The sequence below is a fragment of the Nipponia nippon genome, unplaced genomic scaffold (assembly GCF_047370975.1).
Source record: "Nipponia nippon isolate SJK-2023a ecotype South Korea unplaced genomic scaffold, ASM4737097v1 scaffold_1, whole genome shotgun sequence".
Classification (NCBI taxonomy): domain Eukaryota; kingdom Metazoa; phylum Chordata; class Aves; order Pelecaniformes; family Threskiornithidae; genus Nipponia; species Nipponia nippon.
Window position 1 is genome coordinate 143,949,481 of NW_028262290.1, and position 144,179 is coordinate 144,093,659.

Genomic DNA, 144,179 nt, shown 5'->3' on the forward strand with positions numbered 1-144,179 from the left:
ATCGGTGTTGCTCTGTTCCAGTTTCATTTAACATGTGGCTCAGATGTGTTGGATATACTGAGAATTATATTTCATAAACTACATATTCTGCAAAATCAAACTACTACATGGCTAGCAATTTAAAAACTACTATTTTAAGGCAGATTTGCAAAATATCCATATTGTGTTTGTTCACATATATTTGCTGCAGTCGGACCACAAATCATCAAACCAACAAACTATGTGTTTTGAACATAAAACCAACACAATTAAAGAAACAACCACTGCAATTTAATAGCAACAATCTCACTTTACAAGATAATAACGATGGAAACTTTGTGAAGGAATCTGAAAAAGAATGTAATTAAAAATGACAGATTTAAGACAACAGAAAGTTGAAAATTAAATAGCATAATAATTCTAGTATGCGGAAATCTTAACCAGAATGTTTACTTGACGCAGCGTTCTGATTAATAAGTGACACTGTATTACCAGCACTTAATGACATCCGATAAATACTATTCCTTTAAAGTAGTGTTTTTCTGTTCAGCGACCTTGCACAGACTGACCATGAGCACCCCAGACGCCAGAGCCAGTTCGCGTGTGGTCAGTAGCAAAATTCCTAAACAGAACAGGAAAGGACCTGGAACGCATGTGATGTCTAAAACATAACTTACTGCTAATACAGTGATTTCAATATTCAATGCACTCCACAAATATTATTTTAGATTTCTTTTACAACATATACCACTTCCAAACATGAATTAAAGCAAAACAGAGGTGATGTGGCTTTGTGGATAGAGAGGAGCACTGAACTGTGAACTAGGAAATCAGGATTCAGTTCCTGGCTCGAGCCCAGACTCCCAGGTAAGACATTCAGTAAGATGGACATTAAAACACTGGCCTCCTAAGAAAACTTTGAAATCTACTGAAAAAAAGGGCAATGAATCTGAGTCAGGGCTTATTATTAAAAAATTAAATAGGAACTATATAACACTTTCTCTGATCACTTTAGAGATTACATAATAATTAACTTTATTAAGCATGACTGCTGCTAATGCTGCATAAAAATAATCAAATGAAACATGATAAACTGACTGTATACGAAGGATTCCACAAAAGTGGAAGTCTCATACTTTCCCTTCTTTGAACCCAATTCATGAAGGAGTCAGAAGCGTGCAGTAAGTGTGAGTACCCGCAGAAATCTCAGCAAGAAAACTGGTCCCACGGGAAGCATGACTCTGCAGACAATTCTGGTGATACCAGGATTTCATTTCCGAAGTCTTCAGTGATACTTAAGCAAAATAGTTACATATTTATCAAGATAGGGAGGATGCTTTTCTGAAAAGGGATCTCAATTTCAGTATTGACTGAAGTTCATGAGAACTGCATAAGAAAGTGTGTTAGTAATTCACACAGGCATAAATATGCACAGCAAAATTGAAACCAAAGTATTCTTCTTATTAAATAATATAAAATAATGTGATGACCACCAACAGAGAAAAAAATCCACAAAGATATTTTTTGCAGTTTATTTTCTATTATAATTTTTGGATAACCAAGCAGCTCTGTATGGAGAAAGCACAGAAGAGTCATTCTGGCACTTTTGGATAGTACATTTTTTTTTTTTTTTCCCAAAATTTTTCTAGACACATTCAGTCCACTTGCTCGGTCTATAGTCCATTTTATATGAGCATGATTAGCTCGTATGATTCCAGAGGAAACTAACAATATATACAGTCAATGAAACTATCTTCTTGGCTACTCTGGGCCCTTTAAAATGTCTTCTAAGTCTATCCTGGCTAAACAGAATCCACAATATACATGATAGCTACCGAATACACTGTCTTGAAATGAGAAATGCTCAGCACAAAATGGGACTCTTGGCATGCAGCTTAAAAGAAAAGGTAAGAGTTCAGAAGTTTATAAAATCCCAAATGGGGTCAATTAAAAGGAGTTAGCAAAAGAAGGGACTGTTCATTGTTACTGTAAAAAAGGCACTTTGAGTAAATGGGACCAGAATTGGAGGAATCTTAGTCGACACAAAGTTCAGTTTGGTTTCATAAAAAGGCTTCAATGCTAAGGGATGCTACTCAAGTTTCCTGCAGTTTTACATTAAAATGAATTGCTGAGTAGTTTATAATAAAGGACATAAAATGTTTACAACCAACTTGTAAAATTAAGAAAAGCATAGTATAAGCAACATATTACTAAAAGCAGCAATGCATAGCCTTTCATTGAGATAATGCACAATTTTGGACACCATGTGCCAAACTCTTAAGATACTTTCAGTAGCATTATCAACATAAAATTGGCCTACAAAACAAAAGCTTTACCAGCTCCCATTCATAAGGAGATTGAGGTCATAAACAAACCAAAACAATTTGTCAGTATTTTCAACATCCTGGATGACCAATATCAAGTATATGGAACAACAATCACACTCTTTGTTCAGCTATCTCACTGGAGGCAGCCGTTACATCAGAGGAATGATTTTAATTCTTTTCTAACATTTACACAGTAATGCATTTAAGTTCTTTCAAATGTTGCTCACCACAGTTTGTTTTTCTCTTTTCTCTCCACAATAAAAAAAAAGAAAAAAAACCAATCAAGCACTTCCACAGAAAGAATATTTGGCAATTTTATACTCCACTGAATGGTGGATTTTCACAATAGCTCACTTTAGATTGAAAGTCATTAGTGGTCTTTCCTCTCGTTTCTGCCAAGGACTCTTCTTATCTTCACCTTGGTCATCTTCCTCATCCTCCTCATCCTCCTCATCATCTTGAACTGATGTTCCGTGTTCAGGACTAGTTAATGGCTCTGGTTTGGTATCCACAGTTCTCGTTTCCTCCTGCAGGCTGGGCAGCTGCACACCACCTCTTTTACTAGTGCCTTCTAGTAGGCATCGTAGAGCATTGTCCTCAGGGCTACAAACTGCTGTTCCACACTCGCTGCCACTTTGGTCCATATCATCCAAGTACACAAGTTGTGTGTAAGCTGTGCTATCTGAAGCCTTCCGCTCTCTCTGCTGGTGCTCTTGCACTGGTGGGTGACTCTGTGGCGCAGACAGATGATCTCCTCTTCCCTTTCGGGCAGATTTTGGTTCATTCATGTCAACACCAGAGTCCAAACTGGCATCGTTACTCCCATTCCTACCAGCTCTTTGGAGATCGATGTATGAATGTCTAACGTGAGCATTCGAACGTCCATCTAGAGAAACAAACCACGCTCGAGGATGAGGCAATGGCTTTCCACCTCCTAATTCCATCAAAGCCTTTTCTGTAAGAAGCTGCACTTCACTATTCATTTGAGCCAGGGATGCATCATTAAGTGAAGCAGGAATGGAAATAGATTCAGACATGGAAGCATTCTGTTGACTCCACTCAGCTGCACCTGCATCTTGCAAATGTTGCTGAGATATTGCTTGGGATGCTAACTGCTGGGGTTGCAGCTGTTGTGGGGGGTGTGGAAAGAGCCGTGCATGAGGGTTAGGAAGCTCAGCCTGAAGTCTTTCTATATCAATCTGCTGGTCAGCTGGGACAACCAGCGGCTGGCTAACAAAAGGGTGTTCTCCTGGCAATTTCATGTAATGACCTGGGATGACCAATGCAGGCAAAACTTTTCTGTAAACACTGTCATTGACTTGGTCAACAGAATTGCAGCAGATTAACTGACCTGGTCGAGGGAAAGATGTAGGTCTTTCAAGGTGGTCAACTGAACGAGACATCATACAATCAGTAGGTCTGCAGTCCAGCAGCTCTTTTTCAGGGGCTGAAGGTGCGGGGTATATTTGTTCCTGAATATTGTATTTACTTCCAGTAGCAATATGGTTCATAGATACTTGAATTTCTCTTTCTTGCTTTTCAAATAAAGGCTGAGACAGCATAGCATTGTAACTTCTCCTATACTCATCTTTGATAGGGGACTCATAGCCTTCAGCTGTTTCTGTAGATTTTCTTGGCTTTAAAGGAAAACTATCTGCTGATTTGTGATAGTCTTTTCTTAGAGACCCGCTGGGCGTCAGGTCATCCAAGGAAATTCTGCTCTTGTCTTTCTCCTTGTCAGAGAGCAGCTCTTCTCGGGAGCTAAACTCCTGGGAAGTACTGAATGAGTGTTTGAGCATAGGTGTATGCATATCTGCTTCTCCACTAGGTGATACCATCTCCATGTGGACAGCACTGATTAATTCCTTTGCACCTGAGTTTTCAGTGTGTCCGTTGCTAGCAACAGACAGCCCGCCAGGAAATTCTGACTCGCGACGTGAAAATATTAAATTTATATGGGACATAGAGGTTGCTTGATCCTTTTTAGAAGTGTCCAGTGCTGTGGAAAGTTGCAGTTTCTTATGATGCTGACGTGGTCTTAAACATTTTCTTCTATAAAAGCCGGTAACAAAAGAAGTTACACATTTATGACTGTTGTACACAGAAAAAAGAATAGCAAGTGTGTCTTAATGGGAGATTTTTAAGCAGTGATTAATATTAGGGGAATTGAGATTTTGTTACAAAACCTAACAATTAAAAGCTTATTCCAGCAGCAAAGATAAAATTAAAGAATAACTAATGTCAATTGGGAAATATGTCAAGCACCAATTACAAATTGGAGCAAATGTCTGGAGGAGGCAAATACAAAATCACTCATTAATATTCACTTGCTGATAAGAGTTTAACATTCATTTTAATATAAGACTAATAAAAAGATCACTTGCAAGTGCAGAACAGGTACAATGACAGAGATCTTGTACCTATGCCTATGTTCAATAGGAGGTTTTAGAACATCTTACAAGGAAAACACAGGTACAAGCTGTGCAATTCATTCAACTACCATCTTACCAAAATCAGCAACTGTATATGCTGCATGTAAACAGGCACATATGAAATTTGATCTGTTTCTTTTTTCTTCAAGTGCTTGCTTGCCTTTTTTTTTTCCCAAGTAAAAATGTTTCAGTACAAAATCTTTTAATTTCATGAGCACAAAAAAGCTTACACTTCCAACACGAACTAAGTAACCAGGATGGTGAATCTTACCTGCAATAATACAAAAGCAGACACAGCAAGACTAGAAGTATGAGAGCCATCCCTCCTAAAATTGCCAAAAGAAACATTGTGTGATAGCTGGTAATGTCGTGTGTTACAACGGGACCTGGAAGGCCAGAAAAGAGAATTTAGACCTGTAACAACCTGCAAACAGGAAGAGGAACAACACTTTAAACAGAGAGGGACATCTTCCCCTGTTATCGGTGCTAAGTGAGCAACACTGCCGCTCATAGCCCTGGTGCCTATCGAGCAGACCATCTCTGGCGAAGGGAGCAAGTTGTGGAAAAAGCATGTGCTGGTTTTCATGACTGCAAGTCCAAATAGATCATTCTGTGGAAAAGCAGTTAGTTTCAATGGGAGCATGCATCACTGAATGCTGCCTTCCAGGTCCTGATGCCGACACAGTGCGCCAAAGCTCTCATCACTGGAGAAAAGCCTTCGCAGCATCTTCCAGCACTGTAATGCATGTAGCAGCACTGTGGCCAACAACTTCTCTTTAACATTTGTGGTGCTTTGCACTAAACAGTACATACAGTGCAGTACAGGATTCATTGGAAGATGTGCTGGTGCTCCTAAGTCTAGATCAAGCCAAGCCAAGCCCAACTTCAGTAGCTTTAAAAAACCAGGCCACTAGTGAAACAGTGTTGTAACTCCAGGTTTCAATAATGCTTAGTAAATGTTCTAACATACAAAGGAATGCACACATGTGGACAGCATCTGTTCACAATTATGCATGTGTAACCCTGTTGGTCTGTAAAATCCTTATCATGATTTTGAAATAAAGGCCCAAATTTTCATCTGCAGGCAAGGAGGTACAGCACCAGCTGACAGAGTAACATGCATGTACTGTGAAGGACAGCAAACTTGGCCAACATTAAGGTTTTAGATCATGAGGTTTGTGAAACCTCATCTGTGGATCTTGAGTGCTCTGTAGAGCCACTGCTAGGAATACAAAGCTCATTTTTGTCCATTTTTTGAGATAAGAAATCAAATAGATTCAATGAGGAGATAAAATAAGCAAAAAGACATTAACCCGATTAAAAACAACATCAAGCATATTGCATTTGGGAAATCTAAATATTTATACATTCTGTCCTGCCACTACCTTTGCATAATTGATTGATACTGTTGCTTCAGGACATTAAGCAAAAAGAAGAGATAAATCATTTGAATTTTTCATGAAAATGTTGTTCCCATTGCAACAAAGTTTTAGGAACCCAGCTCTAGCCCTCAGAAAGAAGCAAAAATAAAATACAAGTAGAAATTCTGCCATACAAGTTAAACTGGAAGGACAAATAAGCCTTCTCCTGTTAGAGTTACAGGCCTTCTAACCTTAGAGTTACAGGCACAATTTTATGACTAGTATAACTTCCTTGCAGTCTGGGACAGAGCTGTACTGGGATATGTTTGTCTCAGAGCAGTTGCTTTTTCTTAAAGTACAATTATTTTGTAAAATTCCATTAAATTCAATACGATAGTTTATTCAGATCTGCACCTGCCTCTACACTCTGTTCACCAATGAATCAGCTGAATATTCCAGCAGTTTCATTTAATATAACCTCAAATAAAAAGCTTGCATAAGGTATAACACAGCAAAAACCTCCAAATGCTCTGCATATACAACTTCATGGCATATACAAGCAGACTTCAAAAACAGTCCTCACGTTAGAGTTTGTTTTGCTGGTTAGATACAGTTTGTTTAGCTTGCACAGCCAAAGCAAGAATGTTTTCGTTCCTACTGTATTTGGTTTTCATCCAGAAAACTTAATAAAGAAAACCTGTAAGAGGAGGAGTTTTTTGTTGGATTGATTGGCTCTTTTATACACAGAGGTATCTCTGATTAGTGGTTGCTGAAGAACTAATACTAAGAAATCTGAGGCAGCCACAGACAGAAAAAACGAAGAGCAAGCTGCAACATTCACAATCTCCACAGGCACAGAAGTACGTATAATGCCTAGTTCAAAGTGATTTTCTGCAGTTATGCCAAGAGGCTTGCAGATGGCAACCAGTCAGCTCATCTACTAATGCCAGTCTGCTAATACTAGCACTTGGACACGAAGTTATTTGCAGTGTAAATCAGTCACCAAGATGATGCAAAGCGTAAGTCAGGGCAAAATGGGCATCTTCAGCGTAAAAAAAAAAAAAAAAAGTTACAATCAATCAATCCATTAGTACGTGTCTAACCCAGGATGATGCTGGTCTTAGGTGAATCCTTTTCTTTGGGAGTTTCCATACAGAAACTTCACAGCACATATTTTTCTACCTGCTGGAACACCAATACATTGATGTTATAACTCCCCTCGTTTTCTAGCAATGGCTCTACCAGGCAGTGGTGACATAAATGCATCAAAGCACTTTAAAAAGTTTCCCATTGAAATGACTTAGAGATTTTGAGCACAAGGGTTTTCCCCCACAATCCCCAAAAGATTTTAGCCCTTTACTTTCAGCTTTCTGTTTTCTAATAATCCATTATTGATCAAGCTGTGGCATCTCAGATGAGGTCATTCTGAAAAATATAAACATTATATATGAATAAATAATTACTCAATGCTGCAAATATCAATAAAATTCAATTCCATCTTACCTGGGATAGTAGGTGACATAGCTGCAACCCAGTAGCCCAGCTGAGGTGCAATATAAGTCCAAGTCAACTGATTTCCTTCTTGTTGTACAAGGCCCAAACTACTCTTCAGCCATGTCCCTGTAAACGTAAAGATTGTAGGAAGGTGTTACAGATATATTCACACCTTCCTCTGCAAACAAGCGGAAAAGCAAGCAGTAACAAAACCTATCAATGTGCTGTAGGGATTGTGTGCCTTGCTGTGAAGTGGGAGACTGCGCCTTCTTGTCACTGGCATTTGAGAGCTCCCGCAAGCAGTCATGCCTGTGGCCTTCTCAGAAGCTTTGCACGCAAAAAACGTTTAAGATTAAATAAAACTAATACATCTTCAAAAAGGGTTAAAAGAAAATATTGTCGTATTAGATTCCCCTTTTTTGAAGAAGGATATTCCTGAAGCTGATTATATGTAGACAGCCCACTTAAAAACTGTATTCAAGAGAAATGACGTCTCCCAGACCACATGTGAGTTCTGCACACCAACTTTCTATCAGCTCTGGCTGTCAACTTCTAGAAGACTGAAGAAAATACATCCTCAAAATGTTGGTTTTCCTATACAGAAAACAAGCTTATGAATGTTACTACCAATAAATGTAGAATTAATTTGCACCATCAGTTTGATTCAGCAACATTAGTCATTCAGAATGTGCATACATCCAGGAATACTGTTTGGTAAGGGATGATGATTTTTTCAAAACATGTTTCTCAAAAGAAATGGAATAGATTTTTTAGAATTATCAAATGGTCATTTCAAAATAAATAAGATTGACAGTTTTAAAGCAATGTGTTTAAGTAGACATAACTCTTAAGTAGTCCAGACTGACAATCTGCATTAGTTGAGAGCTGTTCTACTTTCAGAAGATAAATTCTGTTGCAAAAATTGGGCTACAAAGAACTTTTACAACTGAATCAGCTGGATGCCTTTTTGCAATTCATTAAGACTGCTGATCCTGGGGCTGTAGGAGAAAAATTCACCTTAGTTTTTGATATATTAAATGTCCAGTATGGCTTGTAGACTGCTCCCATATTTATTTTCTTTGAAAGAAACACCAAATTGCTGGCCTGGACACTGAGAGCAGTCGCTGGGAAGCCACCCCTGGTGCCAGGCAGCGTCTCCTGAAGCTGCAGATGCCTGGCTTGGCATCTCCAGTGGGTGCCGTAACAGAGGGCTTTACATCGCTAAGGAGGTTCTTCACACACTTTGGTGGCCACCACCAGTACAGCTGATCTGTGCACAGAGAAGGGATAAACCCCTCTGCACTTCTGTAGTGCAGCTCTGTATTTCTGTGCAAAGGGGGGACAGAACGCTGCATTTACCTTACTCAGCTTCAAATGCTCACTTTAAAGGCAAGCTGCATCTTGTACTTGTGATTCCCTTTCCTTTAAATAGTCTCCTGCATGTAATTCCCGAAATGGTGCTTTGCATCAGACGTCACTCAGGACTAAGCATGAACATTTGTGGATGACAGTCGTCTGAACACTTAGCAGTGAGTGCAGGACACAGAAGAGATGCTGATGTTGTTTTGTTTTTTTAATACCACTGAGATCCTGATTATTTCCTCTGTGTTCCTTAGATTATCCATCTGTGCAAACCCTGTACATATGAGAATGGCTTTTCTGAGTATTTATTTCCTCTCTACTACTCATTTTTCCTATGTAAGTACATCTTTAAACTCCACCATCTTTGGCTAATAATAAACCCGTTTGAATATAGTGAAAGGTTTAGAAAAATAGAGGTTTGAGAGGATTTCTAGATCGAGGTGACTATTATTGCCAGATAGTGGCTCTGTATTTGCAACCAAACTGAATTTGTGGGCAACAGGGGAAAGGAACTACTGATACAATTTTCAGATTTCCAAGTATCATTTCCAGTCTGTATAGGGTAGCAATAATCTGTTATTTCATAAACAAGGTCACACAAGACAAGTAATTTTGATTCACAGTACCAAAGGACCAAAATCTGCGTATACAGATTTGCACATATGGCATCCATAACTGTCGCACCTTGATGTAGCCATTAGTTTACCTCTTTTAGGGAAACATTATCAGGAAGAATAGAATTGAATTGTCCACAGTTTCTGGAAAACTAGGAAAAGTAAATTCGTTTTCTCCACCGAAGTGACCACTATCCCTTCAGATTTTCTACCCGTGCACTTTTGGGGAAGATGCCGTACTAATAGCCCTGAACCACAAGTGAAAAACAGCCCGTAGGGTCAAAAACTGCTTCTATCTTGTGCCTAAAATGCCATTTGGTAAGAAAACTCCTGTAGGCTAAAACTTTGTAAGTTTTTTTCTGCAAGGTTTGGACAATGAGAATATGCACCAACTCTTCAAATACGCAACTATGTGATACAAAACTTTAAGACTAAAAGAGATATAAAAGTGCTGATAAACAAAAAGAACGGAAGGACCTGGGTGATGAATTCTTCATGCTTTCCATACTTCTCTTACTGTTTCTAAGCCCTTTAAATTCACACACAAGCAGAACACGTCTGTATGTAATTTTGCGAAGTTCATTATCTTCGTAGTCTATTTTTATAGTCACCTCCTTGAGCAGAAGCTATTATTGATTCCCTCACTAGAGGGAACTTGTGTCCAGCTTGCCTTATTCACATTACACTGCATTCTAATGAACACAATCCTCCTAATGCCTCTGTAAAAGCCTTTTGCTCAGTAATACGCTTCTTGCACAATGCAGTGATCAAGAAGCTAACAGGCTGCACTCTTACCGCTGCGAGCAGAGCTCCGTTGCCGTCCTGCCAAGCAAGCAGCAGCTCAGATTGCTCATATTTTAGCAACGAAAGGAATCCCTGTATTTGCAACGGAAGCAAACAATAGAGTCTACTGCACAAGGTCAGTCAGGTTTCATGCTTGTCTTCTGCTCATTTAGGTCACCCATTTTTGCTAACCACTGGATATACTTGAGGAAATGTATTGGTCTGTGTAACACTAAGGAAAAATGCAATTCCCTCTCTTTGTTATGGACAGTTAAGAATTTCAAAAGTGTAACAGATATATCCGATATTGGTCATCTTTAAACAAGAGTGATGAAGCTTTTGTTGACCATACCCTACACGTGAGTATGTGATGACAGCTAGAAAAGAATTACTTTTTAAATGGCACTGCCCCAAGTTCCTTCATCAGGACAATACCAAGTGTGGGTTCCTGGGAACCACAGGTACACAATCTCATCAGCTGCCTTTTTTAATACTTTCCTGGTCCAACCCTTTGGTGATAAACTCGCCTCTTATACTTCCACCATCTCTTACCAATAGTCCACTAATAAAACAGAGCATCCTCCCACAGGGTGGGATGAAGAGAATAAAAAACTCCATCTTTCACAACATCAGCAGCAAAACAGGTTTGAGTGGAAACAGTTGAAACACAAAGTCCTGTATTGTTTCTTGTGCGATCAAATAGCCAAAAGCCAACATAGTATTACTGGAGGGAACTGATATGCCTTCAGTATTCTGCAAATCCATCCGGGCGTTTCCAGGTCTCTCTCGTATTTCATCCTTTATAGGTTCTAATATCCTGGTTGCTTTTCAACTACCATTAAACACCAAGCAGTGTTCTCGTAGCTCCCTACATTGCTGTAATTACTAATGTTGGGCCTTCTACTGAGCAAAAACCCAATCGCATTGTACTTACTGGCTATGCTCTAGCATTTCAAGCTGCCTTGAGTAAGCACGAGTTCATTGCTGTGCAGCCTCGAGAATGAATTCCCTATCCCATCCCAGATTTTTCCTTGCAGCAGGAAACAAGACGTTTTCCTGTTCTAAAAATGCAGCTAATTACCCTCTTCTGTGTCCTCACGTACTTGCTTTTGTAAGTAAGGGAGGAGACTGGAGGGCAGTGAGTAAAGAACTTCTTCCGTTTTTCTGTCCTTTCCTATCCACTAGCCTGCAACTGGAGTAAGGGCAAGCAGCATTCATTTTTTTCTGTGCAGGCAGGATTACAACTGCAGGAGAACTAAGCAGAAGGATTTAGGAGGGAAGAGGGGTCTTACCTCCCTGCATGGCCAAGTGTTATGACAATTTCACTTGTTATTCTCCAAATATCCGATAACATCTACTTCCTCCCCCGCCCAAGTCAGCACAATCAACTGGCTTCACTGCTTATGAAGTTTTATACATGATGTGCAATAATTGTTAAGTAACAAGCAATACAGGATTATAAGTAAAAAGCAGTACAAATAGATGGATGTAATGGAACTGATCATTTTTGTTCAAGACTGGTTGTGTAGTTCCAAAGAAAACATGTCAATGCATCTTTGGAGCAGAAACAGCAAGCTCAGTATAGTTTGTAAGCACTGCATGATTTGGGCCAATTTGCCATTAATTCTTAAAAGAGTGTCTGGTGCTTCACGGAAAACTTCTATATATAGAGACATTCTTGCTTATAGATCATTTTTACATTTCTCTTCCTCTTTTTCCTCTATTACTGCTCAGTGGAGCCAACATGCTGATCCAGGATTCAAGTCAGGGGAGCTGTCTCCTGGCTCAAACTAATGGCAGGGGGAGAACCAAGAAGTTTCTTAACTCTTTCCTCACCAAAATTAAATTTAGTGTTACTGACTTTTTGGAATAAATGGTGTCATTTAACAAATTTCTTCTTAAAAAGCTTATAAAACAGCTACCCAGCACTCCTCCATATATGTAACTTAAAAGCAAGGTAAGAGAACTACCATCATTAAAACTACAAAGAATATAAAAAGGAGAGTACTTTAAAAGAAATACAAATCAAAAAACAATCAGATAAAGAAAGCTGGGCTCCATCTGGCTGCAAAAATACCAAAATATCAGAGACAAGTTGAAGATTTCAGCAGAGCAGGAGAAATAAATTCTGCTAGAGAGAAGCATCTTAATACTTTACAGCAACTTTGATTCTGATGAACATGCTTATTTATCTTGGGCAGCTTTTAGGACTTGCCAATGGCGGCAAGAGGGGGTTATCATGAGTAAATTTAACAGCAAAAGGTTTGCACTTTAAATCTCCGTTTCAACACACATTCTGCACTCAAAATGCCTTTTTTGTAATTTAATTTAGTTTTCTTCTAAATCGGATTGAAAATGGCACTTTCAGCAAGGAGAGTGTCCAGATGGGCAGCTGTTGCAGAAAAGCCATTACAGAACAGCTATTCTAGACTACTTCCCCGCACAGTCAGGTCACCACATGTACAGCCAGTCTGCCCAGAAAAGAGACGTCCTATTATCTTCAAAGACACTAACTACTCACTGTGACAGCTTGCTGGATCCAGGCAGCACAAATGGATCTGCTTTTGTAGTCTAGATGCACGATGCCTCTGCATAAGACATTACTTCCATATTTGAAAGCCAGACCTTATTAGTTTAAATTAATCTGTAGTGAAATCCAGGGAATCGTACGCCTCTCTGGCTTCCATGTGCGTGACCGTGCATGCTGACAATCCCGCGCTGCTCCAGCTCAAGCAAATGGCAAACGTCCTATGGGCTTACGTGAGGCAGGACCGCGCTTCGTTCAGGCAGGCCTGCCACACCAGGCCATCTGCTCTAGAGAGACCCGTGTGACTCCTATGGAAGTCAAGAAGAAAGGAGACAAATTCCCCTCTTCGCCGTGTGTGCTGGCTGCAAGGCGAGTTTGCAGGCTGGCACCCCGGCACAGAACTCGGCTCTTCGGGAGGATGCAGAATACTGCTTACTTCAGGTTGAACTTTCCAAGCTGACCATTTCAGAGCCTCTCAGATCATTACTGCTGCAGTGACTTCTGCTGACGGTGATTGTGCATTCTTCCTATCACTGATCAAAACACTTCTGGTAAATGACTGTCAGAGGAGCGTGCTGTAGCCAGTGGCTTCCCCTAAGGACAGTCATAAAGTCTAAATATTGCTAGTGTTTAAATATATGGTAGCTATGGTGGTTTTTTTCAATAAATTACTTTTACGTGTGAGCTTTTGGTAGGAAGCTCTTCCAGTGATCAAATACTGTTTGCTTTTTATTTTGTTTCTTTTAACTGGTGACAGGATCATGCAATCCCACTCAAGCAGGGAACCAAAACTGTGCTATTTACAGCACAAATTATTTCCATCCAATAGGTTTGACAAATAAAAGGATTTAATTAGCCAGAGAGCAAATTAAGCATAATCCCATTATATGAATTTATTTTTATTCACAAGATTATCTTCCCTGGACAAAAGGGTTTTGGAAAGAAAAGAAAGATACTTTTAACTGTACTACTTAATAGCATAGATGTTTTAAATAAATATTCGTTAATGAGAAGTGCCTTTCTTCAGCACAGATCTCTTCTGTGATGTCTATGATGTCTTGTAAGATTGCCCTGCTTAGGCAGAGAGTCACAGTTAAATGGAGATATACGTGTCAAAAGGAATGAGGCAGGTTGTTATCAGACAGAGTGTGGGACAGCAAAGGATATCCCAAACACACTAACAGTGTTTCTAGAAGTAATTGATTTAGACACTTCAAATGGCAGTGTTATTATGGAGAGTTAATCAAGGGCAAGTTTGTGAAAATAACTTCCTAAAGCATGTTCTGACATACATAAATTGTAGCTTTTCATTCTACCAGCTGAAAGCTGCTTATCAGATTTCGTCTTTCAACCAAAAATCACCTCTAATCTGCATTTAGCATGGGAAGTTTTACTACAAAAGGATGGGTTTTTTGGTTTTACTTTTGTTCATTTTCTGAAAAGCTAAAAGCCACTGAAATGGGAAGTTGAAAAATTCCTTCTTGAATATTGGTAGAGATTACTTTCCTCCTCCCCTCCCCACAATACACACGGGTTTAAAAATTCATCATATTTAAGTTAATATTACAATTTTGTTTTTGAAGTTGCTAGGCAACATCAAAAAATAAACGTCCCTGCTCTGAGCTCGTATCTTCATTATTCTTTCACTCTTACAGAATTTGTTACACAAGCCTTCCAGGGCTAAATCCTGCTACTGTTTTAGCAGCACCACCATTATTTGGTGTACTGTAAGGGAAACGCTTATAACATCATACCTTGAAGATTTTTGCAAGGAAGTCTAATGCTTCAATTTATTATTAGGGTCTGAGAAGCTTTGTAGTTTTTGCTATCTATACTCACTTTTCCCCTTAAATCACTTGTCAAGCGTTTAACAAAAGAACATGCCAGTTTTCATTATTTAGTAATTTTAATTGCGTCTGGGCAGAAGGCAGGGCACATTGTACAGAGAATTGCTTGCATTGCTTTGGTGCCCTCAGCATTTCCTTCCAGAATGCCAGAACAGAAGAGACTTATTAAAGAAAATGACTTCCATACATAATTACTAGTTAATAATTATATTTCAAAAGGAAAAGCTTAGTTATGCTTGCTGGACCACCATCCCTAGTTACCGGCGTACGTGAAAGATACTGCCTTGAATATTCGCTTTATCACATTATTAATCACATTCAGTCAGTTATTGACAAAATTATTAGAACAAGTAATAAATAAAAGCACAAGGCAATTCAAAACACTGCATGCCTTTTCCTTCATTCAGCCTCACATCGTGCTCCCATTCAGTTTCTATTTTTCAAGCTGGAAGGGGAAGCGGAGGCGCGCTGGGATTTGACCTACCATCCCAAGGCCACAGAGGAAGGCTGTCTCAGGGCCTCCTCAGCTTCTTCCAGCCCCACCCAGACACTTTCACACTCCTGCTCCCTGCACTCCTGCCTGTGTTTCCACCCATCTCCAAGTCCTCTCCAACTCAAGCAGCTGCACAAGCACAACAGTCTTTTCTCCACTTCCTGAATGTTGATGTCCACCTCTTCCCACCTTCTACTGCATGGCTTCTGCAGGTGGAGCTACAGGGCCATCTACATGATACAATGTGTAGTCTCTTATTAAAACCCCTTCCCAGAAGCCATACTATTTGTTTCCAGTTTTATTTCCTTGACTACATAATAGTAGATTATTTGCACATATCACTACACTGGCACAGAGTCCTTCAACGTCCTCTTAAGCTCCACCATCATGCCGTACCATGTCTGCTTTGCCACAAATGCAATTCAGACGATATATGACATGGAGAGAGGATCAAACAATCCATTCATGTCACTTTCACATGTGTAAGCCACAACATCCGTTTTAAAAACAACATACATATTCATAAACAAGCACAACTGCCTTCTGTGACCCACTACTCCTCTCCAGAGCAACCATGCTAGTGAGAACATACCTCAGTGAGCTACACCGTGAAGCATCGGAGGAAGAGCTTCTTTTCCTTTCAATGCTGAGGTCTGTCTACTACTCTGCAATTATATCTGCACCTATTATGTAGATATCGTACATGGTAAAAACCTGGGTTTGGTAGCTGCCATTTCTATGGCAACACACAAAATATGAAATTCTTTGAGAGCAGTTACGTTAAAAATCTGTATTCCTTAGTGTATTTAGTCTTTAAGAATAATTTAACCTTCACAGCTGAGATAAAAAAGGAAGTAAAAATCAAATTGTCAAGGAACTTGTAAACTACAGAAACAGTGTAACTGTGAACTTTGTGGAGGCTTGCTTTTCTCCTTGCAATTTGCAAATTAATCTCCGTATTAGCAGTGAATCTGATCTAGAACCAAATGTTCTGGATCTGATTATATTAAATTCAAATTTTTGGGGGCAGGAAATGTGTTTTCCTGAACATGTCTATTTCTCATGCATAGAAAACCCAGTAAAACCCATGGAGAAGTGCATGAAGTCCCAGGCCATGTGCGCAGCTGCATGTAGTCCAAACGCAGGCCATCTATCCAAGTTCAGAGGCATGTACCTGGGTTTGTACCCAGTGTCAGATCAAGCAAGAGACTGCAAAAGTTTTTGTTAAGTGATTATTTTCTGTCTGTCATGCAGCGTATGAATATGGCGGCAATCAGAAGTTAACTGAATTCACAACAAAAAGGAATACGTTTTCTTTTTAAACTATCAAAATATAAGTCAATCTTTTCTTAGGGCAGATAATTGTTGCTACCACATGGGAAGCTTAAATCAGAGACTTTTACAGATCATCTTATTTACAAATAACGCGCAGTGAACTAGACAGGTAGATGTACAGTAACCTGCTTACATCTTCTGTCTGACAGTAGCTGTCACTCTCCCTATAAACACTATGAACAAAAAACAAGCATCATTTCACCTCTGGGAAATACAGCAAAACCATATTGCAGTCAAGCTTAAGTAGGCACCGATACAGTTTATACACAAGTATATCCTCATGACTTCTTTTGAGCACAGACAACATTATCTTAATTTTGCTGAGGAAGGAGCATCAAGAAATTCTGACTCTACAAAAATCAATGGAAATTCTACCACTGAAGGCAGGACGTCACCCAGAAAAAGTAAGTACCAGACTTTCAAATGTATTTAGAAATCTATTACAGCATTAAATGCAGTTAGAAAGCACTGACCAAGCACAGCAGAGTACATAAACTATTGTGCTTTATAAAGCTATAAAAAGAGTTCCCCAAGATACTCTTCTCCATATTCTGCCATCACTTTATATTAAGACACAGTTGAGATTTCAGGCACTGGGGAAACATCCTCCTCTGCGAAGCAGCTAGTAATTTAAAGACAACAAGGTCATGTCAAAGATGTACACCAAGTGTTCGGGAGGAGGGAGAACAGAGAAACGGTACTCTGAACTTCATTTATAGGTAGTGCACAAGAAATAACACAGTTTAAGGAGGAGGAGCAAAAGGATGGAGGTTTAACCCTTTCACTCCGGAGTCCTTTGCCACACAAGGTTGAAAACGGTGTTGAAAATATTTTCCTGTTATTTGGTGGGATTAATAAACTAGCAGATGCATCGATGTTGTCACTGAAGAATAAACCCCGTTTCCATGTTATGCACTCTGGAATACTTGGTAATATTTTCATAAAGCTCCAGATGTGGATCTAGAGTTCTAGGTGCAACATAATGCCTCCATACCACATGGGATGAAACTGAGGACTGAAAATGGAGAATGCTGGTCTTACAGTTTTGCTCACTAAATCCAATGAAAAACAGACACCTTAACATAAAGCATAAACCATTTAAATGGGAACTGAGGAGAATACAGCTGAGCAAGTGCTATGTTACTCAGTCCAGCTGGCGGGAGCTGGAAATGATACAGGAGGTACAAAGTTTCATTCCTACTGGGATCTGTAGTATTCATTTCTGACTGAAGAGGACAAGGCTAGAAAGAAGTCTTGGACAGAAATTTGGTGTCCAAGAATAGAGAGATTAATTATATTGCTGTAAATCCTACTGACATCAAGGCAAATATACAGGGAGGAAGTCATGATCCCAACCATCTGTTTACGGATAAAGAAAAAAAAGTTTTTCAGCCCCTTCAGATTTTGAGAAAAACAAGACAGCGCTCAGGAAAAAAAAAGCCAACAACCCAGAAAACCCCACTGAGCAATCCTGATTATAAAAATGAGAATCCATATCTCTTATGTTCGAACAGCCAAGTGTGTACTATGAAATAAAACCACTCTCCCACAGTTGCGTGAAGCACAAGAGATATGGGTATGTCAACAGCACGGAATGATTAAGTTGCATTTTAGTGTATACATCTCCATAACAACAATGCATCTGTGCTTATTATTACCAACACTAAGAAATGCTGCAGAGAGAGGTGGTGGAGTGCATCTCCAACACAAGAACAAGGTTGGACATATTCATTTACTCTAAAACTTCTCCAGGGCACAGATAGTTGCTCTTCATTTTATTAATTATTCAAAAAGGTATTACTGCTTTAATTCGCTTGCTGTGTACGCAAGGCAGCAAGTTTGTTTTGTAACGAAAAATCTCATTTGAAACAGCATGAAATAGATAAGGCAGACTGTCTTATTTTGATGTCAGCCTGCTTTTTCTGGCTGGCTGTTTCATCAGTGTCAATGGAGCCACCCTCAGCCTTAAGTAGACTATGCCGCTTCTCCCCCTTCTCTCCCCAGGTCTCTCTCAAGGACAGAAACTGTGGTAATGAAAATACAGACTGTTTATGGTAAACATCCTAAAAAGCCATTAATTATTTTTGGCTGCCGTAATATGCAAATATGCGTAATTTCTGTAGAAACTATGAAAATTTCTGCACTTCCCATCAGATGCTACTGGGTTTATATTAGTATATCATGAGCTCAGCAAAATGTATGAGATACTAAGGATTAAAACATATTTCTAGTATTTCTGTCCCTTCTCCACTCCCTCCCCTAAAAGTGAGAAGTATTTCTGCTTTTTAGAGCAGAAATTATACTTCACGCAGTAATGATGACAACCACATGGATTCTAAACAAAAACAATGGCTTGCACGAACAAGCGCCCACTGTACTGCTAATACGCTAGAGAGAAGCGCTGCATTATTGCCTGCTAATACAGTCATAGTTTTCCATCTCTGGCATCTACTCAATTCTCAGATACAAGTGTGAAAATTTAAGCCACTGAAAATCTATTAAGGAGAGACCGCAACATAACTAGCACTGAAAAAAGCAGCTCCTGAAATGAAAGACAGAATGAGAATAATGAGGTTAGCGGGCTTATCCTGACAAGGCACAGATCTGGCAGTGCAAATGGGTTACAACAACTTATTTGCCAGTTAAGGATTTCTCCAGCATGGAGCCATCCCAGTCATCATCCATCCTCCTCCGTTCATAGTCCAAGCACAACAGGCATGGGGAATGACAGGGTACCACCATGTTCGCGCTACATATGGCTAGTTTGACAGCCCTCAGGGTGCTAATGTAGCCCGCACAAGATGGAGTGGCTGCTCTACTTATTAAATTAGGCTACTCTAATTTAAATTGGTTGGGATGTGGCCAAAATTCTGCTAGAACTGCCATACTGCAGTCAGGGCTTAAATGCATCTTTGTTCAACATCTTTGGCTGCATAGAAAGATGCTTACTTCAGCTGAAGTGCGAGCTGAAGCCTAAGCGTCATGTCTTCAATACCTTCCTCTCCATGGCCTGGTGAAGCTAAGTGGCCTGACAAAAACCCTTTTTGTTTAGTGGTCCTCATGCTTTTTCCTCCCAACAACACGAGTGCTCCAGCAGTTTGTCACGAAGCAAACAAGGCTGAACTTGTCTCAAGACGGGGAGCCTCAAGCCTGCAGCGCTAATTAACTAACCCGTATTGATCTATACTAATATGTACTGCACACAATAGGGTAACTAGCTCTTTACATCCAACAGTCAAAATCATATTCCACAGTAAGAGAGAGCTTCTGTGGCCCCACCACAGGGGCACGGAAATTTGGCCACAAATCAGAAAGCTCCATAATCAAAATCAGAACCATTTTACTAGCAGCGAGTAACTAGCAATGAGGCGGGCTGCAGCTATAACACAGCTGACAGGAAGGGTTGAGGATGGACTGCTTCTTGTGGAGAAAGTAAACATGAGTCAGTCTTCCCCATCTTTTTCTGAACAAGGGAAAACAAAATAGTTTCTAGAATCACAAATCAAAATCAGTTTCAGGAAGAATGTAGCGAAACTTACTGCCAGGGCACCACAAGAAAACTCGACATTTCCACAGTTAAGGGAAGCCCTGAATCCATTCATCGCACTCTTTTTTTACTATTCAATTTTACATCATATTCAAATTTATTCTTTATTAAATCCCACTGCTTTACTCTCTAACACAGCCAACTTCTGACAAAAGATTTATCAGGCATGCTGTTTGAAAATACATCACCTTTTCCAGCAAACAGAGGCAGGAAGGAAGCAAAAACGTTATTTCCCCCTTCACCTCTCTCTTGCCCCCTCCCCTTCCTCCAATACCCTGGTTTCATGCTACTTGTTCTGCTTCTGGATGTGACCATAAACTGGCTCAAAACGTTTGCCTTGCAGGGACAAAACCCCACTGACAGATCTACACAGATCCACATTTCTGGCTCCTTTTTCTTCTTCTCTTCCTCACAGTCTCTGCCTTTCTCACCTTCCATTCTTCTTTTTTGACTTCTTTGTCTTAACAACCATCTGACACATACTTCAGAGGGCACAGGGGAATAACTGAAGGGGAATCACCATGACAAGACTTATGCACCCCTTGATCCTTTACACTTTGAAGGTATAAAGAAGGCCAGCACAGTATACCAACTAGCAATGAAAAAATCAAGCCAAAACAAAACCAGAGAGCCTAAGCCACATATTTCTGGAAAAAATCCTGTTCACAACAGTAAAAGTTATCCTGCAACATAAAAAACTGAGTGCATTTTACAGCTTATGTTGATTAGCCATTCTGTCCTTTCAAAATATTTCATGAATTTTGCTTGCCCTTTTTTTTTTTTTTTTAAATCATTTACATGCACTTTCCTTCTTGATAGTATTAGCCAATCTCAAAGTGATTTACAAAAGAAGTCAGTATTATGTTTTCTATCTGACAGGCAGGAAACTGAGCTAGAGACAGGAGACGGACCAACGGTCAGATAGCTGGCTGCTGGCAAAGATAAGGCTAGTTTCCATTTCTCCAGACTTCCAGTTCAGTGCCGCAGTGAATACGTATTTCTGCTTCTCAGTCTCTGGGTGAAATCAAGTTCTTTCAAGATAGTTTTTACATAAATATTTAATAATTGCAAAACGTTACATTTACAAAAAAATTTTGTCTAGAAGTGGCACACAAGACTACTCAAGTATATTTGCACGTACACTACATATTACTTGATCAATAAAGCTCAGTCTTCTCTCCTTTTAGACAGAAAACAGATTTCTGTATGATCCAATGAAGACCTTACTACATTAACATAATAAATGCAGTGAGACATTAGTTTCAGATAAATGAAGCCATCTAGGGAACCACAATTAGGTGTTACCTACCAAATTTTTGGTCAAACCTCCATGCTGGAACGTGTGCATTGTGCTTCAAGTTGCTGTTTGTTGGCAGAGGCACTGTTACATAGATGGGGCCATTCACGGGGATTGGAGTCCCATCGCTGTTGAGGAGATGAACGCTGACTGCAGTGACAGGGGTGAGGTCATACCTTGTGCTGTTTCCTACCGAGAGAATGAATGAATATTGTGACTACAGAACTTCCCAGAATTTAAGGTACACCCATCTGGTTCAACATTGCAGTACGGCAGCAACGTATTTCTCAAGGGATGGTAGTAGTAATCCTCCCTGCCTTACAAAATTCACAACAACCAAGATGAATGTGCTTCTGTATTTTTCACTTAATTTTGGAAAATTCTGAAGACAAGAAAACTATAATGCAAAAATCTCCTGCACATATTTTCTCATCTTAATTCACCTTAAATAAATATGTATGAGTATCACAGCCATAATCATGGTAAAAAAAAAAAATCTCACAAGCCTTTATTACAGCCTCACATGCCCATATTATAATTAACAAACACCCGAACATGCAGTGACACTGCAAGGATGGTTGGTCATATGTTTAAGAATGCCAGGATGTATTTCCTTCGGCCTTTCACTGAAATAAACCAAGCTAAATGGATTATTAGGATACACAGTATTATCTTCTTACCTATGTAAGATAATAATTATTCTTTACGTTTAAACTGCATGCCAATGGACGATGACAATACAATTTAAAAAAGCGTTATAACCCTTCAACCATTGAACCAAATGGATCAATGACAGGGAAAAATACCACAGATATATATATGTATTCAGGGGAAAAAAACCTTGAGGTTTAAAACCAAGGAGATCTGGAGCTCAAAGCAATAGTGGTAGTAGTTTAAATTGGAAGAGATGGAGCTTCCAGTTTTGCAAGGGGCTTGAGCCACCCGGGTCCACACTGCTGCCAAGAGCAGCAGCCCTGACGCCTCCTTCGCACTGGCACCGGCGGTTGTGCAGCCACTCATCCTGCTACGGGTGAGAGAAGAGGGGTGCCTGGCTGGCAGAGAGCGGGGTGCTGCCCCTCCTGTAATCCTGGTGCCTTCCGTCAGCATAAACTGCCCGTAACAGCACCTTCGCACACAACAGTGGTATGCCACCTGCGACGCTAAGGCACAACAAGGGGTCCTGAGGAATACGCGGTATCTCAGCGCCAGTGTTCATTAGGATGAGCACGTTCGAGGGGACAGTGGGAAAGCATTAGGACGTTTATGATTTCTCCTAACAGCGAGTGAGTCTCAAGGAATGGCCTTTATTAAATTCGATGTCTCTGAGTAACAGCTCACCAAAGTTAAGACATCACCAGGAAAGGGGCAGGGAGTGGCAAAGGGAAGGAAAAAAAGAGGCAAAACTTCTCAGAATTCTAAATTCTTTGGATTTTGCAAGAGGTGCCAAACTGAAGACATGGAAAATAACCAGAAGTAACTTTGCATGTGGCTTATTTACTATAGCATCTACTCTGACGCACATTTTCCCCAGATTTCAAGGCGAGTGTCAGTGTTGCACAGCTGACAGGCCAAGGATGGACGAGAGCACACGCAAGGGGCATACACTCTGCTTTGATCTACTGTGAACTAAGGGGCAGAAGCATATCTTCCAGAAGGATTAAAGCACTGAGAAAACAGGCACTCTGAAGACGGCCATATAAGAGAGCTAACTGAGAGAAAAAAATAGAAAAATAAGGTTTGGAAATTCAGCTAGGGCACAGGGGAAGGTTGCCAGCCTACCCAAGCATTTGTATTACAGGCTTCAGTGGTGCACAATACCATCCCCTTACAGCCTTAGAATATAAACCAGAGAGATAGAGGAGGGAATTGGTGGGGAAAAAGTTGTTCCTTTATTCCTGATTGTTCAATCTACTGCCTCTGCTATGCACCTATAACTGCCATCAGATTGATGCTTGTCCCCAAGTCACTGGACTTGGGCCACTAAGTTTCTCAGGCTGGTATCAGAGAAATAAATTCCTGTTGCTAAGTATCATAACCTGACCACGTTCTGGCATATACAAATTCCCAATGACAAAAGGTATAACTTCAGATTTTAGAAATATTTACATTAGTATCCAAGATTAAATTATGTTTTATATTTTACTTATTTTTAGATATTGAAAGTTTTGAATTGTTCTTTTATTATTGTCTTGAGAAAGCATATCTGCCTAATATCTGTAAAAATGAGTTTTCAGCCCCAGAAAAAGCATTCTGATGGGGAAACACTGTTTGCATCTTTTCTACTTAAGACGCACTGATGCTTTGCTCAGTGCTGGGCTGAACAAGTTATATTAGAAGACTACGAAATTTCTGAAATCCACTGACCTCTGGAAAGAAGAAATAATCCTTCAGTTTGCCATCTTGCACAGTATGTAAATGTTCATTAAAAAGATAAATTGTTCTCTTTTCTGTTGTGAAGGCAAATTAAAATCAATGCTTACGAAACTCTTGCATGCTATAAAACTGATAAGCACACGAACAGATTAAATGGGAATGGACGTCAATAAATGTCAGCTTTCATTCATTTCTTGTCATTTTTGACATCTGGTGACCTGTGAAGAGCTCTAAAAATAATCAGAGGAAAATCCACTGTGACTTAGACTTGATTCTTCAAAAAGAAACAAACAGCCAACAAAACCAGCAGGAGTAATGGTTATTAGCCAGCTTCATCCATTACTGCAGACGATGGAAAGTTTTGCGTAGTTTGGTTAAAAGGACGGGATTTTGTGAAACCATCCTACTGCTCTCCAACCGGTGAATTAATACAAACAATAAGCTAACGCTATACAGGCTTGTCACTACTTGCAGCTAAATTCTTTGAATTTTTATGTTTGTAACATGCTGATTCATGCAATGAATTTTCATTGCTCCATATTACTACTTCAACACCCAGTTGGGATTTTGTGAAAACTGTTGAAGTCATAGAGAATAGGTTTTAGTTAAAATAACTGTAAAGTCACTCTGGATAAATACTAGCCAGAGAACTGAGCTGACTGAAACAAATGGGAGGACCTCTCCAAAACTCTACAGACACGTAAATAAACTGTGAAAGAACAGGAGAGTAATTGGGGGGGGAGGAGAGGTGGGAGAGAGGGGAGAAGGGGCAGTGTTCAGGAACACTCCAAAATTTCCCATGCAAATTAATGCTAAGTTTTTTTCAGAATTCTAAAATTTCTACATATTTTTCTTTTTCTCTTGAGAACAGAAATATTAAAAAAATCCCCAGTAGGTGGTGATCTCATTTTTTATTCTTTCAAAAGTTTTTCAGGTGAAATCTTCACCAAGTCACTTGGAGATGAAGAAAAGGAAGTCAATCCAAGTTTAGGATTTGAAAGTTTAATGTTTCCACAGCAGAAGAAACTTCTACTAAAAATAGAGGACATTTCATCCATACTATAGTGCATATACAAATATATTGTATTTGTGGTCTGTGTTATACCATACTACAGTATTCAGAAAACAAGGCTTTTCTCAGTCTCTTAAACCCCATTTATTTGCCGGTCATTTTGGTCTTTTGTGACATACTTTTACTTGAAGGTTAATAAAGTCAAATCCAGGGCTGCTGTGCCCAAGCAGAAAAGTTCCATCATGCAAGCATACAAAGGACTAAAAAACCAAGGGTGTGTTCATCTGTTTTGTAGGAGGCTAGAAGGTAAAACAAGAAAGATGATGTCCTGGTCGTGTAGTTCACGTGACAGGTGATCATCCGAAATCTTGGCAAGACCTGTTTTCACTAAATAAATGCAAGGGTGGGAAGCTGGGTTGCAGAGTACTAAGGAAAGATTTGGGAGAGGAATCCCACACACATTGTCAACAGTTTGTTCAACGGGTTTACAGATAAAAAGAAAGGGGATGAGGAAGTAGACAGACAAATGAGGTCAAGTGCATTCCTTCATTTTAAAAAAGATAAGAGATATTTGATCATGTCTGAGTATGAAGAGCCAGAGAAAACTAAAGGTTGAAGATGAGAATAGGGAAATGACAGAGAGACAGAATGAGATAGGATGAGATGTACTCACTGGAGCAGACAGAAGAGTTGGAGTAAGGTAGCAGACACATTTCTAATTGTAATAGAAAAGGAGATAATCAGATTTGTACAAAGGGAAGGGGAAGTTTATCTTGCCCTTTTTTTTTTTTTTTTTTTTTTAAGGAAAAGCTAGCAAGCTCCGTACATACCGTTTACACACATGACCTAGCATTCAAAGTCACCTAGATCAACACATCACAAGTAAATGTATCCGGAGAAACAGCAGGGAGGGACCTCAAGGGGTTATTTAGCCTTCTTCAAAGCAGGCTCAGCTACACCTATGCCATCCTCACAAGTGATTGTCTAACTCTGTCCAACACCCTCAAGCAATTGATTCTACAGCTTAAACTATCCTCACTATAGCAAGTTTTTCCTCATCACTAGTCTGAATCTCTCTTGCTGCACTGCAAAGTCCACTGCTTGCTTTCTAACCCAATACAGACACAGAGAAAACATTATTCTCCTTTTCACAGCAGCATTCTAAGAATTTGAAGACTTCTATGCCCAATTCTTCTATTTTTCTGTAGCCTACACAACACCAATTATTTCAATCACGACTAAATGAGAAGTGGAAGAAGAGTTAACAGGCAGTTGCAGTCAGAAAAATGTATTACAGTTTTGAATTTAACAGTGGTTGTGTTTCTACTATGAATTTTCATTGTTTTTCCTTTGGTGCTAAATGAACTTGCACATTTTTGGCTGAAGCTAGATTCAAAAGTATTAACAAAGCCATTGAAACAGCGCTTAGCTAAAACAAGAGAGTATTAAATCCTTGATATATAGGCATTTTATTTTTTTTTAGAAAAAAATTGAACAACAATTTACGGCATCCTCAAGTTATATTTTCTTTTGATCCTTCACGTTAATCTCCATTTTTGTATGGGCACATGCAACACATTTGGAGACTTAACTCTAAACTACAAATGTAACAAACTTTTCTGATCTCCCAAGGCCAAGGAATCTTCAACTTTGCTATTCAGTGGCCCCATTTAAGGGAGAGCAGACCTTGCTCTCTTGCTTACTGGAATGCATTTTGGTAGGGCAGTTGAACCTATCATGTCATCCAAATTTTAAAGAATGTTTGCTGAAACAGGGAATTGAAAAAATTATATGGTCAAACCTTGATCCCTGGACCAAAAGGAAAACAGAGCAAAACCAAAGTAGTGGGTTACCTGTTCCATTTCCATCTAATCCCTGCAAATAAGGAAAACTGTCCACTTCCCAGGGTGAACCGGCTGCAGTTAGATATGCTGTTAAATCGCTGTAGCTAGTGTTCTCTGGTAATTTCACAGATCTTCTCTGAAAGTGAACTTGTGGCTGAGTCCGTGCACCTAAAAAAATTAAAAGTGACTTTATATCCAAGGTGGGCAGAATATTTAGGTGTTCATATTTATGGAAGCACATTTACAGTATTTTTCATTATAAATTGAAATAGCTTGAGAAGGACAGAAACATCAGAAGGCTACTACAGCAGAGGAGGAAAACCAGTATTTTTACATTTATTTTGCAGTTGCCATTATTTTTCCAGAAGTATCAGTGAGCAAAATTGTGAAAGCATCTAATGTTAGAAGCTTTACTGACCACATTATTTCCCAGGATCACCTCAAATTTCATTACACACTTCTAATAGTGAATATAACTGAAACTAAAACTGAGTTCAGAGCTAGGGCATGTGAAAGCTTAGAAAAGCACCCATTTCACCATTTTTGTTTAAATTTTGTTTTTCTTGAAATAGCAAGAAAAATTTAGCTTACACTCCTTAAAGTGATTTTCTAAGAGACCACAATTTTACCTGTAGTCCCAATTAACTTGTGTAATTTCTGTATTTAATTTTTACAAAGCTTTGGCCACATTAACTGTCACTAGTACTGAGATAATAGACACTTTTTATTTAAACCACTGGATAAAAAAATCCACTTGACAAAGCCTGGGTGAGAAGAGTTTCTGTATTTTCCCATGCAAAGAACACATCTAAACAGAACCAGATTACTTTGCATGTAAGATTTCTCTCTTCCTCTGTCTTGTACAGTTGTAGTGTTTTTTTCAAGATCACTAGGTGTTAATTGAAGGGTCTTTGCTGCAACATGATTTAAGACTGTGTCATGTACTATTGCATTTCATGTCTCATTTAAATCCCAGTTTATAAAGACAATAGCCTTTTTCAATGGATGCTTGCCATTAATACTGTTTAACAACACACAGCAAGACTCCATCTGCAAGTTTGTTTGTGCAACATGCAAATTAATTTTTAAATCAAAAGCCATTGTATTCTCCAGAGCTCATTTTGAATACTCACAGAACACTCCCCACACAGCACAAAATCAAGAAGCAAGCAGTTTTTTTCTTAATTCACATTTGACTATGCAGTTCAAAGATGTCAACTCAAAACAATTTTGCTTCTTTTCCCCTATTAGTCTCTGGCAGCACTTTTAGGTTACACGTAACTTCACTGTGAGAAAGATTAGAGAGCTTGACTCACAACTCCTAAGCTTTATAACTGCCAATGTCATTAACCAGGAGACTAGTATCTTTTTCTTGTATTATTTTCTAGCAGGAGCTCTAGCTATGTGAAAACATAAAATTCCACAGAACAAACTTTGTATTGGCAAACAAAAATTGCTATGTAGGTGGGCAAGTATCTCCAAAGAGCTGATCATTGTTTAGCTGTCATTTCTTTGGTAATTCTGCAAGAAAAAGCTATAAAACCACTCTTCTTTTTTATTTCTGAAACATTTAAGTATTTACAGCAGGCTCTCAAGACTGGCAGTATCCTTAAGTGTTTAAGACAGTCATTAAACAACACCTGTGTGAAATGGGAAAAAAATCTCCCTTACCCAATTTCTAGGCTTAAATGGAAAACAACATAAAAGATTAAATAAATTGACTGCAATGAACTTGGGGAAGACTTATCTCCCGAGTGCTCTGCAATACCGTAGTAGTTTGCTGTACCTCAGGGGCAGATCTGCTCAAGCATTCGGGAACCTCTGACTGCACTGCTGAGTGGGCTCCTATGGCCCGTAGGGATAAGCATCCACAGTAACAAAACAAGAAAAAAAACACAACAAAGAAACCGGCATTAGGATTATCACTAACAGTTCAATGTAAAATTGTAGGATTTTCTGCTGTCTAAATCTCTGGTTAAAATGAATTATTCAAGTTGCCAAGAACCGGTATTATATTTCTGAAGATCCGAACTAATTAAGAATTAAAAACAAAGTAACTGTTGTTGAGTCTGTAACACTAGTTTATGCAGAGGCTCTGGGGCTTTCTATAAAAATATGGTTGTTTTGTAGCACTGGGAGAGCCATGAGCTGCCGAATTTTGACTAGATAGGGAGGACTCAGAAAAGCCAACCTCAGTTTCTTGAATCCTACAGGCAACACAAGCATTCCTATGGCTGAGCCCCAAACCTGGCAGGAAAGCTGCGCAGCAGTCAACTGGGATGCAAGTTTTAAGGTGGAAGAAACAACTTCCTCTGTAGATAGTGCATATACATACAATAAATCAGTGCAGAGTAGTTAATTCATACCCTAGATTAACAAACTCCTTGATATTCACCTGAAACCTGCCACTCACCCTGACTCTCCCCTCAGCTCCTCAGTTGGGTCTCCCCAAACCCAGCAAGAGACTTCAAAGGGGCAGAAGACCTGGAGCTACCAGCAAAAGGCGTGGTAGGGAAGCAGCTACCAAGGCTTTTGCCCTTTCTCACCACCTTGCTAGAAGATAATCTGATGTACTCCTTTAGCAGAGGTCATAGATGATTTTGGGGCATATGTTTGGGAATAGACTTATTGAGGGAACTGGAAGTGGTAAAACGGAGAGAAAGACTTGTGCTGACCAGACTCTTAAGAGTATTTTTCAACAAGTCAACAGTCATCACTGGGAGTGAATTATTATTATTGCTTCTATTACTGAAGATACCTAGTTTTGACTTATAAAACCCAAACACATTCAAGTATAAAATTGGCATGCGAGCAATCTCCACTAGGCGAGTGCCATGAGGTAAAGGACTGCTGAGCACCAATCTTATCTTCTCTAAACATCCTCTTGTCAACAAACTGGCCATGATTCAAATGCTGTCAGCTTCAGTTTGCCAGCGCATACCTCCAGGTGTAACCATCGCAAGGAGTCCCTGTGAGGCACACCTCTTGTCACGCTGGATGCGTGACATGTGGCACCACACTGGCATCTGAGCTTCCATCTATGTGAAGTAACTCTGAAGTATCATCAGTTCATGCTCTGATTGCTCACATGTCAGAGGCAGATAGAGGGTACCCATACAGCTCCCGTTCACTGAACGCTGAAGTTCAGCTCGTCACTGTGCTGGTATTAAATAACTTAAATGACCCAGTGGCTGGCAAGCTCCATCTCTCGCAATTACTGACAGAGCACAGCAGTGGATTGTAATGCCATCATGAAAATGAAGCTGGCTGCATCAATTCAGACAAACTTCTCAATTGCATAATAAGTCGCTTGCTTGATTAATTATTCAAAAGCAACTGGTAACTTATTGTACTAGACAGGCCTTTCTTTCCTGTTGACTGGTGCTTCAAACACCAGTGTTCCCAGTCCGTTCCTGGTATAATGAGTTCTGTTTTGCTCTCATTTTTGCACTAAGGTAACTCCCGATCAGCTCTTTTGAAGCAGCGTGAAGTTACTGGGAAAGAAATTGGAGAAGTAACAGAAAAACTAGGTCACAAGGATTTTGGATCGAGACTAGAGAGGCTCCATTCAAATGCTGGTACAATGTCTAGGCTGCCTTTCATTTAGGTTTCATCTCAAGAGAATTCCCAAGAAAAGGAGCATGGGCTGGTCCCATAAAATAGTTTTTACTGGGCAAGACTGAGAATTCAAATTCCACACCTTAGAATACTCTGGGTACCACTTTCTTCCTTTTTCCTCTTTCTGTGATATACCAGCAGAACCAGCTATATTATTCTAATTTAAATATATTTGGAACATCCTGGATCAACTTACTGAGCAAGATTATGTGGAAAATATTTATGAATGTCACTTGGCTGTTAAATGTTCCTATAGCCCTTTAACATCCCCCTTTTTTGAAGAAAGTAAGGTGTAAACATGAAAAGATTGTTCTTTTTAAGTTAATTGAATAATATTAGCACATTTGCATAAGAATAAGAGCATTTAATACACCATGCTAGTAGAATACTGTTGGTAAACAATGTTTCATGTTTTGTCTAGTGGACTCCCTTGTGGTTTAACGCAGCTCGCTGTCCATCTAATTTACCGCATTAGATAATGTCAGCTCTCAAATTGCAGAATATATGTACGGCAGCTGTGCTGTTCTCCGGCTCCTTCTGAGCGTTCTATCAGCTACCTAATTTGTTTAGTGCTTTTTCAGCTCCAAGTCGTATCTAGTGCTACCATTAATGAAAAGCCTATTGTGTCTGGATGGTTTCTAACCATACAAAAAGATGTCAGGAAGGTATAATTGTATTATATTCCCTCAGATAAAACAAGGTTATCTTGGAATATATTGAAGGTAGTATTCCCCTGTTTATTAACTATCTGGTAGAGTTTAAAATGATGGTAATCATAATACACATGAATAAGACACAGTTTATGCACAATAAGAGTGCTCACAGGAAGGATGTCCCCTTGTTTTGGCTCATCAAGGTATCTCTGAAAACTTCTGTTCTTTTGCTAATAGATTTACGTCAGCTATCACATCAATTGGGCTAAGTTAGGTCAGATCCCTAGGTCAGATGAACATTTTATTCTTTACCGTGCAAGGCAGAAAACACAGTGTTCATCTGACTGATAGTACAGTTGCTTTAACTTCTGTGTTTGGCCTTATGAAAAGATGATTTGAACTTTATTCTTCTAATACAGTGGGTTTCATCCTGTAGTATGTGGGTTTGCAGGCAGTCTGATAAGGGGTCCATAGGAAGTACTTAAGAAAAGCAAGTTTATATAGGGTATACAACAACGCAGATATGAGAAATTTTCAATTTTTCTATGCTCTAAATTTCTAAGGCATTCACAATAGGAAGCAAGAAACAAAATAAAAACAGAGGAAATTCTTAGACAGTAAGAACATCAGAAAATGTTTACTGCAAGGATGGTTAAATGAGGCTAGATGAAAAAACATCCAGGAAATAGCTAAAGAAATTTAATCTCTAGCTCTCAAATGGCACACTAAAGTCCAAACTTATTTATTACCAAGTAACTTGAATTCCCTAGTCACAGCAGTTAGGGATGAATTTAGCTATTAATCAGTTTGGTAGAACCATCCCACAGAGGAGCATTCCTTGGGGAACTCAGAAGAACTCCCCATGAGATACCAGTCTCACCTACAGGATAGACTTCAGAAAATATCGGGCTGTCAGGCTTTTTGTTTAGTGTCACTCAAATTTCAATTCCAACTTCCAAAAACCAGCATACCTTGAAATCCTGAGACTATCTGGACTACATCGTCGTAGACCATTAGAGTAGCTGAGCGTTCAGGAAGAAGGCCGAGACTCAGTGAAGAGAACACTGTGGGAAAGAAGTGGTTTAAGTGGGATATATTTGAATTCTTATAACCCAATAACAGCAGCACTTACTTTCTTCTACATTTCTGCAAAAGCAGGCCACTCGAACTATTAAAATCATATTGTATACATGACAGAAACCACATGCATTTTCTAAACCAAATAATTAAATTGCCAGGGTAATTATTATTGAACTAAACAACACGTTCTGTACTTTGACTCCTGCAAGCCATGCATGGTAGCTTGAAACACAGAAGAGTGCAGTGTAAAGCAGGCTTTCGAGTTATAATTTCCAGTTCCACAGAAAGACTTGTGATTACATAAAGAGGAGTGAAACACTAACTTAGTCTGACTGAATTATTTTTCTGTGAAATGGCTATACTTCTTACTTCAGGAAGATTTTAATGAAACTTAACTTTTAAATACTTTGAGATGCTCACATAAAAAGTCATATAGAAAGGCAAAGTATGATAAATAAGTCTGAATAATTTGCTTTAAAATACAGCATGTCCTTACTGAGTCACCACCTACACTACAGAAGTGCTATATATAGCAGAACTACTGTCATTCTACCAGTGGTGCGAAAGGGGACAGATAAATGGTATTTGCTGCAAGAAATCTGCCTGCAAGGACCTCCTTTGCCACTTTGACATTCCTTACACGGGGCTGTCTCTGTATGCACACACATCTCTGGAGAATGAAGAACATGATGTAATTTCATACAGAGTTCTTCAGACCCAGAAGACCAGAAATACGCATGGAATTAGCCACCGGGCACATCTGACTCCCGCACCCATGAAAACAGTAAGAAGTAGACCTGCCTGCAGTCCATGCATGGCTTTCAAAGATAGAAGGAGAGGAGGAGATTAACGCAGACTAGCAATTTTTGGTAACTGGGCAGCATCCCATATTTGCACCTGGGAAGTACTCATCCCATTCTGAAGTGACCACAAGCCGAGGAAGACATTTCCAGAACCGATGAATAAAAGAACAGCGCAAGCTCTTCTGATTTTCTGGAGCTTCATAAATTTCCTCTAAATTAATACGTATTACTTAATCCAATAGACGTTAGCTACAAACAGGAAGACTGTACCCTATTTCTGTTTTAAGAAATACATTCTCCTTTAAAAGATCAGAAATTTTATTGTTTGACAGGAGAAAGGAGAAGAAACTAGGAGAAACACACTGATAAGAACAACCATCTAAAAGACGGTCTTAACAACATATATGAACATTAAAAAAAATAAAATAAAAAATCATGTTATTGCAAGTACAGCTGAGAATTTTCTTTCCAATGCTCTACATGTGAAACAGATCTACACATCAGGCAACATAAGTAAGAAAGCCTAGTGCAAGTAGCACTAAGGCCACACAATTACAAAATTTGTTTGTCTTTACTCCAATAACTTAATTTGTAAGAAGAAAGCTAATATAATTTAGATACCCTAGGGAGCTCAATACAATAAGCCATGCCAACATCTTCTTCCATATATGCCAGACTATAATGCATATATAACCTCTAAACTTCCCTTGGGCTTTTCTGCACAATCTTTTCTCAGCATGACAAAGGCAGAAAGTCATAGTTTTTAAGGCCAGAAGGATGACTGTGGTGATCCAGTCTTACTCTTGTATAACTACAGCCTTCCCTGAATTAATTACTGCTTCAGATCCAATAGCTGTGCTTAGATTAGAAAACATGTTGTAGACAAACTATCTAATTTTCTTTTAAAGGTGTCTAGTGGTGAAGAACATACCGCAACATCAATGTTCTAGTAAATAATTATGAGGGCAGTTAAACTATGTGCCTTTTTACCCATCAAAATTTATTGAGGTTAGACTTCCAGCCATTTGATCTTTTTATACAAGCTGGCTAGACAGAAGAATTCTCTCTTACCCGTTTCCTGTTCTCTATGCGGGTACTGATGGACTACGATCAAATTACCCCATGAACTTTCTCTCTGGTGAACAAAATAAATTAAGCACTTTCAAGTCTTTCCCTGTAAGCCATATTTTCCAATCTTTTAAACGCTCCTGATATAACCTCACAGTTTTAAACTTTTTTCTTGAAGCGTGAATCCAGAACTGGACACACATTTCCCTGAGTGGCCGCACCAAGGACAAGTTCTGAAATACTATACTCCGCCTTCTCAGTCTTTACCTTATTTTACAGCTAAGGATGAGATTATTCTGTTCTCTTGCAGTGCTGCATTGGGAGGTTATTTTCAACCATTCATCTACCATGACTCATATGTCTTCTGCAGAGTCACTGCTTTCCAGATGAGCTCTCCTCTCCCAGAAATACCACGAGCATCCTCTGCTCCTAGAACTGTATTTCACCACAGTGAATATCATGGTTTGCTTTGACTGACCTTACCAGCTAGTCTGAACTGTGCTGCCTCAGCAATTTCCCTCTCTTCATTGCACACACTGCTCTGAAAACATCCTCTTAAATACGGACTACCAGTCACAAATTTTTTTCTTCCAAATTATTTACAAAGAAAAATCTATGTGTAGCTAAGAGCAGATAAATGAGCACATCTCCCATCATGAACACTTCAACAACTCAAGTGATGTTAAATTAATGAACTGTTAATAAATGGAGTCATGGCTCTGCTGATAAATAGTTTAATGGAAAAAGAGATCTTAATCTTTTCCTCCTACCATTTATCACTGTGTAAATAAATAATCCTCCTGCTTAAGTGGTAAAGAGCTAGTAATTATTTTGGTTAATATAAGAAAAGTTCATTTTTGCCGAATTATGAGAACAGAGAACTCTCGATGCTTACTCCTTAAAGCTATTACAGTAATATCACGAGTTCAGTGGCTGCACAGCTTTTCAGCATAAGATTATAACTAATGCGTATTGACTGTGATGGAAGAATCCTGATCCTTCGGCAAAGTCCTGTTACAGCACTTGAAACATTACCACCCTATAGCTCTCAAATCTACTCCCTGCTCGTGGTTATCACGTCCACATTTGAAGTAAACATGCCCATAGTTCATTTACCACAGCACACGGGACAGCACATTAGCTTTAACCACTGCCGTGGGTGGAACGCTGCTCAGAATGGCGTATCTGCTCTGTGGGGTGACAACTACTAGTACTGTTAAAAGGCATTTTCGGGAAATGAGGATCCCGCTGTATGCATGTACCCAGACTGCACACTGCAAAATCAAGATTTAAATATGCTGCCTGCTCCCCATCATTCAACCCAGATTAAGAATAACAACTACAACAACAACAACAAAACTTCCATGGTTTGCAAAACTTCTATACCATGCTGGTTACAAGCATGATAGGCATTTAAATAGGAACGGTTCTTGGAAATTTTTTTAAAGACTCTGGGCATCTTAGTCAATACAAAAAATAACAGCCTAAGTATCTTGGGCCTGAACTTTTATGTCATGTCCCTTTTAAGTAGTAATTCAAAGAACAGCCCTATTAAATCTACATGGGGCATATCAAGTTGTAACTTGTTGTTTCTTTAATCAAAGAAAGGATTAAGTTCAAGGTACAGAAAGCAAAAGAAAGGATTCTACTCCCAATTAAATCAATGGCAAACTATCTACCCGTTTCAATGGGGGAAGATCAGAGGTGAAAGGAATCTATTTTCTGAATTAAGCTCACATTTCAGGAAAGAAAGATTTTGTGGAAACTGTATACAATTACTGCTCTTTAAACTTCAATGACTTACCAAAACAATAATGCCATGTTTGATTCCCTTCCCCTAAAATCAATATTTAGGAAAAAGGAACAAGCAAAAAACCTAACCGAACAAAATCCAGGCCATGGAAGAGTAGGTCGCATTCAAAAGATCTAGGCTATGAGTCAGAAAGATATGAGACACAAGGCAGAAAATGTTCAGGCAAGAAAAGGTTATTGCATGCTTTAATCATATATGATTGTGTCTTAAGGAAGTACATGAAGTGTGCTGAGGAAGCTGCACTTCATCTTATTTAAACAGAAAAAACATCAAGGAAATTTCTAAACAGAGTCACAGAACAATTATGGTTGGAAGGGACCTCTGAAGGTCACCTGCTTCAACCAAGCAGGGAGGTGTCCAGTTGAGTTCTGAATATCTTTAAACATGGAGATTTCACAACCCTTCTGGGCAACCTGTTCCCATCTTTGACCACTGCTGCTGTAAAGAATTGCTCCCTTCTATTTATTTGAAACTCTACTTGCTGCAACTCATTTCAGTTGACTATGCACCTAAGAGCCTGGCTTAGTCTTCGCTATAGCTCCATTAAGTAGCTGGAAAACGTGGCAGAATACAGCAGATGAAATGTGGAAGAAGTCAGTCTCTCTTATCTGAAGCAGGCGAATGCAGGTAAGTAAACAGCACGTTGAAATGCCTAAAGCATAATTCTGGGTTTGAAGAGATTCAAGTTCCTTTCCCCATCTGAAAATATATTTGCTGCTTGACCTTGCGGCAAGTCACACAGTCCCTCTGGCTATGTTGATATTAATAAATAAAATGGAGCCAAGGCATGGGATTGAACACTGCCCTGTGATCATTTATACTATTTAAATATTAGTGCACTTAAAACCTGGCATGGCTTTGGCCTCAGCTAATTATCAAATGAACTGAGGTGATATTTAGGTGTGATTTGGGTATAATACAAGCCTGGGACCACTCCCAAACTACTTGGACCCTAATTGTGGATGGGGATTAGAGGAAAGGCAGATGAAAACTGGGGATGTGACCTTCATCTAGATGTTACATCTCAAGGTCTGAAAGCCACCCTCAATCTGTTCTATTTAGCAGCACAGAAACAGTCTCCATGACTCAGTTTCTCTCCTGTACAACTAATGTAAAGTCTCCCACTTTTGAGTCTCCCAATTTTGAGGCATTCTGATAAAAACTAACATGCAAGTATTATTGTTATATTTGTTCGCCTGCGGAAGAAACAAACCATGCTAATTAAGTTAGAAAAAATCCTTACATCTGGATAACATAACTGCAGATCAAAACTGTCGTACGGACACGGCCAAGAACTGAAAGGCCAGGACTTTTTTTGTACACTACAGCCTACAGTGCAACAGTTGTTGCTACACCTTGGGAGAGACACGAATGAGTATATCACAGCTGCTGAAACAAGGTACTTGGAAACAGAGTTCCCATAAAGAAAAAGATCTGGAATAGATCTGTATTTTCTGTGGAGCTCTAAGAGCACCAACAGTTGTTTGAAAACTGACGTAGCACTGTATCAAGGACAGCCAGGAGGAGAGCAAATCGCTGCACAGCCCTGATGCCACAGTTTAACTGAGGAAGAAACCTCGCTTTTTTTGAAATGCACAGATGTTCTTCCTCCCACCCAGGATCGCAAGCATTAAAACACATCACACAAAACTCTGTAACTTCCTTTAGATGCAAAATCTTACCTCAGAACAAAAATAAAGATCTCTTACCAGGCAATCTTACAGGTTTCCATGGTGCAGAATTTGGCACATACGCATGTTTACTAGCAGTCACTATCAGCTGATTGCCCAACTTATACTGAAACTTGAGGAAGGCAGTGCCATCTGCTCCTGAGGTTCCAGATGCAATGGAGATCTGGTTGGTAAAAATCTCAATGAAGGCTTCAGTTACTGGCTGATGTGTGCTGGCATCGCTTACATGGACCTTCAGCGTTACTTCTGTAATGACAAACAACCACAGCAATTATCGTCCGAAAAGCTTCTGCAGGAGGCAGCAGTTAGAACATGCTAGCACGCCAATGACTAAAAAGACACGGGGCTCAGTGCTAACCTCTGACACTTTGATGCCAAGTACGGCCTCTTGTCCTGGCCTGCCGTTCTCCGTTTTGGGGAGTCACTCTTTCGAGACACAGCAGATTCTGCCACAAGCCAGACCAGGTCCTGAATTATTGCCCTACTGCTGACTCCAGCTGTGGAGGCATCTATATTCCACCTATGACCCACATGCAGCTGGGCAGCACATCACCAGGGGCAGGCAATATTCCCTTTGATGGGCAACATGTCAATCTCACAGTAGCATCATAATTCTAAATGTGTGTGCTATCAAACATCATGTATTAGTCACGGACAGCACAGCATCGTAACTCGCTGTAAGGTCCCTGCCCTGCTGTGCCTCTGCTCCAGCCGGCCTCCTCCACCAGCAGTGGGGAGAGGGAAAGGCTGGAAATGAGCTGTGCTCCTCATCCCTTCCCCAAAACACTTCTCTCTTTGTGTAGCAAAGAAACAGAGGAAATCTGCTGTGACAGAAGCCCAGGAAGAAAGTGGGCAATGAAGCAGGCCGTGTTACAGTCGGAGATTTTGAACCGCAGTGGGAGAGATTGCCCCAGCGGGCACAGGACCTCCCTGGTGATGTCTAACCAAGACGGTGAAATCCCACAGGATCAGGTCCTTGTCCTCGAAGCGCAGGATGACCAGGTGGGATGCAGAGTGCTAGCAGTGAGGAAGAGAGGAACACTTCCCTCCCTGCCCTTTTTCCAAAGAGGCAAAAATGTCACAGTCCGAGTGATATCCGCTTGTCAGCCCTGACACTACCGCATTACCTGTCCCCACGTACAGCTGGTGGGTATGAGAAGCAAAGAAGTGATGGTTAAGGCAATCAGGAGAATCATACATCTTGTAGACGTGCAGTCAGAAGCTAACACAATGGACTACATTTTCCTTGCCGTTTTTCCAGAAACTAATTACTTGTTTAAATGTTTCCAGATGTACAATATTTGTCCACTCCAGGGCACTCCTATGACTAAACCATGTGTTGTGTCACCAGGCTTTTGTTACATAAAGTGGAGTGGCTTGTGCAAGACAGTCCCTCTGGAAGGCATTCCTCTATATCTACGATTATTTTTCTGCCCCTCCAATAGTTCCTCTGCCTCATGCTCTAAAGTAGCAGCTGTTGCCTTTCTTCAGTAACTATGACTTAAACAGAATGCTGTGTTGAAAAGACCAGCAATGGTCCAATGCCTCCACCAAGCCACTCCTTGGATTTTTTCGTTTACAGTCGCCTTGTTCTCCTAAATGGGTACCTACCTCCCTCTTTTCTCTCCCACTCTCCCCTTTCTCTCATTCTTGCCCTCATCTTTGGAAATTCTGTTGTTCTTGCATGAAGTCCCTTACCTCAGCTTACTCCATTCCCCAAGGTAGTAGACTATATTTTGCAAACTCCCTTTTTGTGTCAGGGGAATTCAGCTGCTAACAAGCAAGATGCTCACACTCCACATGCAACTCATTTCTTCATGGGCAGCCCAGAAAAGAGACCATGACCTCCTTTTCATGTATATTCGAAAACAACACATTGATTTCTACAGAACAGTATTGGTGGTAGAGTTCTGTTATATTACTACTGTGTGTTAGGATTTTAAGAACTTATTTTGGTGTAAGCCCTGAGCCAGCAAGACATAACACCAAGAAGAAAAACAAAGAACTTAACAAAATCTCTGTTGTGAATGTCAATAGTGAAATGACACACCTGAGTATGCTGAGAAACATACTGTAACAACATAAAACTTTAAAAGGATGTCAGGATCTAATACAAAAACATCAGCACCTCTGTCCTACGGGCATTTCAGCCAGAAAGATATCGGGCTCTTTTATAAGCAGAGACCTTCTGTCTGAACCCTACAGTACAGAAAATACAGATATCAGGCATCCCTGAACAAAAACCCCATTAGAGAAATTCATCATCATCACAGCCCTCACTTTAGAACTTGGCAATGGAGGATGCCAATTTAGAGGGGATCAGCATGAAATACATTCTAGCTATTAAAGATTCTGGACTTGTTCCCAGGTTTGCATTTAGTAGTCAAAGAAAACAATGTATGTTGAAAAACAGTGCCCATACACTCTGATGTGCACGTTTCTCCTTAGAAACCTTGCCTTGACCACCAAGCAACTTGTGAAATCTTGTGCATGTGAAAGGCAGCCACATTAATCAAAGGAGGAATTCATATGTATTCACGTATTTACAAACTGTACATGTATTTACAAATGTGAGGGCAAAAAGCAATATAAGTTGTTTTGTTTTGCCTTTTTTTTTTTAAATGTGCAGGAACAATGCGCTTAGATCCAAAGCCAGATAGCTGTGCTGTTAATGTTTCCCACTTTGAATTGCCTAGCAAAGAATGCTGAAGAACAGATGCGGTTAAGAATAATGGGTCATGCATTAAAGAAAAAGCAAGGAAACAGGACAAGCTGAACATTGTGGTTAGCTATGTCAGTAACATGAAAGTTTGGCCTTTTCTAAAACAACCACATATAAGAAGGAACCAAGGAGCTCTGGAATATTAAATACTAATCAAGGAAGAGGATAAGAAAACAACAGAAGTATCAAATCTATTTAATTGCTTATAGACATCCAAAATTCTAGAATAGAGACTATTACTAAAATTGATCAAGCGACAAAGACTGATAAACAAAAATTTTCCTGTATACATAAATCCAGTGCTCTCTTCCCAAAGAAGAGCTAGCCATGGGTATCTCTAGCAGGAAATTCCTTTATCCTTCACTCTATAGCTATATAAGGGCTTCTGTCTGCATCCTTCTATCTTTCTGATAAGGAAGGATAAGGATTTCCAAAATCCTGTTTCCAAATGGAAACGACAAAGGGCATCACCCAAGATGGAAGACTGATGTCCTGAAAGGCAACAGACTGGAACTGCTGTTCCAAACCACAGTCCCTAGATCAGACACTGGGCTTTTTTTCTCTTCCTTTTTAATCTTTAGACTTGTTTTTTCCTGAGAAGATAGAGAAAATCCGAGCAGCCTGAACAACCCTAATTCCTTTTCATGTGTTATCTTTCCTGACATACGTGTGAAATGTATACAACTTGCTTAATTCAGGGCTTTCTCCCATGCAACAGCTCCTTCTTCTTATCTAATGCAGCACTGAAGTTATGAACACTAAACCTGCATCAGCACAGTAATTTCCACAGCAACAGAATGATTACAAGCTTTAAACTGGGAAGAAATCGCTGAAGAAACCTCCTCTCAAACAGTGAGAGTGATGAGAACAATCTATAACGAGAGACTACTATGACGACTGAAAGCTATACAGCAAGTTTCAGAATTGTTAGGAGATATTCAAGCACTTCTTGAAGAACAGGAGGACTGAAGAAGGGAAAGAAGAGAGCAAGTGATCCAAGGTCAGTCTGACCTCAAATTAATAGGGAGGTCTTAGATCGAAGCATCAGGTATACTAAAAGAAGTATTTAATTGGAAAAAGCTGCTTAGAAGACTTCATTATTAGTTAAGAAATAAAGTCTTTAATACATCTGGCAAACTTTTTAGTTGGTACTCTCAGCAAAACAGTGGGAATAAAGCAAATACATTACTCTTGAGTTTTACAGCCTACCACAGCAAGGAGCTCACACAGAATTAAAGACACATGGACTCAGAGAAGGAACGACATCTGCAGTAAGTGGGGAACACGATGGAGGCAGGGAACCGAAAGCACTGCAGAAGATGGACTCTGAGAACATGAACTGCTCAAGAGAAGCATGCTTTGTTCTTCCACAGATTTGTGATACTTTTGTGCTTTCTAATATTTACTACAGCGAGAATATTCAGTTACTAAGTTCTGAAAGAGCTTTGCTCTGTGCTGCTGGTGAGGTCCTGGGGGAAGGAAGGGGACATAAAGGTGCTGATGTTTCCTCACCGCAGAGCAAAGCAGAGATGGCTGAGGTGACAGACCCCAGGCTGATGAATTCACCCAGGGCAGCTGTGATCCCTCTCGCCTCCTTGGACAGGTCAGCCGTATTCAGGACAGGCTATGCCTGAGCCAACAACCCTGTCCAATATACCTGGCTCCTCACCAGCGTGGTGTGAATGTGACTCTTTCAGACCTGGGCTGTCTGGCACACGGTTCCCTGTTGGCTTGCAGTGCAATGCAGGTGGGCACAGAGTAATTGGCCTGCACCACTAGCGCATGCCCTGCCGCTGTATTTCCTACAGCAACGTTTCATGTCCAAAGCAAGAGCTACTTATGATGACTGCTCATTTTCAGGAGATAAACCACGGGCAAAGATACCCTGTCTGGATGGGCAAAAAGACTGTGTGTCTCCCTGTCTAGAAGTGCAGCTAGGAATGGGCCACTCACAAACGTTAAATAGTGCAAGCCATCTGGGAAACGCTGCAAGTCTGCTTCAAGAATCCCAAAGCAAAGTGGGAAAAGGAGGTTAGTGGGAAAGCAGCAAATACAGGGTTACATTCCACAAAGAAATTAAGGTTCCTGTATGTGTACGCTCAAGCACGTAAGTCTAGCCTAAGTCTCTTTTCTTATAGCTATATCCCTTTGTCTTCTTTCAGCAATCACATCTTACTTGTTTTCCAAACAAGTGCAAACCAAAACTACTGGTTACAGTGAAAACAGCTGCTTAAGTGTAACTCCCTCCCAGTTTTCCAGTACTAAATTTATTGTCAGCTATATAAAAAACCCCAGCATCTCCAAGGTCACAATTTGGGAAAGTGAAATAAAAAAAGACAAAAAAATACCCTACATGTTAGCATTCCAATCCAGAATCCCATCTGTCTTCTTAATCTGATTTTTGAGATTTTGCTAAGTCTAAACTTTCTCTGAGCAATCCTTCCTGTGCCATCTGCTTTGTGAACCATTCTGCCTCCCCTGAAATTCAAGTAACCTTAAGACAAATATTCCTGCAGTCGCAACCCCTCTTAGACTCACAACTGCTCTTTATATTGCTGTGAACTCCCAATTTGGAAACGTTTTCCTTTAGAACCAGTATCATCAGTGCTGTCTTCTATAACCAAACTCCTGAAAAGTAAAAAGCACTGTTTTTTTTTTTAAATTAAAAAAAAGCCAGTAATGTTACATAGACAGAAAAATCCTGAGCTATCTGAGTGATGGTACACTGTCAGATCTCAAATATTGAAATAAACAGAGAAAAGTTATGACACAGATTGGAAGTCAAAGATCATAACCTTATTTAGATCCCAATCCTGCAATTTGGTTTCTGTACACACACCCCTCTGTCAGGCAGACTCCCACTGACGTCTGCTGGACAGATGATCTCTTTTGGGAACGGGCTGACACAGGCAGCCGTTATCACTTACCTTTTCCTCTGGGGGTCCCCTATCCACGGACAATGTCAGGATATTACCAAAGAAAGAGATATTTAAATTATCTAGGTTTTGATTAGAGAAAGAAAACTTCCTGCTCATTTAAAAAATGCCACTATGAACTTTATTTAAAATTGTATCCTCCGCTCTGATTGAGCCTACTGGCAACATGCCTGGTTTTGAATCCTACATGCCAAATGGATAAGCCTTTCTGCCTCTTAACCTTTCGCCCATGTGCGAGGTCACTCCTCAGCCAAACAATAGGATTTTCATTTATCTAAAGGAAAACATTTTCCTAGAAAAAGGAGTGTTCCCCATCCCCTAGCCACAGATGCCAACTCAAGCGTTTACATATCGTCATATCTTTCTAATGTACTACATTAAGAAGTCTCTACTGACAATCACGCTTCAAAATAGTAGCAGAGCAAGTTCATATGAAGAAAAAGGAAACATGTACGTAAAATCCCTCCGGAAGCACACAGACTCTGATATTCATTGATGTTGTCACCTGAAGAGTAAGTTCACAAGAACCACCTCAAATGGCAAACTAGGCGTGCTTGTAGAAGATTCACAGCAAAGCGGATGACATCCTCTGTTCAGAACAGGCTCTCATCCGCATTACAGGAAAACCAGTACTGCTACACAGCCTTCCCCTCCACCACGGGTGATCAAGGTTTCAACTAGGATGAGCGTCTGCCACTGATTTCCAGGGAACGTGACCATGCAGAGGGTGAGATGCGGGAGGTCTGCTTCTGCTCGTTGTTCAGCGATTCTCGAGATTATACCATGGCTGCTGCAGTCCCTGGCATCAAGTAGAACGATCCTTACTTCTGTCCACAGCACTGGTCAGAACTCTAGTAAGGACCACACAACAGGGCTTGGTTCTCAGGCCCAGACTTCAAGGATTTAGAAAGCAGAGGGGTTCAGAGAAGAGCCACATAAAAATCCAGGGGACAGGGAAGCAGCCTTGGGGCTGGCCAGCTGAAGAATCCGACCTCTTCAGTTGTTGCAAGAGAAGGCTGGATCACTGTGCGTAACAGGGAAACTGCAAAAAACAAGTCAGCTGAGGACCTATAGTCTTGCTGACAGAGATACAGTATGACCCAACAGCTGTACACTGAACTTAAGCAAATTCAGGTGTCATTGCTTAGCAAACTAAGAACAGCTTACTAGATGGCAGATTCACTCGGACTGACAGACTATGGGAAGATTTCTTGTCTTTCTTCTTTCTTTTTTTAAATAGCTTTCATTTTAGTTCTAGGTGTTTAATTAAGGCTTACAATTAATGTTTAATTCTGGAGTGAAGAGAATTAATGTTTGATTCTAGAACATTTACGAAGCCAGCCCAAATGGTTGTTTGCGATGCTTCTTTTTAGCACTGCAATCTGAATTAGCTAAACACTTGTCTGCTTTACAGGTCATGGGGAAGACTATCAGTATGGTCCTCTGCACACTCTGAGCACTTGTAGTGTGATGACTATGATTAACTCTCACACCTCAGAAGTCAAGAAGGAACTTTTTTCCCCAAATGCACAACTGACTGTGATTTCTGAGTTTTTCTTTTATTCTTCTCCCTTGCTCTTCCTCAGGAACAGTAGAGATCTGATGCAACGGGAGTTGCACAGTCCAGTCTCTTAGCTGGCGTCGAGAAGCTCCTCTGTGATGCCTGATCAATGCATCTTGCTCACCTCATCTCAGCAGACGAGCAGGATCCAGGGTTGTGCAGGAGGCTGCTCTCGGGTGGCACTTGAGGCTTTTTTGCCCTTCTCTGCAGCACAGTTTGATGCATTTCTCATCTAACATTCCTTGCCCCTGCAAGTGCCTCAGGCATTGCTGGCACTGTGGCTGGTTCCTCCTTAATTTCCAGGGGACTGAAATCATTTCTCTTAACTAAAATAATTAGACTCAACCCTCAATATTCAAATAAAGCACGGTGGTCTGTGATATGAAGGTCAGACAGGTGCCCTACTTACCTCTTCAGGTTTAAAATCTATTAAACAAAGCATTTGGAAACTAAAATGATAAATACACTAGTTTGTCTCAAAATACATTATCTCCTAGTGATAATACACACAGATTTTAATAAAATGTCACAAAAGGAACTCCAGTATAAGAACTAGAGCAATTTATACCACCTCCAGTGACAACCAGGCTACTACACAACCATGTACTCAAGGGGGAGGGCAGGGCAGTTAAAGGATAATAAAATAAAGACATTCATCACACAACTGTTCAACATTTAAAAGAGGATTTGCATATCCTGACCTGCTAGAGCCTAGAGCATTACCACCAAAATTAATTTATTGGAAAAAAAAGGTAGGAATTTGCTTTAATTTAAAAAAGTGAGAGCTATATGCATAATGCCCAGATGAGACTCTGATACCCTATTGTTAAGTGATTAAACAAGCATTTATAATTAACTTGAAACTCACATGGCTATGAAACTCATGAATAGCAATAGTTGCATTAACAGGTCTGCCTTTGATCTCTACAGGAACTGTGCATGACACAAACTAATTTCATTTCCAAACCTTGTCTTTTAGACATGGAATTATATAAAGATACTGTCATGGAGCACAGATGGAAGTTGAGTTTCAAAGCTTTAGCTTGCCACACGCATAATGCATTCTTTAGAAGACATGAAAAAGTAATCCCTGCTTAAAACCCTCTTTTTTTCCTAATAGAGTCCTTTGAAACTCTGTTTGGAGATCAATATGGAATGAAAAGTTAATGCACTGATATTTTTCAGTTGCTGAGCATTAGAGTTCTCCACTGACTCAAACAAGACCACAGCTGATTTTGCAACATCAGCTCTGAGGATAATAACACATTGAGCTCAGCCGCTGCGCAGCTCACAGGGATTTTAAGCCAACTTTATACCTACTGCATCACCAGTCTAGTTTGGGGGAGGGCAGAAAGGGAAAGCTTGGATTTGCTTAGTCATGAATGGATGTGTTACATTTTCTTGGAACAACTTTTTCCGAACTCTATTAACAACAGCATGCATCTGATGAAAACAATTTAAAGCAGATGTATTCTACGTTTAAGTGAACCAGTGTATGCGCAATGGGACAGGGAGAAGACAAGCATTTTTTTTTCTTATTTCCAAGTAGCTTTAATCTTAGGTTTAATCTCTACTTATTTCCAAAACCTGTTGTGAAAGCAAAGCTAGATGTCACTTTGGAAGAGTGTATTTTTACTTGAGTTTTTTGTCTTTCTGTTTAAACAAACCACTGTAACAATTCAAACAAACCCAACTCAAGTGACTCTCTACATTCCCATTGCAGTCTGCAGTGCAGACTTCCACTTTCATCTCAGTACTCCACTGACATAAGCTAATACAGGTACAGAGGCAAATTCCTGTGATAAAATTTTATCTAGGCGCTTGCACGTTCTCTTTCTTCAAATAACTAAATAGTCAATTTACATTCACTTCATTCCTTGAAGAGGTTATCCCCAGCTGGCAGATGGGAAAATTAAGCATAGGTGAAGCTACATATGGTAACAACCTTATTCCTCCAGCCCAGCCAGCCTGTGCAGAGAGCTCTGCAGGGCGATGAGGAGCTCAGCACTGCTGCTCAGCTACTCCAGGGCGAAACCAGGAGCATCTTTCTCTCCCACCTCCGTGGCCTGGCTGTGGACTCCTGCTCCTTCTCTGGTACTGCTCTGCTTGGACCTGTCACTGTGTCAGCTGCACTTACTAACCCAGCACAGCACCAGCCTAACAAAATGAATGGCTTGTTGCCAGGTTATCAGGGTGAACTGCTGAGGCAACGCAGCCCCAAGTGCCAAAATCAGCAGAACGGGCAGGTGTGGGGGCAGAGAGGCATGAAGTCTTCTGGCCAAGTGCAACACTGGTGGAGGAAAAGAAGGGAATGGGGACCACCCCTGCTGGCTCACGGGCAATTAGGTCAGCTCAGCTGTACCACTGAACCACACCCCGAGAGTCCTCCTCAAGGACCTGCGCCCCTACGGTCGCTCTGGAAGGCTGCCTGTCCCTCTCCTGACTTAGACAAGCTTTAGGTCAGTATTTGACACGAAGAGTTGTGGTAGACCTTTATTCTGCGCTAGTCCCAAATCCCAAACTGAATCCCAAATAACTTCCCAACTATGGTACCTCTACCACTGCATTCCAGCACTGCAGCAGTAAAATCTCCTGGCTCCATAAGGATGGGATGTTTGTGACAATGCCAGGGAAGGGCTTCATTTGGAGCAGTGACGACTTTTGCACGGGCACTGTGCAGGGTTTACAACTGCTCTTGAACACCCAAAAACCGCTACAGCCACAGGTGGCATTTCTGTCTGGGTGGAGGGAGGAGGTTACTGTTGGTTCCTCCTGACCCTAAAAAGCATGCTTTCATTAACATCTCTACATGCCAGTTGCTGTGACTGCTGTTTTCTCCTCACTACAGCACTAGGATTGATCGCCCCCCAACTTGTGTATATTGAAACTTTCTTATCCTCCAAGAATATTTATTATGTTTCCAAGTTTTTGAGATTTTTCTGTTCAAAACAATGTTTATATTTCCTCATTTGGAATAACTAAAAAAATTAATTAACCTGTGATCTAGGTCTTCTTCTAGAAAATGAATAAAGACTTTAAATAAAATAGGACCCACAACAGTTCCCTTCATCCTAGCACTGGAAAGCATCCCCAACTTGACACACGGCCATTTGTCATTACCCTTTGTTTACTCCTTCATCCAACCTCAGTCACACAGAAGAAGCCTTCTCATCCAAGTCAATTAATTTTTCAATTAATATTGAAATAACCAGGCTGCTGTACTCTCTATATTTCAGCTGTGATGACTGCATATATACGCAGAGCATAACAACTGACTCAGTGACCAACACTTGCTTCAGCTTAAATTATCATAACAGCCATGGTGATCTTAATTCTTGGCAGGGGATTAATTTTAGGGCTGTTAAGATTTCATGAGAAAAAAATTTCTAATCAGACTAAAACGGTGAATTTTAAAAAATTACTTTCTACTCCCCTACACTGGAAGTCAGTTATGTAAATCAGAACTTATTGGCTCTTCCGCAATTTCACAATCATAATTGGAAAATACAGTTATAGTTACACTTGCAACATTCACCTTTCTTACAGACTCATTTTATATAAGAAACAGAAAGCAACAATGACCAGGGTTTTGATACGCTGCTCATCCAGCTTATATTGCTTTCCATGATTGGGAAGAGCACTGGAGCATGCCTTTGTATTTCCTGGTCATCTTGCAGCTCTGCTTCCCAATGGTGCTTATCGCAGTCCCATGACTACCACTGTAGGTAGGAGACAAAGGTTTTCAACCTGGAGGTCCATGGTCCAGGCTTTGGGAATGTGTGAAAATGACTTGGAGAGGTAAGCTTGGTTAGGTTGTATAATTGCCTGCCTAAGGGGGGCCTGAAGGGGATGGCACTCTGCTGAAGGACTTGGGGTTCACAAATCAGAACGCTGAAAACCAACGAACCACAGCAGAAATGGCTGATCAAACAAATCGGTGAATTATCTGTTTCTTTAGAGATAAATCTCAATGTAAAATGCTGTGACTGGGCAATAAAGGATGGAAGAAGGCTGAGAGGAGACGGGCAAGGGCGATGTGCCCTGAAGCTCAGGGAATAATGCAGGGTGTGACTGACACAGCTGCTGCAAACAGAGCTGACTTTATCTCAACACAAATGGGACCCAAGGGTGGCCTTTGTTTTACATGAACAGCTCTATCAGTTGAGTGGATCAAATCTTTCTCCCTGAGTTCATTAAAAGTGAGAATGTCTGCCAGACCAGCATGGGGATGGGGTGTGTACATGGCTCAGCCCAGCACAGAGTATAAAAACTGAACAACTAACAAAAGAAATAAATAAATTCAAAGATAGCAATGGGCTTGAGCTGGTTTCAACCCACGTATTCCTTCCCGGTGGCTGGTATTGCCCACCATCATGACGGTGAGCATATTAGAGAGACGAGCAAAAGGGACCACATTGGTGGTATGATTGAACTGTTACTGCCATTGCTATATTTCCTATTTGCTAAGTTTAAGTTACATTGGTATTGTGATTTCAGTATATTTTGTGTCACTGTGCTAAATCAAAAATCCCGTGTCACGTTAAATATCTTCAAATAACTACATTTGATATTAAATGTTATACCCTTCATGTGTGGCCTACCTAAAAGAGCCCAGTCAGAAGGTACTGGACTCTGACAAATGCTCATATTATTTACTAGTTTGTCCATTTGACAACAGAAAGGTGTTACTGCTTACACTCTGGCATAAATCCATTTTAGATATTTATAGCTGTAAACATCACTCTGCTTAAGCTCTCTCCCACAGCACAGAATCCCTCAGAGTCTTTCATTTTACCTCTTCTGTTTCTTATACTCGCGCTGCAAAACATACATCTGTTTAAAAGGAACACTATCACGAAGGGCTGCTGGCATTCTTAGTTTGACAAATACGTCCACTTTCCCACTAACAAGCAGATAGGTGGAACTGAAAACGTTCCAGCGGCACTCTCTGCTTCCTCGGCACAGACATCAACACGAATATTTTGTAGGCCATTTAGTCTATGCATTAAGTGAGCATTTTAAAGTATTATACGGGTTTAAAACATACAGCTGTATGTTTGGAACGTGATCTACTGCGTACAAGCAATGTTTAAAGGGGAAGCAAGAGGAAGGAATTTCTAAATAACAAAATCATACAGATGCTAAACTTATATACAGAAGCTGCATTAACAGGATGGGCTGGGGAAATTCGCTGGGAAGCAAAGGAAAAAGTACATTTACAAGACCAATAATCAGCTTCTGAAAGGGCAAAATACGCTTTATTATGTTGTGCCTAAGATGACTATATGGTTAGCAGATGAAGGGTTCATGTATGTTTTGTATACATGCACACCTATAAGGTACAACTACTTGCACTAAAAATGACAGCATTTACTTAAGTTTCCTCGACACTATTAGTCCATATCACTGCCCTGAAACTCATTCTAAAAAGAAGTTTACAGACACTTTCTTAAAGTTAAGAAAATATGTATTTCACACAGGGATATAATCTCTGGGGTTTTTTTGTTTGCAATTAATTCTGTTCTCACACTTACAAAGGAACCGCCAAGAAAAATACCAGTATACAACACTTAACCGATATTTTAAAGGAACCAGCCCAATGAATTTAAAACCTATTCTACCATATTTAGTCATAAATACAATCCCAGTGAGTACTACAGGAGTGCTAAATGTAATAACTATGTGTAAATATGTAAAATAGAGATACCAGAATCCTCATCTTTCCTTCCGAAATTTAACAGCTTTAGGAAATCTATAAATACTAATTTTTAGCAGTATCATGCTACATATTATTTTATTTGACATCCACTTCTCTGAACTACTACACACTTAATTTTAAAGTTCAGGTAATTTCAGCATGTCCTGGTATTTGGGAAATTAATGTTCCGCAATATAAAAATAAGGTATTCTTCCTGCTTTGCTGAGCATATGTTCTAAATCAGAATTGCTCTTCACTTTATTTTCCCTCTTCACATTAGGCCCTGGGAAAAAAAACCTAACCACATAACCCAACGTATGCGTGTGTGCATACACACGCTCACAACCCACAGCAAGCAGTTTTACTGCTTTTCAGCAACTGGTCTAATAACCCAAGTGGCCAGTTTTTCTCTTGAGGTTACAAAATTAATTAAGGGAAGAGTGAAAGGACAGGAGATTGCTATTATAGCTCAAAGCCAGCCCAAATTCCCAGGCAGCTTTGTGCTACCATACTAGCACTACAGAGACTCCTAGCTATCAGCTGGCAGAGCACAATACGCATCATTTTAGAGAGCTTTCAATGTAGAGAGGTTCAGAAATCTAGCAGCCCTCATCCAGTAGGAACTGGACATCTACTCCAAGGATGCTGATGATCACCTGAGTTGCCTTAGACATTTACAAAAAGAAATGGACTTTGGGTCCACTGCTCTAGTACAGTATCAGCCAACAGTGACAGTTCTGATTCTACGTAGTTACAACAAAATTATACAGGCACATTAACATTCTCTACCCACATACATGTGGATGCAATATGGAAGAAACAAAATAATTAAAAATCAATTTCAAATTGCCTTAAATGGCAGTGTAAAACAGTATATCTGCAGACTCAAGTTTCTCCCAGGAATGGCTGAGTTACGCTAATGCCAAGGTGTTCAATGAGAGCAAGAAGGATTTTAACTTCAGCTTTGGACCATTCAATCAGATACTCCCACCTGAGTGGGTAGTTAACTAAAGAAAAAGGGTGGCAAGTAACAATCATTAACAGCTAATGTGAATGAAACAACCTTTAATATTTGAACTTTAATTTCATCTTTCTGGCTATTAAATGAATATTAAAATTGGGCTGAAATTATTTTGTGGTTATATTCACATGGACGACAAAAACCTGGGGATCATAAGCAGCACACAATACGCAAGATAGTACCAAAGCCAAGCAAAATACACTTTATATTCTTTTAAATGGGTATGCTTATATGTAAAACATTGCTGTCTACTTTGACGGCTGCTCGTGAAGGTAATTTTTGCCATGTTAAGACTGCAGTGAGGTGGGTGGAATTTCTTAAATCTCTTTTCAGCTAGGAACCTCAGCAAACATATTTTCTAGAGGCACTTCTCCAATTCCCTTGCTAGAAAGGACTTTTAGAAAATTAAGCAGGTACCTGTGAAGCATAATGGGTAAAATTTCATGATTCACTTAGAGATGCAGTGCTAAACTTGCCATCTACGCAGATGGTGGTAGGAGCAGATGGCTTTGCAGGCCACAAGCTACTTTTGCACCATGCCTACACTTTTCCACAAATTAGAGGGGCAAAATGCCCTGGGCACTGCCTGTTACACCAGCTGTAACAAAGCCTGGGCTCTGAAGACATGTGGCCTTGGCCTTGATGGTTCTCTTGTTTCTGCTGCCCAGGCTATGTCAGAGGGCGTGGGGAAAGGGTCTGCAAAAGGCAGCTGTACTCCAAGCCAGGAAGGCTCTCTGGCAGGCAGAGCAGTTGCAGAGCATCTTGCCCAGCCTGGGTTCCTAGCGCAGCTTAAGAAGGTGCATGAGGCTGATGGTCTCACCCAGGAATCCCAGGCTGGGGATCCACTCTTGTGCTGAAGTCTTAAAACAACTTTGGTTTATAAGAACCAGCTCTTTGGCCTGATGAGCTACCGCTGAAATAACTCGGACAAGACGACAAGACATGTTTAGTACCTCAGCTATGAATTTTTAGAGCTGTTTGTCAAACACCTTGCTTCATATTTAGGTACCTTTGCCCTGCTATCCTCCCACTCCAAAACTCCATCACTTAATGATGCACGTGCTTTAAAAGGAAAAAGAGAAAGGTCTGCTAGAGATTAATTCAATCAAGCATTTAAAAATAGAAACCTAAAAAACAATGCACTTAACGCTAGAGCAATATGTCTTGTTTAAGCTTAGTTTTATTTAAATAGCAGCTACAGGCAATTATAGCAAATATGTTTAAATAGCAGTCCTACTATTTAAAAAAAAATAAAACAATGTAGCAAAACACATATCTTTTACTTTTGGCTCTTTTTGCAAAAGTTTGAGACAACCCATCCCAAGTTTCACATGAGATTGTACCAACCTGCAGAGAAAAACAGGTTTCAGAAGTTCATTCTACAAAGTGCACAGAAATTTGAAATTGCTTTTTAAATTAGGACTACTCATTTTTCAACAGCTTAATTGCAACCCTTGCTAACTTTGCTCTCCAAAAGACTCCTCTTGAAAATATGCATCCTTTTTAGATCGTGTACTGCAGTGACAGCAGGCACGCTGATTCCAGCAAGTGTGGCAGCTCAGTTCTGAAGTTAACAAACGTTTCTCCCAAATCAATGAAATCCAGAGTTAAAAGAAGCCCAAAAAATCATGTAGCACAATAATTTGAATATTTGGAACATGGTATGACCATGAAGTTCATAGCAGCAGGAAAGCCACTTGATACACCAGAGTTCTGGAGCTCCCACATTGAGGGTGAGGAAAACACAGGTTCCAGCAGACTCTCAACAAAACCAGCATCTTCCTCTCATTTTGTGTGGGCAGCCCTAATTACTCCTGTATATCACTCATTTGCAACAGTTAACAGATGGGTACTTGACCTACCCCCTTTCAAGGAAAGCAATCACCTACCCGTCTATTTTGATTTTCATTGGAGTATTTTTCAGGCTCTGTACGAGGCCCTTGAACCTACAGGTTACATCAAGAGATTCACAAATGACACCTGAAAATGAGCAAGTCTTAAAAAAGCAAGCCATGAGGCTTACCGGTGTTATACTGGCATTTTTACTGTTACTGGAATTTTTTATATTTTTAATACATTCCATAAAAGCACAAAGGCTGAAAACTATTGCTGAATCATAAAGGAGGCCTATTAAGATGACAGTGGGGTTGCTTCTTGGTTTGAGGTTCTTAAGAAGCAGACACACTGACTCTATTTAGGAAAAGGAGCTCCAAACTAGGAGAAAGAAAAATTGTGCAATAACAGAAGGTGAAAATGTAATGAAGATAGGGCAGCACCTAGCTTTCGCATGAGTTAAATTAATGTCTATGAATAAACTTATTCTAAAAATTTGTTAGCTTGCAGAGGATCTACATGAGGTTTTGTGTTCAGTGGGACCTTCACCTAATTTTAGAGAAAAAAAGATGAGTGAATGTGTCCTTGTGAAGGGAAAGGCCTTTGGGCTGAGCTGGCGTGAGCAGTAAATGGACTTTAACACCAGAGGCAGAGACAGCTAACACAGCCAGGAGCCCACCCGGTTACCTGCCATGCCTGTCAGCTTGGGTAGGATGGGAGGGGACAGGAAGACATGGGGAGAGGTGGACATTCTCCATCCACTGCAACAAGGAAATGCGAACAAGGAGAGAGGCTTATGGGAAAGTCATAGGTCTGCAGATGCTGTCCCTCTGTCTTGCTGGAGTATTTTTAAAAAAAAAAAAAAAAAAAGGGATTTTCTCCCTGAATATTGGAGCCTCCTTTGTAAGTCTTTATCATATTCCAGTAATTCCCACCAGTTCTAGATCTGACTGTTGCAATTTGCTCTTACTTGGACCTGCCTTAAAATTGATCCAAGAGTATCAAGAGAAGCAAGATGCAGAGAAAATTTTTTGCCTTGGTGCAGTAGTGAAAGCGTAACACCTACACAGTGCCACAGGCCCTCCTCGCTGATATACCTATCGCCCTGCTTTCCTTATCTGCCAGGTTCTTCAGGACCAAGGTGTAAGGCAGCAGAGGCAGGCGCAGCTATGTTCCCTACAGATAGCGAAGAGCAGCTGGGCTTCCTTAGTGCTCTGCTGGGGGGGGCTGCCTCATCCCCCATCACTGGGCCCACACGCTTCACTGACATCATGCAAGGCTTACTCCTCTTCCAGCACGTCCACCCCAGACACTGCCAACATCTGCTTTAGGCCAGAACACCTTGGCCTTTTGACTCCCCCTTCTCTTTGGGATCCTTTGCTACATTTTATTTATTACAGCAGCTGGCTGTTCAAGTTTAAGATCCTCCTACGCATGTGGGGTTTGTATATGCAAAGTGTCACCTCCCTCTGGATGTGGGAGTGTTGGAACAAAACAAAAAAAAAAAAAAATTTGAGTGTTTCAGGCTGCTCCCTTTGATTCGCACAGGACTGCTGCATCCCAAGCCGCTTCGGTCCGAGGGCTGCACGCAGCCGTGCTGTTGCGGGGCCAGGCTGCAGAACAGGGCAGCTTTGCTCAGCAGCCAGCATGCTCTCCTGCAGACCCACCAGGTGGTTCTGGCCTCTTACCTCCCACAGACAGCACCCTCACCCCGCCACCTCAGGGCTGTCAGCTAGCTGGTAGGGAAGTGAGGTGGGGAAGGGAGAAAAAAATAATCCAAGGCTCTGCTTTCTCCCTTCACAGGAGTCAAGACAGGCTCCAAGAGACAGAAACACTCCTCTACCCACACATTGTGCTCTGATGGTGCTCAGGGACTGCAGGAATATTACACCCCTCCTTCCCCCCCCAACACACAGAGTGACTCATACAAGCACTGACTTCATATCATGCAAGCTTCAAAACCAGCAGCAGGGTATCAGGGGGTGGGGGAAGGCATATCGAACAGCATGCCCTGAAACCACCTGAGCTGTGCAAAAACAGCAACTCCACTCTTCTGCTATGGGACCTAGGGAAATTTCTTGGCTCTCAGGTCTGTATGCACTGCTTCAGCGGATCCCAGTCCTGTGCTGGGAGGAGACCTAGGAGTATGCCATCCCCTCTGACTGCTGCAACTTGCTTTCCACAAGATGAAATTTGGAATAGCTGTAAACCATCTGGGTCCCGCCCTGGCCAGAACTCCAAGGCACATGATGGACTCCTCTCCCCCACTGAAGCTTTGGCATAGCTTGTGTGACAGCACTCAGCGTCTGGGGCACTTGCTGCCGTTTGCAAGATAAAACCAGAGCAAGTTGCAACGAGAAAGGCATCTCACGTGGCTCTTGCACACACTGAAGTAAACCATAGGTTCAGCAGCTAAGTAAGTGCTAGAAGATGATCTGCACATTGCTTTATGGAAAAAAAAAAAAAGTCAAATGGAACAGATTTGTCGCTTGCAGCGATGAACGGTGGTGGAGGACATCTTTATGTCTTTGAAACACATCAGCAATCAGATATGAAGCAATACCTGAGGTGAAAACTAGTAAAAATAGTATGCTTAAATGCAAAGTGTGCATCACAGCTGCTTCTTCTATTCCATCTTAACTCCAAAAATCTTTGTGGTTTTTTGGATGTTAAATGACTTCAGATTTTTTTTTTTTTAAATTAGTTTAATTACGTTCCTCATGGCCAGCAAAATTTTTGCCACCTTTTACACAGAAATTTTCCACTAGAGTTTTATTTGAAATGCTCACTGGTGCTGCAAAAGACAACTGCAGGACCCTCTCACTTCCAGGTTAAGCTACTTCAGAAACCGCAAGCTTTAGCAAGTCTGGAAAATTAAGCTTTCTGAGTAGTCCACATACACCTCCACCATTCCAGAGGCTGTAGGGATTCACGCTCCTATGTTACCAGCATAAAGTCAAGCAACATTTGGAGTGTAAGGTTAGGCTCCTATTTTTGAATGTTCTGGCCTGTATACATCTAACAAACTAGTTCTGAATTGTTCAAATGGTTAGTATATGAAGAAAATACTTAGTTCTTAACACTAATCCAATTTTACTTTGAAGTGCCAGAGACCATACAGAATATAGAAAGTGTTTACCAGGCAGTTGTCTGGTGCTACACCCTACTCATGTCCAGCTGCCAGTCCACCGTAAGTGACCACCCAGAAAAGCAAGTTTTTAAGGTGCAAGCACATAGACAACACCACCAAGGTCAACAGCATTAGAAGTGTAAGTAGCATTACCTGTCAGACCTACGTTCTACAGACTCATAGGCTTCATTTGCAGCATTTTGGCTTTTGCTATACTGGGATTTTTGAGAGATTCAAAAGCACCATTAGTGACGACAGCTTATTAATAAACAGAGGTGTAATTCAAGCCTTATACACTACAATCTGAAGATTTAATCAATCCGTGGTTTTAAATAGAACACATAATAAATTCATAGTTTACAAAATAGCTTCAAAAAACCCCCACACAAAATAGGGTATTTAAAATTATTCTGCCTTATATTTGATCTAAAAAATCCTACATTCATATTTACAATTCACATCTAGTAAAAAAAGAAAGTCTTTCTTCACAGAACTTGATCTTTAAAAAAAATAATTAAAAAACCTAAATCATCTGATGTGTATGAAACTTAATTCCAAGGATACCACTTTAATAGTAGTTTTAATGTAGGAAAAATCGGCTGTGAAGTTCACCAAGTGACCAGACCCCTCCAGCTTCCAGCCTGGGTTCTGCCCAGACTTGGACACAGAGACAGATAGGAAGGTGACTGGCTAAAGTTTTATAAGGAAGAAAGGATGACAAGGACTGCTGGGGTTTGAGGGAACAGACCACAGGCAGACATGGGAGAAGTTTCTCAGTTCCAGACACTCCTCATGCCAAGGAGCCTGGCTGTATTGCACATCTGGCCAGCGTGCTCTTTCCCACATCGCTCCTCCAGGGAAGTGTGACAGAGATGCTCCAGTACGACACAGGGGACCAACAGAGAACCAGGTGACTGCAGGGGAATGGGTGTTTCTCTTAACTTCCTTTATTTTAGTTTTTAATAAAACACATGCATAAGGGCTTGATATTTTGTGAACTGCATGGTGACCACATTTCTTCATTGTGCTGAAGGGGAGACTGCCTCCCTGGCAAGTACGTTCACAATGTCTCTTTTATTCAAAGCTAGCTCAAGAGGGCTGGCAATGGGGTGAGTGGGCCGAGTATGACAACCTCCTTGTGAGAACAAGCAGGAATCTGGTGACGCACTAATCGCTGCCTTGATTTTTCACTGCAGAACCCCTCATGTGCCTGTTTCGGAAGCCAGCTCTCACCCTGCTTTGCTGCCACAGCAACACAGGAACCATCGTGTGGGAGTGCTGAAAACGGATTTCCTTGCATTACTGAAACCAAGAGACCCAGCAGCAGACGGGGAATGAAGAACCGCTCTTCTACCACCTTGTGGGCTCACCGCACTCAAGTCCCAAAGACACAGTTTGAGGCTCTTCTCCTTACTCAGCCCTAAAACACCCCCCCCACCCCCTGCCTGCCACGTGAAAAATCTAAGTTGATTTCTCCATGGTAACGTTTTAGACTGGCTTCATTTTGATCAGTGGTTGTTGTCTGATTTGTGGGCAAGAATGAGTTGCTGACTCTCTCTTTAAGTGGGCAAAGATATCGAGAGTAATAAAGGAGCTATTCTGGGTTTATCAAACAGAAACAAGCCTTTCTTTATGCAAATCTTCTCAATGAATCGGCCTCAGCAGCACATGGAACCCCAGGGTAAGCTGCAGAACCAGGCAAAAGGAAACAGCCATTCTGAAGCAAAGGCCATACTAGACAAGAAAAATACTCTTGACTTTTCTTCTCCTTTGAGGAGATCATTGCTTTCTCAGCAGGGCCTTAGGCTGACTGAAAGACCTATAAACAGCACCTCAACAGAAAACAAAGGTTGCTGTTGGGGTTTGGTCTAGCTCTGCACAGAGATGCTGCTGCCTCTTTTTACTTTACAAAAAACAACAACAAAAAAAACCCCAACCCCCCAAAAAAAGAAGAAGAAATGGTGAAGGGCAAGAAAGGCCATGCAGATCACCGAGACATCTAATTATGCTCTGCTTTTTTTACTTGTAGTACATTTGCAGCTTTTTGACAAATCTACAAGGATACAGAGTTTTTTCATTTTGCATTATGAACTTTCCCAGTCAATACCTTGACAGCTAGTGAAACAGATAATAGGTTGGTGAGATTTTGCAATGTAGAAAATTCAGTCCGTGGGTGGTGTTTTAAAAGTAGCATTTTCCTTTCCGAGAAGGTTACTATGGCATCTGTGGTTATAGGGGGGAGAAGGCAACAGTTCTCCACAGCAGGACAGGCACTAACAGCCCACTGCTGCCCACCAAGTGCTTTTGTCATGCTCTGTGCCAGAGGCAGAGTAAAATGTGGCCACCACAGGAATTCAACCTATTTTATTAGTATACACCCTCATATAGTTTACAGTCATTAGTGATACTACCACATTGCCTATCTTAAAATTATATTTTCGTGCAGGAGAAGGATGTTTAAGATGAGTCATTTAATAAAAAGGAAACAATTAAATGGGAAGTTTATAATTCCCTTCAGCCTAGACAAGGTAGAATTGAAACATCTGAAAATTAGAATATCACTTAATTTCATTGCCTCAGTGTGTTCTCTTAATTAGGATATTATTTTCCTACAAAACTTTGTGGGGTTTATGCATTACACTCCTTATGCATTACATCTTTAACAGAAGTATTGGCTCAGATGCATAAAGGAGAGTGAGGACTAACTTCCTTGCAGTTAAATCAAGAAACCACAGTTTCCACTTCACGTGGGCTTTGTTTCAGGGCTACAACACTTCATCATACGGTATTAATACAGAGCTAGGAAACCTGACCAGAAAGGCCTTAATCATACTACGATTTTAGACAAACTTTAGTTCAGCACCATTCATGACCAGTCTGGCTGTCGTTTAATTGTAAGTGGCAAGCAAAAACTTATTGTATCTGACATTTTGAGAACTGGAAGGTTCTCAGTATTGTAGCTCAAAATCAGGAATATTTATTCAGTACCATATGAACACAATATGTTCAAGAATTGAAATATGTCACACTCAGGATGGATCCAGCAGTGTGGCGTGGCTGCTTGAATCACACCATCCATGCACAGCATGCCCACTGATAAAAAATTGTCTCGGTGTAAAATCCCACACCGACAGAGGCAGAAGCAGAACCCTGTGAAGATCCACCTTTCACCCTTGTCAATGAGACACCACGTACTGGTGGTGGACAGACAGTGCTGTGAGCAGGACGATTGTACCACAATGGTCTTTGGCTGCCCTCCAGGTCTACTGAGGTTGTTCCCCATGACTACAGCCCCTCAGAGGAGCTCTGGAGGTTTCATCACCAGAAGAAAGCAACAGGACTCTTCAAGGCAGGACTGCTACTCCCTGGCTTGCCTTTCGGATCTTTTATCTTATACTGACTTCTTTGCTGATCAAAAGTGCTGCAATTATCAGATAAAGCGCCAAGAGTTAAAAATCCTGCACTGGAAACATAACGAGGGGTTTTTATATTATCTGGTTTAGGCTGCCAGAAGCATTCAAATCCAACACTTCCAGGGAAGGTCACCATTTCTCCAGTGACAATGCAAAGAATACAGCATGCTTATTTTGGTACTTCGATTTGCAAGCAAGTTAAATGCCCTAGCTTAAAACTGATATGGAAAAACATTCCATGTACCTACATGAAGATTTATGCAGCAAAAATCACGTGGCAATTGGAAAAAAAAAAAGTTTGTAGTCCAACTGTCTCTCTAAGAAGTACTTGGTAAGCAAGGGGGAAAGGGAGACTGATTAACAGAGCAGCATTCCCTTTAGTTGACTTAAATTCAGCTGTATTCATTTATTTAACAGATGTCAAAGACAGCAAACCATTATTTGTCAGTTTAGACAATTTCACAAGGCAATCTTTAACCCTTGGTGGTATTATCTCCCTTTGCTTTCTGACCACTACAAAGTAGCTAAAAATGTAGTTCATCAGCCTGTATCAATACCGATACCACTATGAGGGTGAAAACAATGCATAAAACCCACGTAGTTTTCTAGGAAAATAATCTCCTAATTAAGAGAATACACTGAGGCAATGAAATTAAGTGATATTCTAGTTTTCAGATGGTCCAATATGAGCTTTCCTAGAATCTTCATTAAGTCAATCCACATACATAATGATAACAAACAAGCCTGCCTACAAAATTAGGACTCCTGCATTTTATATGCTCCCCTCTCCTTTTAGTTACACCTAGAGAAGAACAGCATTGAAATTTTAGTTTAGATGTCCCATATCTTGCAACCATATGTTTTTTGCCTGCTGTCCACTGTGTTTAAAAGAGAAAGCAAAGTGAATGCTGTACAATTTTATATAGTAAGAAACACTCCTCACTCAAATCGTGCTGCAATAAATTATCTTATTCTAAACTACCTTGAAAGAGTGATCTTGCTGAAAGATGTCCTTTGAGAAAATACAGTGAAAGAGTAGTATGGAAAAGACATAACACTAAAGCAGCCTGGAAACTGGTTTAAAAAGCAATCTGTTTTTCCTCCGTGCTTAACAGAGAACATTATTGCCATCAAGCCACTTTTTAAAATCAATTGGATTCCATTTCTCCTTGGAGTGCTTTCATTCCTGATGCCTCCTCAAGATCTTTTCAATAATGACTACATTTGCACCTCTATTTCATTTGACATTTGAGTTAACATACACATTAAATGTTAGTTGGAGGTAAAACTACCTCATTTAACAGATCCTATATGTGAATATAATGGATATATCCCCTTAATTACAGCCAATCCCCTCCTCCCAAACAAACAAAAAAAAACACAAAAAAACCAAGAAAAACCCAACCACAAGCAGAAGCCAGAGCTGTAACACTGCATTAGTTTACCATAGCCTGGGAAACAAAGGATAGTAGTGGGCAACCTTTCAAAATACAATTTTTTCTACTGTGAGAGTTCTCCTGTTTTCAATCTGTTACAGTTAAATGCGCGTGCTCATTAAAAGCATGTTTTGCACAAACAGGGCTTAAAGAGCAGTGAAATGTTCACTTTCAAGTAAAGTTAATATGGTTGCTCACAAGTCAACACGATACAAGCAAACAAAAAGGCAATATGGTGATGCAAAAGCAACACCACTTACCTGCCAAAAATAACATACATCAAACCCACATTGCTTAACTGTATTTTTTCCAAATACTGCATATAATCTTTCACATTTAGCCAACTTAAATTGGCTTAGATCACTACCTTGGTTTTTGTGGGCTTTTTAAAAAGTTTCTTTTTTCAGGCTGTTAGCTGATTTAAGCACTATGGTAAATGACCAAAACTTCCACCATTTTGGTAATATTTAGGAAAGTTATTGGACAGATGCCTTCAGTTAAGACTTTCTTGCTGAATGTAGACAAGGCTCACTAACCACACCAGCCTTCGTTTATAAGCTACACAGTACATGTGACTTCAGACAACCTACTTTTGGAAAAGGGGGGAAAAAAAAACCCAACACACCTACATGAGTGAAGAAAGGGCAAATTTAAATCTTCAGAAAATGGCTTCAATGATCTACAAGGACATTTGACTGAAGGGGTGTTTTTTCCTGGGTATACAACATACCAGAATACTCCAGCTCCTTTATCCCTTGTCTGCCTTTGTGTGTTGGGTTGGGGAAAGGGACAAAAGGAAAGAATGTGCACAGTTTCCTTCTCCTGAGGACAGAAACCTCCTCTTGGCATGCACCAGTGGAAAACAGCATTGATGCAATTATCACATAGAAGCAAAGCATACAGGATTTTGAGGTATAATACGATTACTTTCCCTTTTTTTTAAACTGGTCACATTTTTTCTCCAAAATATTGATGACAGGTGAGTACAAACCCAATTGGCATTTTAAGCAAGTTAACCTGTAATGGACAGAACCCCATATTCAGCTGTAGCAGAACTATTCTGAGTTCCTCCTGCAGTAGCACACAGATGCCATCCAGTTTGGGACTCCAGATGAGGCAACACACCCCACAGAAATGATGAACATCATGGAAATGAACCATTAAGGCTGTCCTGTTCTCTAAAGGAAGCTTGGTTAGAAAGATCTAGAGGGTCTGCAGGTCTGTCCATTCAGTACCTGTCTTTCTCTGTAACTTTATTAATGCTATCTGAATATGGCTATACTGTCTGGACAGGAGGAGAAAAACTCCATTAAGAATGTTAATATTCATGGGCACTTTAAGTAAAGACATTTATCCTTTTAGTAGCCTCATGATCCTGTGAAGGGACTCTCCAACTTTACAGGAAGTAACACTACGAGGAGAGCTTCTCTACGCAACGAGGAGAGCATCTTGGATTCAGGAATGCTGGTTATTACTTTTTCCAAGCCCTGGCTTGTTACTAAAAAGGGGCTAGGGAGGTGGGGGGAAGGGGAAGAAGGAAGGAAACCTGCTATGAATACTGGTGCGTGATGACCTTCATGAGGTTCCAGATGAGATTCCGACTCAGTCTAAAGATCCTTCATTTTTTCCAGACAGAAAGATCTATTTCCTCTCTCTTCTTATGTCCAACTGTAAAGTATTTTTTTCTACTTCTTAGCAATATCATTTACATTAAAAAAAGCAGCAAAGAGTCAAGCTCTTCCTTGGTTTTACTCAAATTGCTGCTTCCCTGTTGCTGATTCTAGAAAGAAAGTTCTGTACTTTAGGCACATGTGTATAAGATGGGGCTCAGTATCTACAGTGTATCCACCAGAGCTACCAAAGAGCCGAACAGCTGCAAGGATGGGCAGATGAGCAGTCATTACAATTAACTTCAGTAGCTTTCAACTCACATCTTTGTCTGGTTATCGGGCAGAGAAGAGTCTGAAAAAGTATCTGATGGGCTGCACCTTTGCTGAGTTACACAGATGAAAATGTATCAATAGCCCTCACGTGCCTACTCTGTAGATTCATGTCCCTGTTGTGAGCCATCATAGTTGGTTTAGTGACTTGAAATTTCAACTTTTCCATATTCCACACATCCTAATCGTCCTGCCAGTGAATATATCTTCAGTAGGTTAGAAAACACACAAAATGAACACATTTGCTGGTGTAAGGAGGCACCTGGACATCCCAGTTCCAGCCACTGAACCAGAGGAAGGTTATGGCCTCTTAAGCCATAAAATGTTTGATCTTTTTCTCAAGATAAGAAAACTATCTAATAAGAAAACTATCCCCCAGGCAGTTCTAGGAGCGTATGAAGTCAAGTTCAATATAAGTCATTGCCAAGCGTGGCAAGTTATATCTTGACAGCAAAAGCAACATCTACAATGGAGCATGAATTATCATCAGCCTCCTCAACTAACCCCTTTAAAGCAGACATCCTCTTTAACTAGCCAGTCCTTTTATATTTGTCCAGATATTAACAAAAATGATGCAAAATATTAAAAGTAAACCAACTCCACTATTGAACGAACCTTTTGAAAAACAGGGCTGTATTGTCCTCAACAAAACAAACATTTGCCAATTATTCCCCTACTACAACGCAGGGTACAGTGTCCTTTATCTGACAACAAGCAAGGCAGAGAATTGACTAATCCATTGATTTTTGTTTGTGTGTTTGAGATGGGCTTTAGCCATATAAACGTAGGGTTATGCAGAGCCAGAGGGCAGGTACAGTCCACCTGATAGATCCTCTGTGACAGAACTCAGTCACTGCTTTGACTAAAACCAAGTATCAAAGCTGGGAAATGAGGCTGAACCCCTAGAATGTGCTTTCGGGCAGTTTGGGTGGTTTTTTTATAGTAGCAGCAAATATTACTTTACAGATCAGCAACTCCTGAATAACGTATACAGGCTGAACGTGAACCAGTGATCCTATAAACTGCGTTACCTTTTGTTGGGTTCTGCAATTTACTAGTGTGACTACTGAAATAATTAAACCTATCCACCTGATTAAACCATTATATTGACGCTCCCAAAGGCCATACGCTCCTTTACGCTTTTAGATACAGCTTAATCTATGCTCAGACTCAAAATACACAAGTATTACAAAGTAATCAGCAGTACTTCACTGTGGTTTGGATTTAGGTAAATCAGACTTTATACTAACAGATATATTTTTTAGAAAACATTCATTAAAGAATGGAAATAGTATTTGCAACACCAGATCAGGCCACTACTGTATCTAACATGGTATTTGCCTTTGGCATTGGCTTGAAAGAGACAAAGTCAGCCTAATTAAAAAAAAAAAAGTTGCATAACTTACATATATGGAAGTGAAAGAGTAAAGGATGGGGAAAGTGTATTGTCTTACATAAAATCATGTAATAAATTATGCAGTTTCCCAAGAGTTAATTCACCGTTCAAGGTTATAACTGCAAGCAGTCCAAGGAACAATTAAGAACAATGCCAAAGTATTCTCACAAGCACTACAAGTGAGAGCAAATTTAGAAATACAACAGATAATGGTATCATGACAGATGGGGCTCCGTCTGTCAAGCACTTACATTCAATAAAGGAATTTTAAAATAATTGATGGGGGGGGTGGAATTTTTCAGTGGGCACAAGAAGAGACCTTCTTCAGATGTGGCTCCAGAACGGACTTACCAGGGTACAGTTGCACTTAGAGTTTTGTAGGTAAAAACTCTGTAGGCCTTTGATTCCTTCCACTTCCCCACTTATATGGGCTGGTTAACAGACCCTAGTTAAAAAAAACTTAACTAAGAGGAGGAAGATTTGTTTTTTACCCAGATCAAGTCACTGACCTGGTGCAGTGGGTGGTGGTAGTGGTGCCAGTACAGCCAAAAGGTGATACAGAAGACAGATGAGTGACTGGGGTCAAGAACAGTGGAGTTGTAACCTGATTTTCATGTATGCAAGAGTATCAGTATATTCATTTCTCTTACTCAGTTTTACATTTTGGGAGATGAGAAGAGTTGATCACAACACATATTCTTTAAGATGTTTCACAGTTATCAAGAAACTCTCCATGGGGGAGTTATTTGGATAATTGGGAATAATTTCCACATCCATTTTATTAGGATTAAAAAAAAAAAAAAGTCTTCCCCAGGCAAAGAACTGCTCAGTTCAGACTGATCTAGGTTGAAAATCTACCCTTCTTGTAGATAGACACAGCAGCCATGAGATGGCATTATATGGTCTGCTGAAGTCCAACAGAATTCTGAAGCAAAGGAAAAAGAGAGAAAAAAAAACCAAAAAAAATTAACCCATCCCCCAAAAGAAGAAAAATCTAGGAAAATCCTTAGAGAGAACTAACAGGAAAAGATGAACTTGCAGGCAAGCCGTAGTGGACTGTATGTACTACACTGGAGCAGTAAGCAAGGCACAAGACAAGGCCACACAGCAGAAAAAGGACTTGTTCCTGGTATCTACTATTACTGCAATTTCACTTGGGATCGGTTTTCAACTAACAACCAATTTTGTCAAACCAAATGTAGAAACAGAACATTCTTTGGCTGAAAAATAGTTAAAACATTAAATAGTATTAAAAATAGTTAAATGGTTATTTGCAGTAAACTTGGACAGACTTAGCTGTGTGTGAGACTTTGTGAAGAAGGGTATTCTGTAATGGAAAGCATTCTTGCAAAATACCAGAAGTACAATTCCCACCAAGAACCATGCAGAAAACTTGAGCTAAAATAAATATGATTAAAATTTAATATGGATGTGAAATAAAGGCAAAGGAGCATGGAGAGCAGACTGAATTTCTGAGGACAAAGAACAGCATTTCAGAGGGAAAGACTGACATTAACCATTTCTGAGATCATGGTTTTCCATAAACAGAAACTAGAGACTTCTGTTGCTCTCCTGTGAAACTCAGCAATACAATGTTCCCAAGTCGATGCCTGTCCCAGGGTCCCATCTTTGGCGCTATGAATGGCAAAGAACAAATTACCATCGAAAGCTTCCTGAAACAAATCAGACCACTTCCTCTCAAAAGCAATTTGATTTGTATACTAAATGAGCTGAGCTTTATTAAAACCTTATACATTTTGCATCAAAAAAAAAAAATCTAACATTTCTAAAATTCTGAATTATCTCAGTTGCTGGTCGTAACATCAACCTATAGCTAAATACTGTTATCAATTAGCTTTCTAAACTTAGAGTAGCTCTCTGTTCTTATCCAAGTGTTGAGAATACTTGGATAGTCTATTTAAAGCTTCAAGTTTTGCCACTTTATCACTCAAGTCTTTTACACTACAGATGAACCCACAAAGAAACCCACAGACTGATATTCTGCAAGCAGGTTTGCTGAAGAACACAGCCACCATTATATAAATTTCATTCCATCAACTCGCTAAAACAACATCCGCAGTAGTTACACCTTTGTGTGATCATAGAATAGGCATTTAACAGCCATGTATTTTTTTCCAAAATTAGGACCTGCATTTACAAGTTTGGTTTGTTTTTCATATTCCTCTTGCTATCCAGTGGTGGTTTTGTATTAGTGATTAACAACAACCAAACCCACCAGAAACAAGAAAGCGAATTCTTCCATATTCAGTAGCCATTCTATTCAGCACTGAAATGCAGTTATAATATTTTTCCTTTCAGTCCCTTAATAACTTTCCATGTGCACTGAGAATAAAACTGTAATTATTTTCAACAGAGTATGAGTTCTCTTGCAGTAAGAAGGGACAAAAATGACTTATGCTTTAAAAAAAAAGTAATCTGTACAGAAATTATCAAGAAATACTAACATACAATCCCTAATAAACTGTAATACAAGTACAAAGTGTAAATCTCAAGAAATTAGAGAGTCACTTTTTCAACTTCTTGTGTTGGTTTTAGTTTTTTATTTGAATACTGATTCACCTCAGGCCATTTTTAGAAAAAGATTTTTTTTTCGGTATTTCACTGAAAAACAAAAACAAGAAACAAAGAAAAAAATATGTTAGCTGGATCTTCATTGTATTATTACATCTTTTCTGTGTTTCTATTCTTTTCACTTGTTCTTAGTAGGAATGTTTTAAATTAGAATAAAGGACATAACGGAATCTTGTGGGTAGTCAAATCTAGGCCTCTGTCACCACAAGAAACATACATCATAAAAAAAGTTCAACCTTTTCAAGTTCCATCTTAAAAAGGTAATTACACATCTTCCACCCCTGTGCCGTTGGTTACTGTGCCAGAACCCCACTCCTCAATGGCTACTTTTTACCTGCATACTCTTCTCAAGGCCAAACTGTCAAGCGTTATTCGTTCTTTAAACAGGTCCTTCCCTGCAAAGAGCTATCACATTTCACTCTTCGTTTTGCTAAGTCCCTTTTGTTGTTGTTTTTCTCCACTAATTGAGATACATCCTCTTTTGCTTTCTCACCTTGAAAGGTATTTTCAAATGTCTGAACCAATCTTTTCCAAACAAGAAACAGAACGGAAGCCAGAATTTCAGAGAAGGTGATGCCAATGTCTTTACAACAGCATTAGTATCACCCTTTCTGCTGAGAACTCCTCACCCAACACATTCTGCAATCATATCTGCTTTTTTCATAGCAGAATCACTTTGGTGGCCCATAAGACACTCCATGATTGACCAATACTCTCTTATCTGTTTCTTCCTCCATAACTAACAACTGATGAGCCTCCAACTTAGAAATTCTTGTTATTGGTCCCAAAATACACAAATTCATACTAGCTGCCTCATGTTGTGAAGAATGTTATAAAATTAAAGCTTTATAAATATTATTATTATAAGTGTGAATAAAAAAAACACTAGTAAAAATATTCAGTATCTATTCACAGGCTAGTGTGTTTGGTCACACAGGAATACTTTTGCAATGCCAAATGGAAAGCAAAATCCTTATGAAACATCACTAACTGCTTTGTTACTGCAGGTAGAGTAAGGTTTGGGCTCCATAAGCTTAAGAGGAACAGCACTATTATCCCATTCAATATTAACAGAAGTTTATGTGCAATGTTAGCAAGTTAGAGAGAAAGACCCAAAACAGCTTTTACAAGAGTCTATCTATCAAAATTTCAGCTTTGTAGAAAACAACTGGAAAACTTGACAGACAATTTCCCTAACAGAAGAAAAACCCCAAACCCCAAGGTATCAGTTCTGGAAGTCTAAACACAAATGCAATCTGAAGACATGTTGAAGCCTTTATTGAATTAAAAGTTAGACAGAAGATTACAAGTAAAAATTTAAGATTCAAACTTTGCTAAAAATTGATTCTGATAAATATGATGCTTTCTCACGTTAGTGGGTTACTGCATGCACCATGAAACCATTTATTTCAAGACCATTAATGTATACACTAAGTGGAGGACAGGGATATGACTGGATGTATTTGTGCTGTTTAATATTATGAGGTTCGTTTTGTTACTGCCATTAAACAAAACAGCATAAAGCAAGCACATACTTTTCTGGTAATCAACTTTGAAAAGAGCATTTCAACTCTGTAAGAAAAGCAGAACTGAGTAACTAACACCACAGAATGTGAAGGACAATAAGGTGAGCAAAAAGAATACAAAGATCTTGGGATAAAAAAGTTTAGGAAAGTTTATATGAGGGTTATCTTCCTATCTGTAACAACTGAAAGTACAGTATTACGGTAATAAATGCTGTAAATAGGTTGAACTGTGATGTTTCCATGAATACAAGTCTTAGGGATTTACAACTGATAACAAAAAGAGTGCTTTTAAAAGGTGGTCCGGTCTCAAGAACCACAAAGGCAGGGTGCAAGCCAGAGAGAAGCCCCCTGTGCCCGGCCATCCAGCGGCCGGGACACCGACTGCAGAAGTCCCCAGCTCTGTGCCCAGCACCTGAGATAGCAAATTTCCAGCTACACCTCCTACTCTTGTGTGGAGGCAGTGACAATAATTCCTACTATGCTCAGGAGCTCAAGCACCTGCTATTATCCAAAATCTTCTCCAAAATTCTTGAAGAAAGGCAGCAGGTCATATGGATTAACCTGGGGATGGCAGGGTCTGGCCTTCAGACAACCAGCTCGATTAAGAAATCTTTTTTTCTCCCCACCACTCCCTTTTTTTTTTTTTTCAAGGGATAGACAGCTAAGAGTTTTGCAAGTACTGGAATGCAGCATTAGGTCACAGAAAGCTGAAAGTCAAAAAAGAATGCAGTGATATACTCTGAAATGCTGATACAATCCATTATATAAAACGATTCATGTGAGCAATCTGTACTAGAGGAAAACGAAGTTAATTACGTTATGAGAAAAAAAAAAGTGTGATTGAGCAAGTTCACCTGTAGTTCAAAAGTCAGGTAGCAACGAACTTTCTACAAACAAGAAATCAAGTTTAATCGTTCATTTGTTATCTCCAATCATCACACATTGATGTTTAGATGATTATTCAGGGCTTGAAGTGCCTGTTTCCTCCTTTCTGGGAAAGGAGAAAAAATTGAATGTAATGGAGCTGTGCCAGGTGGCACAAACTGACATCAAGAGAATAAACACAGTCCCGCATGGCTTTGCAAAGCTGTGAGCTCCGGCTAGCAACAGCAACCTTTTCTGTATAGGTAAGTAACATTCACTTCTGATTAGCCGAAAGAATAAGACTGCTTTTTGAATGGGATCGAATACTGTTATAACAGCTACTCACCATGGACACCGAAGGTGTATGAAACGGCATAATCACAAACATCAGTAGCAGATGAAGATGCACATCTCCAAGCTGCCTGGCACCACCCCTCATCTGCATATTATTACTCCCACAGCTGAAGGATTGCAGAGCATTACTTGAACACACCTCACCTCTGGCAGTGCAAAAGCAGCCAGGCAGTGACTCCATCCACCAATACTGCTGACAGGTTTTTGGTGAAAATCAATTCAAGTTATCCAAACTGTAGAATAGCAATCTCTCACTAACTGCTGCGACATTCGAAGCTGATTCTCCTAGATCTGGAAGGACACTATGATCATATCTTAACTGTAAGGAGGAAACATTATAAAGAGTATGTTATAAAATTGCTCATCAAATAAGATATAGATGCCAACACATATGGCACTAAAACATACAAGCAGGGTACTACCACAACTCCCTGTATATTAAATTCTTCATAGTCAGAGCTCTGGATAGACAGATGCAGTGTGAAAACATTGTCCTTGAGACATTTTAGATCACAGGCAACTGTTAAACATCCAGAATTTCTGGCAGTCCACCTTATATTTTACTGTTCATGTTTTAACAACAAATGCTATGAAAGCAATACAACTCCACTCAAAATAACCTGGCATACTGGCAACTTCTTGGCTCTGCTATGGAATTAATAATTTTGAGGAAACATGCAAGGCTTGATTTCCAAGACAGATATCTTCTACTGAATGAATAATTAGTAGAAGTTTGATAATTTTCAAACACCCAAGTCTTTCCACCCTTTCTGGGCTTATCAGTAGCAGCACCTTCCAGCCAAGTTCAACTTGGAAAAAACAGCCTCAAATGTGGCATAATTATGCTAATACCATATGTCACAGATTTTCCTCACTTCCTACTTTATTATAAAGATGACAGAACCAGGCTTTTGTCAGTGGTGCCCAGTGACAGCACCAGAGGCAGTGGGCACAAACTGAAACACAGGAGGTTCCCTCTGAACATCAGGAAACACTTTTTCACTGTAAGGGTGACTGAGCACTGGCACAGGTTGCCGAAAGAGGTTGTGGAGTCTCCATCTGTGGAGATACTCAAAAGCCACCTGGAGACAATCCTGGGCCACTGGCTCTAGGTGGCCCTGCTTGAGCAGGGGGTTGGACCAGATGACCTCCAGAGGTTCCTGCCAACCTGAACCTGATTCTGTGATCCTAGCCCCCCACTATTTCAATGCCTTCCTTTCCCCCATTGGATGGACGTTAACCATCCTTTTTTCCTCCCCTTCAACTTGTCTTGATATTAACTTAATCAAATTAAAGTCAGAGCAATTGTACTGAGGTATGTACAAGTTGGAAAGCCAACTTCGTCTGAGACATGGATAAAATATTTATGCCTGCAAGCTTGTCTGCTGTTTTTCTATTTCAGAAGCTGGTCTAAAATATTATCATGCTAAGAAACAGGACCATGTGCAAGCTGCATTCATTTGGATAAGACTGGAGAAGGAAAGTATGAGGGATTATCAGGTTCAGACTAGCTTACCACTACAGTTCAGTTACCTAAGTTCTCTTGAATACCAATTAGATAGGAATCAATTGCTTTCTTTTCTGAACATTTGTGGCTCTGTACTGCTAAGGGTTTTCAGCATCTCTGTTGCCAGTGTCCCCATGTGCCCAATCTTTAGTTTGTAATTTTTTTTTTTTTTTTAAAGCATGAGGGCATTTGTACAACTGCAACTTTCACTGAACTCAACCAGATGGATCAAGCTGTTGAGTCACCCATGAGCTATGGCTTAATTATTTTAGTTGCCGTTGCAGATAAAAAGTATTGAAAAATTTGCACTGGATAATACAATATTACTAATAACAGTGAAATGCTTTGAAACATCCTCTGATTCACAAATGGTGGAATCAAGCAGAACTCAGTTTTAAGACGAGGTCAACCAGACTCAATAAGAGCTCACATGGCACCTGCATAAAGCTGACAATGCAGTCTGTTCCAGTCCCATACTCTTACACTTTCATTGGACTCACAATTCATATTCAAATCTGTGTTCCAAACATATTTAGGTCAAACACAGAAGTTAACATATTGCTGCACTTCATTACCTCTCCCCATCTACAAAGAGAGCTGTGGTCACATCTTGCACACCACCTGTAATTTCTGCAGTAGTATGTTGGCAGATCGGATGGCAGAAGGGCCATTTGGTACGATCCACAATATAACACTAACAAATTTCACCTAGTCCCCGCTTCTGTTCTGCATACAAGCACCAACTGCAACCACGCAGACCAAGCTACTCACTCTGAAAACAACATGCAATCATTTTGCGCACCAAAAAGGAGAAATGAGACAGCCTCCCTTTGCTTTCAGCTAGCAAAAATTTGCTTTCCATGTTCCGCAGTTAACAATCATCCTGCTCCAGGCTGAAAGCAAAGGGGACAAGGTAGACCTATTAGACCAAAGAAGTGGGGGAAAAAAGCTGAAAAATAAAAAAAAAAAAAAAAAAAAAAAATCAGTAATCCAAAAATCAAGTATAGGCTGTCGCTGGTGCCTGTAATAGCTTTCAGAAAGTCAAATAAACACAGATTACTAGCAAGGAAATCGGAAGTTTATGTAATACACAAAATCTTGAGACTATTACTGAAAGTTACAAAGTGCTCCAAAGACTACAAATGGCCCCTAAAGGAAATAATTCTAAAATAATAATAATAATAAAAAATTAACCAGAAATCACAAATTGCATTTATTCTGGCATAAGACCTGTATATTTCTTGGAATTAAATATCTGTCTTTTTATTAAAAACATCCATGTCTGTTCATGCTGGGTTTGAAACATGAACAGAACACATTTGCTAGATTAACACCCTTGCTATCATGTTTTAACTCTTTAAAGAATCACACAATAAAAAGTTACCATCTGATTCTCATTAGTTCACAATGCATTCCAAATTTTTTTTCATTAAAAAATATTAACTTTATTCCTCACTCATAATATAAACCAAGATGGAAAGCAAAGAGTTAAAGCTGTTTGGCAGCTGTTACTTTAAACTCCTTTGGGTTTTATAATTTGCAGAGCATGTCAGTTCCTCCACCCTGGAACTTTTTTAAAACACCCAAGCAGAGGAATGTCACAGCACGATCATCTGCCATCAGTACAGTAGTCAAAGATACGACACAGCAGAGGACCTCCTCCAAACCTGTCACTTGTAATAAATTATGGTGTAGCCAGGAGCTGCTGAGACCAGACAGACAGAGAAATCAAAATTAAGAGTATGTAGAATTGGACATGACCTATATAGAAGTGATAGGTAAGGCTGAATAGAGCAGTATGATTTCTTAGAGGGGGAAGATATGCAGAGAGGAGGAACATGGACAGAGCCAAATGGCACTCTACAGTGAAAGGGACAAACAAGAGCATAAAACCTTGAGCACTGATTAAAAAGGAGCAGTCTGAGGTGGTGTTCAAGCACACAACACACTGGTTTCTTGTTAAAGGTGCTCAGAAAGCAAAGACCAGCATATAGCACTAAAACCTGGACAGAGTGAAATCAGATCAGAGACGAGGTCAGCATTACAAGACCTGAAGGGCAAACACCGCATAGCAGTCAGAGACTCTCTTTGAAGAGAATACCTAGGACAGAAGCTTTTGCACAATGGAGTAAGAAAAAGAAATGCTTGTGTTTATAATTCTTCAAATAAATGCCGTTTCCCATAAGCTCCTCTTTTCTGCACCTCCAGAGAAAGGCTATTCCACCATACCAACATCACATACCACTACATCAAGCCCCTATATCTGGGCAGTACAAACCCCCTTGAAGCAGAGAAACCCAACGCAGATAGAGAAGCCAACATTTAGAGACAGATAAACCGCTATCCCCTCATTTCATAATCTTGCACTAAATTTCCTTCCTCTAGAAGCATCCACTTCCATCAACGCCAAGCTGTCAGCAAGAACTAATGAACAGTAAACTGCCCTCTGGCTCCAACTCAGTATTGCAGGATAGTAGCTCTGAAGCAATCCTGAGCATGCCAGTCTTTGGCAAATAAGTGTGGACACATTCTTCTCTTGCCAGTTTAGAACAAGCAGCTAAAGCCAGTAAGCCACAGATGGGTACCTTTGATGTATCCTCTTTATTTTGTTTATCTCTTCCACCTACTTGCATTTTCATATGAACTTTTTTCCTCTGTTTCTACCTTATTTGCCTTTCCCTACTGCACAGCTTACAGCATTAGAAGGGGGTCACAAACCAGAACTCCTGCTGTTTAGCTCCCTGGCAATGGAAAAAGGAAAAAAATGCAACAACTTGACACGTTACAGCCCAGCAGAACCCCAGCCACAAGCTGGGACCCTCATGCGCTACTGATTTACTGACTCTATTTACAGATATATAATAGCCAAGCAAGTTGCTACAGTGGTGGTAGGCAGTGCAAGGCCAGCATCTGCCTCCTGCAAGCACTGAGAGCAAAACAATGAGACATTTGTTCCAAGTTCACGCAGCAAGGCAAAAACAACTGCACAGCAGCCACTGTTCTTCTGAACAGAAGCCAGTAAGATGATTTTGTTTTTTTTCATTTCCCCCAATGAGTCCACAAAATGTTTGTAAGAATCATTCTTTTATTTTAATTATTGCACAGATCCATAGGATCTGGATGCAGAGTCACTCAAAAAGAAGCAGCAGTGGGGCTGGGATGAGTGTGAAGAACAGGAGCACAGCCTGCTCACTGCTGTATGTTCTGTCACACCAGCCCACACTGCAGAAGCTGCAGCTTTGGATCCTCCTTTAGCAGAAAGCCAACACGACAGACCTCCTATGTCTGGATGCAGTGTGTCAAAAAGAATACAAAGGAATGGCCAACACCACAACAGTTAGTAGCCATGAGATACTGCCATGGCTGTCAAGCTAGTCAAGCTTCCCTCAAGTAGGAAAAACACACACAGAAACACAGTGTTCTAGCTATAGCCCCATCTATGCGTGGTAGTGAAGGCCAGCAAAAATGCCTTATTCCGCCTACACATTCAGCATCTCTCTAGGAACCACTGAGTAACCAAATCCTTCTCAATCACTTCTGATCAGGATTAGGAATCTGGGAGAAGAACAAGGCACATGCATGAGAGTATTTCAGAAGCTGAAATGCAGCTGTATTTCAAGCAACTGGAAGGGCACGTTGAAACATTGCCAAGTTGTCAGGGACAGCTAACTCATGAGTAAACACCCAGGCAATACAGCTTTTATAATGCACAGTTGGAAACACTGGTAAGAGGCAAGTTCAAGCGAATCTGACAAAGCATAAAATGTCTCCAGAATTGCCAGAAACAAGTATCAGGAAACAACTAAGTAAGTCTTAGCACAACTCCCTGATGAACTATTCATCTCCTTCATACTTTGGCCCGAGTGTGCTCCTTGCTCTAAGGAAACCATAGAGGCACACTGAGGAGGACACATTCATCTCTTCTGAAAGTCAAGGTGGTTGTGACTCTGAAGAAGTTACTGGCTACTCCATTGAGGCCAATTTCTACACCACAGCTGCTGGCAACAGAAGTCTTGTCAAAAATGACGAGTGCAGCAGAAGATTCAGCCATCAGACATATTCTGAAGAGATAGATCGGAGTGTTTACAAACTGCACAAGAAGATCAATGTAGAAGACACATTATGTTACCTAAATACGCACCATTTTATCTGATACTTTCTATTTCTGATAAAGAAAAATGACAGCATATCAGTTCCACACAGGTATACTGAGAGTACGGGAGTAGTCAGAAGCCAAGGACCTACTATCACTACCAAAGAGAAGAACCTACTCATACTGATTTTCACTAATGTAACTGGCAGAATAAGACATTATTCTGTCACTTTTACCTGTATTAAGAATATCCACAAGATTCCCATTCTTTTGTTACAAGGTATAGTGGCTTTAATTGAATGTCTTACCTTACATTGGGGTAACATAATCTCAGAAGTACGATATTTTTTTTCCTTTGGTCACAAAGCACCAATACAGACTCACACAGGCTCTAGCACAAAGCACCACTGTGATGGGAAAAAGAAACAGAAATACACAGAATTCACCGGTTCTGGATAAATACATCTGATTCACCATCTGGTCAGTTTTTAAGGTATCTTAACTACCTCTAGAACCCTACTTAATACAAAGATATAAAGTAGGTCAGCTCTTCATTTTGATGCTAAGCATATTTGTGTTTTTAGAAAGGATAATTTTTAATGGTATTGAAGGCACTACCACAGACTAAAGGCTGAATTGTCTTGAGCTACTACAACAAGAGAAAAAATTTCTAAGCGATACATGTTTACATAAAAGATTTTAAAGCCTAATATTAAACTCTACTTTTTCTGAGAAAGTTGGAAATTTCTAAGAACTCCTGATAATAGTATGCAAATACCATGAAAACTAGAGGAAAAAAAAGACCAGAAGCCAGCGATGCTTAATTAGAGGCCTCAACAGACTGTTTAAAAATCTTGAACAAGGAAATACACATACTCATACACTCAATTAATTCACATGCCTTCTATCTGCTAGCAAGGGTTTATTTCAAATCTATTGCCATGAACAAGAAAGAACAAACACATCTGTATACATTTGCAAGCCAAATCTGCTTTGAACAAAGCCAGTGAGCAGAAAAGACGACACAACTTCTGGTGTTATTGAAATAGCCATAGCAATCCAAGGACAAAATTGAAGCCAAGTATCCTGGATAACACATTAATTTCATAGAATAATGACCATTTACAAAGGACAATCACTCTAAGTTGTTTAAAGTACAGAAATTCATGCCATGAACACATAACTGAAAATGGTGGAAAATGCATTACAGTTTTACTACTGTGAGGTAAGCTTTGATTCATACCATATGGCCTTACAAGACAAGCATGTGTGCACGTCTGCACATGTGTGCATGAATGCTGAGGTCTCCAACCCGCAATTGTAACCATCCCAGTTTTCTAGCAGAAGTAAGAAGACGGGAAGATTCCAGTAAACACTAAATTCATAGTTTTTCAGAGTCATTCAGGAAAGCTAGTCATACTGACTCACTGTTTTTCTCTCAGAAACCTGCTAATTAACACAAACTGAGATAAATTAAGGTGTGAAGATCATACCTAGCATCAATATAATACCTAGTTATGTTTGTATTTGTTCTCCTCTTTACAAGGCTTAAAAAAACCCCTAAAACCTAACAAAACCAACCATACTAGCATCTGAATAATTCATGACAAGGAAAGAGATCAATGGACATATTAATATCATTTCTTCTCCCCTATTCTGTTTAACATAGTAAAAAACACAATATTTTTATTTCCCCCTCAGGCAAAGAGGTCCAGTGAATGCTATTGCATGGCTACCTCATAAAATCATGGTTCGTCAGTCTGGGTTTAAAATAATAAAAAAAAAGCTAATATTATACGAGGAACACAGAGAACATTATTTACATGTTCAATTAGTTATCAGCAAACTTATCAAAAAAATCAACATTTATGTGCATTGCCTCACTCTTTGAATTAAAATAATTGCTTCTTATGGTATTTCCTGCATTGTAACTACAGACGAGTACTGACTTCTTAACAGCATCTTGGATTTGAGGTGTTTTATCCTCCTGCTGCTTAAGAACATGAAATGAGATTCTGATGTTACTAGCAACATCAAGCTATCGAGTATGTTTGAAATACAGATTTGTTTACATGACTACTTTTGAAAATGTAGGTTGTCTTCTGGCACACGGAAATAAAGTTAAAAATTAAGCTCAACTCAATAGGGAAGGGAAGGTGAGGGGAGGACCAAGAGGAAAAGGAAGAAGCTTCTTAGTACTTGTATCTGGAACCCATTCAAACTTCGTTTCCTATACAGGAACTTTATCATATCATCCTATCATCTTCATGCCTTTTCTTTTTGCCTTTTTTTTTCCTCTCTCTCCTTACTTTCATTACATATATATATGAATATATATATATATATATATATATATATATATATATATTCAGAAACCAAGCTTGCCATCCATTTTGGGGACAAGTGGCTGAGTATCTACTTACAAAAAAATATCCTCAAATTTGAACATCCACGTAGCAGGTGGGGGCTGTCTGCCTTCCCAGGAGGCTGACAGCAAGCCCAGGCTGCTGACGGACCGCTGCACTGCCTACTGCCAGGCAGCTTTCTGGCTTTACCCTTTACACTCATGCAAGTGTGACAAAGAGAAGCATGGAATGGCAAGAAAAGGGTGACTAAATCTGAAAATTATTTCACAAGGGTCCAAGAAGAAACTGCCATGACTGAGTATCAGTAAATTTGTCAAAAGCTCCCTAATCATTACAGTAAAAGTGGCATGAATTAAGACCCAGCTGTTGTGCGGCCTTGGTTTACTTCCCAGCCCTGACCTAGACAGCGTGCCATCTTGGTCATTGCACTTTGTCTTTACTCCTGACCCTATCTTCTGCACAATAGAAGTATCTTCCTCATCCTGTGACTAGAGAGTAAGCAAGGAGTGTTTCTTCTCTCAAGGAAGATACACCCTTTTTTTTACTACTAACTTTCATTATACACTCAAGATGCTGCAGGAATAACTTAGAGATGTAACTCAGCAAGAGAAAGCACTATTCCTTTTGGCAAACATACGCATCTCCTTCAAAGCCTTTGGGCTGTTAAAAGCTCTTCTGAATTTTAACAAGATTTGGAGTAATGAAGGCTGCACTTTACTATCTCCACAAAGACACACCAGAAAGTAAGCAATGATCAGCCCTGCAACCCAGTACTGTCAGATACTATTAGTTTATAGCCAGCCCCCAGATGTACCAAAGCTCTTTCATGATGGACTATTTAGAGTATACCCTTACTAGCTGTTAATCTGTATAGCAGTAGACAGAATGGCATAAAGTAACAGTGAAGCAATGAAATTTCTGCCCCACATCAGCATCATGGTCAGGAAACACTGCTGTGCATTTGCTCTTCCTCCAATTCAATATATACCTTCTTGGAAATACCAAAATCACTGCAGTTTTGCAGGGCCCAGGCACGCAGATTAAATAATACCTGGACTGAAGAAACACCCGAGAGAGTTTGGCCATAAGAATTTGAGCTTTAATGTCTTCCACCACGGAATTAGGCTAGGGGTAAGGGAAGATGGCACTCGATGATTCTCAGTGGCCAACTGATGCAAGACTTAATACTTGAATGCATTAAAAAGCACCTTTGTATATGTGCAATCATCCATGGTAAACAAAGATTCTCTACTGCTCTGAGGGAATCCACAGGGCTATCACTTATTTATAAGAGTTTGATCTTGAGAGCTTATATACACTCTTTTTTGATTTGTCTTCACCACAGAAGAGTTTATGAAAGTATGGAGTACTCACTTAAAAGCATGCATTAACTTGCACATGGGAATAACCATCACCTTTCTAGGATACCACCGCAAAAACTGCTCTACTCTCTGTTACCTAGCCGCTCACCCCGTCAAAACCCAAGGATTTTTCCTGTGCAGAAAGTTAGCTTGTGACATGACACTGCTTCGATCCCTTTTCTAATGACAACATCTGCTGAGGGCTCACTTGGCTCTTTCAGCAGCAATACTAAACCATGATTAAAAAAAAAAAAAAGGGAAAATGTTACTGAAAGATTAACTACATACTCACAGGTAATTAAAACAAGATCTCCAGCAAGATTTTGAACATAGCTAAAGAGTGCCAAGTAGTTTTCACTGAGGTAAAGCTTCACAGAGCAGATAGCTATTCATATCTGATTTAAAGAAGGAAGTCCTTATCTAATAAAATATCTGGAAAAATTAATAGTTTTCAACAAGAATTTTAATACATCAGGTTCTCTTCCTTCAACAACTGATTTTTAAAGTACTTTTACTAATAATATTCCAAAACTTGCTGCAGTTATAACTCAATAGCTTCCAGCAATAAGTAAACTTGAAATTCATTCCATTAGAAGCTCTTGCTTCTACTGCTTCAGGCTGCTTGAAGCAAGTGTATTTTTAATTTTCAAGTAGACTGCTAACAACATTTACATCAAGTCAGTTTAATGCCATAGCTCCCCTCTAAAAAGTTTTAACTAGCAGTATAAAGAGTGAAATAACTATCCTGTAAGAATAAAGGAAATTTTAACTTTTGAAGAAAACTTTTTCATATTAAAATTTTAATAGTAGGGAAAAAAAAGTAACAGTCCCCACACACAGGCACTCTGCAAAACAACGAAAACACAGCTCTCATTTCAAACATCTGTGGTTCTGGCTCCTGTAAATCATACTTCACGAACCTAGAGACTGGCTCAAACTTAAGTTATTTGCCAGGACCTCAACTGCAGCACCACACGCTGAAATAAGCTGAGTTGTAAGAATACTCTGGGTACTAGCAGTAAAGCTAAAAGAGCAAGTATATTGCTGTGCTTCACTGTGTCTGTCAACATTATTACCACAAGTAGCTTTTTAAACTACTGTAATATTTGTCCAGGTCAGCATGCTACTCAGCAGGTTTCAGAACTTGCCAGGAGTGCAATTCAGAGGGAAGCAAAGAGAGCAACTGTTGCTCCCATCTTGAGCTGATGCCACCCATTCTGCGAACACAGTGCAGCGCCTGGACAAGTTTAGGGCCCTGCTGCCCAGCAGCGTGTTCCCGCCCTCGGTCACCTCACCCCCTGCAGACCATCAGTCCTGCCTCAAGAGCTCCTGGACTCATTTATTTCCCTAGCAATGCTTGCCCAACTCAAACAGAAACAAGAAACAGCCATGGACACTCCCTAGCAGGCTTTCCTGCCAGTCTGCAGCAAAAGCACTCCAAGCCTTTCAAGATATGAGAGGGACAACACAGGGACAGAAGGAGGAAGGGTAGGATAAGGAGTGAAAACTTCTTATCTCTCAGCAGACACCCTAATCTAGGAGACATCAATGCAGAAGTGCACTAACTAAGAAAAGCAGGGCAATTCTCTGGAGGAAAGTGGGAATTGCTCTGGCTGACAGACAGTTCAGAGAGGAGTGACCAGACACTATCAGGCATCATCTGCTAATTAGGCCAAATCGTACATTCACGGCTAGCTGACAAAAGTTACTCTACCAGAATGCTATGCTAAGTACCCAGTACTGCCCTCCACATTTCTTCAGTGTTTAAAGGGGCTGAAGCAGATCATCTCCTCTCAAGCCATTTGGGACACTCAGAGAGCAGAGAAAAGATGACTCGGGTACTAACCCACCCATTACTCTACAACTGGGAGAAACACTCATGAGCACTACATCTTACAGTTCACTTGAGCTGAAACTGTGGATGAAGCTCTGTTTTAAACTACCATGCAGGGTTACAAACTGGAGTATCTGAGGCAGGGACAAAACCCTGTTCTGATGGAGACAGAGACGGTCACAGCCGAAAGCATCTCAAATCATCTGCCAGTACCTAGGTCCAGATCTGCCAGTATTCACTGCTCTTAATGCATTTTTTTGTCTACCGTAGGCAAATTAGTTTTCAAGAAATTCTTTATGCTTTTTCTTTGAGCAATGGGGTGGTATCACATTTTCAGACAACAGCCATCTCCTTTGAGCAGTAACTTTTAAAACAGTTAACTTGCTAAATGTTGTTATACATCTTACATTATATTTCTACAAACGATTTAATCCTGCATCAACTGGCACTGCTGCCATGAAGTCCTTGTTTTCCCTTATCAGCTCCTCTCAGCCCATTCCTCTGCACCAGCACAGCATTTGTGTAATTTCCAATGAATCCAACTGGGAAAGTGATCCAGGTGAAGACTGAATGGGCGCATACAGGAGTTTTCAGTTGGGTAACTTCCTCGATCTGGTTTACCACATTGCTACACAAATGCCAGTAAGAGAAAACAGACAAAAGGTGAGAGTAACAATGCAGCTTAATGCAGAATAAATCAACTCTTGGGAACACAAAGCTAATTAAAAACATGTAGACAAGCCCAAACAACTCTGCAAGCCTCCTTACTTGTTTCCAAACCTTTCTTTTTGTTTATTTACTCTTGGGAGTGAAACACTTTGGCTCGTAAGCATTGTGCTACAAAGACAAATGGTTTAGAAATGTAAATAGACCGTAACTCTTGTTCGAGTCTTGAGAAAGGCAAGATAACCCAGCCAGGTAATCCAAGAGCGCGTGCTCCTTCACATAGCTTATTACATGGTATATATTCAGTAGCTCTAAGGCTGAGCCAGAGGGCAACACAGCGCTGATGAAACTTCCAGTTACAGTATCTGAGGGAAGATTCACCTGACTAAATGGGAGTACGCTCTTGTCTACACTGCCAGGCTAGTCAGCGGAGATGCACACAGCACCATTCATCTGACCAAATGTGCTTACTCCAGGTGACAGGAATAACACTCGGCTCCATTAGCTGAAAAGATTAGATCTTCATGTCTGTAAAAGGACTGTGGATGACTAGCAGACTGCAGGCACCCGAGTTAGGTGAGATGCCTCCTACCCTGGATGACAATTGCAAATCCCTCGCATGAGAAGTCTAACATTCACATATATTATATTATATATTATTCATACAGACTGAGTTATGAGGTATTTGGATCTTAACCTTTCACTTTGCACAACTGTTCACGGTATGGTGGAGAGCAAGAGGGCTGGACAAAACTGCTGATACATTAATTTCCTCCCAGCAGCAGTCCAAATACAGCATTTACCTTAATTTGTTGTTGCTTTATTATCAAGCAAGTCTCACAACATCGTTTGAGAAATACTTGTTGCTGTATTAGTATACACCCTTGCTTATAAAGGATGAAAGACACTGTTTTTTCAGTAATGATAATCACAAAGGTGGGATGAAACAAGAGGGAGCTCCCAACACTGCTATCACCTCTGTTAATTACTGCATGAAGAAGGCAGGCCTCTGTTTTCTTTAACAAAGCAGAAGTACATTATGCCTTTACCTTTTATTTATCTCAGCATTTACCAACTGTCAAGGTAAGCTCCCCTTTACTCTTAAACATTGCTATTGTATTACTTACACCTACCAGGCAGTACAGTAGTTCTCAGCACTTTTGCAGCCAGAACTTAAGAAAACTGGAAGCATTTTGCACTTTCTTGGATTCAGCTGCTTTGCTGTCCCCAATCCAAAAGGATGCTGCTACTTCCTTCCCCTTGGCTTCCCCGCCACGCTCCTTTTCCTCCCTGCCAGCTGCAGTTGCCACCGTGTCTCCTCACAGCCTGGCTCCCACAGGGCAGAGAGGCTGATGGCGGCCCCTACAAGAGTCACCCCAAGTCCGGCAAGGCCTATGTGGGGTCCCCTCTACTACTATGTGCTCTTGCCTCCTCATCTGAAAAACAACCATTACAGCGGCATAGCAGAGTTCTCCATGGTGCAGATTCCTACTCACAGCAACAGGGAGGCTTCACCTCCTGGTACATGAGGTGTATAGACCATTGAATCACAAAATGCTTTGGGATGGAAGGGACCTGTAAAGGTCATCTAGTCCATCCCCCCTGCAATTGGCAGGGACATCTTCAACTAGATCAGGTTGCTCAGAGCCCCATCCAGCCTGGCCTTGAACGTTTCCAAGGATGGGGCATCTACCACCTCTCTGGGCAACCCGTTCCAGTGTTTCACCACCCTCATCATGGAAAATTTTTTTTAGATAGATAGATAATGGATAAAGACAGGATTTCACTCCCTCATATGCCTCTACAGTATGGCACAGGCAGTGACAGCTCACAGAACTGCAAAACCTAAGAGTAGGAACAATTAAGAGATAGCTTCAGTGTTGGATTTCCAGGGACTCTTGTGCCCTGCCTGCAGACTGCTTCTATTCAAAACATACTTTATATCCACAGCAGTTCTGTTTAAATATAACCAATCCCCCAAGTAGCTAGCGAGGGAGCCAAATCTACAGACTATGCTGTACATAAATTAATTTTTCCTTCAGATCATCTCAAGATCTGTTGCTCTTCAAGCTAGCAAAAAAGTGACATGGGTATATCTGAACCAGAACATTGGCATTCTACATGGAATGAAAACGTAGCTCTATTGAAATGTACTTAAATACTACTTTCAAGGGCTCAGACTCACCATTATGTCAAATATGATTCTGTCTCAATATTTTAAAGTGAAAGACTCAATGCACTTATTAAGAGCAACAAGAAATTACAGTATGTTTACATTCTTATGGCTCTGTATTAACAAATATATACGTATCTTCCCAGTTTCCAACAAAACTAAAGATGGTGTTTGTAAAAAGCATGTGTATAATGCTTATTACCCATGCACAACAAGCCAGACATTACATTAACTGAAAACTTAATGTAAACCAGCTTACAGGAAAATGTTTCTGGAATTCCTGAAGAAAAAAAAAGCAGCACTCAGTTCTCTTTGGTATTTCCCAAAACAAAATATTTTAGTGTATATTATTAGTGTGTATTATATTTAGTATTATTAAACTCATCTGTTCTAGTAAATACAACCCTTTACATAGGCTTCTTGCCTCCCTTATTTGTGCTCCCTGACAGGTAAGTGGTAAAACCACTGAGATCTGTGCAAAAGGCAGAATACCAACAGTGCAGTTCTCTCAGAAGTTGCCTTTCTTCATATTTCAAGGCAGAAATAGTATATACTGCAACAAAGGGAAAGTAATCCTACAAAAAAAATGCAACTTGCATAAGGTAATCAGTGTATAAGGTAACAGAAATACTGGAAGTGCACATTTTGATTTCAAGTTGCAGGTATTTTTGAGAGATTATTTAGATTATATTAGATTATTTTTGCCTGACTGGAAAAATAACTATCTCCCGAAGTTATAAGGTCAAGACACACGACACAATTGTATTGATCAAATGTACTACAGTAATTTACAGACTACAGGAGGGCGCACAGCCAGATCACTGCCCTGGACTTCAGGAGAGAAGGCTTTGGCCTCTTCAAGGGATCTGCTCAGTAGAGCACCATGGGATAAAGCCCTGGAGGGAAGAGGGGCCCAAGCAAGCTGGTTAATATTCAAGGATCATCTCCAAGCTTAGGAGCAATGCATCCCAACAAAGAAGAAATCAGGCAAAAATGCCAGGAGGCCTGCATGGATGAACAAGGAGTTCCTGGACAAACTCAAAAAGGAAGCCTACAGAGGGTGGAAGCAAGGACAGGTAGCCTGGGAGGAATACAGAGAAATTGTGAGCAGTCAGGGATCAGGTTAGGAAAGCTAAAGCCCTGATAGAATTAAGTCCGGCCAGGGATGTCAAGGGCAACAAGAAAAGCTTCTATAGCTACGTTAGTGATAAAAGGAAGGCTAAGGAAACGTGGGCCCTCTCTGGAGGGTAACAGGAGACCTGGTTACCTGGGATATGGAGAAGGCTGAGGTACTCGATGACTTTTTTGCCTCAGTCTTCACTGGCAAGTGCTCAAGCCACACCACCTAAGGTGCAGAAGGCAAAGGCAGGGACTGGACTCCCACCTACTGTAGGAGAAGATCAGGTTCAAGACCATCTAAGGAGCCTGAAGGTGCACAAGTCCACAGGACCTGATGAGATCTATCTGCGGGTCCTGGGAGAACTGGCTGATGAAGTTGCTGAGCCACTATCCATCATATTTGAGAAGTCGTAGCAGTCTGGTGAAATTCCCAATGACTGGAAAAGAGGGAACATAACCCCCATTTTTAGAAAGGGAAAAAAGGAAGACCTGGGGAACTACAGGCCAGTCAGTCTCACCTCTGTACCTGGCAAGATCATGGAGCAGATTCTCCTGGAAACCATGCTAAAGGCACATGGAAAATAAGGACGTGACTGGTGACAGCCAACATGGCTTCACTAAGGGCAAATCGTACCTGACATATCTGGTGGCCTTCTACGATGGGGTTACAGCACTGGTGGACAAGGGAAGAGCAACTGACGTCATGTACCTGGACTTGTGCAAAGTATTTGACACTGTCCCACACGACATCCTTGCCTCTAAATTGGAGAGACATGGATTTGACAGGTGGACAAGGATAAGGAATTGGCTGGATGGTCACACTCAGAGCTGCGGTCAACAGCTCAATATCCACATGCAGACCAGTGACAAGTGGTGTTTCTCAGGGGTCAGCATTGGGAGCAGCACCATTTAACATCTTTGTCGGGGACATGGACAGTGGGATTGAGTGCACCCTCAGCAAGTTTGCTGACGGCACCAAGCTGTGTGGTGCAGTTGATACTCTAGAGGGAAGGGACGCCATCCAGAGGGACCTTGACAGGTTAGAGAGCTGCGCCTGTGCAAACCTCATGAAGTTCAGCAAGGCCAAGTGCAAGTTCCTGCACATGGGCTGGGGCAATCCCAAGCACAGGCTGGGTGAAGAATGGATTGAGACCAGCTCTCAGGGGAAGGACTTGGAGGTGTTGGTTGATCAGAAGCTCAACATGACGCAGGAATGCGTGCTTGCAGCCCAGAAAGCCAACGGTAACCTGGGCTGCATGAAAAGAAGCACGACCAGCAGGTTGAGGGAAGCGATTCTCACCCTCTACTCCAGGTGGGGTCTCATGAGAGGGGAGTCCTGCGTTCAGCTCTGGGGCCCTCAACATAAGAAGGACATGGACCTGTTGGAGCAAGTCCAGAGGAGGGCCATGAAGATCATCAGAGGGCTGGAGCACCTCCCCTATGAGGCCAGGCTGAGAGAGCTGGCATTGTTCAGCCTGGAGAAGAGAAGGCTCCAGGGAGACCTTCTAGTAGCCTTCCAGTACCTGAAGGGGGACTACAAGAAAGCTGGAGAGGGACTTTTTATAAGGGCATGTAGTGATAGGCTAAGGAGTAATGGTTTTAAACTGAAAGAGGGTAGATTTAGATTAGATATAAGGAAGAAATTCTTCACTACAAGGGTGGTAAGACACTGGAACAGGTTGCCCAGAGAAGTTGTGGATGCCCCATCCCTGAAAGTTTTCAAGGCCAGGCTGAATGGGGCTTTGAGCAACCTGGTCTAGTGGAAGGTGTCCCTGCCCATGGCAGGGGGGTGAGGAACTAGGTGATCTTTAAGGTCCCTTCCAACCCAAACCATTCTATGATTCTATGAATTTGAGATATGTAGAAAAGAGACATCATTCCCCACCATACTGCTATCCAATATCCAAACTTCAAGCAGGTTGTTAAGAAATGCCATTAAAGCCGAACCACCAAGCTGCCAGGTACTGTGCATACCTATACTGACACGACCTATGCATCGAGGTTCCTTGCCATGCATTTTCCTCTCAGTTTTCTTCATGCACCAAGACTGTGGCTAGTCATTGCCCACAGAAGACAAGAGTAAAAAACTAATTTGAAGTTTGTACTAACAGGAGGCAGAGCGACATTTCTGCTCCTCCATGCACCAAAACCACTGGAGATTTCTTAAGCTTTCCAAGAAACCTAAAAGCACAATCCTTCTTCCTCCCCAAGCACACAAATACATATACCCAGGCTTCTGTTAAATTAACAAGCGTATGGTAAAATTGCATTTCATTGCTACCAGAAACCTCTCCTGTAGAGAGGGGACTGATATTTGAAGCCATTCACTTGGCCAGAAGTTGGCACAGAAAGCAGCTGTCCCTAAAAATTTCATGAAACAGGTTCTAGTCTCAAGCAGTAAGAGGTGCCAGTGTGAGGTTTAAAGAAAAAAAAGACAAAAGAGAAGGGGGAGGGAGAAGGTTGTTTTAACCTTTGTGTTAGGTAACACATGGCAATTAACACCATCTCAAGACACAAGCAGACAAAAGACCACAGGGAAAGGTAGCAAGCGAATTTGCTGTCACTTGACAAGTGCATACACATATTATTTAAGGTAAGCTGAATCACTTAATGCAAGGTATTACAAGCCAAAAGAGTGAACACAAATGTTTAGCAGAAAAAGACTGCAATTTTAAACCCTCAGCTCACCTAGGCAACTTGTTCGACTGACTGAGAGAAATCAGTTACTAGGCATTTGCAGGCATTAGTAGTTCAAGGTAAACATGGAAAGAAAAAAAAAAAAGTCGAGTGCTCACTCAGGTCTGATAACCGATAAAACCAATGAATACCTCATCCTCATTAAGATTTTACAATACTATCTAGTACTAAGTAAACAATTTCCTCCTCCACTAAAATAAAACAACATCTTTTGCACCGCTTTAGAGCGATTTAGCTTCTACTCTTATGAGTACATTTGTGGTCTCAATGAAATAAATGTTTGCATTTGAAGGTCATTAGCAATTTGCAGCTGACTGAGAAGAGAGAGTACAGCAGTGCAAGACGAAAGAGAGAAAGACTTTATTTCTGCATCATCTAAACTTTATCATCATGGCTAAAACTGCAAGCCTGGGATAACTGGCTTCAAAAAAGCTAAGAACTTGAGGGTCTCCTCACAGCTGTTACTGTGCTGTCCAGAAAAGAAGCCTTTACAAAATGTCCAGCTGAAATGGTTGTGAAATTGGCTTTCACAATGTCAAGTAATGTAATGGCTGTTAGCAGGCAGGCAGGCAATTCCAAACAGCAGGACTCAAGCATCAACCATCCTGTCCTCCATGCACATAGAAGGAGAAGATACTGAGGATTCAGACTAAGCGGCAACAGCTCAACTTTTATTCATCATCATACTAGGAAAAAAAAGTAACTGCCTGGTCTCATTCTGGGATTATGATGGTGGGATATCCTGAGCACATTCATCTACTACTAGACTAGTCCTTGAACTGGGTGCTACTTATTACTCAAATGTTATTTTATTCTTCATAACTTCCTTGTTTTGGACAGCTAATGAAATATGAAGACCAATGAAGACATGAATTAAAACCAATACCCACTGCAGCCGACAAAAGTCATACTGGACTTCTGCACTACAACAGAATATTCTAGGATTTCTCTTAAAAGAGCCTCTCTCTGGCATCTACAAATGAATCATCCTCATCTTCTACTGCAAAGCAAACTTTACAGGCAACAAAGAAATTTAACCCCTTCTCAAGTTACACTGATTTTGCTTACATTCTCCCTGCGTTAGTGTTACCTCTTCACATAATTCTTAAATTACTATTTGCCAAGGCTCCCTAAGTTTAAAAGGAATCTGTTCATATGAAGAAAATTCACTGTGTATTTTGTCTGTACTCATCAGACAAATCACCAATTTCCATCAGGAATGCAGCTTAAGCGTTGGTTTGTTTAAATTAAAATTTCTACACATTCATTTCGGCATTCAAACCAATTCTGGAATACCTGATAGAACAATTAAAAAACAAACAAAAAAACCCACCAAAAAAACCTCAAAACCGTAATTGAGTCCTCACCTGAAACACTTGTCAGGTTTTCAGTATCTGAGAGAAATTAAAGAGGTAAAGCTTTACCAAAGCTAAAGTGTACCTTCATGGACTTCTAACAGCCTCACTGCTGGGGCTCTAAGCACCAACGCTGACAAAAATGAAGAACTCATCTTTGTGGATTTTACCATATTAAAGAAAAGAAGTTACTGAAACTTAGAAAGTACCTCTGTGACCTTCAGAGGCCACAACAGATCTGCATAATGAATCAAATAAGGTAACAGCCTGCCAAAGTCATCCAATTTTCTAAATAGGGTGCTAAATGCAGAGCTTAATTACCAGTACTTTCCATATTCACGAATTACGTAATCAGTCTGGCCGAGCAGAATTTGGAGCTGGGACTGTCTGAACATACGGCTGAGAGCAGCGAAAAACAGAAATGCTCAATGCAAAGCATCGCCCCTCATCCCTTCCTTAACCAGAACCCTGACTACAAACCCCACCTTCAAATAGCTCCAAATCTAAGACCTATTTATTTGGGATGCTAACACAGGCATGGAACATCTTACTGAGTCTCCTCTAATCTGTCCCACCACGAGAAGAGCTCTCTGCCCTAGTCTCTTGCAACCCGTCCAATAAATACTGCAGCTGAAGCAATTACTCCCTGATGGCATCCTCTGGCTTTCTCACCTCCACCTTTATTCCAATCCCTTGGTTTTTCACTAGTCTCTTCCCAGCCACAAGGGTAAAGTCGGTCATCTGCAAACATCCCTGAACTTTGGCAATGGCGCTTCACCTGTAGCTACAACTATCACCGCGGCGCTAAAAGGGCAGGAGGGAAAAACAGTTGGTTTAGGTTTTACAACCATTTAGCACTTACTGTGCTCAGTATGCAAACAGGGACTGTGCCTGGTACTAAAACTCTTTTCCCCAGAAGATGTTCACACCTGATGATTAGGAACTTATTCAAGGCTACAAGCTAGCATCGCATAAACTGTCAAAAAAAGACTCATGGTAAGTAGCTGGTAACTAGTGAGCAGAACACACTTCAATATGAGATTAGCTCTACATATCCACTTACCAACGTACATGGCCAAAGAGTAAAGACTGGGCTTGTAATTAGACTTTGGAAAATGATGCTATCTATGAAAACTCAGATGATCTTACACAGAAGATAAAATTAGACTATTCTATTTAGATAGAAATGTTCTCTGCTCAGTGACATAGCTGCTATTACTTAAATAATCATCTAACAGACTTGATGTGGATGTAGCAGCTATAGAGACAAGCCTTTCCACATACCATGAATTGAGCTTGACAATAGAAGATGAGATCGACAGGGCAGTTGAAAGGCACTAATTTGGCCAATACCTCACCACTTTGATCACATATATGAAAGAGATTTTCCATATGATACAGAAATTACAATAGATTTTGACGTTAACTTGGTATCTGAAGTGCTAGCTTCAAGGGATGAACACAGTTCTGTTTTTCTGGCATGCTTATCAATAAACCCAGTATAGTCCTGAGTTTACTGGCCTTTGAGTTATAGTTTAGTACTTCTTACTCCAGAACTGCTACTGTTTTGTCCTTAAAAACCAGGCAGAATCTGACATTACATTTGATGTCAGATTGCCTAGCGTGGTAGGTTTTGCTACAAGATACCAATACCTTTTGAATACTCTGTATGAGAGCACAGGCCCACCTATATCTTACTTAGCATACTGCAAATACAACCACAAAAGAAAGAGTCCAAAAAGCTTACTTTCAATGCTTTCCTTCTTGTGGCAAGCATCGCTTACTGATTCTTACTGACGCACGAGACAGGAAAGCTTAGAGGAAACAGGACATAAGGGTACTCGTCGCGTGGTGTACTTCCACCCCTCCACAGTGGGAAAGACGCTGCCAAGCCATCACCACGAAGGCTAAGCCAGCGTACGGTCTCTCATCACAGATGACACATTTAGCCACTTGACAACGCATGCCATGAGGCTCGCACTGGCCGCGGGGGAGGACACACTTTCTCCTAGCACCTCTCAGACCCTTAGGTAGACAAGTTTTCTGCTTCCCAGCGTAGCCCTGGTCCCGGCAGGCGCGATGCTGCCGCAGGATCCCTGCCGGAGCCTGGCAGGAGGAGGCCGAGGGCAAGCCGGCCACCAAACGCCAGGCCGAGGGCAAGCGGGGCACGGCGCAGCGTCTCCCGCTGCCGCGTTTCCACGGGGGCGAGGGCTGGAGGGCAGGTGCGCCTCGCCGCCGAGGGGCCGCCTCACCACGGCACCTGCGAGGCTCAGGGCAGAGCAGCCCCCGGCAGGACCCCGTCCCGGCCCAGGAGGACCAGAAGCTGCCCCAGGTGCCGGGGGAGCCGCCGCGGCCTCCCGGGGGGCTCGGGCACTGCCCCGCTGCGGCTTCTGCTCCCGCCCGGGCGAGGGCGTAGGGGGAGGACGAGGCTGCCCGGCCGGGGAAGTGTCTCTCCCCGGCTGCCGCGGGGCGCAGCGGCCGCCCGGCGCCGTGACAGGCCCCCGCCCGGCCGGCGGGCAGCCCACCGCGCCGAACAAAAGGCCCGGCCGCGGCCCGGAAACGTCCCGGGGCGGCGGGCCGAGCCCGCAGCCCGGCAGCCCCGCACGGCCGGGGGCAGGGCCTGCGGCCGCCGGTGCCCCTCAGCCCGCCTCTCACCGCCGCGTCGGGCCCTGCGGCGGGCACGGCGGGGAGGAGGGGAACCGGGGGAGAAGGACGCAATGCAACAGCTCCGGCGGCGCGGAGGGAGGGAGGGAGGGAAGGAGGGGGCAGCACAATGAGGCCAGCGGCAGCCCCTGCCCCTTCCGTTAACAAAAGCTCCCCAGCCGCGGAGCTTGCACCCGCCTCCGCCGCGGGGCTGCTTTCACCACCCCGGGCCTGGGGGGCTCTGCAGCGGGCGGCGCCCCCGCTGCGCCCCGCAGCCGCCGGGCGCTGGGAGCCGGGAGAGGTCCCGCATCACCGCGCCCCCCCCGCCAAGCCCCCGGCCCAGGCCCCCCCCAAGTTCGCCGCCGCCCGCACAATGCAGCCCCCCGCCGCCCCGGGGGCCACCGCACAAAGCGGGCCAGTCCCGCCGCCCTTCCCGCACCGACCTTGAGCCGCCTCGGGCGCCCCTAAGGTTTTGGTCACCGCCTTCCACACGTTGCAGCCCAGCAGGCAGAGGAGAAGCGCCGCCGACCTGCTCATTTCCACCCGCCGCCGCCAGCCGCCGCCAGGGAGGGAATCGCCGCCGGAGCCGCTGCCCGGAGGAGGAGGAGGAGGAGGAGAAAGAGCCGCATCAGGGGCTGGCCCGCTCCGCGCCTCCCTCCATGTTGCCGTGCGCTGCCCCTCCTGCTTTCTCCGCCTGCTGCATTGTCGTCCCGCCGCTGCGCCCCGGCCTCCGCGGCCCGCGCTGTCCCCGCGGGCGGGCGGGCGGGGGGAAGGAGAGGCGGGAGCGCTCCGCGGCCCCGGGCGCCCGTCTGGTTTTATTTTTTATTCCCCCCCCCCGCCCCCCGTTTATCTCTTCCCCGCTCCCCCGGCGGGGGCGGCCAGCCTCCGCCGCCCGCTCCTTAACCCTTTGCGGCTCCCCCTGCCCCGCGCGGCCGGCCCGGCGGGACAGCGCCCCCTGCCGGCCGCGCCGCGCCCCGCCCCGCCCTGCCCTGCCCTGCCCCGCCCGCCGCGGGGCGAGGGGCCGCGGCTCCCCGGCGAGCAGCGGGGCCCGCCGGGCGGCCATGGCGCTTCACGCCGAGCCTCGTCGCCCCGCCAGACCGGCTGCCGCCCGGGGGCAGGCGCGGTGCCCCGCTGGGCAGCCCGCCCCTCCCCTCCACCAGGTGCTGCCGCGCTTACCTGCCGCGGGGGGCCGGGGCCCGCCCGGCCGCGCCCGCCGCCCTCTCTCCCCCTCCCTCAGCGGCTGCAAAATGGCCTCCGCGGTGGTGCTGTCCCCCGCCGCGGCGGCTCCCTCGCCTTCAGCCGCAGCCCAGCGGGAGGGACGAGGGGGAGGACGGACGTGGTGGCTTATACTGTCACGGCTGAGACGTGTCGAGTCACAGGGCCCCCCCGGCCTGGTCCCCTGCTGCTGATGTTGTATCTAAAGCGGGTTTTAAAAAATAAAAAAAAAAAAAGACGACAACCAAAGACCAACAGAAAATGCATCCATCTGCTCGTTTTTATACAAAATTGTTTAAAAAATGCTATTGCAAACTGCACGAGAAAGGCAAACTTTGGGGTTGAAATGTGGCAGTGAAGGCGGAGGTCAGCCGCGGCTCTGCCAGGGGCCCGCAGAGTCCCCGGGACGCGGCAGCGCGGCGGCCTCCCCCCGCGGCACCCCCGGCACGGCAGCAGCAGCTCGGTGGGAACGGTAGCAAGGGCAGGGGCAGCCGCCCTGGGGCTTTGCACCGTCCGTCGGAGCATCTCTTGGTGTGCTTTCCTGCAGGCCAGCGGAGACAGAACACAAGGCCCCAGTGCTCTCCCCTCCCTCCCCGGGCCCTGCTGAGCGTTAGGCTTCCTCAGGGAGGGAGAACCGGCGCTCCTCATGTTTCCTCCAGCACAGAGGCTGCTGCTACAGACAGCTATTATGGCAAGTCTTTACACAGCTGTGCAAAGCAAAACCTCTGCCCCACCGGCTCGTGGATTTCCCACGATCTGCTCCCAAACGCTGCCAATGCGTTGGTTTGCATGTAAGACTGAAGTTCGCATACCTACAAGTTTCATCTCTCACAGACGTGTCCTAAAGCTTCAGGTTTTATTTGTAATGTCTATTTTTAAATAAAATCCTCCATAAAAATGCAATGCGTTATACATTTATTTTTAGAAAGCAGTACAGTTGTTTACTTTGTCACTTCAGTATTTGACCAGAGTAGCTATACCACAAGCTACAGGTTGTTCCTTTTATGAATTTTATGAAATTCTTGTGCCCCAGAAGTGTTAAAACTGATTTTGCTTTCCTTTTTAGAGACACTCCAATTGATTACAATATAGTTCACTCTGGTTTTACCGTTAAGTTGTTCAAATACATTTTCTGAGAGTTGATAAATACAATGTAGACACTGCAACTTTATCTTTTTATCCTGCGAATTTGGAGGATTTATTTGTAAAGCTCAGTCCTATAAGAAAAGTCGGTACAAAAAGGCTATTCAGTTCACAGAGGAGACCAAATGAGCAAATACAGATCATCTGATCTTACTCCTGCTTATCATAAAGCAAAGATTTCAATGTTGTAAACTCATGTCACGTCTAAACAGTTACCATGTACCAAGCATGGTCTGAAGAGCCCAGTGGATTTAAAACAAAACTGATCAAAGTTTAGGGGCTGTTAGTGATTGTGAAGCCACTCCTTTCTAAAGAAAGAAGGTTGGCCACCTGGTAAATAATCACACATTATATAGCATCTTTTTTGAGATTCCATTTTCCTTTCTCTGGATGTCCATGGATTTAAAGTAGCATAAATAAGATGAGCTCATAGCCAGAAACTTATATAAAACCTATTCCTGTCCAGTAGGAAAGCTAGAGCAATTTGTTGCAAAGAAAGACGAATATGCATTTTCCTGAATATAGTTGTATTATATTCACAGAAAACATGTACCATGGTCCTTGCAACACAACCAGTGGCTAACACATAATGATTTGGGCTGGAAAAGGAAGGAGATATTGCACTGACGAATAGGATATTGCACTGAATTTTGTCTAGAATTTACATTTAAGAAAGTAGAAAGCTATTTACGTAGGCCCTTCCCTTAATCATCTTTTACAAAAATAGAAAATTTTGCTTTATCACCAGTAAACAAATGGTCCGTTTCAAGACTCAGTTTTGGCTGCATTTGCTCACTTGACCCATTATGCAATGGATTTACAGTTCAAGCAAAGGACGTTTCCTAATTCCTACTACAAGCTACAGGCATATGAAAGGATAACTTTTCACCATTGCCTTCTTCCTTCAAAGAAGAAAGAATACTACTTGCAGCTACTCACCGTAGCACTTCTCCCTCTGCTGTGGCTGTGCATTGGGAACTACCGCAACTCACTGGAATTACAGACTGCTTTGCCCTTCCTATGTTGTTTTGCTGCCTAACTTGAGTAAGCCACCTTAAAGTTGTAAAATTCAACTTTATTAGGTTGGTGGTCGCATAGCTTTTGGGTTTTATTTAGCCTGGGAAATATAGTTCACCTATATGGATTCCATGACTAAGAGATATCATCATATCACATCTACCACTTCACAAAAGCCAATTAGACATGAAGAAAGGATAAAAGCTTTTCCAGACGTGGTTATTCACAGATCTCTTATTTTCAAATAAGGTATAAGTTAATATCTAGATCTTGATATTACAATATCCCATCTGACAATAACATGGCAGAGGATGAAAAGAAACCCCGTATTTTTTTGTCATATTCCCTTAAATATTTTGACCTACCAAAGTGAGATGTGGATACCTGATCCTAAATAGGCTATGCAGATTTTGAAAACACAAGCTATATATAATACCACACGCTCCCTGCATTAGCCCTCTTTATTACAGCCCATATATACTTCTAGACCATGCTGGGCACACAGGGCTTGTCTCCTTCCTGAATAAGCTAAATTTATATATATATAATTATATGGTAGCATTTTCATAAACGCACCCATTCATGTCATGAAACTGAGCTATTCCTCCAAATAGCTTCTCTTGAAATTATCTTTTCTCCCTTGCTTCAGTGAGCACTGAAGTATCTAACACTGACATATTGGTAATGCCATTGATTCCTGGATGAACGCTCCCTGTGGCACATGGGATAGTTCATGTCTTCGAGCTGGATTCAAATCGTCTTCAAACTTAAGCAAATATCAGTTGTACTCCAGTCATGTTTTCATGCCTTGTTTGCTGATACCAAATGGCTAGACACCTTTAAAGGAAAAAAGGAGCCAATTTACTGCAGCCTGAGTAAACACCACAGGAGAGGTGTCAGTAAATGACATTAATACAATAATATGACCTAAATCAGCCCCTAGTGAGAGCTCAGCTCTAACTCTGGTCATACATGAGCCAGCAGTGTGCCTTGCAGCAAAGAAGGTGAAGGGTATCCTTAGCTGAACTAGACAAAATATTGCCAGCAGGTCAAGGAAGGTGATCCTTCCCCTCTACTCAGCACTGGTGAGGCCACACCTGGAGTACTGTGTCCAGTTCTGGGCTCCCCAGTACAAGAGAGACACAGACATACTGGAGAGAGTCCAACAAAGGGTCATGAAGATGATGAAGGGACTGGAGCATCTCTCCTATGAGGAAAGGCTGAGAGCTGGGACTGTTCAGCCTGGAGAAGAGAAGGCTCAGGGGGGATCTTATTAATGTATATAAATACCTGAAGGGAGGGCGCAAAGAGGATGGAGCCAGGCTTTTGTCAGTGGTGCCCAGTGACAGCACCAGAGGCAGTGGGCACAAACTGAAACACAGGAGGTTCCCTCTGAACATCAGGAAACACTTTTTCACTGTAAGGGTGACTGAACACTGGCACAGGCTGTCCAGGGAGGTTGTGGTGTCTCCATCTGTGGAGATACTGAAAAGCCACCTGGACACGATCCTGGGCCACTGGTTCTAGGTGGCCCTGCTTGAGCAGAAGGTTGGACTAGATGACCTCTAGAGGTGCCTTCCAACCTCAACCCTTCTGTGATAGGACCTATTCTTACCCCAAGGTGGGAAAGGAAATTTTTCCTTTCTACAGCATTTGCTATTTGTCCAGTCCATGCTGAGGCTACAGATTGTACATTTTTACATTGTACAAACAATGTAAATTAGTTTGAATTGTACAAACAAACAAACTTCCAAATAGTTGACCATTTAAGTCATGCATACTAGTGTACTTACAACATGATTAGCTATTAATGAGGCTCTCTGTACCAATCATTAGTAGACAGACATGTTCAAAGAGTGCCTTGAAGACTGTATGGCTTACTTTGAGGTTAGGCTTATAGTTAAAATTTTCAATTTTCTATGATGCGTAGTTTCACAGACACTTTTGAATGGTATGCTGAATATGCTTAAGCAAAAATTTGGGCTAATTAGTTCTTTTCTATTCTCTCTTACAACTTCTAGAACAGTTTTTCTTGTGGTATTATTTCCATGTACTCAAATGCAAATTATGAAAGTGGTGCTCAGCCAGCCAATGACAAATCTATAATGGATTACCAGTTAAATATTTTCTATATAGCAAGTGAGTTCAGCGAACCAAGAGGTGCAAATATTTGTAATAAAGACACATCTCTAGCAAGCTGTTATCTAGCCTTTCTGGTTGGTAATACCGGTCTGTGAATTCGAGAATGGCTTTGAAGTACTTTTATCATTTCTAGCAGAGTTGTGTTTACCAGTGCACAAGTTGTTTTACATATGGAAGATCACACAAAACTAAATCTAAAAAAAAAATGTGAATGTCAAGAGTACAAAGCCCTTAAGGTTATTTTGCAATGCTCCTGGTAAGCTGAGCCAGCTACTGATTATGTGGTATTCAGCATTTCACGTGAAAACTATAGAAGCTATTTAGTCTTGGATCTTTCAAAGAGCAAAGCAAAGTTTTATGGTCAGGACAACAATAACTTCCTACCCTTACTGGAAATCTAACAGTGTTTGAGAATGACTGTTGTTTTAGTTGTATCCATGCTGAGTGTGGATACCAAAACATAATGCTATCATCTTTGGCATAAGTATCTTTTACCCTGAAGATCTCGGATCATTTCAATATTGACATACACATGCTGGGCTATTAACATGAAAGTCAACTAGTGCCTATACGTGCTCATAAGGTAAAGAAATGTTTACCTAAGCAAGACCTAAGTACTTGTTTACATAGGGAAGTCAGTGTGGAACAGTTACGTGTGAAATACATCCCCGTACCTGACTGCACACTAAATCCCTTGGTAGACAACTGGATGTGGACCAGCTCAAGGCTTCAATAAATATTAAAGCCAAAAGTAGGTTTCACTGCCCTATTTCTATATTAAATAAAATAATATTTATCTTGTGGGAGCTACCAGAATAGGACTAGACCAAGACTAAAAAAAACGTTCTGTAAGCATTGCCTAAAGGTTGCAGAGGAGAGGCTAGTAGGGAGTCTTGAACTCAAAATGAGGGTTTTGGGATGCTGGGCTTCAGCAGCTGAGAAAGGACTGGGAGACCACAGTAGATCTGAAGCAAGGATGAAAGGATGACCAAGGAGTCCGTGGGCTTTGGGACAGGGGAAGGAAGGATGAAGAAAGGGCTGTATGGGGCCTGTGGAGCTTTTGGGAGCTATGGGAGATACCAGAATCTGTGAGCTTGTGCCTATCCCTCCAGCATGATCTGCTCAGAAGATGAGCAGATCCCTCCTCTCTTCCTTCCTAGATACCTTCCTCCTCTTAGCAAAAAGAGCAGCCTCTGCTCCTGCCGAGGGAGGCGACACATGAAGGTGAAGAGCAAGCTCAGGGCCGAGAGCAATGGAAGGGGAGAGCGGCACCAGGGAAGAAGCGAGAGAGTAGTGACTGCTACTGCCAGCAGATCACAGGCTCCCCTTCAAAGTGGCCACTGTCCCTCCCACCCCAGCCCTTCCCTTAGCAGGAACAGCAGCAAGTCTGGCCCTGTACGTAGCTACAAAAAACAAAGTCCACTTCTGGGAGCAGTGAGCTGTGCCTAACCCCATTCGCAGGTGAGCTGTGAGGAAACATCTGTCCCTTACTGGGGTGAATGGCAGCTCCTGTAGATTGCTGCCCTGGGCAGCTGCCTACATCAAAAACTAGTTTTCTCTGTCGACGCTGTGCAAAGCCTCCTTAGAATAGCTGAGGCACAGTGTTTGTATTTCCCTGAAGACTGAAACAACTAGCTGAATGATACTCAATTTATCTTGGAAGAAGAAAAGGTCTGGACTGACACCAAGGACCGTAAGCAGTCTAGCGCAGAGGTTTTCAAAAAAATGCTCCACATACTGCTGTTCAGCATTTCCCAGAGGGGAAAATGCAAGTTCAGAAATACTGTACAATAACCTATCACTTTTTTGAAGAAACCCATACTTCTGCTGGAAAAACATTTGGTGGAAGCATATGACGAAAAAGCCTGCCAGTCCAATGTAGAAATGCCAGTCCTGGTACCTAGATTTTTCCCAGTGATAATACATGTCTTGGCAAGCCAGGCATGGATACTTCAATTTGCAGCCGCTGAGTTAGGGCAGAATATATTTGAGAGTGCAGCAGCTGGAAGGCTCTCTGTAAAACGTGGGGAGATGCTAAAATCCACATGTGGGGATACGATCAAATCATTGTTTTATAAACTAAGAAGTTTTATAAGAGCAGAAGACAGGCCAGAGAGGGCATATAGCCTTGTGTACAGCTTACTAACAACAAACAAGCAAGAACCCACTAGCGCTAGGCTGAAGGGATTTCATTTAACTGAAAGACAAAACATGAAGATAATCCAAAATTAGAGCACTGACAAGCAAATCAAGGTCTCTGTATCTGACCACAGATGCTCTAAAACAGAACTGTAGTTATGATTCTTTTTAACCTCTGCCAGTTCCTGCTCCAGTTCTCATACAAACATACAAGACTCCAGTCTTGCTTAATGCTGACAGGCTAAGCATGTCCTGGTCTTAAGATTCAGTTCTTATATACCCAAAAACGTAGCACCATGTATAATGCATCAAGTACACACACAAACACACACACACACACAGAGTTGTTTTTCTTACTCTTTACTGCATTAATTTCCGGTTTTCAGTATCACTAATCCTAAATGTCCAATTAAAAACCAGACACCTCCCATCCTCCCATCCCCAAATGGAATTATTTTGCACATTTTGTGACTGGCAAGGGTTTTTTAACCTCTAGGGTAGTTATGTTTTCCAGCTTTTTCCTGCATTTCTGAAAGCTGAATTTAAAACAAACAACAAATATCTGAGAGTCCCAGATGAGCCCCCTGACTCTGAGAGCTAAAGATTTAGTAAGAACACCAACATAACAAACTTCTCAATAAGAAAAGGTGACAACGTTCATACTAAGGATTGTTATAAGTTTAACACAGACTATAATTAAGATGAAGTTGTTATTCAGCTCAAAAATCCTTCTTTTCCCTTTTCTGTTATTTATGGCTCCATTCAGCTGAAGGGATATCATTTGGATATGAGCTAAGAGAACTTAAAACTTTCTCTGGCGAAGGCTTGATTTAAACTCTGCTGGACAGTACTTGTGGGATTGTCTGAACTGCCACAAAGCTCTTATGATACAACAACAAAAAAAAAGTCAGATTTAAATAAACTGAACCATCTTTGTGCTGTATCAAAGGATGGCAAAAGCATACCAGCAAAACAGAAACTTTCTAAAGTGTCATTTTGGTGTAATGCCGTACTAAAGCCACTGTCTTCCCTAAAGCTCTTAATGGCTTTTGACTAAATTTAAGAGCCTCCGCTGTCTGTTTAGTCGCCTTGATAAAATACAATCAAAGCAGTTTAGATCCAAGTTCCTCACCACTGAGTCACACTGTTGCTCTCAGTTGTCTTCCCCCGTGCACCACAGCAGTACACCTCTTCTGGAAGCTGATGGAGATACAAACACCCGTCCAGGCACAGCTCTGTTCGGGGAGTTTGTGAGTGCCTCTGCTTCACTGTGCCTCCTGATGACAGTTCCTCCTGTTCTCTCCCTTTGAGTCAGCAAAAATAAAATGCAAAAGAGTCTTGCTTAATAGCCTTGAGCTGTCATTAAGAAGTTCTGTACAGATTTTAGTCTTCTTGAAAAAAGAAAAAAAGAAACCACTTTTTATAAATCAATACTAAACTGGCAAACATTGTTCTCAGAAGCCATAATCTTAGCAAGATTTTAAAAACTGAATTTCACTAAAGTTCTCCAGTCAGCTGTGTCAATAATCTTCTGTCTGTGGCTCCCCTTTCTCCCATCTGCCCGTTACCTCTGCCCTCAGACTTCCTCTCACCCAGGACACTTCACTTATTCTCATGGTTTCAGCTACTGCCTACATTACCAAAATCTCACTTATCTTTCTACTCCACCTTCTTTGTTACTTCAGCCTTTTAGTTTCAAGGACACCAGCTTTACAATTGGAAATTACAACATTCTCCTCAAAAACCTTGTCCTTTCTTTTCTTTTATTATTTAAAACCTGCTTACTGTTACCTCTCACCCATACGTCTAAACAGCACTTCCATTTTTTTTCTTTCTCTTTCCTCCCAGTTGTTTTATCTCATACATTTATCCCAGTTTATCTTTCTAAACTTTACTTTATCCTAAACATGCCTACTGCCAGTCTTGTTCAAGCAGTTTTACCTATCTCGATTACTGCAGGTCCACTCCTACCTTCCTACTCCAACCTCTTTTCTTCTTTAATCTAAACAGAGGAATGGTTGGTTTTGACTGATCAGAATTCGCCCCGTATCTTTGTTTGGTGTCTATACACCTGCTGATTCAAACAGACAACGCTGAGTCGGTTTGATTCATTGTTTCTTCATAAGAACTGGATACTTACCATTTTTAAAGTTAAAGCTCAGGGTTTTTTCAAATGCAGTTATGCGGCAGCTTAAAAATAATGCACAGTTATTGGTAATTTACAAAGACATGGAATTATATTGTAATCCTGGAACCTCTGTAAAATATAACCTTCCAGGGTCTATCTAAGCTCGACTTTCAAAATATTTCAGGTATTCATTTCACAATATTATCCCACCAGTCCTTAATGGAAATAATTTTTTGGAATATTTTATCTACCTCGTTAAAAACAAAATATCAAGGAAATTATTGATATAATTTTTCTCAAATGAATGGTCTGCTGCACCTGATTGCCACACACATCCCATCCCAGCTTAGTAATCTCTTCGACAGCTACAGCTGTGCCAGCAAATGCAACTTGTTTCTTCGCTCCCAAGGGCTCAGCTTTGAATTAGCTAGTGCTAAACAGTGGCCCTCCCACCACAATTATCGTGATGCACATTGCAACGTTATTTTTTTTGCCTTCTGTCACTGAACTCAAGCTCATTATTAACGTCTTCAAGCTCACATAGAGTTTGCTACCAAGTTGTTTCATGTGACACATAAGTATTAAATTCTACAATTATTAATATGTGGAAACTGCTTGTTTTTTCACATGTATTTATGCTTATAAATGGTTCTGATGGCTTACTTGCTATTATTCTGTGTCTTATGATTTCCAGAGCTCATTGTCTCAGGAAGGATCTTGGTGTACTTGTGCCTTTTCCTTGTCCCGCCGTCTCCCATTATTTTGGAAGTAACCAAAAGCCAAACCCACCACCCTTAAGATTTTGCCATTCCCTGCAACCTTTACGCATGGAAGTAAAGATAGTCACGGTCATGCTGTTTTCAGGTTGCCCCCGAAGACCCCGAGTGCACCCGTTCTCTGTGCATAGCACAGAGGGGGGAAGCGATGGAAATGAGAGAGTACACGTGAAGCAAAGCGTCAAAGGTGCATCTGGCAGGGAAGGAAGGCAATGTCAGAAACCTGTTGGAGGAAGGTGACCAAAGGACTGATAAACAATGTAAGTGTTTTTGTCAGCTAGGGGAAGAAGAGATGACAGTGTTCTCTCTGCCAGAGTTCAGGAGAGAATTAACTTAGTCCCCGCTTTAGTGAAAAGGAGATAGCAGCTCTTCACTTTCATTTAAATATTATTCATTTAAAATACAAACGATAGAATTGAAAATGAAGGGGGTTCACCTGAAGACTAAAAAATTAAAAGGCAATTCATTATTATATTTAAATACTCTTCCTTTTTTTGTGGTCTACAGCTTTTATTTTCTGAGTGAACTGAGACTGAACATTTTATGTAATCTAGATTCAGCCAAGAAGTTAATTACCGTGCTGGCAAATATTTATACACTTGTGCCAGGACTTTTCCAGGTCAGGTTTTGCATATCTTCCCTTGCATTTCCCTGTATACTTATTAGAAATGCACAGAACTCTGTCTGCACTGTTCTCTCCCTTTCATTTTATCCCTATATTTGTCCAGAACATGTAGATATGGCTGAAGGGCCTGTTCATTTGAACTGCAATACTTTTCACTGTAAGTTTGCGCTATACTTGATATACAGGAGATCATATTGACTGAAGCACAAATACAGAACCCGTCACTGACTGCTAATTAAACCTGACATCTGTGCTGTTGATTACAAATGTACCAGAATTGAACATTTGCTGAAATTTGTATTAAATGACATTAAAAAAATAGGAGAGTGGTTATTGTCTCAGTTGCTATCTGAGAATCAGCTCTTCCCATTCTTTTGGAGGACTGTCTGTCTGAAACAGATGCCGCCATGGATTTCCAAGGGAGGGGAGCGTGAATGAGAGAAGGAGCATCTGCAGGTGGTTTTGCCTGAATTACTCATCATCAGGAAAAGACAGAGCTTAAGTAGTGTGCAAGATAAACACAGTGAAATGCGAAATACTGAAATGATGGGCAGGACTGTATTATTTGTCTCATGAGTGAATAAGACCAGGCATCGTAATTCATCATAAATGTAACTGGCTAGAAGGGACTCGTTTCATGATTACTTAGGAAAACATTGAGGCTTCTCAAGAGGCACAAGCCTCAGGAGATGGGGGCTGAAGCGTTGTGAAATTGCTTTTGTGTCTGGCATTCTGAACCCTTCGAAGACTGATGTGGGCAGGACTGGCTCTGAGAAAGGCAAAGTGGATAGCTGCCTATCGGAGCAGACTCCTGGGAGCAACAAAACGCTGCTGTCACTGAAGTGGGGATCAGCTGCTTCTAGGAAAGGCAGCAAACTTCTGGCTTTCCCAGGCCCTTCCCTTGAGCTCTGCTCACAGCCTCTGCCTGATCTGTTGGGTGTTTCCCACCATGCTGACACGCCATATGCCTGCTCTGGTTATGGATTACCCAGTTTAATCTTACACCAAACCCTGTGCTGCTTCCTGAGGAATATTCATAGCCCTTCACTGAGTGCTCCTACACCCCATGCTGCTCCAGAAACAGTCCTCTAGCTGAATGTATGCCTTCTGTAAAGGAAAAAAAAAAAGTGTTATTATCAGCCCCTGCGTCCAATACAGAGAAAACTACTGAAGGCAAGACAGTTTGTGGCCATATGTTGGGAAGACAGGGTAGAGACTAATAAGACATCTAAAAATCTCTTTTTTTTCCCCAGGAGGGAAGAAACTTATGGGACTCCTGAGCATGGGATTGTGGAACAATGTCCATAGATAAGAGTCAGGCTATCCCTGTAGTGCAGGGCTCAAGGATACAAGGACTACTCAGCTTCTCTTACAACACCTCTACACTGCAAAAGAACAATATGGGAGACAGGAGCTGGGAAAATATATTGAGCTCACTCATTGACAGAGATGGTACGGCCATCAAACAGAGTACAGAACCAGTGTGCCACAAAAACTGAGAGGCAGGCTGTTTCTGCTTTCAACTGAAAACGTTATGCCAACTAAAAGACCTCCACTGCAGCGTGTTTTCCAGAGCACAATGAAAATGAGATGTGAACTTATTACATGTATCTTATGATGCCGTGATTTTATCTAGCTTGAGAAAATGAAGATAAAAATGAGTGGGTTTGGCCCACGAAAAGTAGACAGGCCCCAAACCAGATCACATACTTGCAGAGAGTGAGAGGTGCTCTGGAAGCCCTGCATTTGGCTTGGTTGCGGGGACGTTATTTCAGCGTGAGAGTGACTCAGACGCGTCCCAAAAGCTATGCTGTCCAAACGTGCACTGAATTTGTCTGCCTCTGTTTCAGGATGGCTTAGCGCATGCCAGCCTGCTTTTGAGATGGGCTGGCTTTGGGTTGAAGGATTTCAGTACCTCTGACTGTCAGGCACAGTGTCCTCAGGAATGTTTAGACACACAATTGCTATTAAAATTAAGGACTCAGGGTGGTCACAACCTACATAAACATTACTGAAATGTTGACTGTAGGAAACTGGAACTCTTCAAATGCTAGGCTTAACCAGGTATGCATGCATATGCATGTGGATACATCCAAACTATTGAAAATGGAAATCCAGTAGTATCAACATGGAAGTTGTACCGTTCAAGCATGCTTTTCTTGTATTTCCCCTCCATGAAAAGCATTTGTTTATGTGTTTGCAATGTCACTGTGGAATACTGACCTTTTTCAATCTTTATGTATATATTGTTAATATATACATAGATATGTATCAAGACATAAATACATATATGTATGCATACAACTGTATCTGTGCATGCCACTGGTAGGCCTATATATCTATATATATAAGAAAAGTATTAACTGAGTAAAAAGCTTTCATTTCTTGCTCACTTTAAAGTCTGTGGAGTTAGTATAATTCTTTAAAAATTACTGTACTGTGTAAAGGCACACAAACATTATGCATTCAGCAAAAACATCTTGACAAAACAAAAGCACATTGGTAAAAACTCACACCTCATGTTCTTACTTTCCAGTCACTAAGGTGTGCTTCAGAATAGAGTCATGACATTAGAGGCAAAGCATGGCAGTGACTGGAGTTCAGGCTAATAAACCCTGTTGGGATAATTAGCATGACCTCCCTGCTATTGCTGTTAAAAGACATTAAACCGAGGGAGAGCACAAGGAGGAAAGCAGAAGTGGAAAGGACCAGACAGACAAAGATGAAGTCTAGGGACTGGGAAAGTGGAGAAGGTGGCTGCAGAGAGTTCTGGCTACAAAAATGTTGGGAACAACGGATTCATATTCTGTAACATGATTTAATGGTCCCAGCTGGCCTTAACCCTGATAGAAAGGCTTTGTTTAAGAACTATAAAAAACTTCATTTTTCATAAGCTATGAGCGTAATCTAGGAAGAGAGAGAATTTGTCTGATCTGAATTATGTGGTCTTTGTTCACATTGTATTCCTTACCGAATCTAGGGAACAATACGAGAGCCCTCCTGTGGCCAGCTGAACACCTGTAAATTCCCTTGGTTGCACTCAAAGACAAGACAGCCCACTAGGTAATGTGTCTGCTTTCTTGTTCAATGGGAGTAAGTTGTTACTATCCCACTATTTATTGTGTCTACAGTGACAGAGGTGTGCACGGCACTTTCAACAGTAAATCAAAGGTGGCTGGCCTCAAACACCTTCATCTAAGTTAGTGCACAGACACAGCAAAGTGAAACACAGAGGTAACACTTGTACAGAACATCGTAACGCCTTATTATCTATTGCTGTAAGCTGGCACAGCTCCATCAACACAGACAAAAGAAGATAAGTGGATTGAAGAGGTAGCCATATGGAGCACTTTAACAAAAAACAGTGGACCTGAAGTGGAAGGGATGGCTCTGAGCACCAGTCCATGTCTTCATACACAATGCACAGACATTTACACCAACACGGAATAGATGTGAAGTTCTGTGCTCTGACTGGGTATTTTTGACAGATCCCTTTGCAGAGGTGTAGATACTGGACAAACGACCCAGCAGGATTCATGTTAATAGTCTCCCACTTCTACACAACTTTGACTCCACCAGGCTAATCTTCATTCACATTGTCTTGGTTTAGAGCAGTATCAGACCAAAAGGATTCAATAGCATAAGAGATCACACTTTCAATATCAGTAACCTTTCCACTAAAAATTTTCCATTTGCTACAGAGGCAGACAAAGATTCTATGCAGCCTCTTAAAAAAGGGAACAGCTGGTCTAAGTACATAGAGACCTTGAAAGGTTATAAAAAGAACAACTGATATTATAAAGAATATGAACCAAAATAATCCTTTTTAAGCTAAGAAATTTGACATTAATTCAGCCCTTTCATAACTATGAAAATGCCTTGCCATGAAATAATTGTTAATTTATATAGTCAAATTCAAGAAGACATACTGAGAAGCGACAGCTTAGCTCCTCCTAACAAACGTGCTCTGAGCTTAGCACGAAGAACCAAGTGTGTGTCCTATGCAGCATAATGCAGTACATTACTGAGCTCTTTAAATGGATGTAGATAGCTGAATATCTTGGAAGAGCTGTCAAAGATCATTTACACAATATTTCTGATGATTTTCATGAGCACGAGTAAAAGTGCAAGAAGGGAAAGCAGTTTTTAATCCTTTCAGTGCAACATTAATCAGTGTTGCCTACCCTACTGTCATCAGTTTTTCATGATTTGTAAGTCAAAGCAAAATCCTGTTCGAATAACGTGTATCTGTAGTTTTTCCAGCAGTAGCTCAACATTATCCAAAAAACCTAAATAGTTGCTCCCCAAAATTTTTCGGTCTCAAGATTCTTCTAGACTTTTGCATTTAGCTGTCCTTGCTTGCCTTTTCAGGCATATACAACGTGTGACAAACTCTGGCTCAGTACAAGAAGTTTAATGTGTGAATTAAAATCTCTGCAAATCCAAATCGGTCTGAGTGGGGGCCTCTGTTGGTAGTACAGCCAGTTGATCAGTAGATGGTGGTGGTGCACTGTCACCTGATGCAGTTGGCCAAGGACAGTACCTAGCTCTTAAACCATTTTTATTTTAGACTGGAGATGACTGGCTTTTTAATATATCAGAACATTAAGAAATAAGAAATGCTAAGTATCTACTTCTTTTGAATGATGGAAAAGTTGTATTTTCTTTTTATTTTTTTTTTCCCCAGAGTTTCAGGAAACTTTTAGACTTCCTTTTCCAGCATCCTGTATTTTTATTCTGTGGGAAGAGAGTCCTTTAGCTTTTGCTGTTTTCATATACTAAGCAAATGAAAGAAGCAAGGAGAAATGTTATAAAGAGTGGGAAGATACCCAATGCAATTGTCAAACTGTAGAAATCCTGTTAATGTGGTTATTTGCCACTTCCCCTCCCACACTGACTTTGTCAGAGGGGCATCTATCTGGAGGTGAAGAAGGGGGTGAAGGAGCTGGTTTCAGTCTCCTCCTCCCAGGCAGGTAGGATGGAGAGGAGGAGCACTGAGGACATCCTTCACCACCATCAGCTGGTTCATGTACGGGATTCTGGCGTGCCGGCATCTCAGAGGCTTGATCTGTTTTCGCTGCTGCCGGTTTTTTAGAGCTTCCTCCTAGGGATATATATGGCATTATGCATCTGGAGCCAGTGTGTTTGTCATGATGATGGACTGCATTGATCTTGGGGCCTCTACTGAGAGTGGAAGGAGTGAGGTCTTGGACCAGGACCACAAACGAGTGGATTAGAGCTGCCTTTCTGAGCAGTACAGCCGCTGGAGCTTCATAGCAGGGCCTCTGGTGGGAGTGACATGCTGAAAGCGATATCTAAAATATTGTAGAGCAGGGGCCACATAGCAGGGGCAGATCAGATTTCCAGTTAAACATGTTTGCCACCCACTGGCCAGGCTGCAGATTTGCCTGTTGCTGCAACGGGAATCTGCAGCTTGTAGTTACAAGTATTTACATATGATGGATGATTAGGATGTAGAACGCATAGTTTAACAGTAGAGTATATTTGAATATTTCTAGGCTTTTGTTTACAATTTTAAATGTAATGACCCCAGAACTGGGCAGTGACAGGACCATATTAATACCTTTAATTTGGGGTTCACATATGCCATCAAAAGCAATACCTTTTTAAGTTCCTAGGCCACACTGACTAAGAAGAGGGGGACAGGCTGCCTAAATGACAGATTATGTGCATGAACAATCAAAGCTAAAAGAGCAATTTCATTTGGGCTATGCATAAAACCTGTTATGGAGGTAAAAACAGGCATAAGTCAAAGTTGAACTAGTAGTTGAGGACAGGGTGAGGAAGCTGATCCAAACTGTTCCTTTTCCTCAAGCATCTGGTGTCAGAAGAAGAATCTGGTGTCAGAAAAGAGAATTGAAGGAGGAAGTCCAGAGGACTTGGCTGAAAGTGTCTTCCCACAGTATTTGTTCCTATTCCATTTTGGTTTTGGTCCTATCTTCACTCAGAAACAGAACTGCATCATGAAGGTGGATGAGTCTTTGCCTCATCTCAAAAGCACTAAAAGTTGGGCAGTGAAACAGAGAAAAATGTGCCCCAAGGCTCACAGGCCAGAAACAAGAAATGACCTTTTCAAATTTTCCCACCATCACTCAGATTATTGCTTATTCCCCTTTCCTCCCTCCCTACTTTACTGTAATTTTTCTATCACCTAGAAAATATAAGAAATGCTCATTTAAAGATGTAATATAAAGAGTAATTCCCATGCTGCTCCTTTTGGATTTGAGAGCTGGTAAGAATTTATTGCTCAGTAAGTTAAACTTGATAATATGACATTTCTGAGGGCAATGGCTATGTAAATGCATCCTTATACTGTCTCTGGGGTTCCACTGCAAACAAAAAACACAATCCCCACAGGGTAATGATATCACCTTTATATGACTGAATACAGAAAATGGAAAACCATAAAAATAATCTTTTATGAACAGTTTCTCCTTTATTAGGTCCTGGAAAAATGTGTATTGCTTCAAAAGGAAACAAAACAGTGAAAGAGTGAGAAATTTAAATAATTTTTCATGGTACCTTCAAATATTAAAAAGGGAATACAATAAATTACAAAGGAATTCAGAAACTCACCTCTGATTGCCCAGATGTAATTAATTTTGCACTATGAAGATGTCAGTGCAGAAACATTATCCATGTCAGAAAAAAAATCAAGTCTTCAGATAAAATTAGTATCTTAAAGAAAATCATACCACAGCTTGTACTGTAAGGTTTAGTCATTAGTGAAGTTATTTAATACAGCTGTTTCATCATGCAGTATAATTAAAATGATAAGTTAACCACAGTCATGACAGTTCTTCCTTGAGTAATGTATATTATTCTTATAGTCTGGTGGTTTTCAATCTTAGAGTCATGCACTCTTGGTAAATTGGGCCTAGAACCTCCGTACGGAGTCCCAAGGTTTTCCATGCAAATGGAAGTTCTAACCCTACAAAGACCGAAGAAAATTTACCTGTATAAATTTAAATATCGCCAGTAACTGGATGGAGCAAATAGAATATGAATGTCATGGATATTGCAGAAGCAGAATAAATATATAATTGATGTGTATATATATATATATATGTATTTTATGTAGTCTGAACGTTAGTTATCACACCTATCCATTTAACATAAAACCTATTTTTCTTGGGCAGATGCATGACAAAGGATTCAGGGATAAGGCACTACCTAAAGAAAAATATCATTGTCAACATTGCAATAAAAAATACCAAGCTCCCTCGGTTCCTTACCATGTTATAAGGCACAGTGCTGCGCTCCCTGTTCCTGTAGATGATGCCGATCTGTAAAGAAAGGCACACAATAAAAGACAAAATTTGGTCTTTAACTTTGACTTGAATGTAGTAATTTATTTCGTGCAGACTATTCCCTAACTGAGAATGTTTCAAAGAAAGTAACACTGAGTATTAAAGGTAAGCTTCGTACTTTCCAAGACACGCTATGGGAACTTTCCTGTTGCCTGAAGAGCTAATGAATTTTTCAGGCCAATACTTCAAAATGGCCACTCAGCTGATTACCTCTTTCTGTGCTGTTGATAGACTTATAAACAGTACTGGGAAGACTTCCAGTACTGGGAAGGACTCTGTGAGCTTGCTCTCACCATTCTTCTGCCTTAGGCTACACTCAGTCTCTACAGCCCATTCTCAGCCACCCCCAGTGATCGGTGATCAGGACCGTCCGTCCCAATTCACTCCCCAGGCAATCGGATTTCAATGCTTCACTGCCCCGCCTGTTCAGAAACACTTTCTAACATCTAACCTAAATCTTCCTCAGTGACATATAAGCCTCTTATTTTTTGTCCTATCCAACATGAACATGGCAAACAGATTACCTCCCTCCTCTTTGCAGCAGCAACTTTTTACATGTTTGAAGCTTATTGCTGTCTCCCTCCTCAGTCATCTCTTCTTTCAGCTGTCAGTCTTTCGAGACAGCTAATCATTCTTACTGCCCTCCTTTGGACCCCTTCCAGATCATCCACATTTTTCTCAGAGTAACTGGCGTTGCCAGACATCCTTTATAATGTGGGATTTCCCATGTTTAAGCCTCAAATCTCATATGCCTTATTAAAAACGTGATATATTGCCTGCTCTTGTATTTCCTTTTTATTTTAATAGGGAACATGGGTTTTGAGGTTGAAACATAGAAAAACCTGCAGCTGCTTTCCTGCCCCATTCTTCAGTGTCACCTTTGGCAGCATAGAGCCACGACTTGGATGTGGCTGTGACAGAAGTGAAAGCCAGAGCATCCCTAAAGGAGCTGGGGAGGTCTGAGGGGCAGTGCACACCCTGAAGCACCAGGAAGGTGTATCGGTGTTTTAAAATTCAGAACCCAGCAACTCTCATATACCTGGTGTCATCTGTGAATTTAATAAGCCTACTTTCCTTTCAAGCATACAAATTATTAAAAAAAAAATACTAGAACCAGACCTTGGACAGACCTTTGAACTGTATCTAATGTATCTTTAATTTCAACAGAGAATCATCTGCTCTGTTATTTGGAGCAAGTCAGGAGCAGAACAGACTCTCCTCCACAGACACCATTTCCACAGATACGATGCGACACAAAGGTATGAGTTTGCTTCTTCCACTTCCAGATGTATGGAATTACCGTGTTGCTTGTAGAAGCCAGTATCAGCTCTTGTCTCTGGAAGGAAAGACTGGAGAGGCAGCCTGAGTGTCCTCAGCCCTCTCTGCTGCAGCAGAAGCACTGTTTCATAGACATGAGTGCAAATCTAGCTGGAGCACATCAGATCAACACAAAGGAAGAACTTTCTCCTCTCAGAGCTGAGAATGCCCTAGCAGTAAGACTGTTGTCTGCAAAATATCTACTACAACAAATAGGAATGCTTTGTCTGGGGGTCCCTAGGCACCTTGATAATACAAGAGAGACCTTATAATTGCCTTTTGCAGCCTGTAAGATCTATGACATTCAACTGCAGCAGCGTCCATCACTTCTGAAAATTTAAACTGTTTTTTGCTCTTACTGGCAGACCTCAACTGCATGAGAAGTATTTCCTTCAACATCATCTAAAGGCCCGGGATCTCTCACTTTATGAACAGCTTTAGAGGAATCTTTTAATAATTTTCTATGAATATGTATGTATGAATCTTTCCAGTCCGGGGCCTATCAGAGGAATGGGACTTGGCATTTGGGAAAGATTTGAGCCTAACTCACTTGATTTTTTCCCCAGTACTCAGACTGACGACACTTCAGTGTAAAAGGAGGCTTTACAGCTGGTGCTCCTGTCCTTTCTATTCTTGTCAAGGAGACCTTGCAGGCAGTGGCAAATTCTGCCATTCCACAAGGTGAAAAAGACACTGGTCATCCTTATCCAGTCTGGACGTCTTGGCAGGACCAGGAATATACTTCTAGGTAATTCAGTCCCAATGCAAAGCTTCTGATGACTGAAGTGGGTGGAAGGGAGGGAAGAACAGCAACCCAAACTAAGTTTTAAGTTCATTTCACTCACTTATGCTATTTCCAACTTAATTTCTAACTTTTAAACCAATCACCATTATTTGCCAGACCATTAAAAAAAAAAATCCTGTTGAAAATGGAGAGGGTGGTTTATACCATCCACCAGCCAATAGTGAGAACAGAGGTGTCTGGAAAGATACGAAATGTATAGCCTGTGCTGATAGAACATGGGCTCGCAGGATTTATACGCACTCAGGGACCACTTACAGGACTGTTTTGTGCTTGTGTGGCCAGACATGTGAACGTCATGGGGTAGTTTTTCTTTGCAATGATACAAGCAGGTAATAATTCTCACATTTTTCTCTCAATGTCAGAGGGAAGGTAGCTTGAAGAGCAGGAAGGCTGAGGATTGGGACCTCTAGTTTCTCTAAGGTGACATTAAAAGATTCTTTAACTCCAGACGCTTTGTATTACTAAGCTTCTTTAAGATTTATGACCTTTATGACGATCATTTTCCCCTGTGAAATTTCCCTTCTGCTTAAGTATTTACAGGAAGAAAAGGTTTTCCTTTTTTCCCTCCTCAAGTCAGCAAAGTTTATCCTGTGAGGATTTCTGAATGAAAGAGGGAGATTAGTGTTTCAGGAACGTACCTTAACTCACTTTAGAAGCATTTACTGGACTTCCTGCGGTGCCTCCTGTCCAGCTGGCTGGGCAGCCACTGCCTTGCCTGCCTCTCTGCATGGATCTTCGGCTTTGTTTTGTGGCAAGGGATTGGGGAAAAAATCCACAAACAAGCTTTGAGATGCTTTGCATCATAAAATCCCACTTGGGATGTGATTGTTTTTGACTAAAGGAGGGAGCTTCACTTAATGGGATTAAATGAAATTTCCAGCTGCTTAGAGCCTGCTTTTCTCTGCCTCTAATTGACAGGGAAAAAAGTTTAATCATCGTAATTGTATTGCAGGATAATGCAGCCAGTGGCCATTGATGCAGTGCCCAGGGGTAGCCTTACGGCTACCACCGCCTGAACTGTACAGAAGGGAGTCAGCTGCCCTCAGGGGTTTTTGCCAAGACAGAGAATATTTATTTTGGTCCTTAGATGCACCTTGACATTTGCCTGAAATTAACAGCTCCTTTTTTATGAAATACTGTCCTTCTAGGGATGTTGGGAAAAAAATGTAAATCATCTTCTTTTGTTGAACATTAGCTTTTCACAGAAAATCACTTCAAACTAATTTCCTTTCCTACTTCTTTTAGTTTTGGAGTATGTTTCACTGTGATAGTGATGGACCTGCATAATGGGATCACAAAACTATTTTGTTAGTACAAAATAAGCTGTAGAAAGGCAGGGAAATGCAGCAATCCAGCTTAAAAATAATAAAAAAACCCCACATCACTGCACAAATTACTTACATTATGTCTTTGAGGTTAGTACAGTATGTTTCAGAGAGTCAGGCATCTTCACCCTTTCGCCCCACCCTCCAAGTTTATCTGCCTTCATAGCTTTGTTTCCCTGAAATATTTAGAGGGGGTATGAAAAAAGGGCTACAAGGCTATTTTGAGATTGAGAACTACGTGATCAGTATGCTGTTATTGGGCTTTTTCAACATAATTAATCTGTACATGTACTTTTGGCACGTACGTTTTGTTAGTATAATCGTATCTTGGAGTAAGCTCATTGTTAGAAAAATAGCCCTATCCATAATGGTTTCTAAAATAGAACAGGTCATAGAGAAATTACGTACTATTTTAAAAAGCAGATCCGTACTTAATTATCTGCCAATATATGTGTAGTTATTTAAGGTTATTTGCTGTTTAACACTATCATTGAAGTCTTACGAGGGGAAATTAAAGACATTCTGTGCCCTAAGGAGCTTGTGAAAGGTTGCATCAAAAGAAAAAGATGCAAGTGTTCGTAAATATGCCTTATTCCAGTTTGACGCAGGGAAAATATGCACAATGCTCTATCTACTTAGAACTTTTATACTTTATATTCTACTGTCCAAAATCTGTTTTACTTTTTCATTTCTCTATCGGAGTCTGTTGTGCAGGCCTATCTAAATGGCAGTCTGTCCTCATGGAGTAGAACTGGTAATGCCAATCATCTCCCAGGATGCTAAGCACACCTGATGGTGTGGCGTGGGCAGGCACTGGGGTCCTCACCAGAGCAGCTCACTCTGCGTTTGAACCACCTCCACCATGGAGTCCTCTGTGCCCTCTCACCTCTCCTTCATTTATGTGCCTCTATATAAATACTCACGATTTCTGGGTATGTGTGTTTAATCTTGGATGTTTCATTCAATTTAGGAAAAGATTAAAGAAATACAGTGGCTTTATTGAGTACGTCGGATTTTCTTCTAGATGGACTTGCAGAAAACTGGATAAATTGCGCTTTTACTTTACACATTTTTAATGGAAATGTCTATATTTTCAAAGGAAACATAAAAATTTGATAGCAACTGTTTTTAACGAAGTGAGGTATTTTCTTCTAAATAAGTTTTCAATTTTTCCTAAAGAGTCCAAAATGTTTCCCTTAGAAAGACTGAGAAAGTTGAAATTAATATTCTTTGATTTTGCTGCAAGACTTGCAGGAAGCCTCAGGGGTTTTTATTAGGAGCTCTGGCACCTTAATTGAATCATTTTTACGTAAATGAAGCTCTTGTTAAATGTTAAGTAAGGTTAAAACATGCTCTGCAGAGATTGCTAAGCAGCTTGACTTAAAATTGCTCTCTCTTGATTACCTGATTTTCTTGTGAATTCATCATTTCACTACCTCTCCAGTTGCCATAGAGCTCAAACAGCTTATTGAAATGAGCCAAAATTCCCAAATAAAACAAAAACTGCAGCAAAATAGAACAGTAATGTGAGGAGAAAAGGTCCTGACAGGGTAGACAGAAACAAAAATTTTGTAGTGTATTCTTGAGAGTGTGTCCCACTCGCACATCATCCTTTGAGTTAAGCAATGCCATATGAATACCAAGAAAAATTAGCCAACCTCCATACTTCTTCAAAAAGAAATATATAATATTATGTTACTTTTCATTAATTTCATTAATGTGTTACATTTCACTGCTGTCTCTTCACTGTTTGTTTCACCATTTTCTCTAGCTTTCACTCATAAGCCTGCTAGAGGGGCCGCAGGGCTCTGAAGTACAGCTAGAATGCTGCATGAATCACTTTTGGAGACTTAGAGACTTCATCTTCACTCTGGCCTGGTTCCTTGGTGCCTACATCACTTAAGCACATTTTTAATCCAAGTATCTCCCAAATGTTTTGATACGAGACTTGGAAAAATCCCATTTTTGATCTCTCTGAAGCCCTCCACAGATTACACGCTTTCCAAAGGAGGAGCTTTGTTATTTACTCCTTGCTAACGACTCTTGGCCAACAAGAAAATGTGTATCTGAACAACTTAAGTTGTGTCCATAGGGACAGGTTGAAAATTTCATTAGATGTTGGACAATACCATATCCAAAATGTTCAGTTTCCATACTGCAGCAGGCTCACGCCCAGTCTCCCCAGAACATGAGGAGAGAAAAGATGCAACAGTAGCCTTTCATGTAGAAATATATTTGGCAAATATACAAGCCTGCTGCAGCATCCCTTGAGAGGCTAAACAAATTTAAACTTGTAAGTAAGTCTCACACAGAGCTCCTTTAAGATGTTATTTTCTCCCCTAAAGACCATGTTGAAATTCTACTTTTAGCAAGTTTAAAAGTGTAAGTTACATTCAAAACTGAAAAAGAAATCTTTGTGAATAAATAACTCTTGAGAAGTATAGCTACAGGGCAACAGACACAGGCATTGCACCACTCAAAAGTTTTAAAAAAATACAGTGTTTGAGCTTAATAAACCCAGCATCACCTGCAAGCCAGATTAGTAAGAGGGTATGCTCTCCTGCCAAACTTGAGGGAAAGCTCATATTTTCAAGAGCTCATAACTCAGTTGTAAAATGTTAACAACTGCTTTCCAGACTTCTCTGTGGTATACAAGATTCAGCCCAGAAATCCTTCCATTTCATCAAGTATGGTTCAGGTTAAGGGAAAAAACCCTTTAAATATATTTGCAGTGGTTTTTTTTTATAACACTAAAGTTCTACCAGGGTGGCAACCATTGTAAGCCATAGAATACAAATAGTTATTTTTATTTGTACAAGTTGAATAAGCAATGTTAATTATATGAGCGTCTAGTTTTGTGTAATACTTTTCACCAGTAGATTTCAATAAGTCAGATGTCATACACCATGTTAATTAGATGAACACCTAGTTCTGTGTAGTACTTTTTACCACCAGCTGTCAAGAAGTCAGGTTTGAGGCCCCTAATCTACAGTCAAAGAAATGAAGTTCCGAAAAAAAGAAATAAATGGTAGTGGTCTGATTCCTTGCTGCAATATAAAGCTGAAACTTCAGTCTTCAGTCACCTCTGTGAGCTTATGCATACCCCAGCCCAGGCACGCCTGTGACAGTACTGTAAGAACATCTGTCTATACAGAGCATACAATTACTACCCATTATGAAGACAGCACTGGAACAGAGATATAATTAATTACAGTAAATTTAGCACCATGAATTGAAGGACTTGACTCCCATTAGCAAACAGGGGAGGGAAGCTCAGCAGGCAGATAACATCTTTTATAGATAGGGATCATATAAATGCCTATTTCATGCTTATTTAATCTTGCAAAAGCACTACTTGGAAAAAAAAAGTTGTTCCTGAAAAGCAGACGAGCTATTTGAAGGCATTCAGACACCCCTATACAGAGTCTGTGTTCAAGAGAGCCCTGAGCAGTCAGGACAGCTAGGCAGACCTGCTGGGACAGGTTGCAGCCCTGCATGCCCCCATGGACAGATGCACAGCAGTGCTGCCGAGGGTGCCCGCCTCACCCCTTTGGCTGTGCGTCGAGGTAAGGATGCATCGGCACCCGTGCTCTGCACCGCGACCAGCACGCGGTGCATACAAGGGACTGCCTGGGGTGAAGGGTGCCAGGTGGGGCAAGGAAAGGGGTGCAGGGCCACGCAGGCACCCTGCCCAGGGTTTAAAACCTTCAATACGGCTCTGCAGTGAAAAACACTATAGTGTGTGATTATTGGCATGTTGCTGTCCTCTGGAGATACCAGCAGCCACCAGAGTGGGTGTGTTCTTATGAAGATACTTGAAAATGAGACCACCGTATTTGGGGCCAACAGTGTTATAATATCTTTCTCTTAATTTCCCAAGTATGCCGCAAGACTAAGCAGAAAACAAGTTACTGGGAAAACAGCAATGGCTTTGAGATGGAAGTGTAATAAATAAAAATCATAAAAAAGCCTAGCCTACCATAACTAAAAACCCAACCACCCGAAACTTCATCTGTGAAAAGATCTAAGAATTGATATATGGACTGACCATCAACTGCTCCAGCTAGGTTGGAGGCTAGATGTCGAAGTTTCTACACTGGGAATACAGCTAGAAAATATTACAAATGCAGTCTTTACCCAGGACTCTCTCTGAACCACAGGCTGTATCAGAGAGAGCAGAGCAGGAAATACTCCCGTGGATGCAAAGGTCTGTTACATTCCTTAAAATATTGGCATTTAGTGCTGGAGCCTTTTTCCTCTAATAAGGTACAGGTGACGAGAACAGCGCAGTCATGAGGCAGGTCCCCTGCACTCTCTCTGCAACATTATTGTCAGGGAAGAACTGAGAAATGTGTAACCGCTGAGCCTTTGGTCTAAGACTGAGTAATTGGTACTGAGGACACTTGTAATGTCTGGAGTAGGCAGCAGTACTCTCGTTTCATAAGTCATTTCTTTCATAGCCTGCAGGTGGGAAAACTTTAGTTCAAACCTTATTCATAACATAAAATAGAAAAAAGCTATTGACTATTGATTTTTTAGCATGCAAGCTATTTTCACAAATTATCTGCAACATCTCCTTTACTTTCACAGATAGCTATATTTCTATTTTGCTTGTTAAAGTATATAATTTAGGTGCAAAATGTTTCAGTTAATTCCTCTCTGATACTCTTAACTTCTTACTTAAATCTGTAATGTAAATTGATGATAAGCACCATCAGTTGCGGAATTCTGCAAGGTACTCTTTAGTTACTGGAAATACACCAACAGTTCTCCAAATTACTGCAGGTCATATAAGCGTCCAGGTTAGCTGCTAACCCTGTGTGGAACTGAAACTTGGGCACTGGGGTTTTTGTTACAGGGTATAAGTGTTAAAAAAGACGGAAGGAAACAAGACGTGGAAAAAAAGATGTAAATTCAGAAAACTAAAATCTAAATCCAACACTTGATATTAGTCCCCTGAGAACTTAAAAGCATTGTTTCATTTGGTAGTTTTCCCAGGATATCAGTTAAAAGTCAGTATGAGTGTGCACTAGCAAAGCACACATCTTGAAATACCGCTATGTCAGTCTCAGCTGTTAACCCTGGGCAGTGCCAGGGTGAGCACGTTAAATAGTTGTGGCTTTAGAGATGACACTGTCCTCCTGATCTTTCAGCCATGACCCCCTTGCACAACCAGAAGGACCACCAGCAATACCAGTTCCTGGCCTGGGAAATGCATTGCCCAGATCAAAACTTCTAAAAGACAATGCTGGTGATTAGAGGGAAACAGCTCTCCCATGGCAGCATCCACGGAACCGGCTTTCACGCTTTTCTGTATCTTCAAAGGGCTAAACAAAGATCGGTGCCTGACTCAAGAACTATTTTCATGGACGTTTTATAATTCAGACATAATTCCCCCAAGAACCTGTCATATGGTGGCCATGGAAATGAGAAGATGTATCTAAAAGCCTGTTTCTTTACGAAGCACTTAAAATCATGTCCTGTGCCCTATAGCTGCTTTCAAATACTTCCAGGTCAAGTAAAACGTGTAGCAAAACCAAACTGGGTATGCACAATCACCTGTAGTTTCTTCAGGCAAGGCCACCTCAGAGAAGCAAGAATAATAGTCTAGGAAACGTTTAAGAGACCTTTTTCCAGCCAACATACACAAATCTACAGTTACTTTGTTCCCAGGAGCCAATTTTCCTGTACCACATCATGAACATTGTTGCTTAATTTGGCCTGAATTTTGCCATATGTTTAATACTGCTTCCCTAATGTCACTGTTCATCTGAGGCTATTAGAAAACATCATTTCTAGCTTGTTTTATCCCCTGATTACATTCACATATTCTTCATAGCACAGTTTTCTACAACAATTCAGGAGCCACCATCCTGCTAAACTAGACTGACAATCCAGTACAGTCCTTCCCATCCTAATAGTCTGAATTTCTTTCTGCAGGGTTTCACCATCAGTTGTAGCCTTTGCAAATTTTATCTAACACTGTCTCATCTAGGCAGTGTTCTAAAATCAGATTCATGCACACAAAATCTAGGTTTCTTGCTTGGCTTTGCTGCAATTTCTGTCCTGTAGCAGAGAGCGCATTTGTACTTCTGACAGCTCTCAGAAGTTCATATCTTATTTGAAAGCCAGGCATTTGCAGATAGATAAAAAGTATCTCTGGATTTTAATTACAGGGTTTGCAATGCCCCTTGTGGCAATGGCAACTGTCAGCTTCATATAATGACACTTTCCTAGAAAGACATGGAATTTTTATACCCATAGACCAACCTCTACTTATTTGAGTTACTTCCGATAGCACCTCTCGCATACGTACTGTTAATGTCTAGTTTTTCCCCTGCCGCTGTAGGAGGTCTGTGTTAATGCGGTTTATTGGAGGCTGCTTTAGACAATCTGGGTTTGCTGGTGAATCCCAACAATTTTGTCAAGCACCAGTCCCAGATTTTCCACAGTCACTGCCATTTTGCCACTTCATGTCATCCTGCTTGTTTTAAGGGACCCACCTTCAGTTTAAACCTCAAATTCATTGGCAAAGCTCTTGCTACCTTTGGGAGCTCTGTATTAGGACCTAAATGGTTCAATTAATCAGGCAGGTAATACCAAGCAAGTCTCAAGGTAAGGACGAATAGATGGGACCCCAGGGGGACAGCTGCGCAGGAAAGACTACAGGAGAGGCCACAGTGGGCTGGAGAAGGAGCTCCTGGTTGTAGGCTGGCTGCAGCCCCAGAGCCCCGGCTTTTCGTGCTTGTTGAAGAACTGCAGCTGCCGATACTGTCAATGGGCCAGAAAAGGGAGCAGCTGCAAGAGAGGGAAGAAGGGAGAAGGACTGTGTAGGACCCCCTGACTTGACCCCACACTTTTATAGTGTAAGGTTTTCCTCCCTCTCCCTTGCCATACTTCACCCATAAAAAACTTGATTACTATGATTTCATGCAGGTGAAGTGAATTTCACTTTTAAGGCTTGAGAGTTGTTTCATTTTCAAACCCTAAGGGTTTACAGTGAGGGAGTGGGAAATGAGCTCTGAGAGATCACGGGTGTGATTTTACAAGCGTGGGTTTTTTGGGCACTCAGGCTCAGGAGCTGGATTTTTAACACTGCTGAAAGAAACCTAAACCGAGGATTGCAAACTATCAGGTGAATGCCATAAAATGAAATGCAATCTTTGCAGGAGGTGGTTTGTCTGTGTTAAATTTCACATCTGCCAGTCGTAATAGCATCCTTGTAAACCTAAAAAATTCAATGTTCATGTTATTTTGTGTTTAAGTACAAAACATTAATTAAAAACCTATCTTAAAGCCTGTCATTTATTGATTCATGTCTTACAGAATAAGCTATGAATCCTCAGCATATAGAGTGACTATAAAAGAGAAACTGTAATTTCCTATGTAGTTACATTTTTTCTTGAAACCTTATTGCTTATCTAATATAGTTTGGTCATCTAATTACTACATTTCCAAAAGAATGTGTTGTTTCAATAACTGAGCTCTTTATTGGATGTTTCTCTTGTAAAGCAATTCAGAGCTTTCCATTCTATTTTTTTTTCCCCTACAACATGCCACTGCATAGATTGGGCACATAAATGAACATATTCATGTTTTAGCAGGTAAAAAATTTGGATTTCATTTTTTTCTTCAAGAAATTAGTGATTCTTTTTATTATTTAAAATATGATAAACATCTTCTGTAAACAACTTTATAGCTGATTTACAAAGGCCTGTAAAAAGACCTGTAGCCTTTCATGACAGCATTATGCTTTGGGGACCCTGTGGGAGGCTGGGGAACAAGAAGACCCAGTTGGGCTCAAGAGCATGGGCTACTGGGACCACGGGGCTGCTCGGACAGACCTTGCTCCCAGCTGGGCCAAAGCACTGCCAAGTCTGTGAATGGCTCTTTGACATAGGAAGCCTACTGGCAGCATGAGAAGAGCTTGGTTTTGGTAGCTATTGTATGATCCAAGGTTAGACCAGGAGAGATGCATGTGTGGGGGATATTGATCCCTGACTGTGGAATTGGCTGGCATGCCCCAACATGGGCTTCGGTTTTCCTTCTTGCAAAAAACATGGTGTGTGGCGGGAAAAAGAGGACATACATCCATGGCTCACACTGGTAAGAAACTTATCACTCTGGATGCAGGAACGTTTTCAAGTCTGATTGCTCAGATGTTGCCTAAGGACTACAGAGCCCTGCTATTTCCTCCAAAATCCTCATTTTCCTCTGTATCAACAAATTTCAATCAGTCCTTGAAAATACATGCTGGAGTCTTTCAGCCCAAGCCCTCCTGGCTGCAGCTCACAAGGGACAGCCACTGCTCTCTGGCTTACCGATTCCTTATCTAGAAGGAAGCTGTCCTGAAAGGTCTCTGCTTAATAAAAACATGCCATCTATCACACATCATAAAAATGAAATAGAGGGATGTCAGACAGCAAATATAAACACTCCCACAGACCTTCTGCCACTGTAAAATAATTTATGGGGTTGGAGCTAGCCTGGCATACTGTCCCTGATAATGTTCCCACTGGCTTACCAGCATCTATAGTTTCCTTGGCTGTTTGCAGAACAATCCCAGCTCTATTTCTAGTTCAATAAGTGACTTTATTTGGGCCCTGCTCTTAAGAAAGTCTCAGATGTGGCCAGCTGTCCCTCACTGAGCAGAAAACTGTGCTCAGCTGTCTCAGAATAGCCATAATTAAGCTCACTTTAAGCATTGTGGCTTTTTATAGAAGAGTCCCAAAAGAAAAAGTGTAACGGCCACCACCTCATTTTTTCCCTCCTGAAATGTCTCACACAAATTACTACAAAAGGTCTAGGCAACAAAAATCCTTCTTAGACAAATAAGCCAAAACAGAACAAATAAAAATAGGCTATGCACAAAATTTAACATAAAACCCAATACTCTTCTATCCCAAAACCTGCAATTTTGTGAGATCATGTGTGAAACTACCACAATTTCCATCTTTTCTTCTACAGGTGGCATGTAATTGTATAGCTTTCAGTGGGGGCCACATTTTTCTTGTATGTATGAGATTCAACAAGGGTCAGTGCCAGGTCCTGCACTTGGGTCACAACAACCCCATGCAACGCTACAGGCTGGGGGAGGAGTGGCTGGAGAGCTGCCTGGTGGAAAAGGAGCTGGGGGTGTTGGTTGACAGCTGCCTGAACATGAGCCAGCAGTGTGCCCAGGTGGCCGAGGGCCAATGGCATCCTGGCTTGTATCAGGAATAGCGTGGCCAGCAGGACCAGGGAGGTGATCATGCCCCTGTACTCGGCACTGGCAAGGCCGCACCTCGAGTACTGTGTTCAGTTTTGGGCCCCTCACTACAAGAAGGACATCGAGGTGCTGGAGCGTGTCCAAAGAAGGGCAACGAAGCTGGTGAAGGGTCTAGAGAACAAGTTTTATGAGGAGCTGCTGAGGGAACTGGGGTTGTTTAGTTTGGAGAAAAGGAGGCTGAGGGGAGACCTTATTGCTCTCTACAACTACCTGAAAGGAGGCTGTAGCCAGGTGAGGGTCGGTCTCTTCTCCCAAGTAACGAGTGATAGGATGAGAGGAAACGGCCTCAAGCTGCGCCAGGGGAGGTTTAGGTTGGATATTAGGAAAAACTTCTTCACTGAAAGGGTTGTCAAGCATTGGAAGAGGCTGCCCAGGGAAGCGGTTGAGTCTCCATCCCTGGAGGTATTTAAAAGACGGGTAGACGTGGTGCTTGAGGACATGGTTTAGTGGTGGACTTGGCAGTGATAGGTTAATGGTTGGACATGATAATCTTAAGGGTCTTTTCCAACCTTAACGATTCTATGATTCTATGAAATGAATTGCAGTGTGCATAATACCCGCTGCTGTATCATTGCACTTTTTTCCAGGACTAGCAAGAGAATGCTGGAATAAGAGTCCAAAAGGAATTTTGTTCCATTATAAACTCATAAACTTAGAAGCTCAATTAGTTCTTCACTCATTGAACTCCGTTGCAAAAATAGGGCTGCATCCAGTGTGCTTTGGACAGAGGGGGAAATGCACTGGCAACATGTCACTGCAGAGAGTGTTTGCTGCACCAGAACAGCCTGAGGTGGGAGGCGAGAGCCGCACTAGGTAAAAGATGTAGGGAGAGGGAAGTATTTTATAGAAGTCATGGAAGTTACCATCAGCAATCTGGATCCAAATCATAAAGGAGCTATCTTCTCAGTAAAACCTCCTGTAATTAAAATCACCTAAGTTCAAAAGGAAAAAAGAATGTCTTACTGCATTCTTAATGCAAGCCAGGATATCTGAGTGTAGTTACCTGAAAAAAGCAGGCTGAAATTTTGAAAGCCTCTGGTGTTAAATATAAAAGTCAGCTGGCAGTGAGCCAAGGCCAGACTTTCTTGCTGATAATACAGTTAAACAAAGTAATACTTATTTGATTAAGTGTGGCCTGGAATTTTTTCTGTTTGCATCTCTCGAGTCACATAAAATACACTCTAAGTTAAAAATCAGAATAGTTACAGTAATGGCTTTATTTATAAAAGCTGCCACTTCTTTTGCCAGGTCATTTGGAGCGTTCTGCAGCAAAATAAACATATGTTGAAAATACAAACAAACTAATATGAAAACAGCCTCTTAACATTTAAAGCAGGGCCATTTGAGAAAAACACAAAAGGTAAAATAAAATAAACCATCAGAAAAAGGGAGAAGACAGAGGATAGAGGCAAAAAAAAGATAAATCATGGATCATATGTGACATAACTAAAACATCTCTGACGCAGAATGCGAGGACAGCCAGAAACGCCCTCTAAGATGCTGTCTTACCATAGTGTGTAGGAGAGGGGGAAAGCGGTTACTGGGGCCAATGCAGATGCCATCCAGTGCTAACACTCATGAGAAAGAAACACCATGAACACCTCCTTGGGGTGTGATACCTCTGTCATTCTGAAAAGAAAGAAATGAGAAAAGCTGAAGGTTTTCTCCCTTGCAAAGTAAGCCGTGGCACCCGCTCCGCCCCCAACCCGCTAGCCTGCTCTCCAGGGACATGTCGCTGCCACAGCACACGGAGAAGCAACCTTCACAGGACGAACCAGTCCCATCTATGCTCTATCTCCAGAGAAAAGAGATACCTCAAGAAAGGTGTCACCACCTGAAGGGGACTGTCGTGTCCCTTAGCCCCATCCCACTCTGTACCTTTCCCTGCCTTAACCTGTAAGCTGCAAAGCTGGAAGAGGGATAGTCTGATCCAGAAAACGTCTGATCAGAATTTAAGGCTACAAGGGACTGAGACCAGGTGGCAACAGATCATAGAACCCTCAGCAGGTAGGAAGTCTCCACAGCTCCTAAGGCTGCTGAGGCTCCTAAGACAAGGGTGAGCTACCGACGTGCTTGTAAACTGCATGTGGAAAATCTCCTACGACAGAGAGCTCCCAGCATCATGAGTCTACCACCAGCCACGGTGGTGCACAGGAGCTACCTCTGAACTACTCCAGAAACTGCCTGAAATTTCCAGCTTCAGATGTCGGACTTAAAACAAGAACAGGAAAAAAAAAACCAAACAAACCAAACATGTATTTTCTCCTCTTAAATAATTTTTTGGTTTTATCTCCATAACTTAAAGTCTTCAAAATTAACCACAAGAAGTTCCTGCCCAGGAATAAGCCCTAAGCTCTTTCATGACACTAAACACCCTCAGCATCACTCATTCACCTTTCTTTAAAAGAGAAACAACCCTTATATGTCTCTTCAGTAGTTCTGTGAGGCCTGAGGCTCCCACCTCACAAAACATTCAAGCACTTGCTTAACTTTAAGCACTTAAACTCAGCCGGGGCCCAGAGCAGTAACACAAAAATGAGTGTGCAGAGTGAAATGTAACCCTTTGTGAAACAGGTAAAACCCATGTATTCTTTTGGTACAAACTCTGGCAAAGAACAAATTTTTAAAAGGAAAGGAAAGACAGACCAATATTGTGAAATTAAATTAAATCAAAATCTGGGCTGGATTCTGTGTTCAGATATACACATAAAACTCTAACGTCATTAATGCGAGTGTAACATTGAAATTAAAAGACTGTGTGGAGATCATTTAACTGCCTCAGAACAGAAATGGAGCAAGTGCTTTCTGGCTTTGCTTGTCAATGTGAGCATTGACTAAAGGCGAGTATAAAATTATCCTCATCACTGGTAATACCAAAGCACAATAGGGTGTTGAAAGACATGTCTGAGCTACGGATAGAAAAGCCTGATCAATGGTATTTTTATAGAAGCTGTTTGAGCTCTCATTAGAAGGAACGCCGGGTGCTGAGTGTACAGAGGCCTGTACTGAGTGCAGAGTTTCTGGCTTCAGAAATGTAACTCTTCATAAAAAGTTAACAGCACTCTTTTCATTGGCAAGTACCTGAATGAAACCTTGGGTAGCCTGAGGATACTCAGAATAGTGTGCAGTGTCAGAGGCATCACTGTACTTTTAAAAAGCCTCACTAGTTTGGACACAAACCAGGTTTTCTTCCATTTATACAATGCCTGAAAGATTTGCTATTTAAATTTAACACAGTAAACTATCAATAAGGAGAATTCTGGGAACATTTGCTGCTCCATATTCTTGACTGTCCTCACGATACTTCTGCTGCAAAATCATTTCCACATCTTAATCCCTCTTAGGATCACCTATTTGATCTCTCTACCCCTTCTTTGTAAGTACGGTTACCACATAGGAAGTTGAGAAATAGTGAGTTACCACACAATCTGAGTTGGCTTTAGCCATGCGTTAGTCCTGAGGGAGGGGTGGGAGGACACAGCTATGGGGCTGTACAGCCTCCCCGCAGCTACGTCCCAGCCGCATCTGTCCCTGGCTCACACTGTACCAGGAAAAGCGCTCTCGGCTGTGGAGCTCCTGGTCACTGGAGAGGTACCTGACCTTGAGCTGTTTAGTTTTAAATAAAATCTCTGCTGAAGAACAGTTAGCTGACTCCAAGAGATTGTCCTTTTAATGTTTTGACACAAATAGTGACATGGACTATAGAAGAGTCCTCGCACACTGAGATCCTAAAATCATGGGGCCAAATTTATTCTCAGTGTAGCTGTATTGGCACTAATGAAGTTACATCTGGGATGAATTTGGCCCTTAGCCTGTGCAAATGGAAACCTTATGAAAATCTATTGCTGAGTTAATGACAATGCTGAGCAGTAAGTAATTTTCCAGTAGGTTCCAATACACAGTGGTAATAAATTTCAATGAGGAAATTGTTTTCCTTCTTTATTGGCAGCCAGCCCTGTTTAATCAGACTGCTAGAAGGTGCGAAGTGTCCAGAAATCCTAGTTGCTCTTTGCTCCTTGAACGCAGTACCTTTTAGGGCTAGAAAACCTGACTGTGTGTGCACCTGTGATGCACCAGAAGAGCAGCCTCCCCTGACAGGTCTGCTTTGCACAGCAGCATCCTGCCTCTCCCTCCGCTGTTTCCAAAAGGCTGCAGTTGGTGGAGGAAGCAAAACCGATGTCCTGACAGAAGAGTGGAAAGGGATAGCTGCCTAATGCAGTATTACTTGAATGAGATATGGCTGGAGAACAACTCTCAGGAGAGAAGGGGAAAAGTCTGTAAGACGAGAGTCCCACTGAAACATCACCTCTGCCTGAGATGGCAAAGCCTGGCAGAAGAACCTCACCTCAGCAAGCAGGACAGGTGGAGAAACGCCTTTTCCCAGTGCAGCTTTATCTTACCGCGCACTCTTGAGAGCAACAACAAATGCAGAACTGGCTTTGCAGAAGGTCTGCATGGGGCACAGGTGTGTTCACTATGTATTCACCTGCCTGCCCCAAATTCTCAGTTCTGGTTGGAAGAGGATGCATTGCCATGTCAGTGGACTTTGCCACTGAAATTAATTTTGCTCTGACTGCAAGATACTAGGATTCATTGTGTTGCTGTAAAAAATACCAAGGGAAGAATAAAATACTTACTTTAAAAATGATTTAATATAATATTCCCAAATGTTCATGAAAACAGAATTTAAAAAGGAGAATGAAAAAAAAAAATCCATAGAAAAAAGGTATTCTAATAGCCTTTGGTTTTTAACATCTTTCCTACCTCTGAAAACAGCAGCCTCTGTCTAGCGTTTAACCTTTCTGGCACCTCCACAGAAACTTCTGCTGGAGCATCAAAAAGCTGTAGTATGTGCTGTTGCTTCACACTAACCATACTCCCATTATTATGATACAAATGAATGTGTCTGATTCACAGCAGTCATCATACCTATAAAGAACTCCAATGGCAGTAATATCTCTAAAGCCCTCAAAAAATATAATGAATTATAAACCATTCTACCTTTCCTTAATCAGAGTGAACCTTTCCAGGTGTTCTTTAGCCAAATCACTTAAGCAGTGTCCAGGTTTCTCTACAAACAATGTTCCATTTGCTAGTTTATAGTTTCCTGTTCTTTGCCCTCTTTAAAATGTGCGATTCAAATCTGCTACTTCTTAATCTTCAGGAATCTCTTCCTGACCCTTGTGAACTTCTAGAAAATGTCAGTGAAAGGATTGCAGATGTGCCTCTCCTAAAAACTTACGGATATACACTATCTGGACTTCAGGCTCTATCTGCTTTTAGTGCATCTAGAATTTTTATAGCTGATGCTGCTGTTATCTCTAACATGTGGGCTGACTCTCACTCTCCCTTTCCTTTCTGCAGACAGCTACAAATGAGCTGTGTAACAAATGTGCTGTTTCCTATCACCCAATATCTATTCCTCACTATCATTTTTCATTGACCCCATGATTATCCTTTGTCTGTTGTGTATATATATGATCATTTAACATTTATCACACTAACCACATATAAATTCCAGAACTGGACAGTTGTAAGAGATTATTTTATGTGGAACCAAAGTCACTTATCTGAATGATTTGCAGATGTGATCTCAGAGCTGCCTCCTAGCACAGCGGGAGGAATGGTTACTGTGACCAACAGCCTTCCACTGCACGCTGGAGAGTGACCGCTGTTTGCGGTATGAGAGTCAGCCTTGGCCTCAGCTCCTTAGTGCAATAATCAAGTCATGCAAAGTGGGCAAAAGGATCTTTTGATGAAGTAAACAGGAACACCTATTTTCAATTCCTTTAGGAAAAACAAAGAAACTAATGCTTATTCTTGGATGACTATACTCAGGAGTACATGGTGTGTTTGAGAAGCTTCTGTTGATGATGCCACTGTCACTTCGTGTTGTGGTTCTCCATATAATTTCTGGAGCACTTTGGAAGAGCTGACAGTGCCTTAAGTGCTCAATCAGTGACTCCAGTGATGCCAGTGGCAATGGGGTTATTGTTTCTTTGCTTTTGAAAAGGCCTGACATATTTTACCTTCCTCAACAGCTTCCTGGAATTCTACACCCTGGGTGTCTACACAAAATACAGTGTATCTTATATTTACTAGCACCTTTTCTTGTTTATTCTCAACATTTTGCCTGCTCCGTAACTGTAATAACCTGTGATGTACAATGAGGATGGAGAATGCTAAAAGTGATCAGTAAGCCTACTGCCACTTAAGGTATTCCTTATGTTGCTTAACAATTCACATATGCTGAAAGCTCCCTAAAATTTTGTCTAGCTTTTCAAAGGTATCTTGAGATATAGTAGATATATTTAGTAGACACTATATGAACTAATTTAAAAATCATGACTGACAAGAAAAATTATTTCAGCTCATTGTGACATCCTTCTCTGTAATAACCAGCCCCAAAACATCCCCTGTAGTAGAACTACAATTCATTATTTTCAGGTAGGAATAAGCACCAAAAGCCATCATCTTCAATTTAAATAAATGTAATGGATACGTATTTATTACTACACCTTCAGCAACGGATGTTAATTTGTGCAGTAACAAAGTCGAGATTGCCAGTATGAAATGGACCAAGTGATGCAGCTTGTGTTCAGCTAAGCAGCAGACACTAAGTCAGTCACAGGGGTGATGCTATTCTCCTGAAATGACTGACGTTTACAAGGAGAATTTAGCCTTTAAATGCTCAGTAGGTGTAAGGTGGGATGTCACCACATCTCTTCATTTTTCCAATTTTTTTCTGCATGGTTGTCCTTTGAGCTGCCCCTGTACTGGGTTTGCATAACTATGGAAGTGTTACCATCTGCTAAGGGACCTGTTTCACAGGTTAAGGGAAAGTTTATTTTATAGAGATTAAAACATAGTAAAGTCAACAGATTTTAAAAGATGTTGTCCCCCACGTTTCTCGTTATTTGATTTTCTGCAGCTCATCAAATTTTATATTCACGTAAGCCATGACTCTTTCCATAGTAACAGAGAGACGAACCCGGTCATAGCCTACCAGATAAACGTATTTTCCACCAGAAACGCACACCAGTGACTTCGCTTCAGGATGGCTGTTTTTCCCTGACAAACGTCACGTTTTCAACCTCTCAGAAACCCTCAGTTTATCTGTAATGACAAATATGAACTGTGTTTTACAGCAAGTATTTAAGTAAGGACGTTTGAAGTTACTTCTCTGGAGCACCTGGACGCCCGCTGGCTGCACTGCGGGGTCGGCGCACCGTTATTTTCACGATTTCAGATGGCTGAGGTACTCACCGCCTCCGGGGGCCGGCAGACAGACGTACAGCGGCGCTGGGGGTGGGTGAGCCCCCAGCGCCCTCAGCAGCTCCGCCGAGGGGCTGCCGCGCCGCAGGGGGCGAGACCCGGGGCGGCCGAGGGGCCGCCGCCGCCGCCAGGCCCCCACAGCGCCGCGGCCGCCGGAGGGCGCTGCCACCCAGGCTACGGCGCCGCCGCCGGAGCGCCTGAGGGCGGGGAGGGCGCCTGGCCCGGCCGCGGCCGCGCCCCGGGGCGGCGGGAGGCGGTTGTTGGGCTGGGCTGGGCTGGGCTGGGCTGGGCTGGGCTGGGCTGGGCTGGGCTGGGGAAAGCGCCCCGGGCAGCGCGGCTCCCTCCGCTCTGCGTTCGCTGGGAGGAGGCCGCCCTGTTCCCGCGGAGCTCCCCCGTGTGCAGGCCCGGCTCTCGCCTCATCCCCTCCCCGAGCCTCCGGCGCTGTGTGCCGAGGGCCTCCGTGAGGGCCCGGGACAGCCCCGCAGCCGCTGGCGGTCACTGGGTGGTTACAGCATCACGGAGTGCTTTGGGTTGGAAGGGACCTTCGGGGGTCACCTAGCCCAGCTCCCTGCGATGGGCACGGACCTCGCTGTGGCTGTCCCACCCCTGTGCATACCCGGCCTTGCCCCTTGGACCCCCGGGCCGGAGGCGCCCCCGGGGCCCACACCGGGACCCAGAGGGTGCCAGCTGCCTGTGGCCTTGGCCACCTCGCCGAGGGGCCGCCGAGCGCTGAGAGGCCGCCAGCCGCGGAGGGGCCGCCAGCCGCGGAGGGGCCGGGGCACCTCAGGCTGCCCCGCTGGCCCAGGGCCCGCCATGCCCTTGGCCCGGCCACCCCCTGGCTGGGCACGGCCCAAGTCTGATGGCAAAAGTAGGCAAGGGCGGGGGCCCTGGAGGACAGAAGGACAGCTCTGGGCCTCAGGGCAGGCATCTCTTTTGTTAGCTCCAGTTTAAAGAAAAAAGCACATTCTTAGGTCTCACCTAATCCATTTAAAAATTATTTTAACTTCTGTGCTGTTTTTTTTCCCCTCTGCATTTTTATCTTACTCCAAGCTTTTTACATTTTTATTTCTAATCTCAAAGCAAACAGAAAAAGTGGTTTCTTCTGGTTTGTGTGTAAGCATAAGCACCCTCTAGATATTGTTCTAAATATTTTTATTTACTTTTTTTTTTTTACTTCAGCATATTTAATCTCTATCTCATTCATCGTGAAAACAAATACTTGAATATTATGACAGCTCTTCTCAACTCTGCTGCTTGAGCGCAAATTACACAGCACTCCCCGAAACATCCTTGAGCCAGTGAAGCGGCTCAGAAGTGCTGTTTACAGCCCCCAGCTGAGGCCCTGTTCCTCTTCCAGCTCTGTCTCCACAGCTGATTAAAGCAACTGTCGTATAAAATGGAGGTTGGGATCATTTGCACGAACACATCTCATTCTTCCCGGCCAAACTATATGTAGTCCAGAATGAGGGAATTCTGATTTTCTGGATACTATATTCACCTTTGAGAGTGAGTTGAGAGACCCACCAGTCCTGGGCAGCTGGCCACAGCTGTCAGCCTGACTTTTGGCCAAAGCTGTTGTGTAGCTTTCTATTTTAAATGTAACATTTAAATTATATATAAAAACATTTAATGAGGTGCTTTTTTTTTCCTAAGACTTCTTGAAATATCATAAGCAGAAATGAGCCAATGTGGTGCTTGGCATTTCTAATCTTTAGGCAGTTCTGCTGCGTCTTTACTTCCAGCTGTGGTAAGGAAGCACTGACTGGCACATCCTACCTGAGGCTGTGCTAACCTTAGCAGAAGACAATGTCACCTAGAGGGGAGATCTGTAAACTTTCTGTAACTGAGGTTACTTTTGTGTGAAATAAAATCTCTTTATTCATATTATCTATCTGCCTTGAATTACACAGTCAAGGACACACTAAATCAGAGAAAATGTTTAGAAATATCAAGTTCAGTAGTTCAATTCCGATTTTTTTCATTCTTCCACAACAGTCATAGTATAAAATAGGGAATCATGAGAGCTGTCCCTTGAAAGAAATCTGAAATGTCCTACAGCAACAGAAAGTTTTCTTTTCTACTTGTGTTTTACATCAGAACACCAAGTCATATTTGCTCTCTTTTTATGGGAAGACTGTACAGGTGACTGCAGAGTGAGTAGGACTAAGCCTTGAGAGGCAAGTTGAGAGAAGGTAAGCAAAAGAATAGCCTAGAAGAGAAGAAATTTTTATTAAAAAATATTAAGAACTTTTTTTCTTTTCCTAACCTAATATTGGCATACAATTAACCCCGTGATGCGTGATGCTCATTTATTTGATGGCCTCTCAAAGAAGCTGTATCCATTTCCCACGTTTGACTGGAGTCGTGGGGCCTTGTAGCGAAGGATATGTCGAATAACAGGCCTGTAACAAGGACCAAGCGCTGAGAGGCGGTGTGCATTGGGTTTGGCGCAGCGCCACGCTAATGCGATGGTACGGCTTCCAGATGGGAGCTGGCCCTCCTGCCAGCTCAGAGTGCCGGCAGAACGAGCACGTGTCTGCCTGCACCCATCTGCCCCAGGTCTCTCCACTTTCCTGGAAGGTAAGGAAATGCATTATCACACAGAACATACAGGTTGCCCTATGCGTCCTGGTTCACATTTGTGCAAATGGTACCGGTTTCCATGTATTCCTGATTCATCTTTAAAACAACAAATCTTCTTCAGAGTTTACTAACTGAAGCTAAGCTGCTAAAGTCAACTGTCTTGCTGCTGATATGCTAGAGTTCACGTGCAATTTCCCTTCTCCTGTAGAGTCTGGGGAACTGGTACTTAAGTTGATTTGAAGAGGCTACTTAGGAGCTGAGCAAGAGTGCTATGATGATATGAAGCCATTTGTTTCTTTCATGCTGGGTGCTTGGGCAATGCAGCATATGGGTTATGCCATCTTGTGCAATGCACAACCACATATTAATTTACACAGAAACAATCTGAACTGGAATTCCAGTTCCCCACACTCCCATCTGAGGAACACAAATGAAGCCCAACAGAACAGGATTTTGCCCTCCCGACTGTACCGATAACCATCCCACATCCTCTGGAGCGTTCGTTCATAGTGCGCTTATGGGATAAAGTTTTCCCACTAAAAATTGCTGCAAGAATGTTCTCTGTTCATCAAAACATGAAACAAAGTGGCTGCTGCTTCTTGAAAAATGTGAAGGCATTGTTGTGAGCATTGCTCTAGTATTTACAGGGGAATGGAAAAAAGAGCCGCCTTTTAGAGAGATTTAACTCAAATCCCCATGTGCAGCAGCATTGCCTCCGGCCTAAAGCCAATATAGTTTTTGATCCTAAGCCTTGCAATTTGAAGCTATCCTGTGGTTCTGCGGTTGTGTTTGCTTTGGAAGATGCACAACAAATAACGAGAGGAAGGATATACGAGATATCGCAGAGAGCTGTAGGGAAAGAGGTTGCAACCCCAAGGAGGGGGGACCTTTGTGCATGTGGCCTCTGAAAACCAAAAAAATGTCTGTAGATAATATTTGCTTTTTCTACACTCCCTTGGGCAAACAAAAATAAAGGGCAGAGGGAAATGATGGGGTTTTTTTAAGCTATAGCCTTTGGTTACTAAGGATCAGATACTGTTTTAATCAGTTGATCTACTGAGGAGGGGAGCAGAAAGTTTTAGCCTGAAACTCCTAGAGAAGGTTGTGGAGCAGACAGGAAATCCGCACTGTAAATGGGAATCTGCTGTGAGCTGGTTGAAATGCTGAAGTTCTGTTCTGCGAAAAAAAAAGAAAAATCAGCCATCTGAATTTGCTTTCATTTCCAGTTGGAATGAAAAGTCAGAATTTATACACTCCCGTATACCAAGTATTCCCCAAAGCTGAATTTTCGGAATACCAAAGTGGACTTATCAGAACATTTCATTGGAGTGAAGTCAGAGCGTTTTGTCTTGATAAAGTCAAAGGACTTTGTTTCAGCTTTTGATTTGGAAGCTCTTTGACACAGAAAATGATGGAAGCCTGTTCTCTGGAGGGTGTGTTGCTCCGTGAAAAACCTCATGGACTGTTTTTTCAAGTGAGCTGGGGCAGAAGAAGTTCATTGGAATCTAACTCTGCAACGATGGCCAGCTTCATAGTAATTCAAAAGCCACTAAAGCATTCTAGTAAGGGGCAGCTTAAAAATCCTCAGTACCTGCAAGGATACTGGAATGCATCTTTGCTCCAAAGTTCAGCGAAAAAGATAATCTTAGATACTTGTAACAGAGGTAGAGGAGGACAGCCCCTCCATCTTACATGCATCGGGCACTATGAGCCGCCTGCCATCTTCATTAGTTTAAGGCAGCGGTGTATTAAAAACATTTTCACCAAGCTAAAAGATATGGCCTTGGTATATTCAAATTTTCTTGTGTCCTTGGGAGATTGAAAATGCAGTTAAAGGCACTGCAAAATACTGAGGGCTCCTTGGCTTTTGCATGTAGTGATGATTCAAATTCACGTTTTTACATGGCTGTTTGAACAGCCAGCTTATGAAGGTGAGAAAATGACTCATCTTTACTGTGGTTTCTCCTACTTCAGGAACTGGAGTACTTACAAGGTTACCTTGGCAATTAATTATAACCTGATAATTACACATTAGAGTACTAATGGAGCTGGTAATGGCATTTTTTTTCTATTTTTTGTGCTACAGTATCATGAAATCTATTGAAAAACTACTATAATTTTCAGTAACATTTTAAATGAGCATAATTAAGAAGATAAGGTCAAAGAAAAGAGTTGTTAGTAACTGGACAGTTAATTGTGACTCGTTAGTTTTTAGTTGTAACTAGCAGTTGTTATCTTGAGGTGAACTTCCTTTAGAAAATGTCAGGACAGCATTGCCAAGCAGCCAACAACCCAGGCTTTGGGGTGAAAATAAAAGTGTTACAAGAAATAATGATGGAAGCATTACAAGTAGATTAATTGCTTACCAGTGGGAACAAGGAAAGAAGAAGCAAGAGACAACGTTATTGTTGGCCTCAAGGGAATTAAAAGGAAGCAAGCTAACGAACCTGAACGCAAGGGAAAGCAGGATTCGGACTAAGAACAAGTAAAAAACAGACATATAATCTTGGCCCAAGAAGTCCATCACTGCTGGCTTTCATGAAAATAAAGTCAGGTGCAGATCCTGATATTCACTAATCATTACAGAGGGGATTAAAAAAAAGTTATGTGACTAAATGCAAGAGAAGGTTCACAGGTGAGTGGGTGAGGGAGAGGGGGACCATTGGCCACAGCTGACAAAACGCAAAGTGCACAGAACAAGCAAAAATGAAGAGATTGGGACAATAGTGATTAACTGCAATTGAGCTCTTAATGGAAACAGATTAATTTCAAGTTCTACAAGAGAAAGACATGAAATACATACTCTGTTATCTGGTCTGATACTGAGGAGGAGGGCAGTTATTTTAAAGGAGATTCATATGGTTGATAAGGAGGAAGGAAATAAGGACAAGTTTAAATTAAGACATGGGAAACCAGGGAGGAACAAAACAACAAACACTGTCAAGGAGATGGACTGGATGACCTTGCAGGTCTTCTCTATCTCATGCTTCTTTGACTCTTTATGAAGACAGCAGGGCCTCAGTAGCGGATATTTAGGATACCATGTTAATGGCCAACTTCAGCAGACTTGTCCAGCTACGGAGAGTCTGCTTTTCTGCAACCTCTTTGTAATTTTAGAATAATGAAGTTACTAAAAGGCAGCTCTGAGTTTCATCAAATTATATCTTTAAAATACTGGCGATTAGTAGAAGTGCAGCTTTTCTCCTCTTACTGTCCAAGTGTGGTGGTATCTGCATTGTGAATTATTTTGGTGTTTTTCCAGCTGCTTTGTACTCTGCTGAGAATAACCAGGATATTTGGCTGCGCTGATCTGCGGTCACTTCACATAGAAGCCACCCTGTTCACATGCTGGCATGCATCCAGTTTGTATTTGTGGGTCACGCTCCAGTAGTTTGCTGTAGCCTTGTAACAGGCCACATCATTGCACACTATTTCATAGAATCATAGAATGGTTTGGGTTGGAAGGGACCTTAAAGATCATCTGGTTCCCACCCCTGCCATGGGCAGGGACACCTTCCACCAGACCAGGTTGCTCAAAGCCCCATCCAGCCTGGCCTTGAACACTTCCAGGGATGAGGCATCCACAACTTCTCTGGGCAACCTGTTCCAGTGCCTCACCACCATCACAGTAAAGGATTTCTTCCTAATACCTAATCTAAATCTACCCTCTTTCAGTTTAAAGCCATTACCCCTCAACCTATCACTACACTCCCTGATAAAGACCCCCTCCTCATCTTTCCTGTAGGCCCCCTTTAAATACTGGAAGGCTGCTATAAGGTCTCCCTGGAGCCTTCTTTTCTCCAGGCTGAACAATGCCAACTCTCTCAGCCTGTCCTCATAGGAGAGGTGCTCCAGCCCTCTGATCATCTTCATGGCCCTCCTCTGGACTCGCTCCAACAGGTCCATGTCTTTCCTGTGCTGGGGGCCCCACAGCTGAACAAGTACTCCAGGTGGGGTCTCACAAGAGTGGAGTAGAGGGGGAGAATCACTTCCCTCAACCTGCTGGTCATGCTTCTTTTGATGCAGCCCAGGTTACCGTTGGCTTTCTGGGCTGCAAGCACGCATTCCTGGGTCATGTTGAGCTTCTGATCAACCAACACCTCCAAGTCCTTCCCCTCAGGGCTGGTCTCAATCCATTCTTCACCCAGCTTGTGATTGCCCCAACTGTGCTTGGGATTGCCCCAACCCATGTGCAGGACCTTGCACTTGGCCTTGCTGAACTTCATGAGGTTTGCACAGGCGCAGCTCTCTAACCTGTCAAGGTCCCTCTGGATGGCGTCCCTTCCCTCTAGAGTATCAGCTGCACCACACAGCTTAGTGTTATCCGCAAACTTCCTGAGGGTGCACTCAATCTCACTGTCTATGTCCCCGACAAAGATGTTAAATAATACTGATCCCAATATGGACCCCTGAGGGACACCACTTGTCACTGGTCTCCACCCTGACATTGCGCTGTTGACCACAACTCTTTGAGTGCAACCATCCAGCCAATTCCTTATCCACTGAGTGGTCCACCTGTCAAATCCATGTCTCTCCATTTTAGAGATAAGGATGTCGTGCGGGGCAGTGTCAAATACTTTGCACAAGTCCAGGCAGATTTGAACTGGGCTGTCCTGGATGTCCCAGCTCTGTGGGGAAAAAGAATGAGAAAATACCAGTCCTTGCACTCAGATCCATGGAAGTGTTGGAGTGAATCACTAAGGGAATGGCTACCCAGTCACAGGAATGCCATGCAGTGTTGAATTAAATCAAAGGGTACTAAGATGATAAACCCATATTTCCAGTGGTGCACCCACTGTTGTCTATATTTAGATGCATTGGATAGGATTTTTGCACTGGATACCAATATCTTGGATTTGATTCTTGCAGAAGAAGTAACTGAGTGCTGTCTGGTACTGGACAGATGCATATGGAGCCCAGCTGAGAAGTAGTGATGCTGGGTCTAGCCAGCCTGGTCAGGTGCCCCTTATCCCCAGCCCTCACCGACAGTCCTCTCTTTCTGAGGACACGCAAGCTGGAAGAAGCACTGCACTGGAGATAATTCTCTAGTCATCAATCACAGAATTACAGGTTGTAATACATGTCTGGTGCTCATCTAAGTCCTTGTTTGGGCAGATGCAAGGTATTTGCTTTCTGAGTTCTCCTTCCCAGCTGAACGAGAATGACCACAACTGCAGAGATGGTGGTAAGGCACTTTCTAACAGTCCATCCACCAGTCACTTCCTTCCTAAGCACTTTTTTTTTTTCCTGCTTTCCCGTACTGTTCTTTTTTTTATTTGCAGTCATGCTCTGACTGGTAAAAAAGACAAGCAGCTTGTGATGGGTGTAACAGGCATGACCGCTGGAAAACATCTTCTCCAGAGCTGCACTTCATCCTCTATTTTCTTTCTCTCCTGGGCAACCTTCTCACTCATACCTAGCCCCCAGCCCCTGCACAAGAAGCATTTGAGAATCCCCCTTCAGGGGTGGTAGATGGCCAGAAAGACCCTTAGCCAACTCTCTTTGGCCATGGTATCTTTTGGGAGTCAAACACCCTTTGTCCTGGTTTCAGCTGGGATAGAGTTAATTTTCTTCCTAGTAGCTGGTATAGTGCTGTGGTTTGGATTTAGGATGAGAATAATGTTGATAGCACCCTGATGTTTTAGTTGTTGCTGAGTAGTGCTTACACTGGTCAAGGACTCCTCAGCTTCCCGTGCTCTGCCGGGTGCACAAGAAGCTGGGGGGGGGGGGCACAGCCAGGACAGCTGACCCAGCCTGGCCCAAGGGCTATTCCGTACCGTATGACGTCATGCTCAATATATAAGCTCGGGGAAGAGGAAGGAAGGGGGGGACGTTCGGCGTGATGGCATTTGTCTTCCCAAGTAACCGTTACGCGTGATGGAGCCCTGCTTTCCTGAGGATGGCTGAACACCTGCCTGCCGATGGGAAGCAGTGAATGAATTCCTTGTTTTGCTTTGCTTGCACGTGCAGCTTTTGCTTTACCTATTAAACTGTCTTTATCTCAACCCACGAGTTTTCTCACTTTTACCCTTCTGGTTCTCTCCCCCATCCCACCAGGGGGGAGTGAGCAAGCGGCTGCATGGCACTTAGTTGCTGGCTGGGGTTAAACCACGACACCCTTCTTCATCCATCCCTGTCCTACATTGTTGTCAGGCCATTTAAGCCTCCAAGAGTTACTGTGGTATCAAATGATTTGTGTGAGCAGAATCAGATGTCAAAAGCTTTTCCATCCCATGTCATTTCTTTCAAGTCTGCTCTGCTCAAGGAACATCTCTGTGTTCTAGGAAAATCACAGTACATTTTCTTCAGGTTTTTTTGTCTTCTATTTTCATGCAAAGGCCAAGGTGCTTCAGTACAGTGGGAAATAATCACAGTCTTATTAAAATTCATGTCCAGCTCTGCACATGTGTGGATTCATCAATAGTAAAGAAAATGTTTGTTCTCTCTCATCTGCATTAGCACCAGCCAGAGCAATGGGTGATTCCATCTCATGGGACATGGTCTCCCTCCATTTAGAGAGGAGATCAGATGTTGCAAATAGATTGGGTCAAAGGCTTTCCATAGCCCATATAGCCCAACAGAAAGTGCAGCTCCCAGACTGTCTGAAATTCACTGAGGTGTAAAAGTATGCAAAGCAAACCCTGCACTTCTTGGACTATGTTCTCAGAAAGCTGTGATCTTAGTGGTATAAGGTCTATGCTAGTGCCAACGTCTTGCACAGTGAAAGCATATGTATGACATCAGTTGACATCAGCACTGCTGTGTGTTATTAATGATATGGCACCTGTCGTTACTGAAACCATGCAGAGCAATTCTCTATAGTTCTGCTAGCATCAGCGCCATCATTGGATGATCACGTGCCACAGATGTCTCTTCATGAAGGAAATCCAGCGAGTGGCTGACGACTGAAGGCCAACAGATCTGTAGTGGCAGTTTCCCGCAGGAGCCTGTCCCTATTTTGGTTTGGACAACAGGCCTTGATGTTTCAGAAGCTGTTTCTTCTGAACCCTTCGGAGAGGGAGGTTCCGTACTAACAAACTCCAGACAATGTTTACTAGTCCTGCGAAAACTGAGCTTTCATTAATATTAGTGGCTTCTTTGTGGTGCATCCACTTGCTGCTCAGTGTTTGTAAACTTCTCAGTCAGCTCCTCCTGGGTGTCTGAAAGGTGTGGAGCGGCTGCAGCTCCCCCAGGGCAGTGGTGCGGTTGACACGCAGCTCCTCCAGCCCATCCCTTGCTTGGGCAAATCTCAGTAGCAAACTAATTGGAAATGCCAGGATCAACTATCAGAGAATTTGTGAAAAGAGTGGAGGCTCAGGCTTATCAGACTGTCTGTTGCAGAGAGTTTGTCCAGCTTTAGCTGTATAAACAGTATGTACTCTGCTTCCTACCTCTGCCTGAGGGTGTGGGAGACACTGTGTACAAACACAACTGGAAAGGCCCCCGATACGTACTGCCTTTTAATCGAGTATGTCCTAGAGAGGGAAAGAATAAACATTAGCAAACAATTCTGACTTTCACCTAACCTTTGCAATGAAATCATCCTATAATTTATGGTTTGATTTTTTAAAATGACTTTTTATTGGATGAACAAGCTCATGTGTGCATAAAAGAGTTCATCAGTCAAGAACATATATACACAACTCCTAAAGACTAGGAAGATTAGGCCCCTTTATTTTTTTCCTTTTTTTTTCCACAAAAAAAGGAAAAAAAAAAAGGAAAAAAAAAAGTCATGAAGAATGTCTTGAGTATGAGTTGGAATCCAGACAAAAGTGGAAAAAACCTGCCCTTTTTGTGTTTTATGGCACTCTACTGTCTTTTTAAAGTTGTTTTTTGTGTCAGCACTCAGCAGATTTAAGGTGAGATAAAGTGTCCATTCTTTTCTTTTTACCTCCTTTTATTCCACCATAGCATCTGGATTCTTAAAACCAAAAAAAGCCCTTGTGATTTATCAGCCCTAATTGTCTCGCAGTGGGCTTTCAGAGAGGAGATCATTAGCACACCCAGACATAACGCAGATGTTCCAGTGATGACATGTCAGCAGAAGGAGCGTATTTCTTTTTTGCCTCCTCCCTCTTTCTTATTCCTTATCTAATCTCATTCCCCTCAAGGCGTTTGTCATTTCTGTCGGTGTGATGCTTGTTACTGGGAGTGGAGGGGAAGGAGCAGCTCTCGCAGCGTGGCAGGGCTGTGCTGCCGGTGGCGGCGGGCACCGCTGGGTTGGGCCGGGCTGGGCTGGTGCTTCGGCTGCCCAGGCAGGGAGGTCTCAGAGGTGGGGTGGCCCAGGCACCCCTGTGCACTGCGAAGCCTGCTCGTTTACTGTGAGGTGTCTTCTGCTGCGTATGGCCATGGCATATCAGCCCGTAGAGCAGCATGTATCAGGATACTAGTAGGATTAGCAGGGATTAGTGGGAGTGCCTTGGATAGGCAGGCAGCCAAATGGCTGTGTTTTTGTAGGTCACACCTGAGAAAACCATCCCACCAACATTACCTGAGTAAAACAGCTCAACTGCTGTCCTGGCTTCGTGCCCTTTCCATGAGGCTGTTCATTTGCAGGCCGCCTGGGTGAAAAAGGCTCACAACAATTCAGCTTCTGCAGCACACTTATTTAAGCAAAGTATTATTTATGAAGATTTTCCTTTAAAAAATCTTGGCCTGAGGGAAAGCAATAAATGCTCTAAATTATGTTCTCAATCCAGAATTAATCTGGATGATTGGACAAGGGAGTAAAGAAGGGATGAAACAAGAGCTTCAATTTATAAAGAAGCAGTTTTCCCTCCAGCTGCCCGGCAGTCTGCATTGGGGGAGCACAGAACCTAGGGCACCTCTAAGTCTGAAAAGGTAAAGAGTAAAAATTGCGGTTATATCTAGAATTTTAAAACATTTTCTTTAAGGAAAAACCCTAAGGAACAGAAAAGACAAGAAAGATCCCAGGTAGCCATCTTGATAAGAAACATTTCCCAAAGAAAAAACAATGGAAGCCCTGCCAAATCGGGATCCTTAGAGCATGGTTATATATAAAGTCCTTCTCCTTTTCCCCTCAAACCTATGCTGCAAGCAAGATTTGTTTTATTCTTGTCATGGCAAATTATTCCATGGCTGCTTTCCATTTTAGGAGTAAAGGCCAAAGTGTTTAAGTACAATTGCACCCATTTTAAGTTTCAGTACATCTGCAGGCATAGTTATAATTCTTAACACATTTACAACAGGAACATCATACAGAGGCATCATATCTCCCACTACATTTTGTGTGTTTCTAACAGGAGGAAGCCAGAAGCGGGGTAAGCTACAATGCTTATCAACTTCCAGCTTCCAATTTCCCTTTCCTCATTCATTAAGAAAGCTGTGGAAGACTTTGAGAAGAGCTGAAGAGCTCACAGCTGCTGCTCTCCCACCCCAGCCAAGATATCCACAAGGACACAATCCCCTTCCTCCTTCCCACCGCCCATCGCTCTCCATCTGGAAAGAAGAAGGGAGGTTTTGGTAGCGGCTCTGACATTGTGATGGCAAAGGGATGCAATTTGGGCTTCAGTGCTCCTGAGTCTTTTATAGCTGAGCATTAGCATTAAAATTAGCACCTCCAGACAGGCATTCTCTTCTACGATTGACTAAAAAGTCCAAAATTAACTTTTTGTGGCATAGATGCTCACATGCTTTTCCTGCTCTGTCTGCACAGCACATCACTTCCCTGAATTATGCTCCTCAGAACGCACTCAGCGTTGGTTTCAGAACAATGCATCTCCTATCTAAACGCATTTCTTTAAAGCAGAAAACACACCTACAAACCCAGGGCCCAGAGATGACCCATCTGGGCACAGGAACCCGTCTCCTACCAGAGAAGGAAACAGGGTTGTCTTTGTCATTGGGACTGACTAAAACCATTGCTGGCAGCGGTGCACATCTTCTTAGTGTGGGTAAAACATTAATGATTTGTCCCTTCCTTGCTGGATGTCACCTCAGTAGGTGAAGCAAAGATCCTGCATAAACTGTTAGGGTTAAATTAGACCCTCAAAAGGAGGTTGCCATGAAACACTTCCATCTGGAGTAAGGCCCGTAGCTTCCTGAGGAACCCTGTGTTGTGCATGGCTAATGGCTCTGCCTTCTAAGCTTGCTGCTAAACAGCTCATTAGTGCAGTAGAGGTAACAGATTTTTTTGCCAGTCAAGATGCATTGATGGGAAATCTGTTCTTGTCTACCTATATCTTAAAAATGAGACTATAAATTTAGTTGATAAAAGCTGCAGCACTGACGGAAGGCAGACTTCTTTAAAACATTTGATATTGTAGGACACTTTGGTTGCAAAGTAGCTTCAGTCAGAATCAGCATGGCCCACACTGAGTGGATTACCAACTAAATAGACAATATGTGTCAAAATATAATTTGGAAGCAGGAGAACATTGGCAATGGAGTGTCATCACCAAGCAGGTGTATTTCCAGGAGGAATCCAGTGTTGCTCCTGTGTTATTTAATGTTTTTATCAATAATCCCATAGGAAACATAAGCATTACTGTAATATTAACATACATAAAATATTGATATGTCGATAACAAACTCCCCATCCAAAGGAGAAGTGTAAGAAGATGTAGCAATTGTGTGCTGAAGTTAAACAAATTTGGACTGCAAATGAGACATGGACTTTCAACAGTGAGGACAGCTACATAGCTGGCAAATCACCTAATCAGAATATCTGTCAGATGAATTTAACATAGTGTGTAATTAATTCCCACATAATTGGATGTTCAGGAGATGCAGATAAGCACTCAAGCATGAAGAATGGCAAAATCTGAGGCACGGTACAGCCTTTAGTTTCACGATGATGGACTGTCAGGCCAGTGCTTTCATAGCTGTCATGTTGGGACTGGTGGATTTGTTTCCAGAGTGAGCAAGGAGATCTCCATGTCTCTGTCCTAGCTTTTCCACAGTGTTTTTCACCATTTTTAAACACAATCGTTGCTCCACATCCATTCTGGTGACACACGTAACTACCAGGCACAGTTACTGGAGATGGTGCAGGAACAAGTCAAGCACACATGGGAGTGTTTGAAAAGCCAGTTGCTAGATGCACTGCAGATGTTGCTCGTTTGGAATACTGGTAGCTGTTCTGCTCACAATTATTTCCAAAAATACACTGAACGCTGACGTGAATAGCAAATTCTTTTCTTAATCAATACTTTCACTTTGGAATGGTTTTGTTCTATGTTAGACAATTTAGAAAGGAAAGAAGAAGTGACTGCACATAGAAGCAAGAGTATCTCAGACAAAAAAGATCCATAAAGGGGAAGGGTAGTTTCCGTTCTCTGCTGAATGGCATTTTAAAGAACAAGTAGAGTTCAATATTTCTTCGCAGAACCTTGTCCTGAGCCTGGCATGCTTGTGGGAAAAGCAAAACAAGAACAGTATGCAGGATATTGTATATTACAAATACTCCAGGCATTATGAATGGAGAAAAAAAAATCTATCACTGTAGAGGTTATTGCCTCATAGATTGTTTTTTTCTCTTC

The 144,179-nt window shown here is 41.6% G+C and overlaps 1 protein-coding gene across 4 annotated transcripts; it reads right to left on the reverse strand.

Annotated features, from left to right (window-relative positions):
• Window positions 1–1,497: 1,497 nt before the first annotated feature.
• Window positions 1,498–92,855, reverse strand: FAM171A1 (family with sequence similarity 171 member A1). 4 transcript variants are annotated; one of them, XM_087775746.1, is made up of 9 exons: window positions 92,766–92,855; window positions 92,033–92,178; window positions 37,372–37,599; window positions 31,870–31,962; window positions 26,637–26,795; window positions 21,411–21,587; window positions 7,603–7,719; window positions 5,010–5,124; window positions 1,498–4,358 (listed from the first exon to the last, which is right to left on the reverse strand). In XM_087775746.1, the coding sequence occupies exons 2-9, from the start codon at window positions 92,124–92,126 to the stop codon at window positions 2,657–2,659; spliced, it is 2,685 nt and encodes an 894-aa protein (XP_087631872.1). In that variant the 5' UTR covers window positions 92,127–92,178; window positions 92,766–92,855; the 3' UTR covers window positions 1,498–2,656. The 4 variants fall into 4 exon arrangements, with proteins under 4 accessions (XP_087631872.1, XP_087631880.1, XP_087631890.1 ...); XM_087775754.1 differs by lacking the exon at window positions 92,766–92,855 and having other exon boundaries at window positions 5,010–5,064; window positions 92,033–92,343; XM_087775764.1 differs by lacking the exons at window positions 37,372–37,599; window positions 92,766–92,855 and having other exon boundaries at window positions 92,033–92,343.
• Window positions 92,856–144,179: the final 51,324 nt, after the last annotated feature.

Coding starts and splice junctions, on each gene's coding strand:
- FAM171A1 (XM_087775746.1), bottom strand. CDS start 92,126: ATGAGCAGGTCGGCGGCGCTTCTCCTCTGCCTGCTGGGCTGCAACGTG. Junction 31,963..37,371: donor GAAACCTGTAAGATTGCCTG/GTAAGAGATCTT, acceptor TCTTTCCCACAG/TGTTCTCTTCACTGAGTCTC. Junction 21,588..26,636: donor ATTAGATGGAAATGGAACAG/GTAACCCACTAC, acceptor TTCTCTCGGTAG/GAAACAGCACAAGGTATGAC.